The following is a 144,179-nucleotide window of genomic DNA, read 5'->3' as shown; positions in this document are numbered from 1 at the left end:
TTTAAAACATTACATTACACCAAAAACCAGCCCTGAGATTGAGAATGTATTTTAACCTACTTAGCTGGTACCTTAATGTGTTTAAGCAGTTTTAATTCTTCAGAGTTCATTAATTTTAAAGCTGTCGTCTTCAAAATCTTAAATAACAATTTCCTCCCTATTTATAATAATAATTTCTGTCGTTCGTGTCGCAGTCATAACATCAATATTCTAAAATATTACAATACAGAGCTTACTTATAACTGTATGGCATTTAACAAGTTAAAACAATGATTCTATTTATTTAACATTTATTATATTGTTTTCCAGAGAGTTACCAGTATTGTCTTTTATTTTTACATGTTGGCCACATACGATTAATACGCAGTATTTAATAAACTGCTCTGATCAGTGTAGTGTGCTAACTGCAATGGCAATCGCCTCACCAGCCGACAGTGCCAACGTGCAGCCAGAACTGGGCCAGACGCGGTGTGCCGCTTTTGAGCCAGAATCGGCCCAGATCTACCTTGCTAGCTGGCGAGCTTCTCCTAGTCTCCTGCTGTTTTGCCTTTGTGGCTACGTTGAGGGGTTGAACCACTTTTATCTTGTTTTATCTGGTTGTTTCTTTTATTTTGATTATTTGCCCTTGTGGGTTTTCTTTTTTGTTTTGTTATTGAGTTCTTTTGTTTTTTTCTTTGTTTTAAATTAACCCTTTATTTGGTTATTATTTTGGATTGTATTTGGGCTGTGGGTATTACAGTCCTCTAAATCATATGATCTACCTGTTCTACATAATTGTGTATTTTACCTGTTCTTGCAGAGCAACCTGGTACATGAGTGTCCTTTTGGTTGACTGGTTATCCTCTTTGGAGATTTTTTTCCTTCTTCCTTGGCACTTGATCTGCTGTGTGTGGAGTCACTACCCTTTGAGGTTTCTTTTGGTTACCTGTGTGTGTGTGGGTTGTATGGTCTCTAGTGCTGGAACTCTGTATAGGAGAGCATCTGCTTGGAAACCAGTTAAAATATATGCAAATGGTGAGATCATATGGCAAGCCAATATAGCCTTGTTGGGGTTATTTCTAGAGGTGAATGGGTCACACCCCATTGTATTCTCTTGTGTTTTATTTTGTTTTAATTTTTAACTTTAATTTTTAGTTTTTAACTTATCAGTAAAGTCATGTTATTTTAAATGTTTATTAGGCAAGTGGTATTAAGTAAAGCACTCCATTTCGTGTCTCTGCTCTTTTCTGAAAATACCTGTGTGCTTTTGGGGAAGTACTTAGGGTTATTTCCTAGGGTGAAACTCCCTAGGTGGCGTAGTCGAGCTCAAACTAATTTAAACACCAACCAAGGCCACACTGAGAAAGAAAAGGAAGAGGGCACAAATGTTTAAAAGAAAAGGTCTAAGACTGTAAATAGCTCTTTATAAAGACTGAAATGAAAAGGAATCACTGTCCAAAAGTTAAAAATAGATCTTCATGTAACTGGAAATTCTAATCAGAAATCTTAAGGTAATGAAAGGACAAAACAGATCATGCGGATTGAAGAGAGTAGAGGAGAGGAAAGAACAGTACAGTTCAGATTTAGTCAATTTAGTTATGCTATTAAATGTTCTTGACTGGCATCTGAAAATGTTACATTATTTTAAAATATTTAAAAATGCAGTATTATAAATATATTGATATTGCCAATATTAACACCATTGTAAACAAAAGGCTTCACAAAATGCATGAAATGGGATCTAAAATCAAAAAGAAAGTAAGATTAACAGACGTTTAAAGAGAACACTGGAAGATGTTTTGTCATTTATAGCCTGCTTTCTTCAAATGCCTGTGGTATCTTAGATTTTGGGTTAGTTTCAGCTTCTGAATGGCGGGATTTAGACAGACTTTGCGTTAGAAATATTTCTGGACCTGGCAACCCTGATTCCTGGACTTCATCAAATCGAAAGTGAATCTTCAGGGATTTCACGGGTCTTGTGCTTTTTTCACAATAAGGAATATATGTTTGCAGGTAAGGAACTTTCACTGCGTTAAAGTTAGTTTTATATTTTCGACATTAGGCTGTGGGAACGGTAGTTTCATAACATTCGACTGAGATCCAGAATTCAGCTTTTTTTCGCCAGTTCATCGCCACATTTACAGATTCGTGGTGTAACAAAAGAAGCCAACAAATTACAAACACGGCCTTTATTTACGAAATTGTACTTGCTAAAATTAAGTAAAAAAAACGCTGTTTTTGCTCCTGCGCCCTGCTCCAGCGTTAGGGACCGTCGCACAATGACCAGAAGAAATGTAAAGCATTTAATGTCAATACCCAAATAAATCTATTAATCTTTTAATTTATTAATCTTTCACACTAATTTAGAAATGTACACAGTTTTATTCCTTACATACTACAAAGTTTATTTTGCTGAAAAGTACAAATATGTGTTCTTCATGTACTACAAGGCATATTTTGGGGAATAGTGAAGTTATTTATTTTATAATTATTGTGATTATTAAATCTGTTAAAACATGTTTGGTATACCGAATTATATAAAACCTAAGTTTAGGGACACACCCTTCTTGCGGACCGGGCAATACACCCAGACCTTGCCCCCTGGCACAAAAGCCTTCCCCCTGCACCTGGAGTCATAGGCCCTCTTCTGCTGCACTCCAGCTTCTTCCTGGGCATGGCGAGTATAGTCATGGACCACCTGTAGACGTTCCCTCAGCCTCCTAAGGTAGTCCATTTCAGTCCCTCCAACAATCTCCGGCTCAGGTGGGGCCCCAAACACCAAGTCCACTGGTGTGCGGAGCTCCCGCCCGAACATGAGGGCAGCTGGTGTGCACTGGCTGGACTCTTGGACAGCAGTTCGATAAGACCAAGGGACCAGGGGCAAATGTTGGTCCCAGTCGCGTTGGTGTTGACTGGTGAGGATGGCGAGTTGAGTAGCTAGTGTGCGGTTGAATCGCTCAACCAGACCATCACTTTGGGGGTGTAGTGGTGTTGTCCTAGTCTTGTCCACCCCAAGCAGCCTGCAGACCTCCTTAAACACCTGTGACTCAAAGTTCCTCCCTTGGTCACTGTGGAGTTCGGCGGGGACCCCAAAGCGAGTGAACATCTCCTCCACCAGCTTTCCCGCAGTCGGAGTTGCACTCTGGTCCGGTACCGCATATGCCTCAGGCCACTTTGTGAAATAGTCCATGGCCACAAGTATGTACCGATTGCCTGACTCAGTGATGGGGAAGGGCCCCAGAACATCCACTCCTACCCGCTCCATTGGGGCCCCCACCATGTACCGTTGCAGTGGGGCACGGGACCGCTGAGTTGGTCCCTTCTGGGCTGCACAAGTGTCGCAGCAGTGCACATGTAACTCTACATCTTGTCTGCAACTAGGCCAATAGAACCTTCCCCTCAGGCGGTGAAGGGTCTTAGCATTCCCATAGTGTCCCATCCCCACTGAACCATGAACCAGCTCGAGTACCTGAGGTCGTAGCGATTGGGGCATTAGCAGCTGTAGTATGTCTTTACCCCACCCTGGGGTATGCCATCTCCGGAACAGGAGGCCATCATGGATCTCCAGGTTGCCCCACTGGGAGTAATAGGCTTTCACCTCGGGTCCTTGTGCTGACACCCCCTTCCACTCGGGGCGCTGTGCACTCTCCAGCCAGCCCCTCACCTGAGCCAATACTGTGTCTGCCTCCTGGTGCTCTCCCAGTTGTTGCGGAGTCAGAGGGAGCCACCCTTCCCCACTGGGGGTAACCTGAGCAGCTGCTACCATCATTGCTAATTGGCCCCGCTCTTCTTGCCGTTGGCAGTGACGACACTTTTCCGCTATGCAGGGACGTCTGGAGAGGGCATCAGCATTGCCATGCTGACGACCTGCTCGATGCTGGATCTCAAAATCATATGCCTGGAGTACTTCTAACCAGCGAGCCACTTGGCCCTCTGGATGCTTGAAGTTTAAGAGCCAAGTCAGAGAGGCATGATCGGTGCGAAGGAGGAAATGGCTACCCAGCAAGTAGGGACGGAAGTGCCGTACAGCCAATACTACCGCCAACAGCTCACGTCGAGTGACACAGTAGTTTCTCTCAGCTCTGTCCAAGGTGCGACTGAAATAGGCCACAGCATGTTCCCTACCTCCAGACTGTTGGGACAGGACAGCTCCAACCCCTCGTTGGGGATCCGGATAAGCCAAAACAGGGGCCTTTGTGAGAGCCTCTTTGAGTTGGTCAAAGGCCGTGGCGCACGTGTTGTCCCAACTGAAGGGCTGGCCCTTGTTGGTCATGCAGTGGAGAGGACTGGCTATGGTGGCGAACCCTCTTATGAACTGGCGGTAGTAAGATGCCAGTCCTAGGAAACTCCGAAGCTCCCTGACATTCCTGGGGTACGGCCAGTCCTGAACCGCAGCCACTTTGGCGGGGTCAGTGGCTACCCCATGAGCACTCACCACATGCCCCAAGAAGGTAGTCTCCCTCGCCAACAGCTGACACTTTATCGGGTTCAGCCGCAACCCAGCTTGCCGTATAGCAGTGAAGACCTCACTCAGGTTCGACAGTGCTGTGTCGAAGTCGTTGGCATGCACCAGCAGGTCATCCAGGTACACAACACAGCAGGTTCGGGGAATGTGTGCCAGTACTCTTTCCATCAGTCTTTCAAATGTTGCCGGAGCATTGCAGAGTCCAAATGGCATCACATTGAACTGCCACAGCCCTTATCCCAGGGTGAAGGCAGTTTTTGGTCTAGCTTCAGGGGCAAGCTCTACCTGCCAGTAGCCACTGCGCAGGTCAAGGGAGCTAAACCAGCTGGAACCTGCAATATGGTCAAGCGCATCATCTATCCGTGGAAGTGGATAGGAGTCCTTCCTGGTGACAGCGTTGAGAGGGCGGTAGTCTACACAGAAACGCCAGCGGCCATCCTTCCTCCTCACCAAGACAACTGGGAATGCCCACGGACTGTCAGAAGGTTCGATCACACCAGCAGCTGCCATCTCGCGGATCATATCTCTGCCACCTGTCGTTTTGCAAGGGGTAGCCGGTGTGGGCGAAGGCGAATAGGCAGAGCAGAACCAGTGTCAATGGTGTGTTGGACTAGCCCAGTCCGCCTGCAGTCTCTGTCGCTGGCAGCAAAGATGTCTATGTTGTCATCCAGGAGGCACTTTAACTTGTGGAGCTGGTCATGGGTCAGGCCGGCCCCACTGCGTTGCCATAAGTCATGGACAGCCATGATTGTCTCAGCAGATGGGAGGATAGCAGACCCAGTTTTTGGGGCTTGGACGAGAGGCGGCGATGCTGGGTCACAGGCAGTAGTCGATGTATCACCAGGATCCAGAACTAGCTGGGGCGTGGCTGCATGACAACTTGCTTGCCGGCTTTTGATCTTCTTTTTACTTATTTGGCCACGCTGGAGGGCAAAAGTCTTTGTGCCAAGGGTGATGGCCGGCCTCGACACATCAACACAGGCCTCCCAGCGGCTCAGCAGGTCCAAACCGATGATGCACTGGTCCTGGATGTTGGCGAGCCAGAACTCGTGTGCCAGCTCCATGCCCCCTGCCAGGATTTGCAGTAATTTCCTCCCCTTCATGCCAGTCCTCTCTCCAGTCACTGTCATCAACTGGGTGTCGGTTGGTGGCCACCCACCTGCATGTGAGTCGAGTGTGCTAGGGAGGACACCAGGTCGAAAGAGGGAAATAGTAGATCCTGTATCAACGAGGGCTCTGCAAGGTTGGCCATCAACAGTACAATGCAAGTATAGCCCTTTCTCATGACCTAGCCGGCCTACCAGCGTGCATCGTCCTTGGAGGGGGGTGGTTAGACGGAGTGGTGGTCCCCTCACTAGGCCACTCCGCTGTTGTTTCCCTGTGGCTGGGTAGCCCTGGCCTTCGGAGTTGGTGCAGGGCAGTCGCGTGCCACATGTCCAGGCTCATCACATCGATAGCAACGGTCTCTTATTCGCCATGGACGTCTTCGGGCTGTCCTGGGTTGAAGCTGGCAGACCTCTGCTATTTCCTCCGACCCCTCACTGTCAGCTGCTCTTGCATATGGGTGGTGGGCGAGAGCTCTCTGCTGGTTTGGTCGTGAAGAGAGCACTAACTCAGCTCGTTCGGCTTCGTGGAGGGCTTCGCTAAGAGACCGGGGCATGGCAAGGCGAACATGTTGGCGCAGCCGCTCCGGGGACAGACCTTGCAGAAAGGCATATAGGCTCAGCTCCTCCTGGCCAGCCGGGGGGAACTCCGGATAGCCACGCCTGGCATACAGCTGCACGTCTGCGGCAAAGGTGCCTAGGTTCTCTCCTTCTTGGCGACAACGTTTGGCTAGTTGTTCTCTGCTCTGGTTGATGGAATGCTGCTTCCCAAACTGCCTCTCCAGTGCCATTGTGAGGGCACGCAGGTTTTGCTGCTCCACTGGGGCCAGATCAAGGAGCACCTGCAGTGCACCCCCTTCCAACGCCAGGGCCAGGTGTGTGGCAGCCTCTTCGTCGCTCCAACCACTGTGCCGTGCCGCTAGTTGGACTTGTGAAAGATAGGGCTCCAGCGGTGTCATCCCATTGTATTTGGGTAGCTTGGCTAGCGTCTTGGGCATAGCTCCTGCCTGCTGTGAGCTAAACATAGGCACTAGCGTAGCTGTTTCGCTAGCAGGAGAAGCTGTATCATTAGCTACTAGCTCACCATCTTCTGTGCGTTGCAGGCTTTCACCCCTCCTCCGTGCCTGTGGGGGGTGGTGCCGTCGCGGTGCGCTGGCCCCATCTGGGAAGCCTTGCAAACGCTGATCGTTGGCTCGGCTTTTTTGTCGCTGTATCACATCTTCCAGAAGGCGCAGATCCTGCTGTATGGCACGTTGCAGTTCCTCAATCTCTCTCTCCATTCCGGGAGGCGCTGTCATCCCACTTCTGACACCAATATGACGAGCACCAGAAGAAGAAAGAGACTTCTTTAGCTTTTCTGCTGGTTTCCTGTGCCCACCTGGTGGTGTACCACAGAAACTGCACCTTTATTGACACAACCCAAAGCTTAACAACACAGGAAAATAGCCCAAGGTCATTAATTGCCATACCCATCTTGGTCATGGTGGCCACCCAAAATAACAATGCATAACTGACACCACAACCCATAAACAACAGTAAGAGCAGCACAACATCACTGATTAACTGAAACCATTAATAACTAGAACATCTAAGAATAAACAAAAACAGTCCCATGAGTCTCTGCACCAGTGGCACCTCCCATTGGCTGCCACAATATACATTTCCACAAAAGCAAAAATTCTAATTAAAAATAAAGTATAATACATTTACATTCTAGATTTTCCATTCAAAAATGACATAAAAACATTTTTTTTTACTTTAAAAATGTAATCATTCCATTCTTTTTCAGTTTTTAATTTTCTTTTTACTCTGTTAATCTATACCATTCTGCTGTGTGAGCATGGACCACAAAAGATTAATTACAGCTTCTGCAACAAACACAACTATATAGTTAATAAACATTTAACAAGATGAACCATGGTATGAAGATTCCGAACATAGCATATATTGTAATTACCACCATTTTTAAGTAAATTAAAAAAACAAAATTTTCTTTAAGGGTTCCCAGGTGGCTGTTGCATTCCAAGTATCTGCTGACAGTAACTGAGTTAGAAGATAGCTAGAACAAACATGGTCTATACATGAATCATCATTGCCCATCTTTGTTAAAGTTAATTGCATTCTTGCAGTTGTAGCCCCTCTTGTTTTTAAAAAAGTCTCTCTGGTTATCCACTTCATAGTTATGGGGATGTATTGGACCTGGCTCCTGGTTCCTCTGGGCCTCTGTTCCTCTGAGAGTAAGTTCTAAAATATGCCAAAGCCATACACCTTTCCATTCATATCTCTTTACTGCCATTTGTAATTTTCCCTGCTTTCTGGCTTCTAGGTTTCTCCATTGTGGTCCCTCCAGTTCCAGTCTTAGGTTCGCTTGGGGGGTCTATTATTCTCCCCTGTAGTCTTTCTCCTGTCTTAAATGCAAAAAGCTATGAAGTCCTCTGGTACCGTCCCCAAAAGATCCATACACCTCTTCTGACTTATATAAACCAGGCCGTCCAGGAGAACCTCAGAAATGTAAGAGCTTCCTTGGCAGGGGAGCTGGAAAAAGGGAACGCATCATTGAGACTAGAGAACATCTCACTGGCAGATGAAGGAATCTACATATGCAGAGTCGAAAAGACAGATGAGTGGTATGATGAGGCCAATGTGACTCTCCAGGTGAAAAGTAAGTGTGAAGCTCAAGGAGAATAATTGGTATTGAGTGGAATTAATTTTTACACAACTGTACTGAAATCAGTGTTCTCCCCGTATCCATGTGGGTGTCCTCCGGGTTTCCTCACACGGTCCATTGGACCAAGGATTGGCAGCTCAAAAGTGTCCGTAAGGGTTTTTTTGTGTGTGTGTGTGTGTGTGATGCCCTGTGAAGGACTGGCACCCCCTCCAGGGTGTGTTCCTTGCACCCAAAGATTCCTGGTAGGCTTCAAACCCACAGCGACCCTGAACTGGATAAGCGGATACAGATAATGAATAAATAATTGTACTGAAATCAAAGGGCAAGGGGGTGGTATCCTACACTCCTCCTGAAATTATAGTGCAGTTTTTGTAGTGCTAAGTCCAGCATAGCAAAGACAGGGGCTGTATTCTCCTTATCACAGGTCAGTGGAGCATCACAATGATTTTGAATTGGTCATTTTATCATAAAATATGTTACATAGTGTTTCTTTAAAACACGTTGTTTGGTGAGCCCTCGAACAATTATTCTGGGAGAATATCCTGTGAACAGATGAGACTTATTTTCTAACACACTGTACTTACCTCTGGTTATTATTTAAAGTCTTACAAATTATGCACATTTTCCCAAGCTTTAAAAATGACAATATATCATCTCGTTTATTGTTACTCACTTTCTCTATTCTGTCTCTCTCAGTTCAGGGTTCTGCTCCTGTCCTCTCAGTAGTTGATGTAGGTGAAGGTCAGCTGAATGTTTCCTGTCACTCACACGGTTGGTCACCAGAGCCATCACTCATCTGGAGAGGCAGAGATGGGCAGAGCCTGAAACACCTCAGCAAAAACAAATTCATCAAAGGTAATCATTACTTGTAGGTTTTAGGTAAGACATAATATATATTCTTAAAGCCCTCTGTACAATTCCCACTGCTGGGGACCTTATGAAGTGTTTGGACTTCTTAATGGCTTAATTCTACCGATTGGCTCCATTCATCTTGTTGCTGGTCTACTCTTCTATTTTTTTCTTTTACTTTCAAGTATGTTGTTTTAGACCAATTAGTCTCCTTTCTTTGGTCCTGGAAAATAAACAGTAAAAATGCTGCTGTAATATGTAAAATTATAAAATGTGGCAACCACCAGTCACTTCCTCACTGTCCACAGTATTACACACACCTACCCTGTTGGTCCACCTTGTAGATGTAAACTCATGACAGTAGGTCATCTGTTCCTCTTCCTCATCGTCTAGTCAAAAATCAGTGTTTGCCTGATGCTAACTGGACACTTATTGATGAATATTACGGACTGATGGACTATTCTCAGTCCAGTACCGACAGTGAGGGCTTTGAGTGATCCGCCACCCACAATATACCTGCTCTATAGTGGTACTTTGGGGGTCCTGACCAATGAAGAACAGCGTGAAGAAGAGTCTTTGCTGATTGGTGTATCATTAGAAGGCTTTTCTTTTTTAATCTATTACAATGAACCTAAATAATTTTGTCTCTCAGGTTCTGGAGGGTTGGTGAATGTGAGCTCTTGGCTGCTTGTTTCTTCTTCTGTATCTGAGTGGCTTTCCTGCTCTGTGGGTTTTGCTGATTCTGATCCAGGGTGGAAAGAGTGCAGAATGCTGCCACACACATGTACAGGTAACACTAGTTTCACACTGTGCTTATTATATAGAGATAGAACTGACAGAGTACTACTTTTTAAACACAAGCTTTACATCCATACTGTGGACCAGTGCTTAAACTTTATAATAGGCCTTAATTCTAGAAAGAACATGAAAAACAAACAGAGTGCAACGTAGTCAAGGCTTATTATACATCTAAACATTTACATGTATTTATTTTTTAAATAATGTTTTATGATACTGTGTGTGTGTGTATTTGCAGATGTCTGGAAGGGAGCTTTTATCACAACACTCAGCCTCTTGTTGCTGTGTATAATCGCAGTTGGAGTGTATTGTGTACTACACCAAAAAGGTATTTTAATAAAAGCTTCTAAATTGCTTCTAAATTTATATCACACTCAGAATCTGAACACTACCATACACACAAAACACTATGTTGATAATGCTACACATACACAAGTTTTTACCCATTTTTAAAACATGTACAAAAATTGTCAAGATGTGAAACACAACAGTACCCTCTTGTGGATCAGTTGGTATTTAAATTATTTTCTGATGCTATCCATGTTGCCTCTAGTTGGGCTCCCTACCAATAGTCTAAAGAAACTCCAGTATGTCCACCTGTATCCTGGAAACACATTAGTCCTAAGTTGAAAGAACTGCATTGGATTCCAGTCCAGCACCTCATTCCGTACAAAATACTTCTCCTGGTTTATGAATATTTACACAGCCTGGCTCCTGATTACATTTCCTCACTGTTGTCCAGATATTGTCCTTCACGCTCACTCCGGTCTGCTGATGCTCATTTGCTGTCTATACCTCCCACCAGGTTATGTATGTATGGTGTAAGATCCTTCAGTGTTGTAGGTCCAAAGTTATAGAACTCCATCTGACTGTATCTTCGTGCATCCCCATCACTAACTTCTTTTAAGAGATATATCAAAATATATCTTTTTCAGATTGCTTTCCCGAAATCTTAGATACATTTTTTTTAACTTGTTTTATTACTCATATATTTCTTTTATCACTCATATTGTTGCTATCTTTGGTTTGTTTTAATTGTTTGTATGCTATTATCATGATTTTCTTACTCTTTATTTGACTTGTAAAGTTTTACATTATTATATTAATAATACATTATTATTATGTATAAATATCCGTCTATTCAGTCTACAGTAGTTTAGCCCCACCCATTCACATATATTATATAGGGTTTTTCTACAAACAGTGAAATTAGCCGATTTTAACTGATACATATTACGTTGATAAAAATACACATAAAAATGATATTACAAATTTAGAATTTAATTTTATTGGATAAAATCTTATTTGGGTAAATTGTTGATAGAATATCAGCATTTTTCATCGTTCATCACAGAGGTGGTGCTGCATGAGGAGACAAAAAACATTATGATAAATGTTATAAGATAGAATGTAAGGTTTATGCTAATCAGTCATTTAACACTGAACATGTGTTTCTGTGTTGTAGGACTGATCGGCTTCAAGAGAAAGAGCCCAGATTATAAGTATGACAAAAATGAAAGCAGTTCAGAAGGTAAAGTACTGGTATAAAACTCGCTGCATTGACAACATCCTGCTAAATATATGATCATATCATTAAGATCAGGAACAGGAGAACTACTTACATACAAACACTCTCTTCCCTTCAGTAACACAACCACTGATGCAGCAGAATAAACCTCCAGCTGAAGATACACCTCTCCAATCTGTGCTTACAGGTGGGTCAAATCTCACCATCATCTGTGTTCACACGGGTTCAGAACTGTGTACAAATATCTGATTTATGGATGGATTATTAGAGGAAGGAAAAATGAATTTTTTACTAAAGAAAAGGCAAATACTAATCTGTGCACATAGATATAACAATATAATACATTTAAGCATTTCAGTTATTTACATTTCATCCATTTCCCTGAGAGACAAGAAAGGCTTAAGAAATATTCAGAGGGGAACCAGTCACAAATGTACATATCTGTAATTTAGTTCTGGATCATTTGTCCAGTTAGATTTAATATATTTATATATATATAATACTTATTTTATTTGGTAAAATTCTTTAAATGAATGAATGAATGAATAAATAAAAAATGGAAAACTCTTTCCAGTCAGGATTTATTATTTGCTCCATGCTATCTATCTCTCTCTCTCTCTCTCTCTCTCTCTCTATATATATATATATATATATATATATATACATACACAAACACAGATACGGGCAAGCAGGATCTCCCAAAATTAGGTTCTAGCACAGAATCTTTTCCAGAAACAGAATCACATTTCTCATCACCTGTGGAGAACAGTAAACAGAAAGAGAAGACTCCTCACTCTGCAGTCACTCCTCCTGTGACAGTATCAACAGGTGGAACAAAATTGTTTTCATGGTTCAGTGTCATTTTAAAGTCCTCAGACTGTCCAACAACCCCAGACTCCTACAGGTAAACATACTTTAATAAATATACATGAAGTTGTAAAAATTAAAACACACAAAAACAAAAAATATCAATGAGTTTGTAAACTGGAAATTAACAGAACAGTGTTCTTCCTCTCAGTATCACACCCACTGTTGCAGCAGAATAAACCTCCAGCTGAAGATACACCTCTCCAATCTGTGCTTACAGGTGGATCCAGTATATCCATCGTGCCTGTGTTCTGACTGATTTAAAAATATTTATATAAATATCTGACCTAAAGAAGGCTTATTGCATTTTTTATTCTTAGTAAATTTTTAAAGAGTATTTGGGTTTTATTTATTGTTTGTAGAAGGAAACGTCAGTCAGAATGCTGAAACGAGCAAATTCTCCAGCATCTACAGATAAACGTGTGATAGAGCAAATTAATAAGCCTCTATTAGAAAACTGCCAATATTGATCTGTGCACATAAATTACAGTAAAATAATTTTTAATATTTTAAAAGCTTATAATCATTGAGATGTAAGAAAAGCTATGAAATATTAGGAGGGGGTGCATAAGGGCATTTTTTATGTCCATGAAATAAAAGTACATATCTGTAGTTTAATTCAGGTTTGTTTAATAGAAATATCATGTACTTACTATTTTTTAAATATTAATATTAATAAATAAATATTGTAGTAATTCTGTTAGTTTATTCAGATTTATTCCCCCTGTGGTTTCTACATAGATACAGACGAGCAGTCTTTCTGAAAATTAAGTTCTAGCTGAAGTGGTCATGGTGTGACTGTGGTGATATTTGATAAACGTAAAGGTGTTTAAATGCTATGGATAAATAATTTCTTTTACATTCTGCTGAATGAATAGTAATGGGTATTAAAATCTGATGTACAGAAATGTAGTGAGTAAACAGTAGGTTTTATGCTGTTTTTCAGAAACTGAATCACAGATCTCATCACCTGTGGGGAACAGTAAACTGAAAGAGAAGACTCCTCACTCCGTAGTCCCTCCTCCTGTGACAGTATTAATAGGTGGAACAAAGCTGTTTTCATGGTTCAATGTCATTTTATAATTCTGGACGCATTACACACTGATCACTACTTTTTTTAATCTGTGTCCATTCTTCAGATGTTGTGGATCATGGATCTGCAGCTGTAGATCAGCAGGAGAGAAGTCCTCAAACTGTCCAACAACCCCAAACTCCTACAGGTAAACATACTTTACTAAATATACATGTAGTTGTTAAAACTTAAGTGTTGTTAAGTTAAAACTTAAACACACTTAAACAGAAATATCACTGATTTAATAGACTGGAATACAAAAGAGTACACTGTTCACCAACAAGATGTATTTTGTTATGAATTTGTGCTGCTCTGTTCAGACTAAAGTCACACTGCAGGCTGGTCACATAAATACAAACTGTTCTTTTGTGTTTATATTTCACAGGAAGTGATGCTGGTTCCATTACTGAGATCAGTTCAAAATAAGTAGCTCCTACATCAGATACATTTTAGGATATTTTATATATTCTTTGTTTTAGGAATATAGCAAATCATTTGCATGAATTTTGCATGGATAGTCTGTGGATGGTGTAGAGAACAGAGAGTGGATCGGCATTGAATTTATATGGGAACATAAAGTGGTAAAATGTTTCATATCAACAACATTGAGTCTGTGTTTTGCTTCAGTAGGTCCTGGTGCACGGGAACAATCAGAGAAACAAAGTCCTCCTGAGGGGAAAAATACCCCATTGCAAAGTACAATTTTCAACTGTTTGAAAACTGGCAAATTATAACTATGGCTCTAAATTATTTCAGCTTTTCCTGCAGAAGTGAAACTGTTCTGTTCCATCTGCCTCCAACTTGAAAAAATGCACACTATCAAAATATTCTTCATTAATCACTATTGTTTAAACAACAATTCTTATATATTGTTATAACAAAAATATATTGATGTATTGATGATGATCAATATATTGATTTTTAAACAAACTTTTCTGAAGAGTTGATGTGTTAATTTCCTACAGATGTAATTTTTCAGTTTTAGCGCATTTCACATGGGACTAAGTGTAATAGGGCCCACTCCTTAAAATAAATTTGACACCCCTGAACAAAAATAAGAATGACTAACTTTGTTACAAAATTATACACTTACAAGGTTGTCTCAGCCTCAGACACTCTGCCCACAAGTTGATGGAGAGTCTGGTACTTTCAGTGCATTAAGTTGGCCTCACTGTCAGAATTCTTGCAGCTGCATTCAGATTGGCTATCTGCCGCCTCCTACACATCATGCCAAAGTGCTATATTTGTGATTGGTCCATTTGCCTAGTGGCCTAATAGTTAGGGGGCATAGGACTGAAAGGTCGTTGGTTCAATTCCCATGCCAGGCAGAAAAATGTATGACGGTGGGGCCCTTGAGCAAGGCACTGGACCACAATTGGTCCCCAGGTGCCGGTGATGGCTGCCCACCACTCAGGGTGTGTGTTCACAGCCCCTAGTGCACTAATGTGTGTGTGTGTTCACTATCACAGATTGGTTAAATGCGGAATACCCATTTCGTTTTACAATAACAAACAATTGACATATTAAAATACTTATTACAATATTTGAAATACCCTGAAATATATATATATATATATATATTAGAAAAATTCATTGTTAATGTCAACTATGCCAACATGAAAAAGAAAAGAACTGCAAATGGAGGAAAATGGTTGTCAGATTATTTTAATAAGCTAAATAGTAACACAGGTAGTGTCAGAGTCACACAGCTCCAGGGACCTGGCGGTTGTGAGTTCGATTCCCGCTCCGAGTGATCCAGTGTCCAGTGTATTCCATTGTGTTTCTAGTACAGTTTCAGGATAATTTGGGAGTATTCTGAGTGCACTCTCAATTAGTGATCATGAGTAAAGTTTAGATATTTGGAGAACATAACATTCTTTCTTGATGAGCAAAGTGAAATGTTGTAAACATTGTAAAACTACTGCAGTTTTATTAAACACAATAATAAAGTAGTGTATTTGATTTATTTTTTATTTAAACAGACAATTAACTAGCAGCACAGAGTCACAGTGGTCAGGACCCAGCAAAGCCACTCAAAACAGGTGTTTATTATAACATTTTTGCATTAGCTCCTGTTCAAAAGGCCCAGTGTGTATAACAGACTTATAGTCGTTCAGTACATAACAACATAAATGTGTATGTTAATATTTTGTTTTCTTTATAAATGTGCATTTAGCCATAGTTATTTCTCATTGGTTGAAGCTCTGTCACATGACTCACGTTAGTTTCCAGCATCGTCTACTAGGGAAGCAGTTGTTAAGTGCAGCCACAATAGTTCCTTCTCAGTCTGCTTTGTGTTATTCAAACTAGCCGATGTGCGTCATTGATGAAACGTGAGGCAAATGTTATTAATTCGTATTAGTACCTGGATGCGACGGAAACGCCGCGAGTTCATGTTTATGAGCATTATTGCTTAATTAGGCGAGTGTGTTCTGTCCATGTGCTCCTTTGGTATGTCCCGTTTCCCTTCACTCGGTTGTGTACTGTGAATTTATCTCTTACCGATAGTGTCCTACTTTAAGTGTAGATTTATTCATTCTTTACGTTATATGTTCATATATATGTAATATTCTTAATTTATGTTATGGACATTGAATTGGTGGGTGGAGAAACCGTAGGGATGCTACCATCGTCTTCTCTGAATATCATTGGGTTAGTTACAGGAACTGACCGCTAGGTGGTGTCTCAGTGCTATTTATAATGATTAATGCTCTGATGTTGCTGTACTGAATCTGTACTGTGTTTAGAACCCCACCCATTTATCACAGTTCGACTTATGTCGTATTTCTTTCTTATTCATATTGCTATTTTTGTGTATTAATATTTACAATCTTGCATGTATTTGTTTTCTACACACCACACACACACACACACACACACATACACCCAGAGCTCTCATTCCTCATGGTCATGGACTAATAAATTCTTGAATTAATTCTGGCCTCAAGTGGTGTTCTGGCCGACACACCGGATTGAACCCAGGACAAACTACGTATCAGTGGTAGCCTCCTAAGATTACAGTTGTCTCCACCACAGCTCCTAAAGAACTGTAACTTAATGATAGTTCCACTGTGTTAAAATACAGTTTCTGTATCCCTGAGAATATGTGAATGTCATTTAGTTGTGATGAGTAAAGTTGAGACATTGTAGAACATAGAATTCTTCATGATGAGGGATATAAAATGCTCTAAATGTTGTAAAGCTACTGAAGTTTCATTAAACACAGTAATGAGGTCATATATTTCATGTATTTATTTTATTTAAACAGAGTGGGACGAGATGAAAAAGTTCAAAGGTAAGAAATTAGTTCAACACCTTACTGTACTTTCATGAGTTTAGAGTTTAAAATGATAAAGATTCTCTTTTTTTTCCACAGTGAAAATCACCATAGACCCAGAAGAGACTCCACAGTTCTTCAGAGTATCACACGAAGGAAAGGGTGTGAACTGCCCGAAACCAAGAGAGAATCATGAAGATGAGAAACTGAAAATCTTCTGTCTGTGTAAAGAGACGTTCAGCTCTGGAAAACATTACTGGAAGGTGAACGTGTGTCGGACACCTAAAGAGAAACTCTCGTGGTTTGTTGGGGTGGCGAGTGCTGAGGCTGAGAGACTTCACAGGATCCCACTGACACCACAGAATGGATTCTGGGTTCTCTGTTATGAAAAAGAGCGTGGAGTTTATATCAGAGATTCACCGATTCCATCTCCATTATCAGACGTCAGTGATAAACTCACTACAGTCGGTGTGTTCTTAGACTGTGATCAACACACTGTGTCCTTTTATGACGTTCATAAAAAATCACTGATCTACACTTTCACCAACGTGAACCTGAAAACATCTCTGTATCCTCTCATCAGCCCCGGAATCAGAGACAACAAACGTGTACACATTTGTGTGGACTGAAAGGACAAGTAATAGGTTTGGTGAAATTTGTATTTGTACCCTGCTACATAACACTGGCATAATGTGGGCATAAACATGCCATGGCTGATGTTGTATATTAACTTATATAGTGATAGAATTTGTTCAGCTATGTGTTATGTCATCTCTTGTCATGATAGATGCAATGGTTGAAGCAATGAAAGCTTGTATCGCATGCTAGTTTTTTTTAAGCTTCCAGTTACCCATAGTGACAAATAATTATCACATAATGTGGAATTTTAAACTTTACATCTCTGACTAAATTATATGTTTTATTTTTTCAAAGATGTAAACACAAGCTACACACAAAAATGTCAGCTTGGTAACTTGGTGTGATAAACCTAGCAAACAAGTGAGGATTGATTTATAGATATATTTATAGATTGATAGATGGAAATTTGGGTAAAATAATGAAAAGCACGAAAAGAAAGACAGTCTCAGAGTCTCTGAACTTGTCAAGCCTTAACTGACTGTCTCAGACTTTTCAAACTCAAAACACCTCTGTACCCAGCCCTTGAAATAGGGACAATAAACCTGTATCCATGTGTTGAGTGTAACAGTACTGTACAGACTCATTCTGCTGTTCTCAGTTGAGAAGAGTCAGTATGCCGAGAATTAATCTATTCATTTTCAAAAAAAATTGTAATATTACATGAAATATGTGTAATAAAATTAAATAAGTCTTATTTCTAGAATGTTTGAACTTGGATAATGAAGTGCTATTACACATCTGTCACTATATTAAGACATCAAGCTTTGCAGCTTAACGCAAAAGTATATCGTGCAAAAACTGGAGGCTCTGTGAGTGTGGCCTACTCACTCAGTGTAGCTCCATACCGCTAACAATGTGCCTCTATCTCGCTTGGTCTAGTCGTGTGGAACTGCACTACACAATAACGAGGCTTTTATTGATGTTTATTGAATGTTCTGTCAGCTGTTAAACGTTTACCAGAGGTTTTCTTACCTGTATATTCTAAATGTATTGCACTTGAAGTTTTGTAGTTCTTCCTTATTTATATTGTTTTTGTTTCTTTGTAAATGTTGTGATATTCTTGTGCTTACTATATTATACGGGATGTTCTGTATTTGATTTATGTCTGACATTGTGTGTGTGTGTTTTGTGTATATGTATATGCATAATACAAACTATTTTAAAATTGAATATATGTTTCGAAATATATATTTATATATAATATGGTATGCTTTTCAACAAGGATGTGTGGAAGGACAAGAGGCTGGTTTCGCCAATTATGGTGCATTATTTTTATTATAAATGTAGAGGAGGATGGCTCCAGAAGAAGAAATGAAAAAACACTAGGATTCAAACTTTTGACTTTCTTTCATCAAGACCTCACATTCCCCAGAATGTGTGTGTGCTAGCAGCCTCGCACACCCCTGGGGTGGAATGTTAATGACTATAAAACCCCCTTCTTCAGGACCCTGACAGGCTCAGAAGAGGATCCAGATACGGACACTAAGTGGTTTCCCAATTTTATGACTCCATTAAGCCTAAAAGATCAATCAGAGCCTTCAAGACAGGATTACAGAACTTACCAGAGAAGAGAGAGAACCCCGCAACCCCCAGCGTTTATTACCCTCCAGCTTCGGACTGTTGAACTCTTATCGCAAGATCTGCAGATGGCCCCGAGTACTGCCTACTGGTGACCTCTCAACCCAAGTTCAAACCAGACAAACAGCATGGACCAACAGTGCCCCTAAGTGGATATTTGCCAAATCACATGCCACCCTAATCATTTTCTCTCTCTCTCTCCCTCTAACAGAGAATTATCTCGGACGCATATGTTTCTGCTGAAACTAAGCATGTATTATGCAATGTGTTATTAATGTTGTCCTCTGTTATTCTCAGGTGACTGTCTACTAACTAATCGAGTGACGTGAATTAATGTTTTAAACACGAAGAAAGATTCCTGTCTCAATTTAGAAGAATGTTAATTAATCTCTAACATCTAGAATAGTTGGTAATATACTCGAGATATATATATATATATATATATATATATATATATATATATATATATATATATATATATAGTTGTTAATATACTCCAGTATACTCATTATCTTATATTCATGTATGTACGAAGTATTAATTCTAGGATGTTCTATTTTCGCCAAACCATAAGTGATTTTTATTTCTCTGGAACTTGAGACGGTCACGTGGACTCCCCAAACCCAGGAACCAATCAGAGAACGGCGACCTCCCAAGTGGGCGTGACCGCGCCACCTATGAAAAGGAGTCTCTGAGCTTTTTGGCTCTCTCTGCTTTTCATTTCTCTCCTTTTTGACTCTCCGCTTTTTCAACGCTTCTAAGCTCTTCCCTTTCTGAAGCTGACTGAGCCGACTCTCCCAAGAGACTCTTAAAAGACCGATCTTCATGCGAACTAACAGGGGACGCCAGCAGTTCTCTGTGAAGGGAATCCCCCGACTGACGTCACACCGTCTAAGGACGCCGAAAGTGACTGACTCATCCTGGAGGGAATCTCCTCCCTAGCAAGCCTACCTTCCGTTTCGCGGGGAGGACAGGAAGCCAAGAACCGGAGAACGGAGATTAAATCTGCTGGACCCATCGGCTTGGCTATAACAGCGACAAGAGTAAGCAAGTAAATTCCTCATTTTCAGAAGCTGATGCCTAATTAAGTCTCTTGATAAATTTATACATTAATTAAACCTCATTTAGAAACACCTATTATTCTCAAGTCATATAGCCTAGCCAATTATTAGATTCGAACTGGTTTCACCTGCGTTGATTCCGTGAGATTTTGATGATTTTGCTATGTTTATCAACTTATGATCATTCCTCTTAATAAAGTATTTCCATTATTTGTAATAATACGGTGTGTGGAGTTTATTCCTGAGAGTCTGAAAATCCTGAAAATTCACCCCTAGTGTTGACAGTATTTCAATCTCTGATGAATTATTAATATTGTTGTCATCTAAATTCAGTAATAATAATAATAATTATAAGTGCTAATTACCATTAAACATAACTAACTCAAATACTGTTACTACGCTACATAACACACAATAATAGAAAAGAAAAACAAAAAAAACGTTTTTAAGCTTTCTCTTTAACTGATCTCAGTTATTCTCCAAGTAGCTGTTACATTACAGCAGTCAAAAAGAAAAAATGTGCTTCAGCTGCAAAGCTGTTCTAGACATAATATACAAAGGCCTTTAAGACAGGTCCTTCACTGTTCGGCCTCCCTCACTAACGACCCCACTCACTCAAGGCCTTTAGCCCTGACCCATTCTCACCCCTTGGTGGTACCCAGTAAACAAGGAACGTCCCTGGACGTTCAAAATAGGTCTAAAAGTAGTCTGTCCGTCAAGGACATATTTTAAACGTCAATTAACGTCCAAAATCCATCTTAATAAGTTCGTTAAGTGGTGACCAATCGAAAAAGTCAGTGGACGTCCAAAATGCGTTTTATACAAGTAATTTATTTCTGGACCAATTAATAACGTCAATGGACGTCCAAAATACGTCTAATAGTCGTCTTTTCAATGTCTGTGTTTGGACGTCTTTTCAACTTTCATTTTCAACCTTAAGAGAACGTTGATTAGACGGCAGTCATTACGTTATTTCACCGCTGAATTAACGGCTAAATGTTTACTGGGTATATCCCATAAATAATTAGCCACAAATATATTCACATAAACACATAAAATCTAAAGAAAAATACTCATGAACATGTCCTCTACATTAGAATTCATAATACCAGTCAGGATATTATTTTTTATTCACACTAATCCTTTTTATTTCTCATCTACAGGTACTACATTACACCAACCTACCCCTTCTCTTTTAGTTAACCAAGAGCCCTTCAGATTCTCTAAAACGGGGAGTTGGATGGAGTTGAGGAACTCTATCTATATATTAAATACCTGTCCAATATAGGTTTAGTGATGAGGCAGGCCTTAACCTCATCACATGCAGCAGCTGCATGTTGCAACTCAACAAATTTGTCTTTGTTGGTAATGCCACTGCTGATACCACCAAACAGCATGTTTTCCCTTGCCTCGACTTCCAAAACTAGAACTTCCACCTTGCATTCTCCAGAATTTTTTTATAGGCTTTTGTTCCTCCTTGGTCACCACTACCTCTGTGGGACAATACATTTTTAAGTATTCATGAGGTGATTTGCATGGACCATGGTAAGTGTGTGTGGTACAGAGGCTCATTCACTTGCACATATTTATAAGAAGATTGAGATTTTAAAGGAGATATTGGTGTTCGGGTGCACGTACACATGTTTAATTAGAATTTTCTAGCGTGCATGCCATTTCCTAGATTTATGAGCATGCTCATTTTAACCTCCTCTGTGGCCCTGCCCTCTCAATATCTTTTCCAGGTGTTCCTTGTCTGTGGTCTGGTCTATAGATACTCCTTTTGTTTGTGTTCCTTGTTCCACATGGCTTCTATTTATTCCTGTCCAGTTCTCTGAATTTTGTTGTACCTTGTGTTTGTGTTTATTTTTAGATTATCCTTTAGTTCTATGCTTTTGTCTTGTAAATAAACTGATTACTTATTTTTATGTCCTCTCACCCTTTCTTGGCCCACCATGACAGCACAGGGCAGGACCACAAAGATGATAGATGGCATAGATGACAAGTCAAATGATAACGGAGGAGACATGAACAAAATAGCCCTGTGCTAAGCACATGACAAACAAGAAGGAAACACAGTGATAGACCAGGAAAGGCACTAAATGGGGTCAAAGTGCCAGAGTGACTACTTTACTTAGTGTATAAACCTTTATAAGTGTAGCCTTACTTATAAAGGTTTATAAATGGTTTATCTGTTTATTGATAGTTAGTATGTTGTTAATACATAGTCATTAATAATCAGTTATTACACATAGATAGAAAGGTCAAGAGTGACCTGTTTTTTTGCCAAATAGTGAACCCACATCCATCTACACCTTTAAACCTGATCTTGCCGGATACTGACCTTACTTTGTTTTCTCCGTCAGTTGACATTAGGCTTGTTGGCTTCATCACATATTTTTTAAATACATTTAACAATTGAATGAATTAACCAGCAACAGATTGTTTTTCTACATTAATCATAATCTGGTGTGTACCTTAACATGTGAAATGACTAAATTCACATTCTCAGGTCACATTCTCTTGCCTTAATATATTCCGTAGTTCTGACACTTTCAGTATTAGGCAATAAAGATGTTACAAATGCCATTTCTATCTGTTACAAATGATAATTAATGACCTATAAGGTGTTTATTACATAGTTATTAACATGCAATAAGCAGGCTTTTAAACCATTTATAAACCTTTATTAGTGTAGTCTTATTTTAAAGTGGTACCATATATCTTTACAGCTGGGTTCAGTGTCTGTGTTATACTGACCAAAATTTAACTATAATGAGTGGTCAATCACTCTGCTGTTTTCATTGAGAACAATGTGAAGAGAATCTTGTATTTTTCTCATTGGCTTCTTGTGCTGTGTAATGTGGTCAAATAAATGCACTTTTATTTTTGTTATATACTATATGAATGTGGATACAAAAATATAAAAAACACAGAAATAATACATTAAAAAACTTTACATATATATCATCAACAGAAAATTTGAGAGAATTCTCCCAAAATGTGACACGCTTTAACACTGAATATTTAATCATTAAGAGTAAAATATAAAAGACAGCAAACACCATTCAACCATAACAGCATGACCACCTCCATTTTCTGCTCTCAATGTCCATCCTCTTGCCTCCAATGACCATACAAGAGCATTTTTGTAGATCTCTTCAGGACCACCAGAGAGCATGTATATTTAGGCTTATCGATCATTCTCAGCACCAGTGACTCCGATGATCAGTGAAGCTGATAAAATGGACAATGAGTGTAGAAACAAGGTCATCTTCATGTTATGGTCCTCCTTTTCCCTCCCACAGTCCAAAAACACATGCTGGTGGGTGGATTGGTGCCTCAAAAGTGTCCATAGGTGTGAGCAAATGTGTGTGTGTATGTCACCCTGTGAAGCACTGGTGCCCCCTCCAGTGTGTGTCCCCTCCTTGCGCCCTGTGATTCTGGGTAGGCTCCGGACTCTGAACTGGATCAGCTGTTTCAGACAATGAATGAATTAATGAGTTTCCAAAATGACTTGATATTTACATTATCAACAGTTTTTCAATACTTATGTAAACAAAGGTACTTTTTCCTTTGGATGACAAAAGAACAGTGCACTACAAATCAGTTTGAGCGGAACCTTCTTAAACCTCCCTTATTTTTGAATGAAAGTTTTGCTTTGATTGACTTCCTCAGCTGCCTTTAACCGCCATTAAACTGGTAACATTTTAGACTGTGACAAGCTTAGGGCATTTTAATATATTTTTCACCTGCTTTCTAAACATAAAGTAGCTTCATTTTCAGAATCTCAGTCAACTGATTAAGTACAGCCCATATTTGTTTGAAAAGTCTGAGCCAGTCAGTTAAGGCTTGACAAGTTCAGAGACTCTGAGACTTTTTTTTTCATTATTTTACCCAAATTTCCATCTATCAATCTATAAATATATCTATAAATCAATCCTCACTTGTTTGCTAGGTTTATCACACCAAGCTGACATTTTTGTGTGTAGCTTGTGTTTACATCTTTGAAAAAATAAAACATATCATTTAGTCAGAGATGTAAAGTTTAAAATTCCACATTATGTGATAATTATTTGTCACTATGGGTAACTGGAAGCTTAAAAAAAACTAGCATGTGATACAAGATTTCATTTCCTCAACCATTGCATCTGTCATGACAAGAGATGACATGAGACATAGCCGAGCAAATTCTGTCAGAAGTCAATATACATGGCAGGTTACATCCTTTCAGTCCACACAAATGTTTACACGTATTTTGTCTCTGATTCCGGGGCTGATCAGAGGATACAGAGATGTTTTCAGGTTCACGTTGGTGAAAGTGTAGATCAGTGATTTTTTATGAACGTCATAAAAGGACACAGTGTGTTGATCACAGTCTAAGAACACACCGACTGTAGTGAGTTCATCACTGACGTCTGATAATGGAGATGGAATCGGTGAATCTCTGATATAAACTCCACGCTCTTTTTCATAACAGAGAACCCAGAATCCATTCTGTGGTGTCAGTGGGATCCTGTGAAGTCTCTCAGCCTCAGCACTCGCCACCCCAACAAACCACGAGAGTTTCTCTTTAGGTTTCTGACACACTTTCACCTTCCAGTAATGTTTTCCAGAGCTGAACGTCTCTTTACACAGAGAGAAGATTTTCAGTTTCTCATCTTCATGATTCTCTCTTGGTTTCAGGCAGAACACACCCTTTCCTTCGTGTGATACTCTGAAGAACTGTGGAGTCTCCTCTGGGTCTATGGTGATTTTCACTGTGGAAAAAAAAAGAGAATCTTTATCATTTTAAACTCTAAACTCATGAAAGTACAGTAAGGTGTTGAACTAATTTCTTACCTTTGAACATTTTCATCTCGTCCCACTCTGTTTAAATAATAACAAAAAAAAAAAATACATTAAATATCGACATTTGGTGTGTGTTCACAGCCTCTAGTGCAGTAGTGTGTGTGTGTTTGTGTTCACTGCCACAGATGGGTTAAATGCGGAAGACACATTTCTTTGTATATTGTAAAATGACAAATAATTGCACATTATCATTAGATCTCAGATGGAGAAAGTCTTTGCTGTGGCTTAGTTTCAAGTGTGGGTCATATGATATGGCTGATAATATTGATAAAAGGCCTGAGAGTTTTGCACTCCCCCTTAGTGTCTTCCTTTGAAGCCTTTGAAAATTTCTCTCTTTCTGGGTTCTTTCCGCCCCACCTTACACAAGCACCAAAATAATAAAAAATTAATAATTAAATAAATAAATTAAAAAGTAATAAATATGTTCTGATCCAAGGAAAGACATTTACGCTGTTTTCTTTCTGTGCCTCTTTGGTTGAGAAGGTCATTCACATCTTTCTTTTACTATTTTTGTGACAGCCAGCTTTTGCGGTCCATTGTTCCATTTTCCCCCTAAGCCAAAAGTGGTGGATTTTATAATTAGTGTTGTTTTTCACCCATATTCTGACACCTTTTAAGGCGTGTTTTTGCATGAGAACAGCAACAATAAAGCCCAGGTTCAAACCCAGTGCTGTTCATCCTCATATTATAAGTATTGTAAATAATATTGCTATTATTATATTTTTGGGCTATCCTTTATCAATGTATTTTACAATATAAAATGACTTACTATTTAGTGTACTGAAATTATTTGTTGAGTAATGCTGCACCAACTTACCCTAAATCTATTAATCTTGATTGAAAAAGTAGTGATCAGTGTGTAATGCGTCCAGAATTTTAAAATGACACTGAACCATGAAAAAAAGTTTTGTTCCACCTATTAATACTGTCACAGGAGTGACTGCAGAGTGAGGAGTCTTCTCTTTCAGTTTAATGTTCACACAGGTGATGAGATCTGTGTTTCAGTTTCCGAAAAACAGCATAAAACCTACTGTTTGCTCACTACATTTCTGAACATCAGATTTTAATACCTATTATCATGCATTCAGCAGAAAGTAAATGAAATTATTTATCCATAGCATTTAAACACCTTTCAATTTATCAAATATCACCACCGTCACACCATGACCTGCTTGTCTGTATCTATGTAGAAACCACAGGGTGAATAAATCTGAATGAATTTTACTCAATGAACTAACAGATTTACTACAATATTTACAAGATTTAAAAATAAAAATTACATGAGATTTCTATTAAATAAAGCTGAATTAAACAATAGATATGTACTTTTATTTCATGGAAATAAAAAAATGCCCTTATGCACCCCCTCCTAATATTTCATAGCTTTTCTTAAATCTCATTGATATATTCATTCATTCATTATCTGTAACCATCCATCCATCCATCCATTATCTGTAACCGTTTATCCAATTCAGGGTCACGGTGGGTCCAGAGCCTACCTGGAATCATTGGGCGCAAGGCAGGAATACACCCTGGAGGGGGCGCCAGTCCTTCACAGGGCAACACAGACACACACTCACACTTTGGAGTCGCCAATCCACCTACCAACGTGTGTTTTTGGATTGTGGGAGGAAACCGGAGCACCCGGAGGAAACCCACACGGACACGGGGAGAACACACCAACTCCTCAAAGACAGTCACCCGGAGCGGGAATCGAACCCACAACCTCCAGGCCCCTGGAGCTGTGTGACTGCGACACTAGCTGCTGCGCCACCGTGCCGCCCTACTCATTGATATAAGCTTTTAAAATATTTAAAATTGTTATACTGTAATGTATGTGTACAGATCAATATTTGCAGTTTTCTGTTAGAGGCTTATTAATTTGCTCTATCACACATTTATCTGCCGCGACCCTGAAATGGAGAAGCGGAGAAGAAAATGATGATGATTATGATGACACATTTATCTGTAGATGCTGGTGAATTTGCTTGTTTCCGCATTCTGACTGACGTTTCCTTCTACAAACAATAAATAAAACCCAAATACTCTTTAAAAATTTGCTAAGAATAAAAAATGCAATAAGCCATCTTTAGGTCAGATTTATATAAATATTTTTAAATCAGTCAGAACACAGGCACGATGGATATATTGGACCCACCTGTAGGCACAGATGGGAGAGGTGTATCTTCAGCTGGAGTTTTATTCTGCTGCAGCAGTGGGTGTGATACTGAGAGTCTACAAACTCAGTGATATTTTTGTTTAAATGTTTTAAGTTTTAACTTTTACAACTACATGTATATTTAGTAAAGTATGTTTACCTGTAGAAGTTTGGGGTTGTTGGACCGTCTGAGGACTTCTCTCCTGCTGATCTACACCTGCAGATCCATGATCAGCAACATCTGAAGAATGGACACAAATTGAAAAAGTTTACTGTTCTCCACAGATCTGTGATTCTGTTTCTGACAAACAGCATAAAACCTACTGGCTTTGTTTCAATAAACATCTCTGGTGTTGGAGCCATGATTCATATTAGTCCACTTGTTGCAACGGCTCTCCAAGGTGTGATCACCTCCATTTTTCTGCTCTCAATGTCCATCCTCTTGGCTCCAATGACCATACAGGATCATTTTTGTGGGTCTCCACAGGACCACCACAGAGCATGTATATTTAGGCTTATAGATCATTCTTAGCACCAGTGACACAGATTAGTGAAGCTGATAAAAGGGACAATTTAGGTTTAGGTTAATAAGTCTATTAATCTTGTGCATTTTCAATGTACCATTCAGAAAAATTATTATAAATAAGCATATTTACAAGGAGATGATGTATTATTGGCCTATTGTACATTTTTATACTTTTATTTCCCTTTTGGCTTGACATTGGACTTAAAATGAGTTTGACAGCCCTGCACAAAGCTAAGGATCTATACATTTTTCATAGCAGCTGTCAAATTCTACAAAATTAACACCAGACATTAGTAAATAATTTTTCCATTTATATAGATATCTTGTAGTATTGCAGATGATTTTCTTGGAATGTACTGAGTATCTTAGAATCACTGTATCATGAAACCATTGTTATCACGGGCAGAATATTATGAAAGTTTCTTTTTGTGAGTTACTCTGTGAAATATTCATTGAACAAATCAAGAGGAACAGCTAAAAATACACTGCAGAAATCACTGTGTTAAAAGTTTATAGCATTTGTTCTGTCAATTATAAAGTTACAATTATGGTTTTATATTAACAATATACACAAATTCTATTAGAATTTATTAAATTAGGAAAATATGTGGAAGTTGGAGGCAGATGGAACAGAACAGTTTCACTTCTGCAGGAAAAGCTGAAATAATTTAGAGCCATAGTTATAATTTGCCAGTTTTCAAACAGTTGAAATGTGTACCTTGCAATGGGGTATTTTTCACCTCAGGAGAATTTTGTTTCTCTGATTGTTCCTGTACACCAGGACCTACTGAAACAAAACACAGACTCAATGTTGTTGATATGAAATATTTTACCACTATATTTTCCCATATTAATTCAATGCCGATCCACTCTCTGTTCTCTACACCATCCACAGACTATCCATGCAAAATTCATGCAAATGATTTGCTATATTCCTAAAACATAGACTATATAAAATATCCTAAAATGTATCTAATGTAGGAGCTACTTATTTTGAACTGATCTCAGTAATGGAACAAGCATCACTTCCTGTGAAATATAAACACAAAAGAACAGTCTGTATTTATGTGACCAGCCTCCACTCTTTAATGATACTTTAGTCTGAACAGAGCAGCACAAATTCATAACGAAATACATCTTGTTGGTGAACAGTGTACTGTTATGTATTCCAGTCTATTAAATCAGTGATATTTCTGTTTAAGTTTTAACTTTTACAACTACATGTATATTTAGTAAAGTATGTTTACCTGTAGAAGTTTGGGGTTGTTGGACCGTCTGAGGACTTCTCTCCTGCTGATCTACACCTGCAGATCCATGATCCACAACATCTGAAGAATGGATACAGATTGAAAAAGTAGTGATCAGTGTGTAATGCGTCCAGAATTTTAAAATGACACTGAACCATGAAAAAAAAAGCTTTGTTCCACCTATTAATACTGTCACAGGAGGAGTGACTGCAGAGTGAAGAGTCTTCTCTTTCAGTTTAATGTTCACACAGGTGATGAGATCTGTGTTTCAGTTTCCGAAAAACAGCATAAAACCTACTGTTTGCTCACTACATTTCTGAACATCAGATTTTAATACCTATTATCATGCATTCAGCAGAATGAAAATGAAATTATTTATCCATAGCATTTAAACACCTTTCAATTTATCAAATATCACCACCGTCACACCATGACCTGCTTGTCTGTATCTATGTAGAAACCACAGGGTGAATATATCTGAATGAATTTTACTCAATGAACTAACAGATTTACTACAATATTTACAAGATTTAAAAATAACAATTACATGAGATTTCTATTAAATAAAGCTGAATTAAACAATAGATATGTACTTTTATTTCATGGAAATAAAAAAATGCCCTTATGCACCCCCTCCTAATATTTCATAGCTTTTCTTAAATCTCATTGATATATTCATTCATTCATTATCTGTAACCATCCATCCATCCATCCATTATCTGTAACGGTTTATCCAATTCAGGGTCACGGTGGGTCCAGAGCCTACCTGGAATCATTGGGCGCAAGGCAGGAATACACCCTGGAGGGGGCGCCAGTCCTTCACAGGGCAACACAGACACACACTCACACTTTGGAGTCGCCAATCCACCTACCAACGTGTGTTTTTGGATTGTGGGAGGAAACCGGAGCACCCGGAGGAAACCCACACGGACACGGGGAGAACACACCAACTCCTCAAAGACAGTCACCCGGAGCGGGAATCGAACCCACAACCTCCAGGCCCCTGGAGCTGTGTGACTGCGACACTAGCTGCTGCGCCACCGTGCCGCCCTACTCATTGATATAAGCTTTTAAAATATTTAAAATTGTTATACTGTAATGTATGTGTACAGATCAATATTTGCAGTTTTCTGTTAGAGGCTTATTAATTTGCTCTATCACACATTTATCTGCCGCGACCCTGAAATGGAGAAGCGGAGAAGAAAATGATGATGATTATGATGACACATTTATCTGTAGATGCTGGTGAATTTGCTTGTTTCCGCATTCTGACTGACGTTTCCTTCTACAAACAATAAATAAAACCCAAATACTCTTTAAAAATTTGCTAAGAATAAAAAATGCAATAAGCCATCTTTAGGTCAGATTTATATAAATATTTTTAAATCAGTCAGAACACAGGCACGATGGATATATTGGACCCACCTGTAGGCACAGATGGGAGAGGTGTATCTTCAGCTGGAGTTTTATTCTGCTGCAGCAGTGGGTGTGATACTGAGAGTCTACAAACTCAGTGATATTTTTGTTTAAATGTTTTAAGTTTTAACTTTTACAACTACATGTATATTTAGTAAAGTATGTTTACCTGTAGAAGTTTGGGGTTGTTGGACCGTCTGAGGACTTCTCTCCTGCTGATCTACACCTGCAGATCCATGATCAGCAACATCTGAAGAATGGACACAAATTGAAAAAGTTTACTGTTCTCCACAGATCTGTGATTCTGTATCTGACAAACAGCATAAAACCTACTGGCTTTGTTTCAATAAACATCTCTGGTGTTGGAGCCATGATTCATATTAGTCCACTTGTTGCAACGGCTCTCCAAGGTGTGATCACCTCCATTTTTCTGCTCTCAATGTCCATCCTCTTGGCTCCAATGACCATACAGGATCATTTTTGTGGGTCTCCACAGGACCACCACAGAGCATGTATATTTAGGCTTATAGATCATTCTTAGCACCAGTGACACAGATTAGTGAAGCTGATAAAAGGGACAATTTAGGTTTAGGTTAATAAGTCTATTAATCTTGTGCATTTTCAATGTACCATTCAGAAAAATTATTATAAATAAGCACATTTACAAGGAGATGATGTATTATTGGCCTATTGTACATTTTTATACTTGTATTTCCCTTTTGGCTTGACATTGGACTTAAAATGAGTTTGACAGCCCTGCACAAAGCTAAGGATCTATACATTTTTCATAGCAGCTGTCAAATTCTACAAAATTAACACCAGACATTAGTAAATAATTTTTCCATTTATATAGATATCTTGTAGTATTGCAGATGATTTTCTTGGAATGTACTGAGTATCTTAGAATCACTGTATCATGAGACCATTGTTATCACGGGCAGAATATTATGAAAGTTTCTTTTTGTGAGTTACTCTGTGAAATATTCATTGAACAAATCAAGAGGAACAGCTAAAAATACACTGCAGAAATCACTGTGTTAAAAGTTTATAGCATTTGTTCTGTCAATTATAAAGTTACAATTATGGTTTTATATTAACAATATACACAAATTCTATTAGAATTTATTAAATTAGGAAAATATGTGGAAGTTGGAGGCAGATGGAACAGAACAGTTTCACTTCTGCAGGAAAAGCTGAAATAATTTAGAGCCATAGTTATAATTTGCCAGTTTTCAAACAGTTGAAATGTGTACCTTGCAATGGGGTATTTTTCACCTCAGGAGAATTTTGTTTCTCTGATTGTTCCTGTACACCAGGACCTACTGAAACAAAACACAGACTCAATGTTGTTGATATGAAATATTTTACCACTATATTTTCCCATATTAATTCAATGCCGATCCACTCTCTGTTCTCTACACCATCCACAGACTATCCATGCAAAATTCATGCAAATGATTTGCTATATTCCTAAAACATAGACTATATAAAATATCCTAAAATGTATCTAATGTAGGAGCTACTTATTTTGAACTGATCTCAGTAATGGAACAAGCATCACTTCCTGTGAAATATAAACACAAAAGAACAGTCTGTATTTATGTGACCAGCCTCCACTCTTTAATGATACTTTAGTCTGAACAGAGCAGCACAAATTCATAACGAAATACATCTTGTTGGTGAACAGTGTACTGTTATGTATTCCAGTCTATTAAATCAGTGATATTTCTGTTTAAGTTTTAACTTTTACAACTACATGTATATTTAGTAAAGTATGTTTACCTGTAGAAGTTTGGGGTTGTTGGACCGTCTGAGGACTTCTCTCCTGCTGATCTACACCTGCAGATCCATGATCCACAACATCTGAAGAATGGACACAAATTGAAAAAGTTTACTGTTCTCCACAGATCTGTGATTCTGTTTCTGACAAACAGCATAAAACCTACTGGCTTTGTTTCAATAAACATCTCTGGTGTTGGAGCCATGAATCATGCCAGTCCACTTGTTGCAACAGCTCTCCAAAGTGTGATCACTCCTAACGAGCAGCTTTAATCTGATGCAGGTGTTAGTGTTTGTAATGAAAATTTTCAGGGTGATTCCATAGTTTTTTCCTCAGAATTGAATGATTCCATAATTTATTCCCTGTGCTTGTTCTAAATATCTAACTGTTACTGGCTACAATTATTTTTCCTTATTTCTTTTAGTGTTTCTTAAAGCCAGAAATGCCTTTAGTTTTTTGTCATATCTGTGATCTGCTTTTTTTCTACAAAATTAAACAACTGAAGGAACATCTGGTGATTCCATAATTTTTGCCAGTGGTTGTATTTGCCTTTTTCTTTAGTAAAAAAAATCATTTTTCCTTCCTGTAATAATCCATTTGTAGATCAGATATTTGTACACAGTTCTGAAACTGTGTGAACACAGATGATGGTGAGATTTGACCCACCTGTAAACACAGATTGGAGAGGTGTATCTTCAGCAGGAGGTTTATTCTGCTGCATCAGTGGTTGTGTTACTGAAGGGAAGAGAGTGTTTGTATGTAACCAGTTCTCCTGTTCCTGATCTTAATGATATGGTCATTCATTTACAGGATGTTGTCAATGTTTTATACCAGTACTTTACATTCTGAACTGTCTTCATATTTGTCACTCTTATAATCTGGGCTCTTTCTCTTGAAGCCGATTAGTCCTAAAACACAGAAACACATATTCAGTGTTAAATGACTGATTAGTTATGAAACTTTTAGTTTAGATGTTAATCAATCTCCTCTTTGCCAAAATCTAACTGGTATTTATATCCTCATGCAGTAGCACATTTTTGATATATGATAAAACATATATATTTTTAATAGATTAATAGATATGATCTAATAAACTGAAATGCTATTAATTAAAACTTGAATTCACATGTATTTTATTGACACGTTTTGACAAGTTTTAATTTGAATATATTTTATTAAAATATGGGAAGTGTGGGAAATGTGGGAAGTGAACGGTAAATTTTCTAGTACCACTTTAGAATAAGACTACACTTAAAAATGTTTATAAATAATTTATATACATTCTGTTTATTAATGGTTAGTAAATATATGTTGTTAATGCATTAACCATTATTAATAATCAGTTACAACATATAGGCAGAAAGGGCAACAGTGACGTATTATTTGCCAAATAGTGAACTCACATCCATCTACTTATCAACTGACATTAAGCCTGTCAGTTTTATCAAATATTTTTTAATACATTTAACCATCAGGTTTAATAAATTAACCCCCAACAAAGTGTTTTTTATACATTAATGATCACTAGGTTTACTTTAACATGTGAAATTATTAAATTCACATCCTCATGTATGAGCTTATTCTTTACCTTGACATTTTCTGTAAGTTATATGACACTTTTAATGTTAGACAAAAAAGATATCACTGTTGCCCTATCTATCTCTGTTACAAATGATCATTAATGAATTCTAAGGGGTTTAACCTAATTAATAACCATGTAATTAACAGGTTTTTATGCCATTTACAAACCTTTAAAAATATATAGTCTTTTTTTAAAGTGGTACCAATTCTCTAACTTTAACTATTTACATGCTAGAGATTTTATTTTAATGGTGTGTAGCAAAATAGTCTTAGGTCTATGACAGTGGTCTGATACTCGACAGTGGTGTAAATAATGGCACATTTTCTTTTTTATATAGCACCTTTTTGATGTAGCACACAGTAAACTCCAACTCCAATGATGCACAGTAACAAGAATAACAGGGTCGTGATGAAGGCTTCTTTCCATAACTCTGCACAGATACACACAGAGATATAAACTCAATTAACCATTAATATCTATTAATATAAAAGATGTGTTAATGTGTTCATGAAAGATTCAGTTATTTAGATATTTATTTATATATTTGTATTAAAATGAACTGCTCTGAAGGTATTTTTGACAATATAGCCACCAATATTTTGCTCCAGTCTACAGAGAATTTAAAATGTTTGAGTTCATATTCAGTGTTCTGCAGCATTAGGACTTTGCATTTAAAGGGTTCATACTATATATTATTCTTGTACATTAGTTTCCCCCCAGGATGTCTACATACTCTAATATGATTTGTCATAATTAATTTACATAAGACAATTTTCCAACTTCTCCTAATCCACTGGAATTAACCAGGGCAGTTTTGTTACTGTGCCTTTATTACTGTTGTAATGTATGTGACTGACTTTAAATAGTCCGAGATGATATAAATGAAATAAGGAAAACAATACGCATTTTCCACATATTTTGTACATTAGAACCCTTTTCCTAACAGCTAGCACATACTGACACAACTTGTTTACTGTAGAAACAGACTTTATCAGATTTAATTATTCATAGTTTTGTGAATTACTTTCCAAATATGGATTCATATAAGGGATAGGCACAGAGCTGGGGTACCTCCAGCCAGCAGAGGGAGATCCCAGGCTCAAGCCCAACAGCCTACACTGGGGTAGAGGGGTTTGTAAGATTAAGGGGGCAGCCTTGGTTGCTGATTCGATCACCAGGACTGGTGGGAACATCCATGGATGAAGTGCCCTTCAGAACCCCCAAATGCTCCAGGTGCTGGGGATGGCTGCCCACCGCTCTGGGTGTGTGTTCACAGCCCCTAGTGCAGTAGTGTGTGTGTGTTTGTGTTCACTGCCACAGATGGGTTAAATGCAGAAGACACATTTCTTTGTACGTTGTACAATGACAAATAATTGCGCATTATCATTAGATCTCAGATGGAGAAACACTTTGCTGTGGCTTAGTCTCAAGTGTGGGTCATATGATATGGCTGATAATATTGATAAAAGGCCTAAGTTTTGCACTCCCCCTTAGTGTCTTCCTTTGAAGCCTTTGAAGATTTCTCTCTTTCTGGGTTCTTTCCGCCCCACCTTACACAAGCACCAAAATAATAATAATAATAATATATTAATTAAAAAGTAATAAATAGGTTCTGATCCTAGGAAAGACATTTACGTTGCTCTGTTTGTTTTCTTTCTGTGCCCCTTTGGTTGAGAAGGTCATTCAGAAGATTTCCTTCTTTTACTATTTTTGTGACAGCCAGCTTTTGTAGTCCATTGTTCCATTTTCCCCCTAAGCCAAAAGTGGTGGATTTTATTATTACTTTTGTTTTTCACACATATTCTGACACCTTCTTTTAAGGTGTGTTTTGGCATGAGAACAGCGCCAGTAAAGCCCAGGTTCAAACCCAGTGCTGTTCATCCTCATATTATAAGTATTGTAAATAATGTTGCTATTATTATATTTTTTGAGCTATCCTTCATTTTTGCTCAGAACCTGGATCCTATCTTTCAAGCCTATGGTGACTAACCTAGTGAATCTAACTAGAGTTGGATTTTAACTAGTAAATCAAACTCTATTATTGTCAATTGTATGTATCCTGATACAACATACACATTTCCAGTTTGATTGTTGTGTTACCTGTTGGACTTTGTGGCACCACTCTGCTTTCTCTTCTGTTCTCATTAGAGGCAGTCACACCCACAGAGCAGGAGAGCCACTCTGTATCAGAGGGAGAGATGAGCAGCCAAGAGCTCACATTCACCAACCCTTCAGAAGCTGACAGAGAGAGACAGATGGGGAGAGAAGAGAAAGAAATGTTTTCTTTCCTTTTGGAAAGTTCAGTTTCTTGCCTCCTTTTGTTCTGGAACTGAGTTATGAGGCAAGGAAATGAAAACTAAAGCCTTGGTCAAACTGCATGACTGGATATTTAGAGCTACACGGTTCCCGACACAGTACTTTTATCAAAACAAGAACAAAAGTACAGACAGAAATCAAGTTTCAATATAGTACAGGGTCTGAAAGAAGAGTATGTTTGAAATGTAAGTGCAAATTTCAACATACAAGAGCTGTAACTGTAATAATATCCAAGGATATTATTATTAATGGTTAGTGAGCTCCAGTTGCTAAATTTTCCTCCCAGCAAAAGTCCACACCTTAAGATTTAAGCTTTGTCTCATAGTGGTGCCTCAGATTGCTGCTTTTGTTAAATGTCATGACTTTGGAACATATAAAAACTGATTTAGTACTTGCTGCAGGAAGATTAATGCAAGTTATTAAAAAGCTTGGATTCCTTTTTTAATGCTTCACTTCACCTCTCCCATATTAAGTCAATTACTGAGGCTATTTGCTATCATCTGCAGAATGATTTACTACATTGCTGTCCCTCTCAAAATGCTCTACTGGCTTTAACTGGTATGTAAATTGAACTTATTATATTATTATTATAAGAATGATTTGTTAATTATTTTTTTGTAAGTTTGCTTTTCTGAATCAACATTCCTTATTTTTGGAGTAAGCATGCTGTTCTAATTTTCATGTCCCTCTTGCCTCCTCCAGTAAATGACCCATGCAAGGTAAGCAATCAATTTTACTGCAGACTGAAAGATGATTTTGCCATATTAATCGGATTCTACTGCCATGAGTGCCATTTCATGTATATTACTATTAATTTATATTATTTCTTTAAAAAATAACATATTATTTATTTATCTACAAATAGATAACAGAGGAGATAAATTCATCATTACGTACACTCAGAAGAAATGTAAGGTAAACATATATTATTGGTCAATAAAGTCCAAACAGCATTTAAAAGTCCAATTGTGTTCCGTAAACATACATTACATTCTCTTCTCCAGAAGGAGAGGTGAATAATTGTAAGTTGTCAAACAGACAACGTAATATAAGTCCTGGAGATGAAACGGGGTATGAAATCAACACAAATTTAAAGTGTAGTTACAATAGAATAAGGTACAATTATGTTCCCTAATTAAAGGTACAAATATGTTCCCTTGAGGGTACCACCACAAAGACAGCAAAAAGTACCATCACAGTGACAGTACAGGTCCACTCCGAGGTCACCATTTGATGATGATCAACTGTTGGCCCTCCTCCAGAAGTTACAGAGTGCACTTTCTGCAGTGCTGAGCAATGACAAGAGGCTCTTTTCTCTCTTTTACAACAAAATTATAATAACTTCAAAGCTGCAATTTTAAGGCAATAATATAATGGTACATCATGCAGTGTGATGATTGTTGTTTGTATGATGGTAACTGATGAATACCAGAAGCCTTTTTTTCTTTTTACAACAAACATGTTCAAGCCTTTGCAATATGTTTAAAATAAATATTGAAAATATAGAATGAAAAATACTTTAAGGCTTAAAGTGTTAAAATGATTACTGTTGGTGAACTTGTCATTGTTGATCTGTTTCAGGTCTTTCCCTCCTGCATCTCTCCAGATTAGTACTGGTGCTGGGTGCCAACCGTGTGAATGACAGGAAACATTTACCTGTCCCCCACCTGCATTGACTACAGAGAGGATGGGAGTGGAGCCAAGGACTAGGAGAGAGAGCAACAACACAAATGTAAATACACTATTAGCTTTTCTTAATAATAATAATAATAATGACAGAAAATTCTGGGAATTCTAAGAGTGTGTCAAGACACATGCAAAATATACACTGCATCACATTTAAACACTGCACTTATCCAACATCGCTCAGTTTTACCTTGTATTTTGAGGGAGACATTGCCCTTGTCATACCAGCTCTCACTGCTGACATGACATATGTATTCTCCTTTATCTTCAAGTATGAGGTTGTCCAGTTTCAGAGACACATCCCCTTTGTCAAGGTCCCCTGAAAGGGAGACTCTGCCTGTATACTGTTCATCTGTTTGGTTTGCCTCAATCTTCCCCTTATTGTAAAAAATAACTGGTTTACTATAGGACTTAGGACGATACCACCGGACATCCATGTTTTCCATGTTTTCGTAGTTATGAACAGTGCAGGGCAGAGACACAGAGGCTCCAAGCTGACCTGACACTGGAGCCTTAGTAACCACCACAAAGAATACTCCTGTAATAGAGAGGATTTGAACAATAAAATCAACAAACTGGCTATACATGGCACTGATTTTAAACATTGCTTGCTATTTTAGTAATACATTTGCAACCTTAGTGATATTCAGGATTATGCTTTACATTGATTATTTTATTGAAATGGAAACTGAAGTTCCACAAACATCCTGAAATCTCACCTGAGCCAAACCCCAACATTTCCTCCCACCCAGACATGTGAAACATTGTAGCGTTTGAACCTCAAGATTGGTGTTTTAAGCTCTGTGTCATGACATAACAGAAAGCTGACAGTCGCGGAACACAGTAAATAGTCCTTTTAATGTCGTTATCCAAAAGAGTAATCACAAGGCAGGCAAAGTTCAAAAACAGGAGCAAACAGTACCTCAGAGGATGGGCAAAAACCGTAGTCAAAAACAGGCAGAGTTCGAAAACCAAAGAATACAAACAGTACCAAAAGGGACAAGGCAGGAGACGTAAATCGGGAACACAGGCAGGAAGTAGGCAACAAGAAACCGTCAGACAAAATACAAGGGAACGCGTTGTAGGCATGGGAGAACCAAAGCAATACTCGGCAGGGAACAGTTCACTGAATGGGGTAAAAATAGGGAGACAAACAGGTGTTTGTCCCCCCCGACCGAATGCACCGGAGGAGGCCTGGAACGAGGACGGCCACGACGACGACCACCCAGCGGAACAGAGTTACCGGAGCTAGGGACGTCTGCACATGCGGAGGGCTGAGATTGACGTGGGTTTCTGGATCGAGACATAGAAAGGGACGGAGCGGGATTGGAGACTGATCCTCTCGGGCGACCTCTGGGACGGGGAGCCGGCTTCTCAGGATGGCGAGAGTGAAACGCCAACACGAGACCCGGATCGTAGATGTCCTTTGCTGGTACCCATGAACGCTCCTCTGGACCGTACCCTTCCCAATCAATAAGATACTGAAGAGTTCCTCCACGTCTACGTGAATCCAGCACCTCTTGCACAGCATATGTGGAAGAGTCCCCAAAGTCCACTGCCGGGGGCGGAACGTCGTCGGGCTGCAACTCATTCAAAGGGCCTGGAACCACAGGTTTGAGGAGACTTCATTAATTTTACCAGAAATACGAAAAGGACCAATGTACTTGGGCAGGAGCTTCCTGCACCTCCCCTCAAACCTGATATCCTTTGTAGCCAACCACACCCTTTCTCCAATCTGGTATAACGGAGAATTCGATCTGTTCTTATCAGCCTGTTCCTCATATCGGGAAAGGGCCTCTGTGATGTGTAGATTAGGTTCTTCCCACACCTCCTCACTGCATCTCATCCACGAGTCGACTGATGGAATCCCAGATGTTGCTGCAGTCCAGGGTGCCAACGGGGGTTGATAACCTAATATACACTAAAAGGGGGTGAGACCTGTAGTCGAGTTAACCAAAATGTTTTGTGCTATTTCTGCCCACACCAAGTACTGGGACCAGTCTTGTGGATTCTCATGACAATACATTCGTAAGAACTTTCCCAGCTCTTGATTAACCCGTTCACACTGGCCATTGCTCTGGGGATGATATCCAGAGGTGAGACTAACATTTACCCCTAAATGTTCAAAGAAAGCTTTCCAGACATGTGAAGTAAACTGGGGACCTCGATCGGATAAAATATCTTCGGGAATTCCATAATGACGGAATATATGTGTATATATAGCTTTCGCTGTCTCCAGGGCCGTGGGTAATGAAGGAAATGGTATGAACTTAACTCCTCTAGAGAACCGATCAATGACTGTGAGGACTGTAGTACATCCCTCCAATAGAGATAGGTCCGTGACAAAATCAAGCGCTAAGTGCGACCAGGGACGTTCTGGAACAGGTAGAGGCATTAATTTACCTGCATGAAGGTGTCTTCGACTGAGCACAGACTGAACAAGATGCTACACTCTAAAAAATGGTTGGGTTGAAATAACCCAAGTTGGTTCAATTTGTCAACCCAGCGCTGGGTCAAATAGGGACAAACCCAGCATTAGTTATTTTAACCCAGCTATGCTGGGTTACCAGTTTAACCCAACAGGCTGGGTTATTGACATTGACCCACTATTGGGTAAAAACAACTATATTGTAGGGTTACGGCAACCTTTGGGTTGGTTCATTTTTAATCAATTTAATGCAAGCATGCACACAAATATTATTCCAGAATATTTTTATTAATAAGCCAACAAACAAAAATAAAAATATAATCAGTGTCTAGCTGGAATAAAAGACATACGTACAGTAGTCAAGTTATCAAAATATTGACTATTTTGATATTGATGATTTTTATACATTTAAAATATTCAAAAATAAAATGTAAAGTGTATTTATATTGTTTATACACACGGACAACAGGAGAATCAAGCAACACAAAATAATTTACCAAGAAACACATCTAGTCCAGAAGTCCACAAAAAACAAGTTCAAATTATTTTTCTTCAGGTTATAAATGTTATTGAAAATACAATTAATAAATGACAACAAGATATTAGAGGTCAAATACGTAAAATGCTTTGAAGCAAACATCCACTGCTCTCAGTAGTGTGCTCTGCTCCAGAGCTTCTCCACTGATGATTACAAAAGCTTGAGAACAACGACTGCAGTCCCCAAGCATCAGAACATATGGAAGCTCCCTGGTGTCCTTGGTATGTCTTAAATACTCAGCCATATTACTTCCAACCTAGGAAAACAAGTTGAGCAAAGGTGGGAAAGAGGAAATTGAATTAATGTATGAATGAGTGAATAAATTAACAAAATCACAAACTAACTCACATGGAATTCCAGGGTACAGCCCACAATAGGTTAAGCGTTTGTACTATATAACAGAAATAAAAAGCACCTGCACATTTGTGGCCTACAGCCTGGACACTAAGCTTTTAGAGTAATGATATGTTTGGACAGATGCTAGCTTTGATAGCGTGTCAGTTACCTTTCTTTGTTATGTTTATCCCAACTTTACATTATATTTTACTGATATTTTTCCCATGTTCGCACATTTAAAATAAAAATGCTTTAAATGTAAATGTCTAAAGCCCATAAGAATAAAAAAAGTCAACAATTATATAAATTTTAAATTCGAGACTTCGACTTTACAAATATTTACAATGTAAATTTAAACAAATGTATTTATTTTTGCATAAAATTGTGATATATCTATGAAAAACAAACACGTGTGTTTATGAATGTAACTGTATTTGTACAAACTGCAGACCGTGAGTCACAGAGTGTGATGTGAACAGTGAAACAAATTTATGACTTGTGTTTAATTTGTGGACTAACATTTACACATTTGTAAAGTATTTTGAGACTAATCTCTCTACATATGCGGTGTCCAACAGACGTGGATATTCTTGTAGTATTTCTACAACTGTTTTGGTCCGATTCTCCCTTATCCATTAGCTCTATGGATTGCAGTCACCTTCATGTATTGTCTAACCTGGCTTGGTGGATGAATGTTGTCCTTAAGCCATTCTTGCATAGCCCTCTCCACAGTCACAGCAGACGCTGAGGAGTAGAGGTAATAAAATACATTTTTTAAATATATTTTAAAAAAAGAAATGTGATTAAAAAATAAAAGATTTTAAACCTAAATATAAAACAAAACTTTCCGGGTCAGTGCTCTGGGGACAAATACATGCTTTATACATACCTCAATATGCGTACAAAAGTTTAAAGTGTTGTGTACCAAATAGTTGTCATTTAAAGGTCATCACTGATTTTTAAGGTAACTGTTGTGTAGTATTAAAAACGACACTTGTCTTTTAATGAAAAAAAAAAATTATTTTGAAAAGGAGAGTAAAGAATTTAATTACCGAAAGCGCTACAAAACTTAACTACTCGAGTTATAAATGAGTTTCTGTGGTAATTCAAACAAAGAATAAAACTTACAGTTTTCTCCCCCTCAAACATGGTGTTTACCTTAAAAGACGCAAAACTTACGAATGTAAACAAAACGGAGAGAACTGTGTTTTCCAACAAATGTAGATATTCCCTTTAAGCGGGACATCAAATTTTAGGAATTAATGTTTGAAGATTCCAGTCTTCGTTTGAACAAATTCATCCATGTGTCCCTGCAGATATCAACATAACATTTTAGAAAGACATGTACAATAATTCATAGTACAAGACCAAATAAAAAAAACACCATGTGTAAAGTTAGAAAGTCAAGATGATCCACTGTGTTGACATAATATTGTTGACATAGTATTACGCATTTATTAATGGGTTGCAGCTGACGTCACATTGCCGAGTACCCGTCATGTTCATGGGTTGAAATGACAATCTTTTTGGCGTGGGCACCATATTGGGGTGCGACTGTCTGGTTTCAAGGTGCAACACTAATGAATATGAATAGGAAAGATGAATATATTTATGTCATACACAGCTCCTGTTAACAACTAGTTAAAGTTAGTGTAGTGCGTGTTTTATAAGAGGTACATGAGGAATAAAGGGTATTAAAAGGTAAAATATTTGTGGTTTGTGTTTTTACGAATATAACGAGTGGTATTAAAAGGTGTTTAATGCATTTTGAACAAAGAAAAAGAGGAAAGAGACTTTTTTTAAAAAGCGAACAATCATCACAGTTACCCTTTTTAAGATGGAACTACTAATTCAAACAAGAAGCTAGTGAATTACGCCAATGTTAGCCTCATATACTGACAGGTTTAAGGTAGAAATAAACATTTGAATACGAAAAATGGAGAATAAGAAGCAAACGTCTTCCGAAAATGACCTTTAAGGTGGAAGGGGGAAAATAAATAAGGAAGGCAACATCAGCTTCGACTAGTGACAATTTTAACACTAGGAGCACAGAGAGCCGGTGTGTATTTGAGCCTGTGACTGACTTTACTCCGTGTGTTGTGTCGGTTTTGGTGTGGAAGGGAGACTTTAGTCACAGCTGTGAAACCAGCGGCTCTCTTTGCTCCGGTCTCAGTCGGTCAAATAAGCGCGATGCTTCTAGTGTTAAGGTGGAAATAAAAATTCTAATACGAAGATGGAAAGCTATTTTCTGATTTGACATCGTGATTTTTATCACTCGTTTCATAAGTAAAAAAAACAAGCAAAGGAGGTATTCATTTCAAAGGAATCACAAGCACTGGTTAAGGAGTGCTGTACAGATTTTTTTTTTTAGCGCATTGGTTTTCATATAAAAAGCGAACATCCCAATAGGGATAAAGCATGACATACCCTAAGGCTACAACACACGGGCCATATCAGTCGAAGAACGGCAGAAGTGAACTTAAGTCATGTAGAGGCTTATTCAACTCAGCTAACGCTATCTATTTCTACCTCACGGAGGCGCAGAGCAGGAAATTTATCTGAGGTACCGCTAGCATAGCTGACCTAGCATTAGCAGGCAAGAAATAGCATCAAAGCAACGCCAATGTTAATAAACACAGTACTTCCAAATTGGGTACACTAAAAGATACAGCGATAAACATCATAAATATAGGTTTAGTAAAAATCAACCTGACTTAGGTAGCTAGTGCCGTTAGCCTGGGTCTTTATTTCCTTCGGCAGAATGATAATGTCCGTTAGTCAGGAAACTGGGATTTACTCGCTGACCAGAAATATGAACTCAACTAAGATCCCGATTAATACAAAACGGTTTTAATCTATATATTAAAATTATGTAAATGAAAAAAAAACTTACAGTTATGCTCACGGCCAAAAGAAATTCTTCTCCTCTGGTGTTCAGCTTCGGTTTCTTCTTTTCGCTCGAACTTCTCGGCTTCCCGCCTATTCCGACGCACGACGTGACTGTTCCCTTTCAGGTCCGCATACACAACCCAACGCTGCTGGGTTGCTTGTTATTAACCCAATTTAAGTCAAAATAACCCAACATCATGACCCAACATGCTCAACCCAGCAATTGGGTTATCACAATAACCCAGCATTTTTTAGAGTGTACGAATTCATGTACATCCGCTCTTAATGACCCCCACCAATAACGTGCTAGAATAAGCTGTGTAGTGCGTCTCTCTCCGGGATGACCTGATGACAGTGACGAGTGGGCCCAGGTAATCAGCTTATTACGAAATACAGGCGGTACATATGTTTTGCCTTCAGGACAAGCTTCAGATACTCCTTTTGACCCATTTTCCTGTGCAATCAGTTCGTCTAATTCCCATCTGATAGCTGCCACCGAAACGGAGGAAGGTAGTATAAACTCAGTTGATTCTTCACCTTTTTCCCCTAATTCATTCTGATTAAAACGAGAGAGCGCATCAGCTTTAAGGTTACGATTACCTGGCTGAAACGTGATGGAAAACCGGAACCGGGAGAAAAACAGCGACCACCTGGCTTGCCGAGAATTCATACGTTTTGCAGTACGAAGATATTCCAGATTCTTGTGGTCAGTTAGAACTGTGAAAGAATGTAGAGAACCTTCTAGCCAGTGTCTCCATTCCTCTAAAGCTAATTTTACCGCTAAAAGTTCTCTATCTCCGATGCCATAGTTTCGTTCAGCAGGTGATAATTTATGTGAAAAAAAGGCAATAGGGTGTAACTTAGGAAGTTCCCCACTACGTTGAGATAGTACCGCCCCTACACCCATCTCCGATGCGTCGAACTCAACCACGAAGGGGAGTTCGGGGTTCGGATGTTTTAATATGGGAGCAGTAGTGAAAGCTGTCTTGAGACGTTCAAAAGCACCTTGGGCCTGAGCAGACCAACACAAACGATGGGGACTACCCTTCAGTAAGGCAGTAAGTGGGGCTGCAATAGAACTAAAGTTCCTAATAAACCGTCTGTAGAAATTCGCAAATCCTAAAAAGCGTTGAAGCTCTTTAACGTTAGTTGGGACTGGCCAGTTCACGACCGCCTCAACTTTCTGGTCGTCCATGACTATACCAGATACACTGATAACATATCCCAAGAATGAAATGGTTTGTTGGTGGAATTCACATTTTTCTCCTTTTACATAAAGGTTATTCTCCCTTAAACGCTGAAGCACCTGACTGACCTGTTTTATGTGTGTTTTAACATCTGGAGAGTAAATCAAAATGTCATCAATGTATGCAATTACAAATTTTCCCAACATATCCCTGAAAATGTCATTGATAAACTCCTGGAACACAGATGGAGCGTTTGCCAGCCCATAGCTCATCACTATATACTCATAATGTCCCTTGGTAGTACTAAAAGCAGTTTTCCACTCGTCACCCTCCTTAATTCGAACAAGATTGTAGGCACTACGAAGGTCCAACTTGGAGAATATGGTAGCACCTCTAAGTTGCTCTAATGCAACCGGAATAAGGGGTAGAGGATATACAAATTTTTTAGTTATATCGTTCAGGGCACGATAGTCTATACAAGGTCTTAATCCACCATCCTTCTTTTTGACAAAGAAGAACCCCGAAGATATTGGAGACTTTGATGGACGTATAAACCCCTGTGTTAGAGCTTCTTCGACATACTCCTCCATGACTCTCTCCTCTTCCAAATTCAAAGGGTAAATACGTGATTTAGGTAAGGTAGCACCTTCTACAAGTTCTATCGCACAGTCATACGGCCTATGCGGGGGTAGTTTAGTAGCTTTGGTTTTACTGAAGACGTCTAAGTATTGGGAATATACGGGAGGAATTTTTACTGACATAGTTGACTCTGGACTCTCCACGGAAGTGGAATGGATAGAAATGTGTTTAAGGGCTAAACAGTTTGTTTGACAGAAGGATGACCAGGATGTGATTTCGCGTTGGCTCCATGAGATCGCTGGGTTATGAATTTCTAAGCATGGTAGTCCCAAGATAATCTGAAAATCCGCCTTGGGTAATACCAGGAACGAAAGCCACTCGTGATGCAGGAAACTTGTTTGGAACCAAACAGGAACTGTCTCATGTGAGATGAAATCTCCTCCAACGGGAAGGCCATCAAAAGCTCGGACTTGGATCTGTTTGCACAACTGTTTCGTCTTAATTCCCAGCCGGGTAACGAGGGATTGTTGAATGAAGTTTCCTTCGGCTCCAGAATCTATTAGCGCTGGAACGACAAGAGAAGTTCCTTGGCAGTACACTTTGACAGGTATGAGAAAGGATTTTGATATTAACCCTTTTGTGGGTACACTCACCAAGTTAGCATGTGAAGTCCTCTCCAGGTTTTGAGTCCGGACTCGCGGAGGACAGCGTGTACAATCACGACGAATATGATCAGAATCCTCCACAGTATAAGCATAGTCCACCGTGGAGACGACGAAGGCGTTCCTCTTGAGAAAGCCGCATAGTATCGCATTGCATAGGATCCGAAGGAGGACTAGGACTGGGAGCTTGACTTTGTACCGGGCGGAAAGGAAAACCAGGAACGGATTGACGCTTGACAACGTCTTGTCTTTTACACGGTGTCCGGGGACGTTTCTGCAGGAGTTGGTCTAGGCGGATGGATAAAGAAATTAACTGATCCAATGTTAATCCGTCATCTCGACAAGCTAGTTCCGTGAGTATTTCTGGATTAAGGCCATTCCGAAAAACATTAATGAGTGCAGGTTCATTCCAACCACTCCCAGCAGCAATAGTCCGAAACTATAACGCATAAGCGGCAGCCGTTCGAGCTCCTTGCTTAAGTGTGAGAAGGATCTCACCACAAGAACGTCCCTCCGTAGCATGGTCAAAGACTTCACGGAAAGTAGTGACAAATTCGGGATATGTGTGATTGACTATATTGTCCCAAGTAGCGGTGGCCCACTCAAGTGCTTTACCAGACAGACGGGAGACCAAAAAAGCAATTTTTGCCTGGTCGTTACTGGGAGGAGAATTCTCAAAAAATATAGAACATTGCAATAAAAACCCGCTACATTTAGCCGTATCACCTTCAAAAATCTCCGGTTTACTGACAGGATAACGAGAATTCAAACTGATAGACGCTATAGGAGGACTGGGATTAGGGCTAGGAGCAGGAATACGAGCTATAAGGGCGTTCACACTCTCCAACACTTGTTTCAGCTGGAGCTGTTGACTCTGTTGTTGTTGAGCGAGAGAATAAACAGATTGAGTCACACTAGCCAACATTTGCTGGTGTTGACCTAGCATCTGGCCCTGACTAGTTATAGCCGTTCTAACGGCATCTGTGTCCGCTGTCTGCATGGTGGCCGAGTATTCTGTCATGACATAACAGAAAGCTGACAGTCGCGGAACACAGTAAATAGTCCTTTTAATGTCGTTATCCAAAAGAGTAATCACAAGGCAGGCAAAGTTCAAAAACAGGAGCAAACAGTACCTCAGAGGATGGGCAAAAACCGTAGTCAAAAACAGGCAGAGTTCGAAAACCAAAGAATACAAACAGTACCAAAAGGGACAAGGCAGGAGACGTAAATCGAGAACACAGGCAGGAAGTAGGCAACAAGAAACCGTCAGACAAAATACAAGGGAACGCGTTGTATGCATGGGAGAACCAAAGCAATACTCGGCAGGGAACAGTTCACTGAATGGGGTAAAAATAGGGAGACAAACAGGTGTGTGTAATTAAAATTCTGGTGAGGGAGACCGGCGGGTAGTCATGTGACTGACAGGTGCATTCTGGGAATTTGAGTCCTAAGATGTAGGCGTGACACTCTGGTTTTGCATTTTAGGCTTATTTATAATCCAATTGAATCATGAGATGCCTAGAGATTCCATCCCTAATAACTACTGCTAGCACATATTGAAGAACCACACTCACCAGTATTTTGAGCATGACAGACAGTCAGGGACAGAAACAGCCAAATCCCCGTCAGTAATATAGCTGTTGAAAAATAATGACATATGTCATTTTATGTGAATACAGACAGTACGTACATATATTTCCTTTTTGTAAATTAGTCTAAAGCTTGGTTGGAGACTTATAACATATTCAGATGTTTTGGAGTGCAGAATGAAGGATTACAAATATACTTCACTGTACTGGCTAAGTTCTCCTCTATTAATTCCAAGTTCATATAAATCATCATCAATGGCCAAAATACATAAATCTGTTACTCATTTACTGTCAAGTCAGTTTTTCCTATTGCGGTTGTCAACATGTGATAAGACCTGTCGCACTTCTTTGAGAAACAAACACCCACACATTTTGTGGTTATTTAAGGTGGTATGGTTTCTAAATAAGTAATAAATAATAGAAGAATATAGTCTTATGCCAACAGCATCTGCAATACATACAATGGGAGTAAACCGACTGAACTTGAATATACTACTTGGTTTAAACTTTCTGTTATGAATTTAAATATCCCATTTATGCCTTTTTGTATTTATTTTTCCTAAGGATTTTGTGTTTTATCATTCTCTTTTTTCCAGTCTTTTCTCACTAATATAATTTTGTAAAAATAAAATGATAAAATGGAGCATATTTCTCTGTGTTACACGACCTTTTCCTTTACACTGTTTAGACATTTAAGAACTGAGGATAGCAGTTTGTGGTTTTGCAATGTGATTTATGCCCTCTCTTACTGGACACATGACATCAGCTGCTCAACAGTCTGTGGCTGCTGCTATCAAATTATGTTATACCTAGAATGGATTTTTACATAAAGTATGAAAAGAGCACACAGATGCAACAAAACAGGCAGGCGTAAAGAATTCCTGCTAAACACTTAAAAATTAATTGCTTTAACAATTTTACAAACAGTAAAGCAATTAAACAAGACTTTTATAACAAAAAAACGTCTTATGTTTTTCTATTTTTGTCCTACATTTTCCTGTAATACAATAACATAATAAAAAATTTCAAAAATCACATTTAAACTAAGACATTGATATGAAGCACAAAAGCTTTTTAAGGACATCTGATAACAGGGGAATGCATTTTGGATCATATCTTCTCATTTTACCGTGACCCTGAAATGGAGAAGCGGAAAAGAAAATGTATGTATGTATGTATCTTCTCATTTTTAAGAAACACCTGCATGACAAATGCTATGGCACTCCAGCAAAACTGTACTAGTTCTTGTTTTTGAACAGTCTCTCTCATTAAGTTTAGCACAAAGTGGTGAAACATGACACAATTTTTATGACACAGACGGACTCTTTCAAAGATTCTCCTACAGAGTATTACTTTTCATAAGCAACTGCTCATAATGCAATTGTTAAAAACCATAAATATTCTTTGGGAACCTGTCCTAATTTATTTGTAATCATAAATCTGATTTGTTTTTATTTACACCATACAGTGAAGATGGTCATTAAAATACTGGAAATATTTCTTTTTACATTCGTCACTTGAATAAAGGTTCAAGAATATGAAATGATAATCTTTGATTTGTTTAATTACTTTTTCTTCAGTTGCAGTGTATTCAGTGCAGAGGGAGCTATGATTATTTATACACTTTGTAATGTTATCTTGCTATCGTTTGTCGACTTTTTACATCCCCATCAGGTTACTAGAACGATTAAGATTCACTTTAAAGGTGAAAGAATACAGGTATTGTGAATTCCCGTGTATTTCCACATGGAAACGACAGAATCCATCCCCCACTGCAGATGCTGCTGTATTCGTTTATAATACGTTAGCTTAGCATTTAAGCTATTTGCGGTACCCTGAGCAAACACAGTAAATAGAACGGCTTTTTAATGTTCTTTCCAGCTGTGTTTTATATTCCACACCTAGGTCGCCTAAGTCTGACAGAGAGCTTAATCAAATCTTTGACGTCTGTGGTTTACTGAGCAGAAACAGCTCGTATTTTAGCTACAAGACGAAAATAAGATAAATATATGCTAGCTAAATAAGCCCCTTACCTCTGACCATAGTTCCAACAATTTGTGGTAAACGCAAGTGTGGATCCTCATAAAGATACACAAAACGTGTGACTAACTCATGAACAATCAGGAGATCAGGAAAGAGGTGTTAAATATTAACATCTAGTTTCGTTTTCCCATGCTTCCCATAATAGTGGAGGGCCAGAGGGAGGATGATGGCTGTGGGAAACTGGAGTAGACTAGTCATGTCTGATAGGAGAGTCTCTGTGGAATAGGCACTGAGTGAAATTTCAACCATTTCTAAAAATGTTCTGCTTAAACCTACAATGGTTGAGAAAAGTGATTGGTTGGTGATTTAATTAGGAGAAAGGTTTTCAGATGGTTTTACAATGGTAAAGACAGGAACCTGGTGTCTAAAACATAAAGAGTATGACCAGTGATTCTATATAATGCCAAGGAGATAATTCATAATATATAAGATATTAATAGCACAGATATGACACTAAATAATTTGTGTTCAATAGCTGAACATCCTGAATTGGCTCAAAAAATGATTTTCCTTTTTTTCCTCTTAAAAACTTAAAAAGATCACTTTTTAAAAATGACATGGTTGACTCACTGGGCTTGATTTTTTTGAGGCATCACTATACTGTGTCTGACAAATTAGTTTTGCACAATAGAGCTGCCACTTGCGTATTTAAGTACCTGGATTATCTAGTTAGACCAAGTTAGTTTCTGTTGGCCACGACGCTGAAGTTGGCTCCTTATTTGCGGATCCAGATTCAGTGAGCCGCGGTGAACAAAAGGGACTGTTCGATGTGCACATTAATGCTGCGCACATTGATTTTAACGCTCCATGGACAAATGAATAGCACTAAATAGAGAAAGTAACGAACTGTTTACACTCAACACATAAAACTAGCCAAAAACATAAGACATCTTTCTTCCTTTACTTGTTTGCTGTTTATTTTGTTTGATTGTAAAGATCTCTGCAGTTTAAAATAATTTAAAGCATTTTAATATATTTATACAATAATATATTGTATGCTATATAAATATATTAAATTTTGATTTTTTTAATTGAACAGTCAAAATAAAATAGAAAATAGCAGGTAGGTTAAATAAATATTAAACTGAGGGACTGTATTGAAATACCAGGTTGGGACACCACAGTTCTCATCCTTAATACAGCTCTAATGCCATACATAATAAAAAGCTTGTAAATAGTCAGGCGCAGGCTGATGATGTTCTTTACATCATCTGAAAACAACTCAAATTACGTCTTTTTTTTTTACATGAAATAAAATGATAAAGTGGTTCTACAAGACACCGTTTAAGTTCTATTTTACTTTAACTGGAAACATGACATATTGAGCAATTTTGCACAAAAAAAAAATAAAAAAAAATAATGTGAGACTGAGATTCTGGAGGGAATTTGAGGTCTTAGTCTCCCTCTGTAATGAAAACATAGACTTAGCCTGGCCCAAACTGACCTGCAGTTTGTGGATTCAAGTCCCGCTCTGGTGGACTTTGAGGAGTTTGGTGTGTTCTCCCTGTGTCCACGTGGGTATCGTCCGGGTGCTCCGGTTTCCTCCCATGGTCCAAAAACACATGTTCGTAGGTGGATTGGCGACTCACAAGTGTCCGAACGTGTGAGCTTATTTTGCCCTGTGAAGGACTGGCAGGGTGTGTTCCTGCCTTGTGTCTAATGATTTAGGGTAGGCTCCAGACCTATGGAATCAGATTTGTGCCAAAAAGAATCGCACAAAAAAAACGTAAAACTTATAATTTTCAAACAAAATATTCATCTCTGACCTTTGCTCCATGGTTTTAGTGCGCGAGCTCTGAGTTTTGTGCGCCAGCTGCACAAGTTTTGTGCGCGAGCTCTCTGAGTTTTGCGAGCAGTTTTGGCACAAAGCTCTCGCGTGGGCGGGACTTCTCAGTGGTGCCTTCCCATTGGCTAATGAGTTTTTGAGTGACAACTCAGTGCCCAAGGCGTTCGTTGCAGCTCAGTAGTGGAGAGACAGGAAATATTTCAACATTGTGAGTAATTTTACACAAACACGAATTCTCTTTGTACTTTACTGTTTAAAATCCATGAAATACCTGCAAACCCCGACTATAAATGTAGATATTGATGTAATGTTCTGTCTAAATCAAAACATTAAAGATTTTACTGTGAAAACAAAAATGTTTGTCTCTCGTTACCAGACACTGATCCGAGGTGAATGCACTCCGATGTCTGTTTACTCAGAATGAAACAGAATAAATGAGCGTTTATTTGTAAAATATTATTTATGAGTGCTTGATTTTCTGTTCAGAAACCCATGGTGTACTAACATAGAGGGTCTTCCCTTTCCCGTAATCACTGTTAGACGGTTTAATGCTCAAATGTTATTTTGAAGATCACAGTCAATCTGTTTTTAACAAATGCCTTATGTGCATTTTGTTACAGGAGGTCTCAGAGAAAAGAGAAATATCACAGACAAGAGTGTTCCTGCTCCTTTAATGACTACAAATTTAATAAAGTTGTATCAAACTTCTGCAAATTGTTATTTTTGGATTTTGAGAGGAAATGTGAATAATTAATAAATAATTAATCATTATTAAACATACTGAATTATTAATAATAACAATGATTATTAATACTAATATTTATAAACAAGAAGTCGAAATGTTCTAACACTATACAGTTCAAGCAAAAGAACTATCTGTTTAAATATTATGAAAGAGGAAATTATATCAGAGCTATTCAGCGCGTAAATGCGTTATATTCTGAAAAAGCGGAATCCCAAAGCCGAATACACACGCTTCCTGTACTCAGAGTCGTGAACAACGTTCAGGGCACTAAGTTGTCACTCAAAAACTCATTAGCCAATGGGAAGGCACCACTGAGAAGTCCCGCCCACGCGAGAGCTTTGTGCCAAAACTGCTCGCAAAACTCAGGGATCAGGCGCACAAAACCCAGAGCTCACGCACTAAAACCCTGGAGCACAAAGGTCAGAGCTGGATATTTTGTTTGAAAATTATAACTTTTACGTTTGTGATGAATTTTTTTGTGCGATTCTTTTTGGCACAAATCTGATTCCACACAGACCCCACGTGACCCTGAACTGGATAGGCGGTGACAGACAATGAATGAATGAATGAATGAATGATGCATGGATACTGAAAAATCTGTAGGATTCCCCATTATGTTTGTAAACCTGGCAATGATTCTAAAAATACTTCAAAGTCACCTTTATTCATCACATTTATGAAACCAACTAAGGTAAACAACGTAAAATTGAGAAATATCAACCAGCTAACAGTGTCACAAGCATATTTATTCCTTGCATGGCACTAAAAGGCTAAAAGAAGCATTGAAACAGGCCACATACTGCATCTGTATAAGCTAAAAATGTTGTCCTTTTCATAAACAGAATATATATTTGGTTGTTTTCTGTTTAAGACAAATATAACAACAAAATGTACGTTACAGCATCTGAACATACGTTTTTATAAATACTTGACAGCATGCATTTGAAACATTAATGCATTATGAACAGTGGGCCCAAAAAGTATTCACAGGTTTGTGTCATACTTGAAACAACGATGGCAAACCAAAGTGGCATTTATTTTAAAGAGACTAATAGGAATGTAATTTTAACTTTGGCAAGAATCCTTGGGTTTCTAAGTTGGTCCGAGTGATCTGTGCACACTTCTTAATTAATGATCACACCAATGAATACAAGAAAAACTACAGTAGACCTAGTGCTGATTAGCTGGAATTCTCCTCCAGGTTTTATCTGCTCCAAGTGCCTATATTCAATGTCACATATAATTTTGTTTAACAAGTAAAGACATACACTAAAAAGGTACTTTAAATATTTGTCAAACCAATTATATATCCACATAGGTCTCGAAGCCATATTGCTACACTGATGTATTCACTGTACATTCATTATTTCTGACACTGTCAGATAGAAGGAAAAAACTGTTTAAGTTGGACCACAATATACAATACACAATTCTTAAAACTGTCAGCTGTCCATACAATTGCAATAAGACCACTTATGTTGCTATGACACACCATTGTTAGAATTAATCAATTAAAATAAAGTATATTGAAGTGATTTCTTTCTTCCCATGATTCCATGTTTAAAGGCTGTTATGTTACCTTTTATATATTTTATCCATCCATTCAAGGTCTATTCAATTTACATTTCAGTTTATGTACAGTGCCTGTAAGTCAGATATATGTAAGTGAGCTCAGGTTTTATTCTATGACCTGTATTGTGATTAAAGTATTACAAAAAGTATTATAGACTATTATAAAAAATATTATAGACTGAAACGTACCCTACAACAGTGGCAGGGCTAAACTGCTGAAGAAAGTAATATTTAAGTGCCTAAAACGTGCAACCTAATTTCCATATAAACTGTCCAGCCATAACATTATGATCACCTTTCTATAATCACTGTCCATTCTCTGTGCTTCCCTGACCATACAGGAACACTTTGTAACTACATGTACAGACTGTAATCCATGTGGTGCTATGCATATTTTTACCCCCTTTTACCCTGTTCTTCAGGTTCTTCAGGATGTTCAGGAAGCCCACAGGACCACCACAGGGCAGGTATGATTTGGAGCATTCTCAGTGCTCCAGTGACACTGACGTGATGGTGGTGGTGTGTGTAGTTCAGGCGCAGCAGTACTACTGGAGTATGGAAAGTGGACCTGGCAGAATGGTGATCGAGTGTAGAGACAAGATGGTGATCATAATATTATGGCTGATTTTCTATATATTGACTGCATGTACTGGGTAGTAAATTACTTTTGCACTCCGGTGTGAAGGTCTCTTTATACACTTCCATAGAAGAACCACATTTTGTTTCCCCACTGAATGTTTTGGTGTATGGTTGGTTCTACAGAGAATCATTTTTTAAATTAAATGTAAAGGTAAGTTGAAACTTTTAAAGCTGAACCTCCAAAAGAACCAATTTTACATGATTATTCTGTAGTATCAGTTAAAGAAAACTTTATAGCACCTTTTCTAAGAACAAATGTTTTAGAATTTAAGCACAAACTTTATGAGGAAATTGATTTCCAGTAATATAGGCCCTAAAGCAGTTTGCCTAATAAAGTATTAAGGTGACTATTTATGTTCCTGTGCCCTCAGTTGAACTGATCAGGTGTGAAGCTGGGTTCGACATAGTGTCCATTTTTGTCGGTTTGTTGAGGGTTTTCTTTGGCGCTGCCGATCTCACTGTGGCTCAGGGACTTGACACTCTTGCAGTTACCGTGGCGAGGGTCATCGCCGTGGACACTGGTGTCGACACGGGACAGAGTGCACATGCTGCTCTGGTTGCGGGGGTGTAGGCGGGTGGTGCGCAGCTCCAGCTCATCATAACTTGATACATGGATGAAAGGACACCACCGGAAAGCTCTTTTGAAACCTGCTCTGAACCTGTAAGTAGACAAGAAAGATATAAGGTACTGTACAATTTGATACAGTACATTCATTACTGTCACAAAAGGTACAACAGTGGTGTTCTCTTTTCCAGCAGGAGAGGTGAATATTTGTGAGCTTTCAATAACTATATTTCATAGAACTATAAAGTAACAATGTATAACAATAAAAAATAATATATAAGTCCTGGTGATGAAACTAGGCATATAACCACAATGTAAAAATCTACAATTAATACAGAATATGGAACAATTATGTCCCCTAATTAAACTGAATATGTACCCTTGAGGGTACCACCACAGTCCCACCATGCATTTAGTTAGATAGAGGACACTCAACTGTAAAGAGATCCTACTTAACTTCACCTAACCACGAGACACATGAGGTAATAACACTATTTATTTCATGTTTCAACTTAGCTCCTGACAGTATAAATTATTTTACTTGGGTTATGTTTAACTAAATAAAATGTTATTATGTAACTAATGTCTCAAAGTGATATTAATTATACATTATATGTTTGAATAACACAGTAGATCTCAATATATTTCCATGCCTGTCTTTGTATGTAAATTTGAAACATGAGTTACTTGATTTTGACCTACATTTCACTCAGAATTTTTTTTCTTCATTTTATTCATCAGGAATTTAATTGGAGGAAGTTTTTCCCATCAAATAATTTTTAGGCACGTCTTTAGCTACTATCTGTGTGAGGTTCAGCAGAAATAATCACACAGTATTAAATCAATATAAGTTAATATTAAAAGATCATTTGCTTATTAGATGAAGACACTAGCATGACATATTTGTGTCTATGTGAGTGCAAAGGAGAGAAACCCTTCAGGCATCTCTGGGTCTTTTACCTGCCGTTGAGACAGCAGTAGATGATTGGGTTGTACATGGTGGAGCTCATGGCCAACCAGAGTACAGCTAGATAAATTTGCTGGATGGATTTCATTTTGTTCAAGTGCTTATTCAGGCCAGTCACAATGAAGTAGACATGATAAGGCAACCAGCAGAGAGCAAATGTCACCACTACTACAATCATCATCTTTACCACCTGAGGGGAATGAGAGATAGACATAGAGAGAGAGAGAGAGAGAGAGAATCTTAAATTAACTTGTGTGTGCATTTAAAAGGAGAAACTTCACTGAAATATAAGAAAGTACCAAGATGTCAAATGGTTAAGGTATTTCTACACTACACACATTAAAGCAGTAAACGTCAAACTGTTTACCACACTCTGATTCAGATTTTATTTCCATTTCCAAGTAAAAATGTAATCAGACTAGTTTTTCATCTTGCTCACAGCATCCTTGCATACTCATGACCATTCTTCATGTGAAGAAAAAACCACAAGATAATTAAATTGGCATCAGGCCCAAGCAAAGACATGTTCTGATTTGTTCATTGGTGTGCCATCTTGTTATCTCACATGAAATCACAAGCTGGGTTTTGTTTTCTGACAAAACAGAGGCAATGAACAAATCCAGAAATTGCAATTGCAGAAATATTATAACAGAGCAACGTCCACAGAAATATCACGGGTAGCACGGTGGTGCAGCAGGTAGTGTTGCAGTCTGACAGCTCCAGGGACCTGGAGGTTGTGGGTTCGAGTCCCGCTCCAGGTGACTGTCTGTGAGGAGTTGGTGTGTTTTCCCTGTGTCTGCGTGGTTGCCTCCAGGTGCTCCAAACACATGTTGGTAGGTGGATTGGCGACTCGAGAGTGTCCGAGTGTGTGTGTTGCCCTGTGACTGGTGCCCCCTCCAGGGTGTATTCCTGCCTTGTGCCCAATGATTCCAGGTAGGCTCTGGACTGTTCGTGACCCTGAACTGGATAAGTGGTTACAGATAATGATTGAAAAAAAGTTAAGTATCAACAGGCTCATGCTTTTGTGACTATTCTCAAGTCATTGCTAAAACTCTTAGGTTTTCTTATATAAACCTTTATATCATATCCACTGATAAAAAAATCTTGGAAAATATCTGGGCTGTAATAAAACGTGCTCTTAATGTTTTCTCTGTTAGCAATTGCTAGTGAAAAATCTGCTCCATTCACATTAAATGTTAGCATTTCATTACATAATAGTCTAACATTTTGTAAGTTGTCTGTGTATTAACTCTCACAGATACAAACCCAAGCCCCTTAAAGGCTATCCCAAACTCTGCAAAGGGCCTTATAAACTTCTTCACAATAAGACAAAGGAGCTGGGGCTAGCAGAGACAATGGAAGCTTGTCTGCAATTGACAGGGGACCACGTTCATTTACAACATGCCTATTTAATGAGGTGTCATAGGCTCACGAGCTAAAGAGGGCTCACTGAAATTTAATGAGAAAGAATGGTCAGGAGAGTCTCACTTCGGCTTTGGGATTGACAGCTACACAAAGCCCAGAAAGGTTACCAATGACGCAGCTTTCGCAGCAGGTGGGGAAAGGCAGAGGCGGCCTGGGTGGGACAAGAATGGTAGTCAACCTTTCCTGCTGATTTCAAACCAGTTTGGATTTCTTGATAGGGCTCAAGGCAATGATACAAGCTGGGGAAGCTGGTTCCCGATCAGTAGGACCATGCTAGGAGGTGAGGTAGACATATCCTGCCAGGCACATACAGACAAAACAGGAAGGAATTATGCCAGGATAGTCGGATATGTTACATCAGAGGCTTCAAGGTCAGCCTTTGATGAGGACTGGCCAGATCACTCACACACACACACACACACACACACACACACAAGCCAGGTAAAGGTGATCAATAGGCTTGTGTTTGTGTCTGGAATTGGGTAAGATCAGACTGTTATTTTAATAATGTAAATGAACACACACACACACACACACACACACACACACATACATATATATATATATGTGTGTGTGTGTGTGTAATCTGAGGTTTTCTCTTGGGTTTTGCCTCTGCATGCCTGTAAATTCTTGCTCAGATAAAATCATGCCTGACAAGGCCATGATTCCTTATCACACCACAACGCTTGTTGTTTATTTTGGAGACTAACAATGGCCAAGCTTCTATATAAAGGCATTCCACCACTCTCCCCTTAACATTTCACATTGTAGATGCTTTTTTGGTCCCTGTATGAATGGATGTGATGGGACAAAAGCCTAAACTACAGTGACTTTCAGTGACATTATTCCCATTTATTCAGAATTAATTAACATAAGGTTCCTGAGTTTCATTTTCAGGGCAAGAAAACTGACAGATTTTGGGTGGTCTTTAATATTAGTCAGGTTCAGGACTAAATTTTGTATGGTAGTAACCAGTAGGATTGTGTGTTTTTGCTCTATGATACTGTATATTGTTGGTGCCTCCTGACTACAAAGGGTGTTGTGTGGTATGTGACACATTAGCTGGTGTAATGGATTTATCGTTAATGTACTGCAGACCTTACAGTAAACAAGCAAGACTCTGATTATAGAGTCTTCAGACTTCAGTTTTACCATTATGATCTGAAAAAAAAAAACTGACCACCAACAACTGTCTTTGTATAATTCGCATCCTGCGCAAAGGTACCTAGTACAATCGAGACTTTTTCTCTACAAGACATATCCAGGGGAGCCCAGCAGAGGTCGCTGCAGGATTTTGTTTTAAATTTTGCATTTGGCGTTGAAAATGGCAGTGAAAGCAACAGGACTGTTTTCTATTGTGTTCTTATAATGTTTTCTATTGATGTGTTAGTTTTTCATAACATACAGGTCATATTCATAATATGTTATTCAGTTTTCATCACAACAACAACAATATTTCACAGTAACAATAAAATATAACATTGTCTGTACCTTATGGATTCAAAAAAGGGTAAAAAAGACTGAGTTTGTAAAACAATACTCACAAATGTAACAGACTTTGTAACTGCGTTTAAGCAACTACATACACGTAAAACTAAAATCCACAAATGTATTGGAATGCACAAATTTAAAACAACAACAATAATAATTTAAATTCACAAATGTGTAAAAAATTCTTCATTTGTAAATCAAATATCGTGAATATGTGAATCTGTACCTTCTCAAATGGCTTAAAATGTGCAAGAACAAACCATTTTAAGATTCCAAATGTGACAGTGGGAGTTTTTGAATGAGATGTAACAAATCCACACATTTGCCTTCTCTGCTGCGTGTGCGAATCTCTTTTTGCATTTGCGGATTTAAGACCCTGTTTTGACGGCCAATTGATGGACCAATAGGAAACCTTTAGCTGGACCAATCAGAACGCGAGGTTTGTTTAACCAATCGGAACATTGATTTGTTGCTGTCAACCATAGCGCTTTTCCACCAAATAAACTCCGGTTCTTGAACCGGTTCCGTTCCTGATTCTTGGAACCTTGGTTCTTTCCAGTGAATCGCCGCGTTCCAATACATTTGTAGATTTTAGTTTTACGTGTATGTAGTTGCTCAAACGCAGTTACACATTTCGTTTTACGTGTACATAGTTGCTCAAACGCAGTTGCAAAGTCCGTTACATTTGTGATTATTGTTTTACAAAGTCAACATTTTTTGACTCCATAGTTTCTAGGTACAGTACAACTCCTGCACTCTGGTAAAACATGACTGCACAATTTAATGGCTATATAAACATTCTGTCTGTTCACAGATTACTGAGGATTTCATAGAGTGCCACGTCACTGTCCAACAAATGAAAACAGCTGTATACGCTTTCATTAGTTCAAACACATGACAGCAAACCTTCAGCTCTTTTACATGCTTCCACATCACTGCTTCACCAATCAGAATACTCCACAGGGCCTTGTCAGAAGGTACGGTTTGTAAAAAGATGACTTAACAATTTCCCTAATCCGACGCAATCCCACCATAATCTCTGAATCTGAAACAATAGCGCTGGATTATGAACAGAGGTGATAGGAGATGCTTCGTGATCTGTTATGTCCTGGACTAATATCTGCATTCAAGCTCCCAGCTGGCATGAGGGATGTACCCAACGTTATAGCTTTAATCTGTGGGGAAACTATAACAGCAATAACACTTTAGTGACTGAACCATGCTAAAACAGGACAGGGCTTTGTTCACAAGCTTTATAAAATTGATTTTTTTTCTATTTATTCTCATTTCATTCATAGGATCCATCTCTCAGCTATGATAAGAAGCAGGGGTTGAGTTAAGGTGAATGTGAGGGTGTGGACACAATGCAAAATATAACAATCATCCCATTGGATTAATGTTGTTATCTGATATTAATTATGATACTCATGATCTAGAGCTGTTAATTGATTAAAATAATTGATTTTGATTAATCACGTTATATAAACAGTTCTTATTTGCACAAACACAATCCTAACAAAATATTTTTTCAATATTTAATTTTAAAAGCACTTTATTTGGTTATGGTCCACATAAATTTAATTGCAAAGTACTTCTATAGCATTTTTTCATCACATGCATTAAGATTTTGGAATCAGTGAAAAACTGTGTTATCATTTTATTTATTCTCATACTTGCTTGAGGTCAAAAAGCCAAATGGTTTTTAAATAAAATGATCTTTAAAATGGTGGATTATTGATGTCGAGGAATAAAATATCAAATATATAAGATGAGGGCTATGTGAAATGGTTTTAATCTCTGCTTTACAAATGTATCAACACGCCATTTTCAAATTGTCTTTTCCGGTTTTATTATTGTAAGCTATAATATAACTATATATTTCTATACAGGAGGTCCTCGGGTTACGTCAGTCCCGAGTTACGATGTTTCGTGGTTACAACACATCTCCCATTTACTGTATAAACCTTGTTTCAACTTAAGTGGTTTTGCATCATAAACGTCGTAACGCAAACTTCGTGTTTGGTGTGTGCGGCGGAAGAATACACGGTTAGGCGGCTCAGGACCGAGGTGTTTTTTGATAATTACTGTGTTAGGATAGGATAAGTGCTTACAGTATGTTATTTACGTACAGAATGTACGTATGTTCCGAGTTACACCAAAAATCGGTTTACGACGCGACATAGGAACGGATCAACGTCGTAAGTCGAGGACCCCCTGTATCTGCAATTGTTTTTATTGAGTATTAAACACAGCCACTGTTTTCTACAAATCCTAATACACAGAAACTCTGCTTCATAACATAAAAAAATTCAAAATTTATCAAGGTGGCAGGCACACTACAGGGTCAGTATCACCCTTTTTGGCAGAAATCACAGCTTGCAAACACACTCAGTAGCTGCTAAAAATCTTTCAGCTCTTGTAGTTGCTCTCTGCAGAAGGAATGAGATATTCTTGGGTCGTCTTATAAGCACAGCTTGGTCTAACAGCCGATTCTCAATCATGTTAAGGTCAAGGGACTTTGAGGGACTTTCCAAAAGGTTCAGTACATGTACCTTCTGGTATTCCAGGATGCATTTTGAGATATGTTTTTAGTCATTAACCAATTGTAAATATATATATATATATATATACCTTTTTAAACTTCAGCTCTTTAACAGATGGCTTGATATTTGCTTCTAGGATTTGCTGGTATCCTGTGAAACCTCATCAAAATAACATTGAGCCTTTGCAGCATTGATGGTGATTTTCCGGCTCTACACTACCCGACTTGACATGGCTCGGCTCTGCTCGGCACACTTAACACTTGTCACTTTTCCACTGGCAGGGCTCCTCCACGAAATGGAGATTGTGACGTCGCAAAACCCCGTCTCTAACAGGAATCGCTGGCTTTGAAAATCACAACAATGATGCCGGTAAAGTTAAGCACTGTTTACCCATTGTATTCACGTGTTGCTTTAGTTTTTGGACTAAACGTGGCTATGTGCCCCAGTTTTCACAGATCAGTTTTCCTTGTCGCACGTTTGGCTTTCACTGGAAATTTTCATCTGTCATTGGCCCAAGGAGCATTTAAAACTTTTCAAAACACCTTGAGGTAGTTGCAAGTTGTGAGCCCGATGAAAATTAATATGAAAGCTGCTGTAACTTAAGAGATTTAACAAGCGATGGTTTGTGCTGGATTTGGTTTACATGTCACCATTTAGTACCCAATCGGCATGGTTGGAACCCCAGGGGAGCTGGGATAGAAAACATACCCGGTTCCAGGAATCAGGTACCAGATTTGGCCACTGGAAAAGCAAAAGAGCTGTACTGAGTCGAGTCGTATTGAGTTCCAGGCAGTGTAAAAGTGCCATTAGTGTCCAATCTTTTTCACTGGCCACACGGATGAGTTCTATTTTTTTTAATGCTATGTAAATCAGAGTATCTGTGCATGGGATTAAATAAAATGTTTTATGACTGGTTAGCAATAGAGGCTAGGTGTGTACTACTTCATTAAAAAAAATACATGCCATGTTCTACAAGTTCACAAGGGGGTTCCACAAGACGACTGATTCAAACTATTGGACAGTTAAACAGTTTTAAGGCTATGGTGAAGTCCAGTAAGTACAGAATGTTCTGTAAATGTTTTATATGAAATATTTAATGTAATTTTGTTTGTTGGTAACTCTGTGTTGCTGCCATTCTTGAAAAGGTTTCCTTTGAAAAAGACAGCTGTGATGGTTCCCTTTAAGAGTCGCCACAGCAGATCATCCAAAGGAACTTAAATGAACTAATTAAAATGAATGAAATACTGAAGAAATTGAAATAATCTGAAAATGCATCTGTTGCAGTTGCTAAGAGTTGCTTTGGGACACTTAAGGCCTATCTATCCATTTATCTATCCTGGTCCAGCCCGATCCATTAGACACGGTCTGGACACACTGGGAGTATTTGTGTACAATCAAAGTGCCTACCTTCCTCTTGGCACGTAGCTGACCGTGGTAGTTGTCTGATGAGTCTCCGGGGATTTCACTGCCCCACAGTGTCACTCCTACTATAGTGTAGGTGATGCCCATCACCACTAGGGGCAGCGCATACACCAGCACTGTCACTATGATATGGTACCTGTGAAATCAGGAAGAAAGTCAAGTTTTGGCCAGACCACCAAATGGAAAAAGGGGCTGGAGGGGAAGGAGCAAATGATGCAACGAATGGCCACAATGAATCCAGGAAAGAAACTCTCTCTGAATCACACAGAAAGCAAAAAACAGGATCCAAGATTGCACGTGATGGACAGAAAAATAATGAGGATTGAGATGAAAGCCTTCTGGTCATGAAGCAAGGCCTTTCTTGCATTTTCTTGCATTTCCAGGAGCTTTTACCGGAGCTTTTATCTATTACGTCTAGTATTTTTCATCTATTATGTTTTGTATATGACCACGGGAGCAGATTCTCCATAGGCTACTATTGGAAGTGATCAATATCTAACGTGTTATTACCTTAACATACAACTGAAAATCTTTTTTTTTTGAGTAGACGGGTTTGATGTAGTGTGGGTACATCAACAAAGTCCATATAAAGACATACTAAGCTGCAAAATTAAAAATACAGCGTGTTTTGAATTGTTCCATCACACCATAGAACATAGACACACATAGCCGCAGTCCAATGCTGAGGGATACAAGAGGGAAATAATAAAACCGAATATTAATAGCCTGTGTGTGGGGCCCACAATTTAGTGTAGTAACACCATAACTGTATAATTCAGTGAAGGTCAAGTCTTTGTTCATACTTTTATGGTCCTTAAAAGCCAATGCATGCTTCTGCATTGAACCTACACCGTACGTAAGCATAGGTCAGTTGAAGGTTCATGAATGCTCGTAGCCTGATGTGCACCTCCCCAGAAAAGCAGATTAATGCTTCTGTGTTGACATTTGTATCAAGTGCAAATTCCCTACAGTCTGAAATTTCTGTGTTGTGGAGTAGTTCATGTTTCTAGACTTCCTCAATTCAACTTAAACCACGTCCCCTGACTGCAGCCCAATCACAGTCTTTTCTGTCTGTATCGACATGTGATTACATTTTTTTCATGACGGTGCATGGTTAACACAATAAATAAAAGACAAAGTCATCAGTCTCTCACATAAAGGAGTCATCGGCGGGTCTAGGCCAGGCCACATAGCAGAGGGTCCTGCGAGGTAGGGTTCTGATGGTGGAGTAGAAGCAAAGGGGAAAGGCCAGGACCACCGCCAAACACCATATACACAAGATCACCACTTTAGTGGCCGTGGCCGACAGCCTGGGTTGAAGTGGGTGGATAATAGCCATGTACCTGTCACAGAGACACACAGTTTCAGAAAACGTTAAAACTCAGCTCAATCTGTTCTTGCATATATAGTTGATTGTAAGTCAAACAAGCAAATGGAGGCATCTTCTCCAAGGATTCTTCTTCATGTTTTGAAATAGTCATTATAATGACATCTAGTGGCCTGTATCTATCAGAGATGGCTGGCCCATATAGAGGACTCAATGTATGGAGCATAAACTGGTTTATTCAGTTTCTTCACAGCAATGTCATTTTCTTATATAATGTGAGTAGTATTTCAATCAACAGTAGTATATTACCTTAAAATTACAGCTTCAAAATCATTGTTATGTTCCACTGACCTATAATAAGGAGAATGGAGCCTCGTCGTTGCTACACTGTGCTCAGCACTTCAGAAACTGCACTATGTAACTTGGCAAGAAACCACACCCCCCAGTCTTGCTCCCACACTCTACCTGCTGACTTTAGGACAGTGAATTAGACTCTGCAACTGTAGGGGGAGCCCATGAGTAAAGATACATGTTACCTAAGCCCCTTTCACACATTCGTGGTAATCCAGTTTACATGGAGGAGCTGAATGTGTGAACACAATCACCCGCAACATTTGTCCCAGACCTTACCTGGACATTATCCTCTTCACGCCCTAGTAAAAATCTGATTCAGCGCATGTATGAATGGTGGGCATAATATGGAAAATATGTGAACACGTCCTCTACAGTGAAAAAAGATTTTTATATGTCTTTTCAACATTTTACTAACTATTATTAGGACTATTTGGTGTCTGCAGCACTGGGGAAAAATGTGGTGTATATCTGCTTTATGAGTTGGTCTGATAACTTGGCTTGTACACCTTTAGCTGCTGGCTCTCTGGGCTGGAAGATAGGAAATGAAATGTCCCTTTGCTTAGACTTCAAAGTGAGATGAAAATAATATCACACACACTGTTAAGTTTAGAGGCGTCTCTTTGAGGGGGAAGACTTCATATGAAAAAAAAACAGTTATGCGACTTTAATATTAACATTTATTTAATTTCTATTTTTCCAATGGCTCCAAATGTACTAATAATAAATAACTGACTTCAACTGAATATTAGGAAGGTTTTTCCTTCACCTATAAAGTTACTATTTTTTAGACAGTGATCATAGAGTTTTAACATTATGTGGATGATTATTATACATTTGCTCCACACTCACTCAAATAATTTACAAATTTGTTTCATCAAAGGGGTATCCACCAAAAGATTCTGTGGGGGAACGAAAACGTTCCAGCATGCTACTATCACTGTATCAGTATCTGTGATTTAGGAGCAAAGGACACCCCAGAGGACCGTCACAGAGCAGGTATTATTTGGCTGGTGGCGCATTATATTCCGAGTGCTGCAGTGACACTGACGTGGTGGTGGTGGTGTGTTCATGTGTGTTGTGCTGGTACGAGTGTACTAAACACAGCAATGCTTCTGGTGCCACTGGGAAAAGTCCACCAACAAAAAATATCCAGCTAACAGCGTCCTCTGACCACTGATGAAGGACTAGAGGATGACCAAAACCAAAAATTGTGCAGCAACAGATGAACTACTGTCTCTGACTTTACATCTATAAGGTGAACAAAAAAGATAGTGGACAATGGACTGCTTAAAAACAGTTTTTAAAAACTTAAACCATCACTGCTGTGTCTGATCCACTTGTACCAATGCAACACACACTAACATAAAGAATCTACCACTCCACAACCACTCCTCAGTATCAGTGTAGTGCTGAGAATAATCCACCACCCACATCATGTCCTGTGGGGTTCCTGACAATTGTAGAACAGGGTGAAAGGGGGTAAAGTATGAAAGGCAACAAAAAACTACAAAGTGCTCCTGTACGGTCAGTGGAGATAATAAAGTGGACAGTGGGTGTAGAAAAAAGAAGGCGGTGTTACAGCAGGGCCTACTCTCACCTGTCCACGGCTATGGCGGTCATGGAGTAGATGCTGGCGAACACGGAGGTGACGGGGAAGAAGTTGTGGAATTTGCAGTACGCCTCTCCGAAATACCAGTCCCCGTGCGTAGCGTACACGAAGTTGACGAGCGTGTTGAAGGCGGCCATGGAGGCGTCGGAGAACGCCAGGTTCAGTAAGAAGTAGTTGGTGACGGTGCGCATTCGCCTGTGCGCGAGGATGATCCACATCACCACCACGTTCCCGAACACGGCCACCGCGAGGATCGAGCTGTAGGCGAGCGACCACAGCGCCACGCGCCACGCGGGCTGCACGAACTGGTTGGTGAGGTTCCGAGTCAGGTTCGAGCCGCTCTGAGACGCGGCCATGGCGGGACAAAATGAACTAAAACAACCACCAAGACAAGACAAGCTCCGCTTTTCGGTTAGTACTGTTCGGTTTGAGGCCCTGCTGGAAAGCGTGTGAAGACAGAGTCGAAGGAGCTGGTTACAGAGTACGGTTGGATTTTTAGGTTCTGGAGAAGGTGCTCGTGGCGCGCGCGCTCTTCTCCCTCATGTTTCTGGCTTTTGGTTCGATGGGAATGAGAATGTGAGCGCGCGCAGAGTGAGACGAGAATAAGAGAGGCTGAGGGAGAGAGAGAGAGAGAGAGAGAGAGAGAGAGAGGTGGGTAGAGAGAGTGAGAATGAGAGATAGAGAGAGTTAGCCTATGAGTGAATTGTGAGTAAATGAGAGGGTAGAGGTGGGTAAATAGAGTGAGAGAGAGGGAATATAGGGTGTAAGACAGGCTTTGAGAGTTTCTAAGCGAAATAGAGGGTAAGAGAGTGTATGAGAGAGAGGGAGGTAGTGAGATTAAGAGTGAGTGAGAGAGAGAGAGTCTCGGGAATACAGGAGAGTGTCTCTGAGAAAGGTAAATAGAATAAGACAAGTAAATAGAATGACAGAGAATGAGAAAATGAATGAGAGACATAGAGAGAATGAATGTGTGTGTGAGAGAGAGCGTTAGTGTGAATGTGTGTGCATGACTAATAATTTAATATATCATAATATATGAATCTATCTATGACAAACAATAAAACTAATAGCATGCTGCACAATATAATAACCATCATATTTAAAAACATCTGGTTTCGTGATGTTGAGGTCTGGGGTCTGGGGTGGTCACTTCTTCTTCTAAGAACACCAGCATTATTTATTTACATGCACTTTTTTTTAAATCCTTACCCAAGGGTATCTTATAGATCTTCACACATATCTCCTGTAAAATGAATAGCCTAATTCTCTGTGACATTTTGAGTGGAAATTAAACTAACAAAAGGTGGTCTCTGTCTTTTGCACAGCGCTGTGTGTATATGTGTAGGTGACTGTAGTCTGAACACAGAAATGCCACGGTGCACTGCCTCGTTAGGCTCCCCAGGTTCAGCTGGATAAGTGCCTTTCATCCTCAGCCACTTTAGAATTCTCTTGATGCTTCCGCAGGTGTCTGAACACTGGGAGGGTCGCGTTTCTCTCCGTCCCTCTGCCTGGGGGCATCGCTGTAATTAAACAGGATTAAACACCACCGTATTTGCCCTTAATGAGTCAGATCTCCAGAGCTACTTCCTCTCAGTGCATCCACAGGGGGCTTGGCCGTGTGTATGGGGGGGGGGTCTTCTCTCAGATCAAATGCTTCAGTAAGGGATCTTCCGGGTTCTTGAGGAAACCATTTTAAGTATGAAAATGGTAGGTGCAGTTAGTCCTTAAATTGAATGCTTATGGTGATACCCTAAAATTGAGTATAAGCATGTAGCTCATCCAATGTATTTCCCAACTGACATTCCATAAAGTGGGTCGCCCACATGGGGTTGACAATGTTTTTGACAGGTTTAGTACTTCCAGGCCATTAGGTGCCATCGCAGAGTTGGAACTAAGCAAGCAGCTGTAGCACCTGGAAACCAGTACATGCAAATCCACTGACACTTAATTGGCTTAAGCCTGGTCCGTGCTTGAATTGGAGACCTTCAAAGAAAACTTGGATAGCAGCTGAAAGTGATGATTGTGGGGACAGTATGTGACGCTGTCTGAGTGCCTAAGTGAAGTGATAGGGATACTCATTCATTCATTCATTCATTCATTATCTGTAACCGTTTATCCAATTCAGGGGCGCGGTGGGACCAGAGCCTACCTGGAATCATTGGGCGCAAGGCGGGAATACACCCTGGAGGGGGCGCCAGTCCTTCACAGGGCAACACAGACACACACACACACACACACACCTACGGACACTTTCGAGTCACCAATCCACCTACCAACGTGTGTTTTTTGGACTGTGGGAGGAAACCGGAGCACCTGGAGGAAACCCACGCGGACACAGGGAGAACACACCACCTCCTCACAGACAGTCACCCGGAGTGGGAATCGAACCCAATCTGCCCCTGGAGCTGTGTGACTGCGACACTACCTGATGCGCCACCGTGCCGCCCTGATAGGGATACTGTACAAATCAAATCTTCCATATTTTGGATGAGACGCAAAGCCAAGCTTATAATTCTGTTAGCCCCTTTCCATTAAAAGAACTCTGGAGCTTGTGAACAGTGGGAACAGTAGAGAAAAGTATCCAACGTACCTCAGTTGCACTGACCACAGCCCCAGGAAACTCACAGAGGCGGCATTTTTCTGTTTATATTCCCTTATATTTTCCAGTTTTGTTTTCAAATCAGAAATCAGATAAAAGGTCATTTCCCATTTCCGTTTTCCTGTTCCAGTGGTTCTCTGGTCTTTTATCCTCCATGCCATATGTCACGCTCTTGCTCTGTCTCATGCTTGCCTGCATTGTTTTGTGAAGTCTCTTTCTCTGCCATGTGCTCTTTTAGCATATTGCTTTGTGTTTGTTTTGGTTCCTGTCTCCTCCCTTGTCCCCCCCCCCCAACTTGTAATTAGTGTTTCCACCTGTGTCTCCCTTGTGGTCCTGCCTTTTTGTTATCCTTCCCAGGTGCTTCATGTTTATTCCTGTGTATATAACCCCTAAGTTTCAGTGTTCATTTGTCTAGTCTTGTGTGTAGGTCAGTGTTTCTATGCAGTTTGTGTTTGTCTACACTGGTTTGTGGTAGTGTTCTTTTCAGTATGTTCTAGTTTGTTTCTAGTGTTTTGATTATGTTTATTTTCTAGTTTTTCTTTTGTTAATAAGATATATCCCATGCATGTACCTTTGCTTCATCGTCTCCCCTCAACCGTGGCACCATAGAGGAAATTATAACATGCCGTAAATGACTATGTTCAGCTCCACTGCACAATAATTTATTTGAAGCTCTGTGCCCATTCTTTAGATCAACACCCCATAGACGCTATCATGGTTTGTGCTGAAGAACTTATTCTATTTTAATTCCAGCTGGATATTAACCTTCCTGGTTTGGGAGCTAATTTATGTTGGTGGAGAGGCACCCAAAGGTTTCAAATTTGGCTGGTGAATAACAAAGTACTGCTACTCAAATGACCTGATAAATCTACCATTGTGGCTGTTTCTGGCCTTTTGATCGCCACCATCTTTAAATACATTGGCTCAAATGTTTCCTGTAATCTCCTCTCTGCTATATATCTGATGTGGGATGAGTGCACTGGTGTGGATTAACTGTCCTGGCATCCCATAGGTAGATGGACGAATAAATGTCAGAAAAATATATAACCCTTTGCGTGTCAAGAAAAGCACTATACAAATGTATTATCACCAGCCATCAGGGTCTACAAAATACTGGAGCTGACCAGAAAGACTGGAAGGCAGTATGATAGCAGCTGGTACAAAGCCTGGGTGCTCATGATTAAAGACTTGGAATAAAGCAATGGCTCTGAGAATCTTGGAACTAGATCTATATTGTATGGACTAATGAAAGCAAATAATGACAACAGCCCATCTGTCTTGGCAATGAATGGAGATATTAGACCCCTCTGTAATACTCAAGGTTATGGTGGTCTGTTCAGACTATGAATGGTTGGGGGGTATCTTCCTGCCAATATTACCACTCTTACATAGCCGGATTAATGCCAAGGATTTCCTAGTTTTTCCTAGTGTATGTGTTGTAATCTGTCTCCACTGGGCTAAGCTACTGCAACTGAGTTGACTCATTTTTCCACGGAGAAGACACCTTTATAACTTGCTTAAAACCTATAGAATATTGGCAACTAAATCAGCTGAATGGTATAATGCTTCCTACTCGTGTGGCTGCCTACAAAATTTCCACAAGAGGACACTGTGCATTCTATTTATTTTTGTTTAGCCACAGTTTTTGATTAATTTTCTCCACAATTATTATTTGTTTTCATTTCCAGTCTGTCACAGTATTTGCTCCGTTTGCACTCAGTGCCACCATCCTTCAGAAGGTGGAACTAAACACATACTTCTGAGACATGTAAAGCCAGCTCATCACTTTTTTTTAGTCTGCCACTGATGCCACACCACAGAATAGATTAGAGTGCCCTAGCTGAGTGCAAACAGCCCAGATCTATCACATTAGCGGACATATGCACATGGCAGTGATGGTAAGAGTAGGACATCCAACACACCTGGAGACTCCTAGCATTGGACAGCTGAGGCATCACTGTGTGCAATCCTATATGAGAGGAGGACCGATATGAACCTACACTAGCAGGATCTCATGAATGCCCATTGAATGATACTTAGAAAGGTGACAGGGCATATATTTCCTGAAGGATGCATCCTCTTTTTGGTCATTCTGATTTGTTGTGTTTTACATAGGCAACAGCCACTTCAGAATCCGGCCCTGTTGTCTGAGTCTTTCCAATCACAGTGCTAGACCAACATTTACGTGAGAGAGCAAAGACAAGGATTAACAGAGCAAAACAGACATGACATGATTCAGTGTGGAGATATAAAAGTACTGATTTAATATGTGTTATGGCAATTGTCTAAGTGCCACTGGGAAGGAAAGACCGAGTCCCAAAATGATTCTCAGGCCCGAGGAGAAATCAGAGGAATAAAGACACAGAGTGAAGTAGTCACTCCAAGCTATAGTTTATTCAAACCTTTGTTGCAGTATATATAGGACCTTTGTCACGTAGACCAATGGTCGTGTACCATTCGTCAGCATAATGTTTGTAGATGGTTAGGTCAAGTTTTCCACTCAGGATGTTCTTCAGCATATTCATTAGACTTCTCTATTTTATCTAGGGACCTTACTTCTCTAATCTAACTACAGAAGTGCAATGATAAGCACTTTAAGGTCAGCAGATTAAGCACAATATGTTCTATAATTCTACACTTCAATCATGATGTGTATGGTGTATGACAATCATAGAGTAAATTGGTGGGTTATCATCATTATCTCATTACAATGTCAGATTGCATTTTCCCATCACATGATGAAAATGAAAAGAGTTATGAAAGAGAACCAAGAGAAAATGACTAAAAACCAGAAATTCTGCTCCTCACTCTGGCTTCCATGTTGAAGTGAGCTGTGGTTCATTATCATTTTAAGGGACAGGTGCTGAAACTGGGATGTTTAGACAGGAGAACAGTGCTGTAGCGTTTATCTTTTTTTGTTTTGTTTTGGAATTTGGAACAAAGCATGTCAGACATTTCAGTAAGACCCCAGAACTGTGTAAACTTTGGGACAAGAGGTATAATATGTCCCATTTAATACACTATATGTTCAAATGTTGGCGGCACAGTGGGGCAGCAGGTAGTGTTGCAGTCACACATCTTTAGGGACCTGGAGGTTGTGGGTTCACCTCCCGCTCCATGTGAGGAGTTTGGTGTCTTCTCTGTGTCCACATGGGTTTCCTCCTGGTGCTCTGGTTTCCTCCCATGGTCTGAAAACACGCATTGGTAGGTGGATTGGCAATCTGGACCCACTGTGCCCCTGAACTGGATAAGTGATTTTAGATGAATGTTTAAATTTTGGTGTATATTGTATATAAATGAGTGAATTTGGGCACTTCAAGACTCTGTCCACATGGATGCAATAATTTTTTATATTTTTCAGGTTAAGAGGAGGTTTTTGGAAACACTGACATCACACAGCCTGTGTGCCAAGCATGGGCTTGAAGGGGATATAAAGCCCCCAGAATTGGGCTGAGGAGCTCTGGAGTGATGCTACTCCATTCAAAAACACTGGGCTGGGCTGGAATAGAATGTGTTGTCCGAAAATAACCATTCTATCATTACTTCATAGCTCTTGTGGACGTCAGAAATCAAATCCTCACATCAATATTCCAAGTCTCCAGTGTTTCTGGAAGTGCAGAAGCTGTTACTACAGCAAACAGAGACAAACAACCTGTTTGCTTCAGAGTTAGGAACCTTGTTTTCCTTCAGCCTAAAAGAAAAGGTACATAAAAAAAATAATAAAATAACAGGAAACCCAAAGGGAGAAAAAAATAAATAAAAACTTGGCCAGCCTTTCCATTAGCTACAAGAACTCTGTGATTCAACTGGTACTCTAGTGGCCTACGTACATTTTCTCTGTTGGACGCACCAGCAGACCAGCTACTTAAGAAGCTATTATTTCACAGACCCTCATCACAGGCCCAATTTCTCCTCTCATGTTCATAATTTTGCCTTCTGAGAAGTGTTAGCCCTTTTTCTTCCCCCAAGCTGAATTGCTGCCTTCAATCACGATAGCCAACCTTGCCAACCTTCGTCATCGGTGTGAGTGGGGAGATCCATTCCCCAGAGTGAAATAAAAGGAGAATGACAGGGAGAAATAAGGATGCCGTATCTTCTTTCCCTGTAGAGGTCTTCTCCAGTAGTCTCTCATTCGGACTCTGACAGGTTGTTATTTCGGGTGAATGGCTGTTTGAAAGGAACACCAGCTTGTGGCTGTCACAGTGAAGAAAATTCAAGCAAGTGATTGTAGGAGTAAACCATCAGAAGCTTGCACCTGCAGCATACAGGAATATACAAGAATAAGCATGCATGAAAAATAATCAAAGAAAAACAAGCAGCAGTTCTACAGTTAAGGAATTTTAGGAGAATCACACCATGTGTGATTCTGTCTTCTAAGCCATTACAGAGCACTTTGTGAGCAGTAATATTGTCCTCCGGCTGTGGTTTACCATGAAACTTGCAAGAGTTTCATGTCTAATATTCACTTATGAAAATGTCATATATGGTATGAACAGGACTTATGATATTAAGATAAAAACAATGAGAAGAAAAGGAGACAGGAGACACAAGAGAGATGAAGGAGATAAAATAGAAAAAGCAGGATTTGGTTCATCTGGCTAATCTAAGCACAATTTGTGACTTTACTGAGATCTCCACTAAAACTTAAGAAGAGACGTGAGAATGTGGATGTCTTTATGTGAGGAGACACGTCTGAGCAGCAGGAAGCTCCTTTATTTTTACATGTCAAACTACTGAGATATTAACGAGATCTCCTTTCTGATTGTTTAAAAACATAATTTACACCGTCCATGTTATGACCTGGCCTAGGTCAGACCACAACACAAAATGAAATGAGGACCATTTTTAACTGACAGTGTGATGTTTGCAAAAAATATACTACAACTAGGAGTTTTTGTGAAATGTATTGTAGGTAGTTTTCACAATTAGTGAACCAGAAAATTGACTTCAGGAGTGACCCAGGCCAAAACAACAAAGGAACCCCACACTAACTAGTTTAGGTACACTAACTAACCTGTGCAGGAAGACAAAAACAAAGACCTTTGTCCCTTGCTAATCAGAGACAAACCCTTGTTCAACAAACAAAAATGGCAGCCACTCCCTACAACCAGTACTAGAAATAGTATTACTAGAAAAAGTACTACAAATATATACATTAACAGATACGCAAAGATCACAAATAACAACTAACAAGTCAAACCACGAACAGAGTGCAACCGCACAAAAAAAATAAACAGTCTTCTCTAAACAGTGAGGAAATCTCCCTGCCTTGTGTGACGTAAACATTCCTTTTATAGTGGACGGTTGAAGTCAAACCATGGACACAGTTTCTGGCATCCAGCATGAGCAGTCAGGAACCCAGGACTGGATCCTAGAATATATAGCCAGGACAGGATAGAGACACAACATAGAGAAACATCCATGGCCATAACATCCACCAAAGTTAGGAAGAGTCTCTCAGACCCAGCACAAGACATGGGTTTGTGTTGTGTCAGGGGAAACATGGTACAGTGACAAAGCCATGGTGTGGTGCCATATCTCAGCTCACCATCCTGATTTCACTCCCCAATGACCCTCAAAACTAGGTTAAATCAGGATGGTGAGCTGAGATTTTGAACCATACCAGAGTGAGTGAAGACTAATAGGCAAGAGGAGCAAGATATCCCAATGCAAAATATAAATTAAAAAAAAAAATATATATATATATATCAGCTTTTTTATTATATTGTGTCGCTGTGTTAGAAACTACATAGGTCTAGGCCACTCTCTCCCACCAGAGGGAGGTACAGAGCACCTGCTGAGTAATTAAATACAATCAGTAGCACCTGTGCCTGCCTCTGCTTAAGAGAAGCTTTTCCGCAGCTTTGTGTTGTCCTTTCAGAATACAAAACAAGGCTAGCTGGTAATTTGGTAAGCCCATTGAATTTCGCCCTGGGGCTCCCTGTGCTCCTTGCTTGCTCCTGACTGTCCCCAGGAGCGTATGTTTTGGGACTCCTCTAGAGTCATTCTTCTGGCTTAATATTTTAGAGTTTTGATTTGATTTCTCTTTTGCTCTGTCAACCCCTGATGTTCCTTGATTTGTTTTATCTTTTCTTCTGACATTCCTCTCCAGCATTTTCCTCACGTGTCATATCTGGTCCAGCCCAGGTTTAGAAGGTAAACAGTTCTGGTCTGATCCTTCCCAGTTCCCTGTCAAACTTTACATTTACATTTAGGTTTGTCTGTCTTAATGGCTGCCCAGTAAACATTTAGCCGTTGATTCCACGTTGAAATAACTTAATGACTGTCGTCTAATCAACGTTCTCTTAAGGTTGAAAATGAAAGTTGAAAAGACGACTATTAGACGTATTTTGGACGTCCATTGACGTTATTAGTTGGTCCCGAAATAAATTACTTGTATAAAACGCATTTTGGACGTCCACTGACGTTATCGATTGGTCACAACTTAACGAACTTATTAAGATGGATTTTGGACGTCCATTGATGTTTAAAACATATCCTTGACGGACAGAGTACTTTTTAGACCTATTTTGAACGTCCAGGGACGTTCCTTGTTTACTGGGTGGGGACTTCAATCCATAGAATACTGGCCTTACATTGGAGGCCTTTGTTTAATTCCCACACGTGGCCAACCAGCCCCCATGTTGTGTTGTAGGTCCAATGCAAAACAGAAGAAAAAAATAATAATTGTGCACCAAACGTAACAGTTGAAGTTGGTATGTTATAAAACTTTACAAATGCATGTTAATGTTATTACACCAACTCCAGCACATCTTCATGGATACTTTGCTCATGTCTTGGCTGACCTCATTGGAGAATCATGTGGGGGGGGGGGATATTTCTTTGGCAGATTTCATGTCCCTTTGATTTCCTTAATGATGTATTTGTACCCTGGCTAGAACATTTTACACAGTTGGTCACTATCAGGCTGACCGCCCTGTAATTATGCGTGATAGGATCACTTTGGCAAGTGTATGTTATAAGCCAATATATTTACAGCCAACAGAGGGCGACAGTGTTAATGTATTTGCGGTAATATACAATAATGCAGTTGTAGAACAAGCGTGTAAGATATATTTGCTATATTGCAGGCTTTGCGAACCACCTATATTATAGTATGTGTGTAAACCCCAAATTAAATGCTTATTTGATGTCAGTGCTGTGAGCACAATAGACACTGTCTACAGATATTCTGGGAAAGGTTATGGTCCCTTCATTTTCAAATTCCAAGTTCTCTTTAACCTACCTATTCTCAGGGTGTGAAGGGTCAGCTATTGCTGTTTTTTAGACTGATGTTTTGAACAGTGCACTTACAGTAAATGGAAAAGTGTGCTGCAGCTGGTGGCTGGTAGTGTTCCATGAAGCAGTATAATGTAGGGTTGTTCTTCAGTTGATCCAGCTGTACATGTGAGCAATAATGTGTGTATGCTTGCATTTTAATGTATTCTCTAAATCCATTAAGTGTGTGTGTGTTACAGAGAGAAAGAGAGAGAGATCAACTCTATTGGATTAAATGACTTATCTGAGCAGCTCTTATAGCAGGACTGGGGAAATGCGTGACAGAAGAGGAGAGAAATGCAATAAAAGAAAAGGTAAGGGCAGTTTACCCAATGATTCTTTTTAAATATTATTTTTGCTATTACTTCTGCTCACTCCGTGGTGTACATATTGGTTATTGCAATGTTTGAAGTGTTATGTACTCTTTGAAAGCTGAAAATGGGTAAATAAAGCAAACTAAAGGAACCAATCCATTTGAAGTCAGACATACTGTATGACCCAATTGGTAGCTGTGGTTTCAAACTTGATTGTCATCTCCAAACAATATTTAAAAAAGTGTATTAATGTGGATACATTAGTGTATACCCAGATGTCACTGTGTCTTACGATGTCTTGGCAGAGCTATCTTGAGACAATTTGTTATAGCCAGATGTCTCAAGACACCTTGTGACTAATGAGTGAAGACGCTGTCTCTGTCTTGAGACATGAAAGTTAACATCTTAAGACATGAAAGTTATAAGTTTGTGTGTCAGGGCAAAGACAAGACATGACTTACGACTTCATATTGTCTTAAGACACCGACATTTTATGTCTTAAGACGGTTCAGTCGAGACAAAATAGTGTTTAAAATGTTTAACAGTGTTTTCATATTAATATCATGTCTTAAGTGTAGTATACTTAAAATAATTAATCATTTAAGGTTGTCTAATCTTTACATTCTTTAAACATTTCAGAATAATTAGCTCATGTAAATATCAATGTTTAATGAAGAACAAAAAAGGTTTGGTTCAAAAATAGTTTGAACCAGGAAAACAATTAATATAAAAAATTTGATTTTATATTAGTAACATCTGTATTTTGAGAATTACAGAAGAGTGAAACCTAGGTAATAAAATTCACAAAATAAATTATATTAAATGAATGTAATACTACATCTAAGTGTACTGTTCTGCAGCCCTCGTGGACAGCCCACTCAGCATATGAAAGTGGAATCCTATCCTGCAGATCGAGGTTGGGGAGAGTAGAGGGGTATTCAGTAAGTTTACTCAGATCAGTGTGTTTTATATGGTGTGACTGCAAAGTTCTAGAGCAGCACTGCTGCTCATCAGGTGTTAGAAGGTCATAAAGCCACATCCCAGCAAGGAGGTGGCTTAATCCAAATTGTGCCTTTGACCTAACTAAAGTGAGTTAAATTAAGAAGTTATGTTGATATTGTAGTAAAATACTAAATCTCTAAATATGAATCTAAAGCTCAGAGTCCATCACTTTCACTACTTCAGTTGCAGTTTTCTCTGCATTTCCATAGGCCCTTATGTGTATCCAGTGTGTGTGTGTGGGGGGGATAAATAATAAAAAAAAAAATTAAATAAAACATAGTTGTCCTGTAGCAGCCTTCATTTAAGATGCTGGGTTGTATTATAAGGCAACACTTACTAACGTTCCTGCTTATGCTACTCCTTTGGTGACACTGGCATGTGCACTTGTGGCAGGGACAGCAGGCCCTATCTCCCCCCTCCCCCCACAGATGAGATGATGTATAAAAAAAAAACGAATTATAAAAAAAAAATGTTATTCATTACACAGAAGCACTTTTGTATTTGTTTTACACTTTTTTTTTTTTTTTTTTTTTTTAGATGCAAAGTGTTTTTGGCTGCTATGCTCATTGCCTGTACTGTACACTTTATGATCATAACTCTGAGACACTGTATTTACATTGTTCAAATATACTATCTGCACACCTCACCTATTAATGCACACAAACACCTAAGCTGCTATCACTCAGAGTTTAAAAAAAAAAAAAAAAAAAAACTATAGATTGCTCTTTAACTTTCCTAACTCTACCTGCTGACTTTGCACATTGTGGTGAAGAAAATAAATACAAGTATTAAGAATTGAAATCTAACACAGCATTTTCAATCAGAAAGTAGTTTATTTAACCTTAAGGTGGTCAGCACACAATATCAGAGTACTATGTGAATGTGGACAAAGAATATGTTTTCACAGAGAGTTTATCTAGGTAGTTTATACGTCATAACCCTAAGACTCTAAGTTTCTGCAAGCTTAGCTTCCTTAGAGACATCCCAGGTTGATATACAAGACAAGAGACAGAGCGTTTTCTTCTGATAAAGCACTGGCCTTGAACTGACCTGACATACACTTAGTTTCTGAGTTCTGTTGACGATTAGAAATGAATATATAGACAAAGCAAGCAGACAGGGTCTTTCAACAGAGACATAAAAATTTCCATTACACACACTTTCTGTATTCTGCATTTAGTGTACCTTAGTCTTAGCCTTTTGTCTATTTCACAGCACAGGAAATGTAGCCTGAACATTGTTCCATTATACTGCATAACCCTGTACTTTTATTTTATTTTATGCCTTAAAAAACAGAATTTGCACTTTTCTTGCACGTTTTTGCCAAAGTTTCAAGGATCACTGGTATGTTGATGTAAACTGGTTCATAAAAGGAAAATGACATTTAAATTCTAGTCAGGCTGAATGGTTTAAATCTTAATTAAAATCTAATTGTTGCTATATGTTATCACCATTCAGTAAAGGGTTAATATCTCTAGAGTAACACTCTTAATTTTTATCTATAGATGAGACAAGACAATTTCCATTTAGATGCACTTGGTGTTGGGAGATTAGTCTTATTTGGGGCAACATTAAGACTGAAGTTAGGCAGTACGGCCATTGAGAGGCCTCACTGGATCAGGCAGGTAAAACATAATATATATTGATACGCTGCATTCATTCTATTTGTTTTTTGCCTTACATTACATTTAATTTCAGCTGCCAGAACTTGATCACGTGGCATGTGCCACAGGCTGTGAAGTACTCCATCTTCTTCAGCTCTTACCAATTATCACACGGGATGTTATATACTACCCTGAAGCATTTACATCTGCTTAAGCTGAGTATAACTGCTCGCTTGTAACAAAAAACAATATTTTGTTGAGCAACAATTTCTTTGATCCAGTCTGCTAGTCTTTCCGAAGATCGGGGAAGCAGCTGCAGTAAACAATATGTGAACACCACAAACTGTTTATGAAGGTGTGCTATTTTCCACTATAGAATCTAAAAAAGTCTCATTGCATTGAGTAGCCAAAAGCCATGGCCAAAAGTATATGGACACTCATCAATATCTGCTTGCTAACAGTAATGTAATTCTAAAATCATCATAGACTAGATTTTGCTTCCATTTTTCTATAACAGCATTAGTGAGATGAGGAGCTAAATCTGAGTGATAAGGCCTGTCTCATTTGCTGGTGTTAATAGTTCATCCTTAAAGTGTTGACTGGGCATCAGGCCTTAAACCAACAAAAAGTTCTTGTGCTGACAATGCTTCCTGAAGTAGTCTGGAACTCAGTATTGAGAACTATAACCAGTAGTTGTCTTTTCAAAAGGGATGGTGGGTTCAAAGGGCTGGCGTGAGTAAGTATCAGTTCTTTACCTTGTTAGCACAGAAATTAAGTTAACTACATATATAAAATAAATATTTTGTATTTAGATTGCTTAGATAGCAGTGCTATAAGCAGCAAACATCTGACTAACTTAAGATGACATTTTGTTGTTTTGTTGCTTTTAGGCACACATCCGAGGAAGCTTAGTGTGTACATCTGAAACTTGCAATGGTATTTAACATATCTCTGGATTCGTAGTATTATTTCCAATATTCTTTTTCTTGGTTATTCTTATTCTGTATTCACTTTGTATGCCTGAGCATCCCCTTGAGTCCCCCTCAAATGCCCTGGTTGCAATTTTTGCAACTGACGTCAGAAGAATTATCCATGCTCTATGCTTCAGCACTTAGTGATCTGTGAGATTATTTATAACACAATGAAAGTCACTGAACTTTTCAGTACAACCCATTCTACTGCAGTGTTCATCGGCTGGTGGACTCTGCCCTTCAAACAGCCAAAGTCCACCAGTGTGATTATGTATTAAAATGCATTCTCTATGCTTGATTCTGAAACCTTTTTAATACTTTTGCAGTGTACTGTACATTGTATGTATCATATGTAAACAAGGTATATTTAATTGTTATTGCTGTCCAGATGTGAAAAGCCGAGGTTGCATGCTGTGTAAACGTTCATTGAGGTTTCCATACTGGAGAGCAGATAAATCTATCTATCTATCTTTACACTTATATAGCGCCTTTCTAGACACCCAAGGACGCTTTACAATTCACACTGCTCAGAAATGTCTTGGGCCATCCTATGATAGGTGACTGTAACAGAATTGGGCAATACCACCACAGAGGGAAGGACATGGGTAATTGCTGCTCCTCTCTGAAAGTCATCCATGATTTGTCAAGTCATGTCATAGATTTCTGTGAAAATTTCCATGTAACTCATTCATCCATGCAAATGTTCAAGTCTGTACAGAAAGTAGTTTTTAGTAATGATTTTTTAAAAAAAGTCAGCTTCATTAGAATCTAAAAGTGTGTTCAGACTTAATGGCTTAATGCGTTTACCTGGAGGTAGTTTTACCAACTGGAAACAGAGGGAGGTGGTAAAATGGTAAAGGAGTCAAAACAGCCAGGAATTCCTCCACTGCACAAACCAGAGCAACTCCGCTACAGCGAGAAGACTTTGAGTGTGTCCTTGGGTCATTGTTAATTTTTATTTGCCCTCCCAACCCAATTATTGTTACATTTTGGGATGTCACGGCCTCGGTTTGGTTCATTTTGATACTTTTGGTTCATACTGTGTTCGCACTCAAAACAAACTGCAACAGTGTTTGTTTAGAAACTGACCCAGACCCACCTGCTCAGGAGGTCCTGCTCCACTTGTTTGGTGCGCAGCAGAGTTCAAAAGCAAGCATTCTCACTTACTCTAAGGGACTGCACTAACAGAGTAATCGCATCAGGGTTCGTTTTAATCAAAACTAACAAGTCTGAAAACACCCTACACTGTATCTTGTAGAATTGCAGAATGACTGATCTGAGGAGAAATATTAACTGGTTACAAAAACAACACTAAAAATATTTCCCTTTAAATCAACAATTCATGGCCAACACTGTATTTTGTAGATGATTAATAAACACTCAGACTATCGGTAACAAACCAGTGAAGTAGCATTAGTAAGGCATCTGAATAAATTCAGTAAATATGTTACAGCTGTGATGTTGACATATTACTTACACTATGTAGATATTAACTTTACGCTTAATCTCAACCCAAAACCTAATTGTAACCTTCACCCTAAAGTGAAAAATGGAATTGAGCATTTTATCAATAAACTTTATTTTAAAATATCTGTTGATCATATACTAAATGCATTGAGATGCTTTACTAGTGTTACTTTGTAGTACTGTTACTGTGTGTATAATATTGCACATAAAGAAATATATGAAAATGATTTAAAGTTTTGCAAACCCAAACTCAACATATAACTTTGAACAGTGAATACAGATTAGAAACAAGAAAAAATATCATGCAATCTGACATAAAAAAAATAAAAAAATAAATAAATGGGCCTTTTGTGGGAAATTTTAGTGTGTGTTTCATATAGTTTCATTTCACACCAATTCAGTCATTCTCTATGCACAATATCTAAGATATGTTTTGGATTCTAATGGGGCAAACTTTCATTTACAACATTATGAAAGTATGTAAAATTACTCTAAAACTATTTAGAGACTTGGAGGTTTTCTTGAACTTTAGAACTGACATTATTATGACCCAGTCTAGGGTTGAGCTGTAACAGAATGAGGTGTGTGTTTTAGGATTAATGTATGGGAAATTTAATAACTGTAGCAGAGATGGGAATGTGGACAAAAATATGGAAGGAAAAGGGCACAAACTGAAACACAGAATGGATAATGAATAGAATATATATTGTAGATGTGATATTTACAATGACACAAAAACCAGTGAACTTCAGGATGGCCTTATGCTGACAAAAATCACAAACACACACACCACCTGACTCAAACACAGACAACTCTAACCTACCTAAGTGTAACAAAAAGGAAACAAAAACAATGTCTTACCTCACTCCCTAGGTATACACACACAACCCACTCCCAAAACAACCCTGCTCTGGTGAGAAAAAAAAAAAAAAAAAAATATATATATATATACACACACACACAGTTTTACAAAAATAAATCTAACGTCAGTAACCAAAAAGGGGCAAAACAAACTCATAGTCAAAGTAGGAATGTCACAAAGTCAAAACCAAGAAAACACAATTCAATATGCACAACAAAGTCACAAAAGCACAGAGCACAGCTGGCTAGCAGCATACACATAGAAGTATTTATGATTCCCACCAAGATGACGTACAGGAAACAGTGACAGACAGAACACATGGACTGGAACATGGATCGAACTCTAGAACAAACACATGGACTGGAATAGACTGTAGAACCTAGAATATTACAGAGACAGAGGGAGAGAGAGTGAAAAATATACACAGCACAACACATTAAGTGGCATGCCATGGAATTACCTAAAACTTAACTGAAATATTCTGTACTCAAGTCATTGCCCCCAAGAAGGGTGTTAGTATGCAGAGGAACATAGTCAAAAGGATTGGGATCTTAGATGCCCTCTACAAATTGCTGATGACAGAAGATGTTGCAGATGCCACATCAATCCATGGCCTGTCAGGCTATGATCCCATATATGGAGAATCTGGGTCTGTTATACTGATATTAGCCAGTGAACTTCAACAGAGACAAGGTCTTGGTAGGTAGACATTTACCTCAAAATCGTTTTTATAAAAATCAAGCTGTTGGTAATTGATTGGCAACTTATTACTACATTGCTAAGCAGTAGCAAGGGTTAGTCTAATTCAAAATTTTCCAGAGTCTTTTTATTTGTTTTTATATGGTGCTGTGGTATCTACAACCACAGACTTGTGTGACAGCGTGCATAGAGTTGTAAAACTCAACTCAGATCTTGATGCAGTCTTCTCTTGAGAAGATCTTGACTTCTCAAACCTAGTTTATATTTGTTCTGTTCTTCCATTTCACAAATATAAAATGTCAATTTTTAAATGTTCTTTTTAAAAAATCTGCTTCACTTTACACTTCACTTTAGTTGGGAACGTTTGGGGGAAAACACAAAATTAAATTAATAAATAGAATGCACTGATTAACCGGGTCAGAGATGCTGAGCTTGAGTCCAGTTGCAAATAGTTAATTTACTCATTAGTGTTTAATAATAATGAGCAGTTGTTGATGTTAATGATCAACTACTGGCTTGTTATGGCTTATGTGCATTACAAGGGTAATATGATGTTCCCTTGTACTTATTTTGTGCAGCATATACCTGAACAACAGCTGTTACTGGAATAGGTGTAAAAAAATTGCAAGTTGTTACTTGGAGATAAAAATCTTTCAGGATATATTCAGTTAAAACAAATGACATACAAAAAAGCAAACAAACAAAAAACAAAAACCCTAACATAAGTCTTATTGTATCTCATCAGAATGTATCTGTTTGTTCTGAATGAGGTTAATATTGTTCAGCTCTCTACAATATACAGAATTATGTAGCCTACGGAATACAAATATACTTCTGTAATTCCAAATGCTGAAAGAAGTTGCATCCACATTGCAAGCACAAGAAAGTCATGTCATTTAATTTCATACAGCATCTACAAAATATATATAAAAAAAGATTTAAATGGGACATATATGATTTTAGAGAAACACTGTGCTCTGGTTTGTTACGTTTAAGATGGAACTTTGTGTTTGAGCAGAAAAAACAACATGTTTGTACGTGGCTGAAGTTTAACTTGTCTGTAAGCTTTCATTCACCGTTTGAATTACCACAGAAACTAATTTGTAACTCAATCTAAAAATAAGTCAGTCTATCTGTGTAAGTTGCCTTTTCTCTGCTGTGAGCAGAGAGAGAGAAAGCCTAGCATACCGGACTGAGACATTGGTTTTTATTACCCATTTACAGGCACTGGGGCTTCATAAACACATTAGACCAACCCGCCTGGAGAACAGCAAATGGACAGGAAACATCCTCAGAATTTTATAAACAGTGTTTTTGATTAAAATCGTGAATGTCGCCTTTAATGCAACATAATTAACTAGAATACACAATGGTGAGACGTGAGTGTGATACAACTAAAAATGTGTGATATATCAGGCTACCTTGACCCTCCGCCCTTATACAAATAACACACTGGCTCTTAAATAACTTAAGCATCAAATTTTTAAATCAGACCAAAATAAAAATGTATCTGTCTGTAAATAAACTCATTTCAACCAAAAATCAATGCCATCATTTTTAAGCACAGTAACACCCAATGTACTACTGATATCACTAAACAACCTTAATCTGTCCTCATTTGAGAACATAATTTCCAAGTTAATAAAATGTATATGGCAGGGGGAAGCTGAAAAGTAGTATAATACAGTAATGTGGTAGGAGTGATGCAGAGCTAAGGAAGCCAATATTCTTGCCTGTATAATAATTAACCGTTTCAATACAGATCTCAGACACCATGAACATAGAATCTGGCAGGAAATTTTAAACCTACATATCTGTAAAAAGTTAAGACAGCCTGACCTTGCTGAGAATGTGGTTAGCTGAATCCTGGCCCAAGAGCACATTTTCCTGAGAGCAAAGGTTGGTATGGCTTTTGGCATGAAGCCAGAACCTTTTAAATGTTACATGTAAACAAATATAATAGTTTTGGTAATATTTTAACATTTAGGTCTGGATTAGAGGAAAGAATGTTATGAAGAGCATTAATGATCCCCTTACTGGCCATGTACAGGTTTATATCCAATACCAAACTGCTACATTGTCCCCATTCATGTTTAAACTGATTGGAGAAATGTGTTGTATGTGGGACCAGATTGCCTGCCAAGTTCTGTAAATGTAACCAATTGAAATCTTTTGTTAAAGAAAATCCTCAGCTTCTGTTTGAGGGCATAACCTTTCAGCCACTATATAGGGAAGATCCACTAACTGGCTGTGAAGAATTCAAAGAGGGGGTTAAGGTTATCATTGCACCTTCAGCCATTACAGACACTCTAGTCTATCTCCACCACAAGAGCTTTTCGCAGCCTCAACATCATCTTGGAATAGGGACAATATCAAGTAGCTGTGGTAACTACTGTGAAAAAAATAGACCCTGATTCGCCACAATTTCAACAACATGTGCTACATAAAAAAAACTGATATCTTCATGCCCACGTAGAGTAACGTTATTCTTTTAAATTTTTTTTAATTTAATTTTTTCTTATACTTTGTTTCATTCACCTCTGCCCTTGACCCTTGTCCTTAGCTTTTTCACTTTTTTATGATACTGTTGTGTATTTAAAATGAATCTTTAAATATTTTTCTCATCTTATTTTATTTTTCATATATCTTACTGATATTATGTATAAAGTTGACTTACACTGATTTATATCTATTGTGCTGTCTTCCTAGCTGCCTTGTTGTTGTTGTTGATGATGTTATTATTAGTATTAATAATAATTGTATTTAATTGTATTACTTTTAATGTATTAAATTGTTCTCACTGTAGCATGTACTAGTATATATATATTTTTAAATGTTTATAAAATATTTATGAATGCAAATAATACTGTTATGCATCCTACATAGAATAAAAAAAATAGACACTAAAGTAAAATATTAGATTTCTTGCTATAAATAATGCATAATGTTTTTGTTTTAATATTCCCTCTTTTTTTATATTTTAGGGAAAATAAAAACAGAAAAATTATGCATCCTACAACCTGAGACATCTTTGGATGTTATTATAGTCAAGACATCTTAAGATCCATGTCTATAGGTATGTCTTAAAGACGTATTAATTTCTTAAGACATGCCTCAAGATGATTTAAGACGTCTTCATAATGCCTCTTTAGACATGTCTTAAGACATCCCAAGACACGGTAATGACTGGGTTTTGAATATCATGACACTGAAATCTATTGATTCTGCCTAGCACTGCACAACGAAATAATTGTTGTCTGTCTCACTTCCTGTTCATGTTTTCTAGGCAGTTTCCACTTGAAGGACCTACAGGACGAGGAATCTATCATGATGGGACAAAACTGTAAACAACCCCATGGATTTCTTCCATCTTCCTCGTCTCTTCTCATACTCCACCCCCTGTTTCTCATGAGTTTGCATGACTCAGCGTAATGTTGCATGTTTGTTCCCATGTGGTTTTCTGCTTTCACTGTAATCTGAGATCTGTTAGCTGTGTGACTAGCGTGGTTATTGTTGGTTTATGAGAACAGAAGCCAGAAACTTGGGTCTGTCCATAGGAGAGAGGTAGTGTTCCAGCTGAGTGAAATCCAAACAAGGTTGGTGGTCAAACTAAGAAGCTGACAGGCGAACTGCGACAGGGCAGAGGTGAGAAAGTGAAGAAGTTGTTGACTAGCGTGTTAGTGTTGATGTTGAGGGTTACTGTGTATGGGTGTAGGATCAAGTGTCAAAGAATGGGGTGGTGCAGTGTTTTAAGCCTGAGGGTGTGCACATGCTTTGAGTGTGTGTGACGTGTAGCTTGCTGCATTGACGTAGGAATCCAGTTTAGTGAGCTAGCTGCACCGTTTACTTGAATATGAATGCAAGTTTGTTGGTCACTACTGAGGGTTCAAAGGTTTGCAGCTGCCTTGTATAAATGTAAAAGCTAAGAGGGGGACATAAAGGCTTGGAGGACTCTCTTTCACCACTAGTGCATGGTAGGATTCTTCCATTTTTCTTCACTTTGACCTTACTTAACAGGAAGCAGAAGTAACAGAATAAACAGGATCCAGACTTTCCCCCCCTTATTGTTAACATTGTTACTTCTGTATTGGTGAAAAACTGTAATTCCAAGCCACCATTTGCTACTCTATGCACTTTCTTGATGTATAATTAAGCCCATATGGGGCTTCCCAGTTTTTCTGAGAACTGACAGTTGGGAAGTTACGGTAGGGTTATGCCTTCTTGCAAATACATTTTCGAATTTTACAACTTCAGTGAAGGAGGAGTAAATAGTGTGATTTAGGATGTTTCCATGTGTTTTGGTGCATTGCAGAGAAACCTACAGACTCAGATTTCATAATGTGAAGAAACCAGGTTATCTCTGTCTTCAATGAAAACTTATTAATTTTATTTACTGTTCAGAATGGCGAATGATCTTAGACATCTTTGTCTTAGTATTTATGTGCAATGTCGAGAAAGGTAAATCTGAAAAATGTACTTCCTTATATATTTTTGCTTTTACTGATATACTTTATAATGTTTTTAGGTCCACAACATATCACAAACTATTAAAAAACAACACCTAATGCATCAGACACTATATTTATAACTATTTCATGTTTCAATTAACAGTTTTTCATTGCCTGGCTCCTGTCTCCACTACAGTGGACAATTGAGTTTCTGCAGATCTTAGCTTTTCACACCTGAATAGTCTGAGGCTTTGTTAAAACCAAACCAAAAATTATGGGAAATTTTTACAGTGAATTTCCCATTAAGGTATTACATTAACACAATGAAATTCCTGCCCTAAGGAAAAGGTGCTCCTTAGTACCATTGAACAATGTTTTTAAAATTTTAGTAGAAATTTTGAAGAAAAAGGTAGAATGAAGACAAAATGTATAGAGTCAATGCAAGTTAAATGTACCCTTCAGTCATCGCTTAACTCTCCAAAATCACTTCTTTAAGAATACTTTCCAAATAATTAATTTTCAAGAAATTAAACCCATAATGCTTAAAAATAACGATACAACCCCAATAACTGAACATTACCACTTTGAAAATGCAGTGCTCCAAAGCAAGCAGTGCACACGTTCTGAAAAATATACTGTAGAGCTACATTATTGGTCACTAAATGTAGAAACTGTGTTTATGTATCTTTTAAAGTTGTTTTCAATTTTTAAAGCAGTTGTTCAAAGTCTAGTTTTGTTCCCTAAAGTTACATTACATACTGTTCTCCAGAGGTCAATATTTGTAATCCTTCATTATAGAGCTGTGTAAACTAAAAAGCACAATGTAAGACCTGGCGATGGGGCTTACGTTAATCCACACAATTAATTCCTTATTTTATTATATTTGTAGATTTTGTAAGTATGTTCTCTAAGTAAATGTACAGAATACCTTTGAGGGTACAACTACAGAGACAGTTTTTCATGATATTGCAGATTCAGAAGCCAGTGTTTGGTACATCATAAACCTAACAAACCAATCCTGTGAACTTTTAGGGCAGGTTTTTTTTTTCCTGCAGACACTTAGTTTAATGTGCTCCATTTTTCATCTCTTGGATTTATATTTAGTTGTTTTTATTTTACAATAAATATTGAAATAATTAAATATTACAAATATTCACCACCTCTTCTGGAGATAAGAATTTAACGTACCTTTAGGGAACACTACTGAACTTTAACAGCACTGTTGTACTTTAAACAGGAACAGTATTAACTTTATTGACCCTGAAGTTTGTGTAACAGGCCTCTAAAATCAGTCATTATTCCATGACAATCATGCATTCTACACATTGGCAGGCAGTTAATCGGTAACTGATGTGTTAATTTCCCAGTGGTCAATCACATTTATCATGCACTTCACACTTATTTTCAAAAATAATAATACTACTAATAATGACTAAATTAGGAGCCATGTAGGCAGGACGCATATGCAGAGTAGGTGTTACAGGGATTAGCATTCATTGTTACAAGCAGGCAAATTTAATCTCAAATCTAAAAGCAAAGGAGCCTGACATTGATGGCACTAATTATTTCAGAGTTATGATTGACCTACATGACTTTTGCCAGATGGAAGTGGTAACTATACCAATACTGCGGCGTATGGCTGTTTGCGGGGGTACCCATGGCAATGAGATGTCAGGGGTCTACCTGGTGCCTGAGCTGGAGAGACAGAGGAAAGAGAAAGGCGACTCAATATGGCCCATTCCTCTGACCACTGTGCTGTCCAACCCCCGGGCTATCAAAGCGTGCACCAGATATGTGGACAAAGACCTGAACCGCTGTTTCACCAGTGACATCCTCAGGTCAGGAGTGGTATTACTTTATTTATGTATATTATATTATCTTTATGATTACCATTGTCAATTTCTCTCTCAAATGACCTTAAGCCATATTTGTGTGGGTTAATAATGCAATAACTATTATTTATTTCACATGGGAAAATGTAATGGGAACTCCTTTCTGTCCCTTAGCTCTCCCATCACAGAGTCCACACCTTATGAAGTCCGGAGAGCTCAGGAGCTGAACACACTGCTGGGTCCTAAAGCTACAGATGATGCCATAGACATAGTGTGCGACCTTCATAACACAACGGCTAACATGGGCCTCACTATTATCTCCTACTCACACAGTAACTGGATCTGCCTGCACATATTCAGATACCTGCAGGCAAGACCAAGTCTCGTGTTTTAATCAAAATTAAATTAAATTAGGTCGAATTAATTGTTTTTGTCAACCTTCTTTGTAGCTTACAGACCCTGTAAGAGGTGGTATAGCATAGGGGATAACATCTCTGCACACGGCATGGCAGACTAGGATTTGATGGCCAGCTTGTGGAAGAACACTGCTCAATAATAGTCCTTGAGCAAGACTACTAATGTTGCATTAGCCTCTAACATAATTTTAAATCCTGTAAGTTGCTCTGGGAAAACTCACAATGTTGCTTTTTCTAACTGAATCGGTGGCTGACTGAACGTTGTTGAAATGCCCATGGGCAAGCATCGCAGGTGGTGCTTTAAATAATTTAAATACTTAAACCTTATTACAGATGTCTTCAAATTCAGACCTTGTATCCAAGTTCTAGACTGGGGCTTTAAAATAGCCACTCAATATAATACTACACCTGGCCAGTCAGGTGCATTCGCAGTTGCAGCTATAGTGTCAAATTTGTCGGGTCATTTTAAAATGCCAACCTGCAACCTGGATCCAGCTACATTTGTTTTCATGGATCCTTAAATGGCAGAGGATTTAACGCATTTTTCAGTTAGTCCATAGAGGACACAGATTTCTACAACTGCTCCTTTTCCAGCAATGGATCCAAGAATCCAAGCTTAGATTTGAATTAATACAAATAAAGTACACAAAAAATACAGAACTTTGACTTAAATTCCAAGGCCTCTATGTTTATATTTTACAGTGCATGCAGTAGTGGTATTATTTATAATGAATGAGACTGGTCTCTCTGTTAATTACCTCTCCGGTTTCACATGAAATATACTCTTGCATGTTTATGAAGGTAGATATTGCATATTCATGGATTATTGGTTTTCCTCAACAGACACTAATAACCACAGTGCCTGTGAGGTTGGTTTTGCTGGATATTCCAATCTCTGAAGCTTATTCTTTGGAATCGGTGGGCAAGTATGGCATTTGTAAGTGACTGTTTATTGCTGTATGCTCAGTTTTGTACATTATGCAGTTCTGTGTGCTAATCATTTTGGTTCCTCAGCTTTAGAGGTTGGCCCACAGCCTCAAGGTGTTATCAGAGCGGATATCTTCAACGTCATGAAAGAGGGGGTTAACGGAGTTCTAGAGTGGGTTAGAAAGTTCAACTCAGGTACTTGTTATGCTAGTCTGAGCTAATTAAAGTCTTAATCTGGAAATGTACTAGAATAAAACTAGGTCTAATGTGCATCTCTGTCTTCAGGACAAGTCATTGAAGGAGGGAGCATAGAGGCTTTCACGGTTGAAAAGAGTATTGATTTTCCTCGAGACCCAGAGACTAAGACGGTAATGGTGACTATCCACCCACAACTGCAGGTACTGACCTCTGGATTGACCACACTCATAATAACAAAACTAGCAAGCTTGTCAGTACTACTTATATTGTAAAATTAATTTTAATATTTATATTACAAGCCTTTATCAAGAGAAGTATTTAGTTTATGTTCCATAGTAGTTAGAGTTTAGATAGAGTTTCTACAATCCTGACACTAACTAAACTAAGTTTAGTCTCTGGTGATGCCCCTTAAATCAAGAAAACATAAATGTCCTTCTCCAAGCTTGTTGAGCTCTGATAATATTGTTTTAGTGGCAAATTTTCCACTGCTGTAGTAGTCCTGCTGAAATAGATTTTCAACAGTGATCTTATAAAGCAATTATTATACAGGCTAACAAAGAGGGCTCTTATTGTATCTGTGGGCCAAAGGGCATACCCTTGGGTCTATCTGTACACAAGGCTTTATCTCATCATTAGAAGATAACGACTGGAAAATATCTAGCCACAGTTAATTATTTTGGAGCCTAATTAATAAGTGGTTAATATAATTCCAACAGGATCAAGATTTCTGTCTCCTGAAGCCTGGCGATCCCATGTTCCTCAAGTTCTCCGGAGAGGTTGTAAAGTATGAAGATGATGAACAATTCCATCCACTCTTCATTAATGAAGCTGCTTACTATGAAAAGGGAATAGCTTTCCATTTAGCTAAAAAGAGAACCCTGACCATCCCAAGCATCCAAGCCAAGAAAGACTGAGCAAAAGTACAAGGAAACTGGAGGTGATCTGGACACAGAAATGCCAAAGTAGACATCGGGCATCATGCAATACTACTGTGTTTATATCTTACGGTCAACTTAAGACCAACAAGGACCTTTTTTCAAATATTTGGTTGCATTTCTGGCCATTCTAAGCACAGTTTTTCATAACAGTGCAAGGACAATTTTGGTTTAAAACTTTAGTCAGTGTGTCAAAACATCCATCAATTAACAAATTCAAAAAGTATGATTTAAAATGAAATTGGATTTACATTTTTGCCATTTTTTTGTACATCAGCATCACTTTACATTGTGAAACTTTTCTGATAAATAATCCATAGAAATGATCCGAAGTCAAAAGTAAAATTATATTGACATTTTTTACAATTGTTCACATAGAAAATTAACGTTTTTGACTTGGAATATTTACCCTTCTGGTGATTTTCCTAAGTGACAATATTCACATCCATAAATTAAAAACTACAAGTTTTTTTTATTCTCTATTCATAACAAGCTATAGAACAAATAATTTGGAACAACTTGGTTCTAGCACGAGCATCAATGTCAATAACTTCAGGTATATTTATCTGGTAATACTGTGATTATTTTTGCTATTACAGGCTGGATTTCTGGACAGTTAATGTAATACAAAACTACCTCAATTAGTAATATTGAGAATCCTCACTAACAACTGATTTTTCAGGTAAAAAAGACCTCAAAGTTGCAACTGATGACTCACTTGAAATATGTAAACTTTTAATATAACTTTTTTTTTTTTTTTTTTTACTTTACCAACACAAACTTCATTCTGAGACTTGCCAAAAGAGAATCCACCGAAAAAGATGTTTATTGTGATCATTTGGAATGAATATATAAAAATATGTATAAAAGGCTGAAACATTGTGAGGGTATTTTTTGGACACCGCTAAAATATCACAGTGATTTGCCCTGGTATAATAGAGTGTGAGGTAATATCTTAAACTCAGATTTAATGTATTTAATGTATTGCTAGTGTTCTAAGGCTGGCCCAAATAGAATTCAACAGGAGTCAAACTAATATTAGTGTTTATGAAAAAGTATTCCAATAATAATTATTAATTGTTTTATTAAAAACAAAATATATTTTAGACTTAATTATTTTCATCCCAATTCTCTAGTACTTACAAGTTAACAGGCAGATGTGGTACTGTTTTCAGGTGAGGAAACCAGTCTGACCATTTTAAATATTTTTAGTGTGGCATTTTCATAGGTTAGAGTACTCAAGTATTCAGGCCAGCTATAGGTTCTTCACGTGTGTATTTCTGGATAAAAGAAATTTGTCTTTGACAAGAAAAAGCTTAAGAAATTGAATCAAACAAAAAAAAAGCACTGCATTTGTAATGAGGCACATGCACAAAGAAAAAATAAAAACACAATTCCAAGGAATCTACAAATAGATACATTATACGCGCACACACTTCACACACAGCCATGCTAAATAGTTCTGGAGTGGTTAATTGATCCATGGAGAAATGTTCCAGTCTGACAGCAATCCAAATAAAAAAAAAAGACACATTGGACATTACAATGCCTTATACAAAGCACAAGTCAACGGAGACCACAATATCCAAAACACACGAAATAAAATCCTAAAAAGGCTTGTGTGGTTGATGCTCATAATATTGCTGCAGACTCTGCTTTAACGAATGTGAGAAACAAGGGCAAGAAATTACTGCAATCTTTTTTTTTTTTTTATATCCCTCGAGTACACATGCGTATTTACATAGTACAAACCTTATGCTACATACTGCATTCCTGTTGACAGAACTAGACCCTGAATATGTCTAAAAGTTTTACCAGTGCACACGCACACAGAAAACTACACAATATTATTTGTGAAATCTGGAAACCTGGCTCAAAGTTGAGTTCCACTAATGTATTATTTTTATTTATTCATTAACTGGTTTGATGGGAAATTGCTTAAAAGTTTGCAAGTTATGATGCTAGAAACTAAATATTTCAGCTTAAAACTAGTGGATCCAGCACCCACTGCAGGAGTCTTATGATTCTCAGTACCAGGTGTCAGCTAGAGGGGGCTGTGGAACAGAGGAACACAGTTCTATGAAGTGTTGATACTCAACTCTGAGTTGGAGTGGTGTTTGTGATGCAGACCTCATTTCTTTTTTATGCAAACGGCGTAGGGAGTCACACATTAAACCTTAATTTGGTTTAGTGTAGTGGGTAACATTGCTGCCCTCCAGCATCCTTGGGCAAGACTCCTAACTAATATAATTAAAATAAGATAGATGTTGTAGATGTACGTGTTCTTCTGGGCTTCTTTATATGAACTGTGGGTCTATGGAAGAGTCTAACAGAGTTGTAAACAAGGCCATAATGAAGAGAAAAAAAATTGGTTTGATCAGTTAAGCACTTGGGAACAGATGTGTGTGCACTCATGAAAAATACACGATTAGTACCAGCCTGATGAGTAGTTAGTGGAGGGTTCTTCAAGCTGTTGTCCAGAGTATGTGCAGTCATTCAGTTAGTGGTTTAGCATTTGCCTAAGCAAAGCGCGGACTGTGCTTTTTCAGAAACAAACTAAATAATATTGACAGTCCCACCCCAGGGGTGGTTCACTGTTCACTAGGCAACTCTGTAGGCGATCATCCGGGTGTAGTTCTTTCGGTGGCTCCTTGCTGCCCAAATGAAGAGAGCAGCAGCCATCATCTGAAGTGGTGAAGAGATCAGAGCCAGGTAGAGTGACCAGCCCAGAGAAGTGTTGCGTTCATTTAGGTTAGCTGCTGTGTGCAGAAGGTCTATTCCGGCCAGAAAACAGCACACTGTGGCAAGGGAGCACAAACCTACAGAGAACGGGGCATTCTTAGATTCACTGTAAATAATTTCCAATACTTAAAAAGACATCAGTGTGGAGTTTTATTTAAAACTCCTATCTAGTAATTAAGATAGCTAGAGTTGGTATCGCTACTCGGTATCTGCCGATATCGAACATGAAATATCCACATTGGAAGGGAAAATGTAGTATTGGTGTATCCCTAAATTAAAGAAAAGGTATTGTGTATTTGTGTGTGGAGAATGTCTTACCAGCCAACAGATGAAGTAACCCAACAAACAGTGTTGGGGTGATACTGCGACAGAGACAGGCACACACTCCAGTCAGCGCTCCCAGAAACACCAGGCCCAGAGACACCAGTGGAAACAAGAACCTACACCTCCACAGATCTGGGCACAGCACCAAGGAAAAGGTTTCTTAGAACTTCATAATTGTAAATTTTATCTTTTCAATTTTCAGAGAAGTCACAATGGCATTATAGATAATACAAAAGGAAACTCTTGAATATATTTAACACTCTGGTGAGGTTTATTTTTTAAATAAAAATATCTAAGAAGATATTTTCCTGTTGATACCTTTCATAATGAAATTTTCCATTTTCTTCACCTCTTTAAAATGTGTTAAAATGCAGTGGAACAATGCTTTTCAATCTTTACGAATACTTTATGCATTTATACTAAAAAAAAACAAACCAAAAACTAAGTAATAAATGGGTTCATTCACAAATAGACATTTGAATTAATTTGAATCAGCCAATCACAACTCATTACATGCTGCATTGCTTCTGGTGTCAAATCAACTTAAAATATTTTAGTTTCAGGTTTTGTAAATTAATTTACATCCTTTTCAAGAAAAAAAAAATTCCTCTTGGGCACTTACATGTGCGGAGTAAATCTTCTTCACTGCTGGAGTTGCCTGGGCTCCTGTACTTGATTTCAAACTGCTGCGGCAAAGTGAAAGCCTCACATTCAGTCACCATCTTAGAATCTAGTGAGGAAAAAGCTAAATCTGAATACAAAATACAACTTGATAAATGGTGAGATGATTGTGGTAATTCAGTGAATATTGTATATGTTTGGGATTTCTTAAATCATGACACAAAAGAAATACAAACATAACACTGAATTTTCAGAGGTATGGAAACATCTCTGTAGATTTCTAAAAAAAAAAAAAGTAAAACAGATTGAAAGCATTTATAAAAGACAAAGAGCAAAAATACTGAACAAAATATATTTAGTTGAGAGTAATGTTCTGCTGTTTCTTGAATCTGAAACAAAGAACTTGAGTAATCAAGTGAATGATGGTCTCTGACTTATACACAGAACTACACGTGCTGTTCATAAAATTAGAATATCATGAAAAAGCTGATTTCAGTACTTCCATTCAAAAAGTGAAACTCATATTATACACATTCATTACAAACAGAATGATATATTTCAAGTGTTTATTTCTTTTAATTTGATGATTATAACTGACGACTAATGAAAGCCCCAAATTCAGTAGCTCAGAATATTAGAATATTACTTAAGACCAATACAAAAAAAAAGGATTTTTAGAAATGCTGGCCAAATGAAAAGTATGTACATGAAAGGTAAGAGCATATACAGCACTCAATACTTAGTTGGGGCTCCTTTTGCCTGAATTATGGCAGCAATACGGCATGGCATGGAGTCAATCAGTCTGTGGCACTGCTCAGGTGTTATGAGAGCCCAGGTTGCTCTGATAGTGGCCTTCAGCTCTTCTGCATTGTTGGATCTGGCATATTGCATCTTCCTCTTCACAATACCCCATAGATTTTCTACGGGGTTAAGGTCAGGCGAGTTTGCTGGCCATTTAAGGACAGGGATACCATGGTCTTTTAAACCAGGTACTGGTAGCTTTGGCATTGTGTGCCGGTGCCAATTCCTGTTGGAAAATTAAATCTGCATAAAGTTGGTCAGCAGCAGGAAGCAAGAAGTGCTCTAAACGTCCTGGTAGAGAACTGCGTTGACCTTGGAACTCAGAAAACACAGTGGACCAACACCAGCAGATGACATGGCACCCTGAACCATCACTGACTGTGGAAACTTTACATTGGACCTCAAGCAACATGTATCATGTCCCTCTCCTCTCTTCCTCCAGACTCTGGGACCTTGATTTCCAAACAAAATGCAAAATTTACTTTCATCAGAAAACATAACTTTGAACCATTCAGCAGTAGTCCAGTCCTTTTTGGAAGTGAGACACTTCTGAAATTGTCTCTCATTCAAGAGTGGCTTGACACAAGGAATGCAACAGCTGAAACCCATGTCTTGCATACGTCTGTGCATGGTGGTTCTTGAAGCACTGACTCTAGCTGCAGTCCAGTCTTTGTGAATCTCCCCCACATTTTTGAATGGGTTTTGTTTCACAATCCTCTCCGGGGTTCGGTTATTGCTTGTACAATTTTTTCTGCCACATCTTTTCCTTCCCTTCGCCTCTCTATTAGTGTGCTTGGACACAGAGCTCTGTGATGAGCCAGCTTCTTTAGCAATGGCCTTTTGTTTCTTGCTCTGCATGTGTAAGGTGTCAATCGTTTTTTTTTTTTTTTTTTTTAAATCTGTCATGTCAGCAGTCTTCCCCATGATTGTGTAGTCTACAGAACTAGACTGAGCGACCATTTAAAGGCCTTTGCAGGTGTTTTGAGTTAATCCGCTGATTAGAATGTGGCACCAAGTCTTCAGTATAGGCAAGGCAAGTTTATTTATACAGCAGCCATTCAAAGTGCTTTACAGAAAAAGAAACAATTAAATTAAAAATAAAAAAAATAGTTGTCAGTTATAATCATCAAATAAAAAAAAACAAACAACTGAAATATGTCTGTGTGTAATGAAAGTGTATAATATAATATATTATAATATATAATATAATATAATATAAGTTTCACTTTTTGAATGGAATTACTGAAATAAATCAACTTTTTCATGTTATTCTATTTTTATGACCAGCACCTGTATATATGAAACAGTGAGGTTCAGAGGAACCTGGTCTATTCTACAGAGCTTAAACTACTTGTCCACTGTCCTTACCTGGCTGTTTATACCAGTGTGTACTTTGTGGCACCAGAATACAGCGCCACCACAATCCCAGGGTGCCATTGAGTTGTAACAGAGCATCACTGTATGATTTTTCGTTCACCTCGTCGCCTTTAAATGCTGTCCGCAGTTGAATCAAGTGTGAGCCATTGTTGTCATCATTGCTGACTGGTTCGCTACGATACTGGTACCAGTGCTGCGTGCCCACCGCCACTGACAAGTACACACTGGCCAAAAGACTCAGGACTGAGCCGATCACCAGCGCAGTGGCATAACGATTATCAACCATTTTTCGTAACGGAAATCTTCTGTATGTCCTGTATGCAGTATTAAAGGCTGTAGAGTTCTCTATATTCTAAAATATTTGGGCCTTTGCGAGTGAATTCTGAAGAACTCTAGATTTTTATTATTTCTTTACTGTCCTTGGTGTACATAGGAGTATATGGAAAGAACATTCAGCATCAGAAAATGTTCCTTCCAGCAGGGTTGATAGCATTGCTTCAGATTCAAAATATGGATGATATATTTGCTCCTCACTGTCTAGGAGTGGTACATTGTAGCTGTCTCATTTTGTAAAGTGCACATCTCACCTGGAAAACAGAGAAAAGCAATGCAATCTAGTTTAAAGACCTTGCAGTTGGGTGGATGAAATCCAAGAGCTCAAATCTGCAAGGCAAATAACATCAATCGTGTTGTTTCAGGCTACATTTGCAAATATGTGAGGAAAAGAGAGATTTACATAAATTACACCTTACACATTTTATTTCCCCCAACTGAGGTCCAGAACTGCTATAAGACATTAAAATTCATAAATTGAATATTTGGCTTTCTTTTTACTTTATAGATGTAAATTCCGGTAAATATGAAAACATATTTGCACACTATAGAGTTATCACTTAAAATATGCTTTTGACACATATACCATTTGTATGCAACACATATACAACCATTATATTAAAAAGCTTCCTGGTGTAGTGGTTAGTAGAATTAAGTACTTTTGGACGTCTGGTTACCATAAGAAATACCATGAATAATTCTAACTTGTCAAACTAGCCCAGGTTTCACTGAAAAACGGGGTATTCTACAAAAACCACTCAATGACTTTGTTTACACATGAATCATTTAGATATATGTTTACCAATGTTTACCCATCCGCAGAGAAAAAGTGGTGCGCGGCTACTAACTACATATTTCCAGTTAACGACTCCAGTAAAGATAACTCGTCCGTTGGTTATAGATATGCTTTAAATTCTTAATGATGTGACTCTGTGTGATTGTCTAATATTTTCATACAAACTTTTGCGAAAACAATTTACGTTTAGCTGTACATTACTAACTCTTACTGCTCAGTACGCTACGTAATACATGTAATAGATGCAACCTTCGATTTTCCACTACGGCGGAGCTACCAGATGCAAACACATTTCATTCAAATGCCAGAGTGGTTATCTTTATAAAAGTGCAAATATAATTAATTTAGTATCAGGAAAACATGGAAATACTAATATAAACCCCTTATTGTATTTACTTTACAACAGAATCCTCCTTTATTGTCTGTAACCAACAGTTAAGGAAAACGAAGTCGAAGGAGCAGCTGTTAGCTCAATTGACATCCGCCAAATACAACGTCCATTTTAGGTAAAAATAAATAAATACTGATATCAGGGCGAGACTTACATTCTAAGATGTATTTGTAACTCAGTTATTTCCAAACATGGCCTCTGTGTTTATTATAGTTACACACATTCCTGAATAGAGGTAAAATTTTGCTCTACTCACCATTCCAGCCCCTCGGTCCTGTGTGTGTGTATATGTCCTTTCTTTCCGGCGAAGTGGGCGCGCCCTCTCTACGTAATCCACACGCACAGCCAGCTGAGATAGACCCACATTAATTGTCCAAAAGTTTGTAGACCCCTCTTGTTTTATCCAAATACACTACTATATGATGCACCCACTGTGAATTGCCACGTATCACTGCCCCAAGAAAAGTATTAAATTATAAATTTACTCAAAACTAATCGACATCACTTACACTCATTACTGAATGCCATAATCCTCACAATTTTCCTACATTGTAAAGCCTCACCAGAAATGGAGAGGTAGTTACTGTAGAGAATGAGGACTTTGAAATGACCTCTGCAATGTTGAATTCAATCATCCAGCCTCATATTTTCTTTTAATGCCTTTTATAATATTGTATGCAAATATTCTTTAAAAGCAAACTAAAATTCAAACTTGTAAAAAATAAATTTATTTCCTGCTGTAATACACAACCATAAATTCAGTCTATTACAACATTAAACAGCACATTATATTATTGCACATAGAGCTCCTGCAGAAAAGTGCAAAAATAAAAACACAACTTCCATTTAATCCCAAAATTAATATTTCTGGAAAGACACTTGATTTAATTCACAAGTCCTCTGTAGACAATCCCGTCATTCAAACATTATTAAGAGTGTTAGCAACACTAGAATAATCCTAACCCTCAAATGTCAAGAGGTTGAAGAGAAGTAGGAGTTCCTTTTAAGAAAACCATTATCTTCTGCCTCAGTCATTAGAATAATAAAAAGCTAAACCTGAATCTCAGTGAGGTAGTGTGACATGATTTCAATGTAAAGACAAAAAGAGACCTCCTAAAGCCCATTAAAACATTTCCTATTCAATTATATGAAAATTGATTTATAACAAAGGTGGGTGTTATAACAAAATTTGCAATACTGTGGATAATGATAGTACTTAACACGAAATGTCTGCCTGTTTCGTTAAATTGAGAGCACAATTAACAGAGATTAAAAAAAGTTAAAATGCACTTTCAATTGTAGTTTTTAAATATAGAATTCCTAGTGCATTGTAAACCCAAACTATAATGGGAGACATTTATGATTGAAATGGTGACTCTCATTATAAATCACTTGATGAATAAATGTAAGACTGCAGTTCTGTGAGGAAAGCTCCCTTTAGACCGAAACACTGCTTAGATATTACATTGCAGTCTCCAGTAGGGATTTATAAGAAACTATGTTTTTTTAAAAGGTTCCCCTCATGAATGGTATGGTGTATTTAGTCGTGGAGTTGATCACTGGACTGTTTACAAACTCCACCACGCAGGGGCCAGTGGAGCAGGGGTCAGCCTCCAGCTCCAGAAGCGTGATGTTGTTGAGAGCACTGGTGCTGAGGAGAAAGGCTGGTACAAAAAGAGTGATCTGCGGCCCGCGAGACGGCCAATACCGGCCAATGTTGAACCCGTTAATCCACACCTGGCCCTGATTAGGAACAAATGAAGAAACAAGCAGTTAAAATACAATCATGAATTTCATTTGACTTTTTCTAGTGTTGAATCTGTGTGTGGATTCATGCTACAATTCTGAATATTTGTAAATCATTTCCATTGATTGTTGATTCAGGGCGGCACGGTGGCACAGCAGGTAGTGTCGCAGTCACACAGCTCCAGGGGCCTGGAGGTTGTGGGTTCGATTCCCGCTCCGGGTGACTGTCTGTGAGGAGTTGGTGTGTTCTCCCCGTGTCCGCGTGGGTTTCCTCCCACAGTCCAAAAACACACGTTGCAGGTGGATTGGCGACTCGAAAGTGTCCGTAGGTGTGAGTGTCTGTGTTGCCCTGTGAAGGACTGGCGTCCCCTCCAGGGTGTATTCCTGCCTTGCGCCCGATGATTCCAGGTAGGCTCTGGACCCCCCGCGACCCTAAATTGGATAAGCGGTTACAGATAATGGATGGATGATTGTTGATTCATAAATAAATAAAATTTGGGGATCAGGTTTTACTTTTGTACTTGCAAGAATCCATATGCAAGTTCATAAAAAAGCCCAGCCATTTGAAAGCCAATTTATAGGATTTGCCCTGCCTCCTTGCCCACTTCATTCTGATTAGACAAACCCAGTTATAAAGTGAAGTCTACATATTCCTACAGATACTTCAGTAAGACCAGTAAAAATGACATGAATATGGTAGATGTCTGGGAAAATCTCATCACTAAAATTAGTGAAACATAAGAATGTATGTTAGTTCTCATGGTACTTCTACTTAATTTAAAAATTTTAAAGTAAAACTTGCTAAACACACAATGTCATTAATTCTGTTTCCCTTATTTGACGATAATATTGACTGATTGCTCTATTACTTAATGTCTCACTTTTTTCCAGTCAGGAAACTGAATATATGTGTCCTGTGGCAGGTCAGGAATGTCATCAGGGATGCTGAAAGAACCGCTGTAGAAAGCGGGTGGCGAGAGAACTGTAGGTGCGGAGTTCTGAAGAGACCCAGTGTTCCAAAGAAGGCCTTGCTTCACTGCCTCATCTATACTCAGACTGTAGATGGTCCAGTTCCCCAGTATATTTGTACCAAGAGTCAAGTTAGTGACCAGACCCTTCAGAGAAAAAGGAAAAGACATTGGACAAAGGAGGTAGCAAATGCATTAGGAAATTTGATCAGTTTGATCATTTTCTTTAGTTTAATGATATTAACAGCTATTCTGCGCCCCGTTTTTCAGCCAAGGTCTATTAATGATGCAGGAGGATTAGTTGCCAATGACAAACACCACTCCAACTCTATTCAAAGGTAATGGATGATGCTTAAGCACTCCAGAGTAAGCAGTTCTGTTTCTCTGCCCAGTTCAGTGGGGCTTCATTCTTCCCTTGTTGAGAAATGGAATTTATACTCATACTTGTACAGGAGATCTTCTTACACTGAGATAGTGACATTTACAGAGCCATCTTAATAAATTAGTTAAATATCATCAACATTTATTTATATCAGTAATTCATTTCAAAAAGTGAAACTGAGTAATTAATCTCATATTATAGATTTAAACAAAGTGATTTATTTCAAGTGTTCTTTCTTTTAATTTGATTATGGCTTACAGCTAATGTAAATCCAGAAGTTGTTATCTTGGAAAATTAGAGGTTTACATTACAATATATTATTAAACCAATTGAATTTTTTTTTTTTTTATTACAAAATACGTTGGTCTACAGAAAACTATGTTCAGTATATGCACTCAATACTTGGTTGGGGTGCTTTTGCATTAATTACTGCATTAATGCGGTGTGGCACTGGTGAGGTGTTATGGAAACCCAGGATGCTTTGATAGTGGCTCTAAAATTTCCTGGTAGATTGCTGCACTGACTTTGGACTTGATATAACATAGTGGACCAACACCAGTGGATGACACAGCTCCCCAAATCATCACTGATTGTGGAAACGTCACACTAGTCAAGCAGCTTGGACTGTGTGCCTCTCCACGCTTCCTCCACACTCTGGGACCTTGATTTCCAAATGAAATGCAAAATTTACGTTTATCTGAAAACAAGACTTTGGACCACTGTGCAACAGTCCAGTCCTTTTTCTCCTTGGCCCAAGTAAGACGCTTCTGGTTTAACACAAGAAATGCAACAGTTGTAGCCCATGTCCTGGATACGTCTGTGTGTGTGCAGCAATCCACTCTTTGTGACTGTCCCCTAGTTTTTTTTTTTTTTAATGACAAGGCTGTGCTTATCCCTGTTGCTGGGCAACTTTTTCTACCACACGTTTTCCTTACACTCAGCTTTCCATTAATATGCTTGCATACAGCAGGAGGGCGTCAATGACTGCCTTCTTGACATTTGTCAAATCAGCATTCTTCCCCATGATGGTGTAGCCTACTCAACCAGACTAAGAAACCATTTTAAAGGCATAGAAAACTCTATTCTAATTTTCTGAGATGATGACTTCTGGGTTTTCATTGGCCATAAGCCACAATCCTCAACATTAAAAGAAATAAACACTGTAAATAGAACACACTGTTTGTAATGAATCTATGAGTTTCACGTTTTGAATTGAAATACTGAAATAACTGAAGTAACTTTTTATGATATTCTAATTGATTGAGATGGACCCGGAAGTGATACTTGAATTCTTGCCTGTTCCTGAAATGCTTGAGAATCACTTCATTGTTGCCATTTCTCACCTTGAAGTCATTGATATTTTTGCCAAAGTTGACTCTGCCCATGTTCTCCACGAGGATGTCCAGTCGGCTGCCAGCCTTTCCTGTTATATTAATAGTGATGATTTTGTCCCTCTCTAGGATGCCAGCAGCAACCTGAATGAGAGACCACCATATCACACAAAAAAACTGGCTTACATTAATATGATGGTACACATTGTTTTAATTCCAGCTATTTTTTTTGGTTCATCTATATTTATCCCACAATTTATGGGGCTCAGAAAGCAATTCTTGTAGAATTCCAGCTTCAGCTTTCTAATAGGCTCCAATTACAATGCTTTTATTAAGAATAAATGATCGAGATTAACAGATTAAAATCTAGGAAAGTCCTGCTTACCCCATCAACAGTCACATAGGCACGGTCGTTCACACCGTTTAGAGGAGAGGAAAGTGCAGTGGGCTTTCGACAGTCTATGGGAAGTGTGGTCTGATACAGCATATAGCCAAAAGACTGCAGAGAAATGTATAATTAATATTGTATTCATTCATTAATTGTCTGCAACTGCCTATCCAGCTTCAGGGCTGCGGTGGTCTCGAGCCCACGCAAAATCATCAGGTGCAAGACAGGATCACACCCTGGAGGGGGTGACAGTCCTTCACAGGGCGACACAAACACACATAAGTAAGAAGATTACCTGGTCCATGTCTACAAAAGTGAGTGGGTAAGTGGATTTGACAGGTCCAGAAAATGACAGTATTTCCAGTGATTCTGACACTGTCTTCACCTAAGACAAACACGGTTTATATAAATTACACAGCACGAGATTTTGCTAAACAGAAAAAAAGTGGAAATTACACAATCAACTAAGAATATGTTTCTGGCTGATTTTATTTATTTTAATAGGAATATTACTGTGTGAACTAAACGAGCCCATGAAACAAGCGCAGTTTCAGTCCTTTTACTCAAATACCCAAATTGACCCATTAATTTGCCTTAATAATTTAAAACATAAAATTGCAACATCACAAATAAATAATGGTTACTGCTGACTAGATTGTTCAGCCCCAATAATTACCTTCTTCATTGTCACTTTTCCATATGCAAACTTAGGTGTAGATGGGGGTAACATTCCATCTGGTATTTTCCTGAACTATTTGCAAAAAAAACAAAAAACACAAATTTGTTTTTACAATTCTTATCTGTCTTATTATATGAGCTTAAAAAAAGCTACTAAGAAAAGTGGGTCTGCCAAATGCAACCTATGAAATGCAGTATACTGCTTATATCTGCACTTTGGATACAATATCTGTTCCTCTTTTATATATTTAAACTTTTATTATGAAAGTGCAATATTTACCTTTTTAATGACATCCCTGATTGCAAAAAATTTTTCAGTGAGGTCTCCAGCCTCAGTTAAGGGTGCATCATAATCATAACTGGTGGGCTGAGGGGCATATGGTGTATTGGCACCTAGGATATAACAAAGATATATGGTATTGAAGCAAAGCAGTGACTAGAATCTTTTGTAGTTAGTAATTTTCAGCGAGCTAGCTAATGTCTTTCCAGATAGTTTCATGAAGTAAATGAGAATATAATGGATTACTTTAACCTAAAAATTTTTGCCTGTTCAAGCAAACTGTTACTTACCATTCCAATAGCCAAAATTTGTTCCACCAATAAACATGTACCTTGAGAAAGACAAAAAAAATAATAATAAAATAAATAATACATTCATTCATATTTTTCCCCATTTTCTGTAACTGCTTATCCAGGTTAGGGTCACGTTCAAACCTAACTAGAGGAAACCCACACGTACACGGGGAGAGCACACCAAACCCATCACAGTCACCCAAAGCGAGGCTCGACCCCACAATCCCAGCTCCCTGGAGCTATGTTACAGACACTACCAGCTGCGGCACCTTATTGCCTATACATTTAACACAGTATAACAATAATGCATTACAAAATCAACATGATATTGTTTCTTCTGAAAACAATGTACTTACATGTTCACACTGGCACCCATTTCCAGCATCTCATTGAGGACCTTGACTACAACTGATGTGGGGACTACTGAATGATGCCCACCCCAGTGGTCCAGCCACCCAGTGTAGAACTCAGAATTCACCTGAAAATGACCCATAACCATGTAAATAGTCCAGATTGTTTTCCTCAGTTGCAGTAAAATGAAAAAATAAAATAAAAATAATAATAATTTAAACATACATGCCAACATAAACAGAAGTTAGAGGGAATCTGTCTGCACTATTTACTGGCCAATTAATTCCTATTCATTTATTCATTCATTCATTCATTCTTCAGAACCAATTTACCTGTTAAGGACAGCGGTGTGTCCAGGGCCTATATGGAATCATTGAGCGCAAGGTAGGAATCACAATGCATCACATACTCACGTCACATGTCATTCACACACTCACACCTGTTGGCAATTTCTCAAACAGCCAATCCATCTCCCAACATGAGTTTTTGGACTACGGGAGGAAACTAGAGCTCCCGCAGAATATCCACACAGACACGGGGAGACCATTTAGATCCTATTCAGTTCTATTAATTGCATCCATAGCTTTTTAAACAATGGGTCAACCTATCCCATTAAGAATTTTGACCCCCTCACCAGAGGGCCATAAGGTTCTGCATGTCTCTGGGCTTCGAATGCTGCAGTCACATTTGCACCTATTTTAAGAGAGGGAGGAGAGAGAGAGAAGAGGGGGAACGAGAAAAGAAAAAAAATGCTTCTTCAAACAGTATGCTGTGTATGACTCAGAATTTGTTATGTTTGTCTCTGGATAGAACACCTTAAAATAGCAATATGAATCATGAATAAATCATTATGAATCACCATAAGGAATAATTTTATACATTTTTGGCATATGTTATTTTTATATTAATGCCACCTTCATCTTATATAAACAGTTTAAAAGAAAATAGCTCATCTTTAAGGCATCATGGCATCTTGTGTTAGGACATCACCATCACTCACTTGGCCCAAAGTCTACAGTAGCATAGGCACCCTGCAGGGAACCACACTTCAGGTTGGTTTTACTTCCTCCATCTGTGGTGAACAGCACCACCTCGTCACCCAGGTGAGACCTGAACAGCTTTACAAGGTGACGAAGGTAATCAAAGTCACAGGAGAAGTAACTTCCATATTCATTCTCCACCTGTGAAACAAGTATGTGAAAAGAGGTGGGGGAGTTATTTTATGTCTGTAAAGAAAGCAACTTATTAAAAAAGGTTACTTTTAATTAAAAAAAACATAATGAAGGCTCCAGAGTTTTTGCAAGAAAAAGTGTCAATTCAACTTCTTAAAAGAACTGTGGCAGATTATCCAAGACACTCAGTAAAACTACCATCTAATTTCTTTATTAAACTGTACCTAGGACTAATATTTGAGAGAGGAAAAAAAAGCTAATGGTTCCCACATATAATACTGACTTTCTTTCATTTATTAATGTTTAATGCACATTGTCTATTTCATTCAAGTAATAAACAATTAATTCCATTATTTAAGTCATCTTTACTTTCCAACATTTCTTGCATGTGCATATTGTAGAATTACAATATGTTACACAAAAAACCCTTTAAAACTCATTTGTACGTCTAATACAATATGAAAGCTTGTCATGGGAAATGGGTCTGTTTTTGCATTCTACTCTCTTTATGTTTTCAGTATTTGATAAAGTGGAGAGTAAGTGTAAATGGCTTGAATGACCCACCTGTACTGTGATGATGGGTCCTCCATTTTGGTACAGGTAAGGCTTCATCATAGGCAATAACTTTCCCATCCACTTATTCACAGCTGCAATGTAGTCTAAAGTAAAGTGTTTAAAAAAAATCAAAATTGATACAGATTACATGGCATAAACCTCAGACAAACACACTGCAGGTTTAATTAGTAACTCTACTAGTCCTACCTGCATCAGATGAGCGGAGGACAATGTCCTTCTTTTTCAGCAGCCAAGAAGGTAAGCCACCCTGGATTATGGACAATAAAAAAAAAAGTATGTGGAAAATACATATATCGGGTTTGTTTTGCAGTTCAGTTTATAGCAAACAAATATTACTGTTATAAAGGTTTTGGAAGAGACGAAAATCACAGAAATGCCCTGGTGATAATTACTTCCCAGTCATTCCCTTTCAAAAACAATCTTGTCAGAAATATATTTCATACATATCTACTTCTGTTCTGTCCCCCCTCACCATGTCCCACTCAGCGCAGATGTACGGCCCTGGTCTGAGGATGACCAGCAGACCAAGGTCTTTGCACAGCTGAAGAAAGTGCTGTAGGTCCCGGTCTCCTGAAAAGTCATATTTGCCTGGTGTGGGCTCATGGAAGTTCCATGGGATGTACCTGTTGACACAAATAAATAGAGATGGAAGGTAAAGGCTTGTCTCTAAAAGAGCCACTTCTGACTGGTGTTGTGTAGTTATCACAGAGAATGCTTACGTCTGAATGGCATTAAGGCCAGCCATGTACATCTTCAGTAGCCTGTCCTTCCAGTAGACCCTAGGAATCCTGTTGTAGTGGATGCTGCCAGAAATGTAGCGGAAGTGTTTTCCATCTTTAAGGAAGCGGTTGTGTTTATAGTCCACAGAAAAACTTGGAGCAGCTGTGGTGAACTAAAAGACACAGGCATGAAGCATTCGGTTAGGACTGTTTTCACACTCAGTATAACAATCAATCCCTGACATGTTTGTGTGTGTTGTACTGGTACGTATGAATCAGACACAACAGTGGTGCTGGGGTTTGTAACCATTACGCCCCACCTATGGCCACAGTAAGCCACAACGACCTTTTAGTTCCACCTTTCAGATGTAAAGATGTCAGAGTTTTTGTTGTTTTTGTGTTAGTCCTCCTATAGTCCTTCATCAGGGGTCACTAGATGCTGCCCAAAGGAAGCTGTTGGCTTAATATTATTGAATGATTCAGCAGTAAAACTGTTTAAAAACTCCAGCAGCACTGCTGTGTCTGATCCACTCGTACCAGTGTAACATACATTAACATGCCACCAGTGTAAAGTGGCCCTGAATAATTGTGCAATTTATTTATTTATTTGTTTATTTATTTATTTTTGGCCTGGTAGTTTATATTTCAGTGCTTCAAAGGGAAATCCAAAGCGTTTTTTCAGTGAGTTTACAACATACAACAACGTGACAGGTCACAAGACAATAACATGACACATCACGTCAGGATAAAGCATCTTTAACTTACTGAAATTCCATTCGGTCCCAATCAAAATACCTTGCATCTAAAATCAAAAATCTACAAAACATTTCACGGAGGAAAACCAGGATATAATACAGGACATAAGTATACTACTGTTTTATACATGAAGGAGTTTGTCGTTGAGTCCTTTTACACGAGGGACTTGTCGAGGGAAATGCTCAAGCAGAACTAAAACTGAAATGATCAGAAATGTATCTGAATAAATATTTTTGTTTCCCATTACAGCGAGTTTGGGAAATATCTCTGAGAAGAGAGTGAACTTCTTAATGAACAGATTCAGAGTGCCCAATGAACAGGAACAGGAACAAAGCAAGCATTTGGTCATAACCAACCTAACAAATAAAGAACTAAACAGGGTGAAATACTGTGAATAAATACTTACAGACAGTTGCATTAATGTCAGTAAGAGAAGAGCAGCAGAGGCTCTGTTTAGATCCATCGTTTCGCTATGATCTCGGAGTGAGTCGGTTTTTTAAGCTGTGGGGAAAACTTCATCACGTGACGTTACCCCGGGCCGCTAGGGGCGGTGGCGCCCTTCACCACCAGGCGATTCTATTCATTTAACGGAGCCGACTCTTTTGAATGGCTTAATGATTCGGTGATTCACATTTAACTCCTGTTTTACCACACTATAAATACTCTACATACTGTTAGATCACTCAGGAAACACAAAGCAAACCAGCATATAGTAGAATTAATTATATAAAACGTTTGTTTCCTGCCCCATGGTCATTGATTAACCCCGAAAAATATAGTCATAAACAAAAGATGAACTGGAAGATTCAAATGCAACGCTCAATTCGATTCAGTTGAACTGGTGAATTGAAGCTGAGTTATTAAAAAGAACCGCTTCAAATATATGATTCCTTCTGTAGTCAACACACGGTACCGCACGTGTGCTCAGCTACGGTACCTTTCGCCTTTCTGGGAGGCAATCTTGACCAATCAAACAAGTAAATACTAATAAAACGGACTCATGTTGACGCGGAGGCGACTCGCTAAAACTGCGGCGAGCAGCAGTGAAAGGAAAGAGGAGGAAAACCAGAAACATATTCAAAGAGAGGAGAGGATAGCTCAGGACAGGTCAGAAACCACAGAGCCGATGACTGAGACCACAGAGGAGAGGACGGAGCCGGGAGAATTAAACTCCGAACGCGACGTGGAGAAAGAGAACCAAATAGATGCAGTGGACACGAGTTCGTGTAAACTCCGTGAGACCGGCGCGCATGCGCAGAAGGGGCAACCAACAGGTCCGACGGTACCGCTCGGAAAACCCAAATCCGGCCGAGTGTGGAAAGACCGAAATAAACAGAGGTAAAGACAAAACAAGTGAACACGTTTTATTTGCTCCTGTTTTTTTTAAATCATTTGGACTCAATAATCCTGGAGGAGTGTGTTACTGCTCACTTTTTATGTAAAAAAAATGCTTTTTGTTGTGTGGTATGTTTTTACTGGGGAGGGAGAGGGCCGCCCAGGTGCCCACCTATGGACTCAGTTCATGGATTACTGTCGTACATGGGGTCAGCACTTTTAAAGTTTCACAGAAGCATCAAAGTGTAAATGCTTTTTACCTAATTAACATTAATTACTAGACATTTAATAAAAAGCCCAGACCATTTAGCAAGACCCCCTTTGGAAAATGATCATCACATCTTTCAGCATATCACAACTGTCTCTAAACATACCTTCCTCCAACAAGCAAAATAAATCCAAGCAGACATTCTTGGAACAAACATACAATGAAGTGTGCTGTTAGTAAATATCGCAGTCATGTTTTAAACAATTTGTTATTCATATACCACTTGTCAGTCACCATTTTCTTTACAGAGACCATATTATACAATTTAAAACAGGTTAAGACTTCTCTGCAGTTGTCAAAATACCACAAGGATCAGACAACACAACACTGTTCTTGCCCCCCTCTTAATATCCCTGTTCAGAGCAAAAAGATCAAGTTTGACTGTAATCAAAAACAAGTTTATAAAATTCAGGAGATGTCACCTCACAATGTGCTTGATCTCAGAATATGTTTATAAAGCCTTGGTGTCAATAAATGTTTGAAAAACAAAACACAAAAATGTTACAGTCCGGTATGCTAGGATTTAGCTCTCTGCCCAAGCCAGTGCAAAGGCAACTATAATTTTTTTTTTTACGCAACAGAGAGCTCAAAATGTTAAAAGCACATAACAAGACGGTATGATATTGCTCCATTCCTGCTCCTTAGGTGGGTAGTACTGACTTTTTTTTTTTTGCGGTTTCAGATTGCTTAGGTTGGAAATATCTCTATCCTTCGGTAGACAGCTAGCTGCATGAAATTAAACAGATCAAAAGTACTACAAAATTAAACTAGAGTTACAAATGAGTTTCTTTGGTAATTCAAACAGTGAATTAAAACATACAGTCAATTTAAGCCATATATAAACAACAGTCGTTTTTATCACACAAATATGCTGTTATATGCCACCTTAAAAGACATGATGCTTCAGAACATAAACAAACCAGAGAGAACAGCATTTTCCCAAAATTGTATATGTCCCCTTTAAATGAGAATGGACCATTGCTCACTTAAGCACAAGAGCCTAGGAGTAAGGAAGTAAGTAAATTTGTCTTCAGTTGTTTTTTATTATTTTTTTTATAAAGCCCACGAGTTTAGCTCATGATTTTTATGATATTGGCCAACCATACAAAACAGACTCTCGTTTTATTTAATTGTTTGAAGTCCCCCGTAAACACTACTTTTTCTCTCAGCATTAGTCCTTAAAACAAGGTGACATAATCCCTGCAGAGAATTAGTCTGAAAATGATGATAGATGCTGAAAATGTGACAAATGTATTAATTTACTTTCTATTTTTGTATTTTTGCAGGTTCTCTGCTCTTTTGAGGGACAAGCCTCTGCGCAGCTCCTGGGAAAAGAAGATGGAGGCTAAGAGGGAGAAGGATTTGCTGAAGAAATATCAGCAGCAACTTAAAGATCAGCAGGCCAGAGAGAAGGAGGTGGGTTGCTAATATTGTTTGGTAATACAGTGCTGTGGTTGTTGTGTTTTAAAGTATAATTAATTCTTTATAATTACTATAAATACTTCTGTACAAAATGGACATTTATACATTATACCCATTTGAACTTCTACACTGTCATGAACGAAGTACACCAGGAGGTGGAGCACAGGGTAAAGCTTGTGTTTTTTTTTTAATGGTTATATTAAAGGTACTATATGCCCCCCCCCCCAAGCCATGTTTTTAGCAGTTTTGAGAAACTCAGAGAAAGTGTAGCACAAGAAAGTGATATTTGTAACAGCTAACGTTACTGAAAGCAGAATTTGGTCAGGGTGCATCAGATTCTCTGCTGGTGTCAAGGCAGAGTAGTGACTGTGCAGAAGCAGATGATCTCTAGCTGTCAGGAAGGTAGAACAAGACTCTTTCTCCAACAAATTTGCATCACTGTTAAGATAAAGGAGACCTACCATAAACCTTTTCCACAAGGAATAACAGTTTTGGGGTCTTAATTATATTTCTGTGACATACTTTGTTCAAAATAACACAAGGAACAAACATCACAGCACAGTTCTCTCCCTGTCTAAACGATCCTCTTCAGAACGACTGGTTTCAGTGTCTGTTCCTTTAAATGAGAATGAACCACAGCTCTGTTCAACAGGAGAGCAAAAGTGTGAGGAGCAGAAGCTGTGGTTATTAGTGTTTCCATTTTCTAGATGTTTAAGCAATACTCAGTTCTCTACATGCTTTGTGTTTGTTTGTGCAATTTAACCTAATTTTTGTACACATGCACAAATGTGGTTCCAGCACTGTAATTGGAAAGGCTTGAACAAGGATGCAAGACAAACCTAACATTTTGATCAATGTTAAAAAAGACCTTAAGTCCTCTATGAATATTAATAATTTCATATAATTTAAAAATTAGGTGGGATTAACTGACAGCCCTGTCCTGTAGTGAATGTCAGTAACAGATGCTGTAAATAATGTATATGGAAATACTGCAAATGTGTTTTAAAAGCTTATCAGTGTTATTCAAACATAATATATTGTGATTATATATTGATAATGAATTATTGTCCAGCCCCAGTCAGAAATATTGGACATTCCACAGGTTAAATATTTAGAAAATGGTGAACCTTGTAATTAACCTGCTCGTGTGTTGTGTGCTCAATCTTTTTCTGGTCTCTGCAGGAGAAGCGGAAGAGGAGAGAGGAGAATCTAAAGAGACGAGAAGAAAATGAGAGGAAAGCAGAGATTGTACAAGTGGTAAGAGATTGTACAATTGTTAGCACTGAACATGTTCAGCCAGCACAGCCCACTGATTGCTTTTACACAACAATCTCCTATATGCTGCATACAATAATATGTTTCTAATGTGGGCCATAACAGAGCGTGTTCAAAAGCTCTGTTTGTTAAATATGAGATTTAGTATCTTGCGTTTTTTTAATAGGAAAATAAAATACAAAAAATCCTTGTGCCCAAGAACAAATTTAAGTAGTATGAAAAGAGGATTTGTTATGCTTTTATATTGGTTGAGTCTCCTTGCTATTAAACTATATGAGGACATTCATAATTTCCATCTGTTTATTTATTTATTTTTACATCTTTTGTGCTCTAACTCTCCAGTCTCTTTGCATGCTTGAAAGTGGCCTTATATGTTTACAAAGTCCCAGTGTCTATAAATGGGTATGAAAAATGCAGTTTTGGAGATTTATAGACAACATGGAAACCTCCAAACTTTGAAAGCATAAACAGAGTTGAGAGTATTGCTCTGTTGCTGCTCCATAGGTAGGTAGGTAATAGCGAGTTTTTTTTAATTTTATTTTATTTTTTTTTTATTATTTATTTATTTATTTTTTAAACACTGACTAAATTTGGGAGAGCGCTAACTGCATGAAAGTAAACATAGCTCCAAAGTGCTACAAAACTGAACAACTTGGGTAACAAATGAATTTTAGTGGTTATTCACACAGTGAATGAAACTTTCAGACAAGTAAAACTTGAGCCGTGTACAAACAACAGTCATTTTTTTCCCCCTCTAACATACCACTCGACCTTTTTAAAAACAAAAACAAAAAAAAAACTCAGAGCTTCTGAACGTAAACAAATAAGAGAAAAATTTCCCCCAGTAGACATTCACTTTAAGTTCTGTGGTTCCAGCTAGCTTTCATATTCATTTACAATTCTTTCATCCTCAGATTCGCAACACCACAAAGCTGAAGAGGATGAAGAAAAAACAGCTAAGGAAGATTGAGAAGAGGGACACACTGGCAATGCTGCAGAAAACACCCCCAACTGTAAAGAAAGCCAAATGAGAGTAAGATGTTAATAGAACACAGATGACAAGAGGAGTTGGGACACCAGTCTGTTTTACTTTTTGAACTGCTTAATGGAGCCTACAGCTGATCTGTGATGCTACAGAATACGTCTACTTTTACAACACCTGATTTAGTTATGTTCGTATTATGTATGTGTCATAGCATTCATAACAAAACCCTGCTTCTCTACCATTTTAGCTTTGGGATCTAAAGAAAAAAAACCTTTCCCCAAATCCATCTGGATAATTTCTTTTGGTCTTTTAGCCTGAAATGGGCACACAATGTAAGGGATTGGGGTGTTCATAGTAATAAATGCGGACTATAATCTTTGAAATAGCGTTCAAGTGCTGTTGCCGGTATGGTTCACGTTGAAGCCAGTGTGTGTCATTCATTCATTCCTTTATTTTCTGTAACCATTTTATCTTGTTCAGGGTTGCAGTGGGTCTGTAGCCTACCTCAAAACCATTGGGCACAAGGAAGGAACACACTCTGGACAGGGTGCCTTCCTATCACACGGCATTCATACACACAAAAGATATTTATAAACACACTCACACCTATGGATTAATTTTTACAGCCATTGCAGAACACACCGACAGTCTCACAGATATGGCAGGGTTTAAACCCACAACCCCAGGACCATGTTATTGTGCGACAGTGACTTTACCTGTTAAGCCTCTTTGCCACCTGTGTGTGTGTGTGTGTGTGTGTAATTATAAGTGTTTTATGTCAATGACAAACCCCAGTGTATTCTTAGGAAAATACCTTATTGAAAATACACATAGTGATCTTTTTCGCACCCACTTGTAGATTATTCTAGTCCAGTGTACAGGGTGGGCCATTTATATGGATACACCTTAATAAAATGGGAATGGTTGGTGATATTAACTTCCTGTTTGTGGTACATTATATGGGAGGGGGGACACTTTTCAAGATGGGCGGTGACCATGGTGGCCATTTTGGATCCAACTTTTGTTTTTTAATGGGAAAAGGGTCATGTAACACATCAAACTTATTTGCAATTTCACAAGAAAAACATGGTGAGCTTGGTTTTTAACATAACTATTCTTTCATTAGTTATTTACAAGTTTCTGACCACTTATAAAATGTGTTCAAAGTGCTGCCCATTGTGTTGGATTGTCAATGCAACCCTCTTCTCCCACTCTTCACACTCTGATAGCAAAACCACAAGAGAAATGCTAGCACAAGCTTCTAGTATCCATAGTGTCAGGTGCTGAATCCATATAAATGGAATATATCCTTATAAATGGCCCACCCTATAGATCTTGTGTGACTTGAGGAGTAAGTGCTGTTAGTAAAAACGAAACAGAAAAGTTGATGGCAAATGGGAATTGATGTCAAGATAAATTTACAGGACAAACAAACGCCCACGTTGTGTCTTATGTAAGCACTAAACTTTTATCATGGAGATCACTTTCAGAGTGTATTACTTGTGTATAAAAATTTCCTTATAAACTCTGGTAGTAAATTGCACAACTTGATTGATGATATGACCTGATTGGAGTCCCTGTAATGTCATTTTGTAAATTTAAACGGTTCCTGAGTATTTAAACATAAAACAGGTCAGATAGAAAGATGAAACTAGAGTAGGACTCACATGATTCAACTGTAAACTATTATTTTTTCTTTAAAATAGCTAAAATACAAAAGGCTTGCCTTTTCAAAAAAAAATTAAAAAGTTTTATTAATGTTTTAACTGAAAGTCTTAACTGAATATGTTAACTGAGTTGAGTCTGGTTGGTAATGCTGCTTAATTTAACATTTTCTGTCATTCCTTCTTGGAAATTGAATTTCATTTGGTTTGCAAATGTTCTACCACACAGTTATTTACCCATATCTCTGCATATACAGCTTTGTTTACCTTCAGCCTTGGGGACATTTCATACAACATGTTGCAGATTAATTCATTCAAATACTGCATTAAATTCACTATTATTTATTAATTTTTGAAAAATATTTAAGAGTTACGTGAAACTATAAGGATTGTGGAGCTGATAAAATCGAAAATGAATGTAGAAACAAGGAAGTTATTTTAGGGTTGTGGCTGCTCAGTGTACATTCACATGCCAATGAATACTGCCTATTCTGAAAACAGTACCACAAGACTTTCAGCATGGTCATGTTTGGTTGTGTCTGTTTACCAAAACATCAGCTTGCTTTCACTTTCTATCACAGAAAAAGTCCCATACTTTCTGATATGCTTTCGATTTAGTTTATTTTCATTTTTATTCTCTAAGATTAATGTACAACTATATGTAAATATGTGCATGTTTCCAGTTCTTACCATAACCCTAACCCCAAGTAATGAGAATTAAACAGAAATATGAAGTATAGGCCTAGATAATTATTTAGGATTAAATATTTGGTAGATTTAAAGATGGTATGTTATGTTCATATTCCAAAGTAAATCTATTAAAAAAAAGGCTGTAGCAAATGTAGAACAAGTCTCAAAGGCAAAAGCTATGTGGATTACCATGGTGACAAGTCAAATTAACTTGTACTGTCACTGAAACATGAATGTAAACTTAATGTAATAAGTAATAAATTCTAATCATACTTCTTTAGGAAAGTAAACCAAAGAAATCTTTAAGTGAATGATAAGACTTATAACCATAATTTGAATCCTTGATTTCAGCATATTTTATCTTACCCATCAAAACTTGAATTTTAAAATGGACATATTAAGAAAGAATGATATGTTCAGTGTATTAGCACACTCGTTGGGGAATCTGGAGCCTGCCACCACACAAACTGTTGAATAAAGCAACCCAGTGAGTCTCTCTGATCACAGTGTTGGATCTGAGTTTATTTGAGGGCACAAAAAGTAAAAACAACTAAACTATGACTGGAGGAATGCAGTATTTCATTAAATATGGCAAGAAAACAATAACTGGATACTCACACTGAAGTTACCAAATCGTTGCTGTATTTTTAATCCTTGTGATATTTTGACCAAAGTGTATCCCAGAACTGTTTCACTTTTTGACAAGGGTAAAATATGTATCTTTTAAAATTTATCCACGGCACCCTACCATCCCACATACATAAACCTTGTATTTGTTCCACATTTTTACATCACAAACCTAGCAAGGTGTTTTCAGTGCAAATTGGCTTGGAGAATTTGCTTACTTTCAGCTGTGTTTATATTATGTTGGTCAGACACTCCAACTCATCCCGAAGTTGTTGGGACCTGCTCTATCACTCCAGAGTACACAGCCTACTGAACAAATCTTGGAAGAAATTTACACACCCCAATCTGACCAACAACATTAGAAACCTGGACTGTAGGCTCATGGTCAGGGCTGAACAATTGTGTCAGCAATGGGTAAAGTTTCAAGTGGCTGAATTCACCTATAACATGGGATAAACTATTGGATAAAAAAAAGAATACCTGAAAATGATAGGGACTTTTTTTTTCGGCAGTGAGGTGTGGCCTTCTCTGAAAACACATGAAGGTAAGTCTTCAGCAAGAACTGGTAGGAGGGGCCTGTCTTGAAAAAAAGCATATAATAAATACGACACACATTGAGACATTTGAGCTTATTTTTGAGAGGTAGACTATCAACACAAAAGAGGAACCATGTCTACAACTCTGGATATTATTCCGGTATGTAATCATTATATGTTTTTACACAAATTTATGATTTTTGAATAAGCATCGATATACTACTTGAAATATAGTCTAATTGTTATTAAACAACATTCCTAAACACTGCTGCTCAACTATTTGCATTGTGCCATGTGTGCAGCCTCTAGAATAGCAGAGGTAGTGTTTATAATTGTATTTATTTAATTGTGGAACAGTAATGTTACTCCATGATATATTTGTTAAATTTTCCAGCTGGAAGTAAATACACACACTTTAAAAAACAGACCTCTCCAACTTTGAATACACAATTACTGCCATTTTGCTGAAAATATGATATTTGTAAAAAAAAAAAAAAATTACAGATATCAATTAGTTAAATTACTGCACATATATAACTCAGATATGGTTCACTGGACATTTCTGATGAGATGCTATAGTTGTGATATTGTAACATATGCTTCCTATCAACCCAACTTCAAATAAAGAGCAGAAACTAAAAAATCCATTTCCTTTAATGGCTTGCCCAAATGTTGTAGTGTATTGTTCCTATCAGAGCTGGGAAGTTAAATCTCATCTGCCTTCTGTTGTGGAAATATTCACTACACAATAACAGCTTAAAAAGCATTTTTTTTTGGAAAAGTAATTTATTTAAATCACTTCTCAACTTTGCAGCGTTACGAACACGGACGGGAATGCAATGTCGAACCGCAGATAAAGCAGCACAACCTTCTGTACCACCCGCTCAGTAGCACCACTCACAGCTCTCTGAAGGTAAATTCACCAGGGATTCCTGAACCTCAAAACGGACACTTTCCAGTGTCAGTGTTCAACGCCTCAAACAACACCAAGTTGGAGTTCTCCCTGAAGCCTGCGGACACCATTGCAAAACTGAAGGAGATGTACATTAAGAAGATGCCTCACCTGCATGGAAAGCTGAACCTGGTTTTCAACGGGAAGCCCGTCGGGTCTATGGAGACCATTGCTGATCTCGGCGTGAAGCCCGGTACCAAGTTCATCACTTACCATAGGTGTGTCGGAGGATAAGTGACTGGATCGTCCACAGCTAGCTACACACTTTTTGTTTTTGCCCCCTTGCTCAGATTACATGTTGGCACTTTCTAAGTTTATATATCTCTTCAAAAGAGAACATAAACGTATCTGATCATCTTTTCTGCTTAATCCATTAGTGGGTGGCGGTCACTTTAATGCACACTGTTACTTTGACAAATGTAAGATACTGTGGGGAAAACCCATGACACGTTTTATAATTTTCTGTTCTGTTTGTTTTCCTCAATTTACTGGCTTGCATGCACGTGCATCAACTTCTTTACAATGGGAAATCATGGAGTGAACAAACTACCAGTTAAACATTATTTGACATATTATATTGGTAACATCAAATAATAACTAAAAAATTAAATCAATCTACATGTGAAGAATTACATAAATTTACATTCCAGATCTGTACTGTACAAAATGTTGTCATGAATAAATATGATGTTTTAATCATTTATTGCTTATAGTTTAATTACAATAAAGCTGTGAAAAACCCCACCTTGTTGTGATGTTGTTTTTCTCACTGGTTAATTTCAGTGCTGTGAAAAAGTGGCAATGTGGTCGTTTAAACAATTCTGCACAACCCTGCTTCAGTGATGTCAAAGTCTGTTGTTTAGTCACCTGAAGTGTTTGGGTGCAGAATTTTCTGTATTATGACAGGGTTGGTCTGACATTTTCACATGGATGAATGAAATTATCAGGTAAAATTAAGTTTTGTGTTTCCACTTATTCTACATGTCTTATGTTACGTCCAGGACAGGGACAACTACTTTGTAAATACCTCTCAGGAGCGGGAAAGTCCCTAAAAACTAAAGATTAAATAGAAATTGAAAGCAAATTTCTGTCGCCACAAGTGATTTCCTGTGTTCTTCTTGTGATGTTAATTTGCTGTCTAGTTACAGGTGCCATTACATATACAGGGACATGCATGGGTTTCACTAGATATAACTCATTCAGTAAACTTAATTTTGCTGTATCTGATGACTAATTTTTGTTCTAATGCAAAACGTTTTCTCAAAAGCCACAAACACGGAAAGGTAATGTTGTTTTGTGAAACTAGTAAGCTTCAGGAAATATCAGATCAAATTTGTGCAGTGGCAGCTGGTGAAAAATTCTAAAGCTTGTGTCACACTGCCAGTTTCAACAATGAACCCAATACAGTTTAACATGTCCAGTTTCCAAAATGTTTTTCTCTGACTTCAAATTTACTGATACACGTGTGACTGTATTCTAGAACAACAAATTCCACTGTCACAGCGGCTCTGTTGTATTTCTCCTTTAATACCTTTACATATGTTTACCTCATCAGACCGAAGCAGATGGCATTATAGCCATTTTAGATGACAATTAATGGGGGAAAGAAATTCAGCAAAATTTTGAAGGGATTTTGGGGAAACAACAACAACAATATCCAGGAAGTACAAAGTGCTAAAAAAACAACACAGTTTAAAGTACACAACAGATAAAACTGAAATTGAAAGCAAATTTTAATTACTAAAGGTGATTTCCACATGCTGATTCTGTGGTTAATGATATCACATTAACCACAGAATCAGCATGTGGAAATCACCTTTATTGCCATACATGTTAGCAGAGAGAGAAATACACAACTTTCCTGTAAAAAGAGATACAGTTCAGTTCTCCCAAATATTCCCTAGCCATCAAATGCAAGAAATACAATTTGATCAACAAGTATTTGCAAAAGTGACAAAAATAAATCAATAAATAAATAAAATAAAAATATTACATGGTGGGGAGAACACACTCAACTCCTCACAAACAGTCCCCCGGAGCAGAACTCGAACCAACAACCTCCAGGTCCCTGAAGCTGTGTGATTGTAACACTACCTGCTGCGCCACTGTGGCACCCTCAGTGGAGTTCCACCTGATTAATTGGTGAGACTGATCCAATTTACAGTACACAAAGGCTCTTGTGGAGCAATAATTTTTTGAAAGTACACAGACCGAATGCTCATCTATAAGAAGATCATTGGTATGCTATCGTTTATTTTTTTTTCTTGTACATACCAATATTACACACTTCACATACACTATGTTGAGAGGGAATCAGCATGAGCAAAGTTTATGACACAGTAGCTTTGGACCCTTTGAGTGATTATCAGTGGAAATGCCATCTTTGGATATTGTATAAATAGTGTTAGGACTGATCTCTTAATATGAATTAAATTTGAAATTGAATTTCATTGAGTTGTTCTAACATGGAAGAAATGTTTTCAGTGGAAAAACACTTTTAAACATTAGGTGGTGTTTCACTGACCTGTAATTGGGAGAATAGAGTCTCTGTTGCTGCTTGCTTTAGGGGAGCCCAGGAGCAAAAGTACAAAATCTTATAAAAACATATTTTGAAGATTCATTACAATTAATTAATTTAGGAACATCTTCGGATTATATACAGATAATGCTTGGGTTAATCCACCAACAATGTCATGTATGGTCAGCAGAGCTCTTCTACGATTCAGAACTAACCAATAATACATGGAGCAGACAAATAGTAATGCAGAACGGCAAATAAATTCATTTAAACTAGTATGGTCTTTCTTTCTTCATTACCTCCTGGAAAACACCATCTCACCCATCATTTTCAGTAGAACTTACATGTTCAGATGTCAAATAAGACCATGCACACTCAAACTTACAGTCACAATCTGCAAAGTTTTGTGGATTTAAATATGTTATAAACAGAACATTTCTCACAAATACTGGGGCACCAAAATAATCTTTCTTGTGTCAAAACTGAAACCAAAACTCTCAGTTTACATATGGTTATAAAGGGATCTATGCCAAAATCAGTAGCTGTAAGGTGTAAGCTTGTACGCTGTAAGGTGCTTTCCTGCTGTACCAAATACTTTCGTTTTGTGAGATACCATATTTTATGCAAAACCCCTAGACTATTGTTTGCAGAAGAGAGTGTATCATGGCAACTCAAACCCAGCCACGGGGCAAGGTAGGCTATATAACTCTTGCTCTTTTAATTTCTATGATTTATGACTATATACATTTTATATATAATTTGCTACTCTGAAACAAGATTTACTTTTTCACCTTTTCTATTGCCTTTTAGCAATCATGCCTGAATCAATGATATGGAGACACACAAAGTTCCAGTGATCCGGCTTGCACTCATTACTATCTTACACTCTTAGGGAGTGCACCCATCTCTCTCCAGACATGTATTCTGACTCTTCGGTAAAAGTGATCATTTCAATTGGCTGTATAAACAAGAAGGTATGTATGATCCAATGCATAATTACAGTCTGGATATACTGTCAGTATCAGCCAAAACCCCTAACATCACTAAGTTAACTGAGGTCACTTATAAATAAAATAACATTGTATTTACATGAGGCAGTCACACATGCCGTGTGTTTATTTTCAGAAAATAAATAAAATTAGTATGTTCATATAAACTGAATCTTGATACCTTGCCAACTTTGATATCTTTTTACCAGTTTTTAGACATGAGCTGAAAGTAAAATCATTCTCATGGAGATTTAACATCAGATATATAGTTCATATTGGATCATTTTACTCATTGTTGCTTGCCTGAAATAGATCTTGCAGATGATGTTTGGATTAATAAGGTCTTGCTGATTTTTATAATGCTGTGTGTGATTTCAAACCTTTTCTGAAAAGGGAAACTCAAAACTGTAAGAGTATGATTATTGCTTTTTAATAAATAAATAAATACATATTTAAATTTGGGCGGCACGGTGGCACAGCCACACAGCTCCAGGGGCCTGGAGGTTGTGGGTTCGATTCCCGCTCCGGGTGACTGTCTGTGAGGATTTGGTGTGTTCTCCGGGTGCTCCGGTTTCCTCCCACAGTCCAAAAACACACGTTGCAGGTGGATTGGTGACTCGAAAGTGTCCGTAGGTGTGAATGTGTGTCTGTGTTGCCCTGTGAAGGACTGGCGTCCCCTCCAGGGTGTATTCCCGCCTTGCGCCCAATGATTCCAGGTAGGCTCTGGACCCCCCGTGACCCTAAAATTGGATAAGCGGTTACAGATAATGGATGGATGGATATTTAAATTTGACCTTGGGCACCCAAAATATACACTCATTTGAATTTTTGCATGTTTTTCTCATCAGAAACACTTAACTATCACAAATTTTAACCAGAGAAAGGAAAATGTATTATTAGTAGTTCTGCTCAAGGATTCTTTTTTAGGTTGCATGTTATGTTTACTCAGGGAACATATCAAGCCATGGTTGTTTGCACAGAAAGAAGAAACACACTATGCTACAACAAATATTTAACACTGCCTAATACTTAAAGTTGCTTTTAAAAATACTAAACTACTGCATACCTTATAAATGTGTCAGAGCTTTAGTAGCTATAAGTCTAATTGTATTTATTTATACATAGTACCCGCTAGTTGAAGTGAGTATGGTTTCAGGTCTGTTAGATGGCTGTATTTCTCTCTCACTCTCCTCTGATTCTGGAGAGAACTGATACAGTGAAGTAGGTGAAGGATCTGTATAAAGAGCAGGTGCCTGTCCATGGAAGAGAGCTTCACCTTGTGTACTGTGGGAAACCAGTGTAAAATCAGACCAATCAGACCATGTCTCAACTGGTAGTGAAGGCTGGAGTTCAGTTCCTTGTAGAGGATGGGCTTCACCACAAGTTGGTGCTGTTGTCTATCTAGAACTAAATAACATTGTAAACATTTTGAGGTGGCTTCCCAGACAGGGATTAAGCTTAGTCCTGGACTACACAGCATTTCGAATGTTAATTTTTCCAATTGAAATTAGGCTATAATCCAAGAGGCTATTCCATAAATAAGGATTTCACTGTTAGCCAGCCTACTTAAGCCCAAATCAAGCTTGTCCAATAGAACAAGAGCTGATTGGCAGCACAGTGACACAGCAGTTAGCAGCGCAGTCACACAGCTCCAGGGACCTGGAGGTTGAGGGTTCAAATCTCACTCTAGGTTGACTGTCTGAGAGGAGCTAAAATTTGTGACAGTTAAGAGTTTCTGATGAGAAAAAAACATGCAAAAATTCAAATGAGTGTATAATTTGGGTGCCCAGGGTCAAATTTAAATATGTATTTATTTATTTATAAAAAAGCAAAAAAACACCCTTACAGTTGAGTTTCAGTTTTCAGAAAAGGTTTGAAATCACACACAGCATTATAAAAATCAACAAGACCCAATTAATCCAAACATCATGTGCAAAATCTATTTCAGGCAAGCAACAATGAGTAAAATGATCCAATATGAACTATATATATATCTCAATGAGAATGATTGTACTAGCTCATGTCTAAAAACTGGTAAAATGATATCAAAGCTGGCAAGGTATCAAGATTCAGTTTATATGAACATATCAATTTTATTTATTTTCTGAAAATAAATACATGGCATGTGTGACTGCCTCAAGTAAATACAATGTTATTTTATTTATAAGTGACCACAGTTAACTTAGTGGTGTTAGGGGTTTTGGCTGACACTGACAGTATATCCAGACTGTAATTATGCATTGGATCATAATTGTCTCACAATGTCTGCGTGGGTTTCCTCCTGGTGCTCCGGTTTCTTCACAATATTCAATTTTGAACTTTTCCATTGGAAGTTCTTATGCTGCACAATATGTTTTCTTAAATATACTAAGTTGGGTAAAAATGTAGTGTTTAACTATTATACACCAGGACCGCATTTGGTTTAACATGTTATGATTATTTAGGCAAAGAAACACACTATAATCATCTCTCTAGAAAAATAAACATTTTGCAATATGTCTGAGAAGGTACTTTTATTTAGTGTACTGTGGGAAAATTGCAATAGAACAACATACCCTAGTTCAACATCATTTACAATAGCTGTGTTGGGAGATGGTGGTTAACCACAAGATGGCACCATTGCCTTACAAGTGCAGTAGTCTTTGTAGACATTTAATTTGTAACTGAATACATTCAATCATTCATTGTCTGTAGCCTCTTATCCAGTTCATGGTCACGTTGGGTTCAGAGCCTACCTGGAATCATTGGGCACAAGGCGGGCACACACTCTGAAGAGGGCACCAGTCCTTCACAGTGAGATACACACTCACACCTTTGGATACATTTCAGGTAATAAAATCAGTACGAATGCTTATACTGGAAATTGCAAGTCAATAAATAAGACACGTTCTAGGGTCAAAAAGTGGAGACAAATGTAAATAACACATCCTATTATATTACTCACTTGGTGTCCTACAGAAGGCAGATAAAAATCACACAACCTGAAACACTCTGGGGATCATTAACACTGTTAAGACACATGGTAGCTATGGAAATTTCTCACATACATGTCATTCCCTTCCCTGTCTGCAAAGAACAACACAAGCGCACTGCTACTTTCCAATATTGGATAGTATTAATCACAAAGCACCAGTGGGGTTACTCCCCAGGTGTGAGTTATATAATGACAATTGGGTCAACTTTTTCTTTGGGTCATAATGGGTAAGTTCAGCACAGTTGCTTCAGTAAACTGAAGTATTACAATACTTAGGGAGTCTTTCTTATTTATTTTAATGTCTGCAGTACATTAATGATAAATTCATTACACCAGCAAATGTGTCACATACCACACAACTACGTTTGTAGTCAGGGGTCACTAACAATATACAAACTGGATTCCAAAAAAGTTGGGACACTAAACAAATTGTGAATGATGTGGAGATGGCAAATGTCAATATTTTATTCGTAATAGAACATAGATGACAGATCAAAGTTTAATCTGAGTAAATGTAACATTTTAAAGGAAAAATAGGTTGATTCAAAATTTCACATTGTCAAAAAAATCCCCAAAAAGTTGGGACAAGTAGCAATAAGTGGCTGGAAAAAGGAAATTGAGCATATAATGAAGAGCTGGAAGACCAATTATCACTAATTAGGTCAATTGACAACATGATTGGGTATAAAAAGAGCTTCTCAGAGTGTCAGTGTCTCTCTGAAGCCAAGATGGTAAGAGGATCACCAATTCCACTATTGTTGCGCAGAAAGATAGTGCAGCAATACCAGAATGGTGTTACCCAGCATAAAATAGCAAAGACTTTTAAGCTATCATCATCAACTGTGCATAACATCATCAAAAGATTCAGAGAATTCAGAGATCTCCGGGCCCTTAAACGTCACTGCACCTCAAACAGGAATGCCACTGTCAAGGAAATAACAGAATGGGCTCAGGAATACTTCCAGAAAGCATTGTCAGTGAACACAATCCACCGTGCCATCTGCCGTTGCCAGCGGAAACTCTAAAGTGCAAAGAGGAAGCCATTTCTAAGCAAGCTCCACAAGCTCAGACGTTTGCACTGGGCCAGGGGTCTTTTAAAATGGAGTGTGGCAAAATTGATGACTGTTCTGTGGTCAGATGAGTCACAATTTGAAGTTCTTTATGGAACACTGGGATGCCATGTCATCCGGACCAGAGAGGACAAGGATAACCCAAGTTGTTATCAACGCTCCGTTCAGAAGCCTGCATCACTGATGGTATGGGGTTGCATGAGTGCTTGTGGCATGGGCAGCTTGCATATCTGAAAAGGCACCATTATTGCAGAGAACTATGTTCAGGTCCTAGAACAACATATGCTCCCATCTAGACGTCATCTCTTTCAGGGAAGACCCTGCATTTTTCAACAAGATAATGCCAGACCACATTCTGCAGCAATCACAACATCATGGCTACGTAGGAGAAGGATTCGGGTACTGAAATGGCCAGCCTGCAGTCCAGATTTTTCACCTATAGAGAACATTTGGCGCATCATAAAGAGGAAGGTGCGACAAAGAAGGCCCAAGACGATTGAACAGTTAGAGGCCTGTATTAGACATGAATGGGAGAGCATTCCTATTTCTAAACTTGATAAACTGGTCTCCTCTGTCCCCAGACGTCTGTTGAGTGTTGTAAGAAGAAGGGGGGATGCCACACAGTGGTAAAAAATGGCCTTGCCCCAACTTTTTGGGGCTTTGTTGCCGGCATGAAAATTGGAAACAACTTATTTTTCCCTTAAAATGACACATTCTCTCAGTTTAAACTTTTGATCTGTGATTTGTGTTCTATTCTGAATAAAATATTATACACAATAACCTTGTGTATTTATTTAGGAAGAACCCTAAAGTCTCTTATGGTCCAGAAGGAGCTCAGTTTGGTACACTTGATTGGGTGAGACACAGAACAATTGCGCGCCCCCAGACTCGCCATGGTTAGGCACCAAAGTTACACATTTCTCTTGTGGAAACTTTTAATTTTAAGTACAGTGTGCTGTCTTCATTGAATTCATGTTTATATACTGAATGTAAGGGGTCTTCAAGAATGAGATTCTCCATTTCCATAAAAGTAAACTAATCCTGGTAACAATTTCTGAATTTAATTCAATTTTTGTTCAAGCAAGTATATGGTTATAGTGAATGAGACTGTGGCCTTCAGAACTAGACAGTAACAACCTCTGATTTTGGACCCTCTAGATCTCAGCAGAATCCTATATTCACCGTTCTCATCTGGCATGTACTGATCAGACCGGTTGGTCTACTGAGTTCCTCCACTTTAATTACCCCTCCTTAAGTGTGAGCTCAGTAGCCCAAGGGAACTTAACAGATTACTCGAAACAAGAATTTTAAAGTGAAAGAATTGAGAGACAAGCAAGAATTTCTGTATGAAATGTACAGGTTGCATAGCATCCATGGAATAATTAAAATTAAATATATGTAATTAGACTGCATCCAGGTTAATCAGCCTTAATGCATTCCAAACCCACTAATATTTTATCAAACATCATTATGTGAAAACAAGAAATAACAGTCTTACCAAAGGCGTAGCTTTCTAAGCTACCTAAGCTCCCACTTAACATCTAGCAATACCTTAATCCTCCTCAAACAAATCTTCTACATGTCTTTCATTCTTATTATGTGCAGTTCCAACTTTGGCCAAAGTTCATGTCGGGTTTTGTGTTAGATAAGTGGGAATTTCTTCAACAAACAAACACATTTAAAAAGCAACCCTCAGTTCAGAATGTCCAAATACAATGTTTGTTTATGCTGTAAATATGCCTTAATGCTAAAAGGACTCAAACCCAAAATTATAAATTTTTTGGCTTTCAGATTCATTAATTTGCTCATTGTCTGTAACAGCTTATCCAGTTGAGGGTCATGGTGGGTCTGGAGCCTACCCAGAATCATTGAGTGCAAGGCAGGAACACACCCTGGAGGGAGCGCCAATCCTTCACAGATTGACACATACTCACTCACACATTCAAACCTATGGACACCTTTGAGCTGCCAATCTTACCAATCTGTGTTTTTGGATTGTGGGAGAAAACCGGAGCACTCAGAGGAAACCCTCACAGACACTGCGAGATCACACCAAACTCCTCACAGATGGTGCTATGCCACCATGCCGCACTTTCTGGATTAAATTCATTTTCTATTGTTATATACTGCTCTGTAACTCAGCATTTTATCTGGTAAATTTCATCATTTAATATGGTTTTCTATTGATAATTCTTCCAGATAAAGGACACTAGTTATCCGTGACCAAAGCCGAGTCACCTTACACTAGGTAAAGTCCAAGCTAACAAGTGATATCACTTAAATGTTAGCTGATTTTCCATTTTTGTCTATTGCCTAACAAAACTTAAGAGAACCTCTGTTGGAGAAAATGAAGAGATCATAAAACAGCAAATATAAAAGATTCTGTGTTAGTTACAACATGGTGTCTGGGACCCTACTGCTTTAAGGAATTTATGAAGTATGTCCTAAAGAAAACTTTTTGTCAGCTGGGGTATTATTAATCAAATTTATTCTTCTTATATAGTTTCCAACCCATTTATGTTAAGTCTCCATAACCTGTCTGGACATCAAAAGCCACCATGATATCTTTGAAGAGCTAAAAATACTTCACAAGATTAGTCTGCCGGAAACATATCAGACACTTACTGATAGCAAATGTAATCTTCTTTTTTAACAACACAGGGCATATACTCTGGCATGGTCAAACCAGTACTCTAGGAATGTGAACTGCGTAGATGCTGTGGAAGATTATTAAAGGTGGGGCTCATGGTTTCAGTCAGCTGTTCTCTGACTGGGCATCTAGGCATGTCATAAAGACACCACTCCCTTGTTACAGCCCAAGCCCTTCAGCAAGCTCACATAAACTTCCTGAAGGCAACCAGTCACTGTGTTAAGTGAAGATATCCAGAGTAGTGACATAATTGGTGTGACAGTGATCAACAGTGATCTTTGATAGTTTTTCCATTACACAATCTGAATTCCTGTGTTTTTGATCTATGAGGTGCGTAGGCAAGTCACTACATTTTCTGATAGATAGCATCGGTTTCTTAAGAAGGTGTAACTTTGTCAGGGCATGTTGTTTTGGCATTTGATACACTGGGTTCTAATACATTTCCATTACAAAATTAAATAAATAAATTAAAAATGTGGTTTTGAATATTATGCTGTTAAAAAAAAGACCTTTTAACCACAAAGACAATAACATTCATTATCTATAACTGCTTATCCAGTTCAGGGTCGCGGTGTGTCCAGAGCCTACCTGGAATCATTGGGCGCAAGGCAGGAACACACCCTTTAGGGGGCACCAGTCCTTCACAGGGCAACACACACACCTACAGACACTTTTGAGTCACCAATCCACCTACCAACGTGTGTTTTTGGACCGTGGGAGGAAACCGAAGCACCCGAAGGAAACCCACGCCGACACGGGGAGAACACACCAACTCCTCACAGACAGTCACCTGGAGCGGGAATCAAACCCACAACCTCAAAGGCCCCTGGACCTGTGTGACTGCGACACTACCTGCTGCACCACCGTGCCGCCCCAAGACAATAACATGTTATTTCTAATTATAAACATCTGATTACCTGGCAAGGAAATATGAGAAACTAAATTATTATCTATGATAAAGACGATTTTTTATTTTCTGCTTGTTTGTGTTTCAAATTCCAAATCAAAATTCTGCAACACAAATGCCAGTTCCAATAACCAAATCCCTAAATTACAGTTGTTTACCTTTAAAAGAATCTAATAGACCTTCATAAAAACTTATATTAGTGTTGTTGTTAACCAGCACTGCTGGTATGTACTGGATGGCACCTTCTACACTTTGGCCTTTAGGTAGCAGTGCAACAAAGAGAAAAACACTTTTTTCTTGAGCCAGAACACAGATTCTCAGACATAAATCACTGTTTCTTTCTATTTTTATTTCATAACCACCTACCCAGAACCACAGGGCATGAAGGAACAACACACTCAGGGCAAGGCACCAGACATCACAAACTTTCAAGTCACCATGACAGCCTCAGATATTTTATAGTGTTTCCTAATAAATGTTTTTCTAATATGGCTGGATGTTTACATATATGGCGAATGGTAGCATGTGACAAAAACATTCATTGCCTGTAACTGCTTATGCAGTCCAGGGTCGCGGTGTGTCCAGAGCCTACTTGGAATCATTGGGTGCAAGGTAGGAACACACCCTGGAGGGGGCGCCAGTCCTTAACAGGGCAACACACACATTCACACTTATGACTCGCCAGTCCACTTACCAACCAGACCCCCCAGAGGAAACACATCAAACCCCTCACAAACAGTCACCAAGAGCAGGGCTTGAACCCACAACCTCTAGGTCCCTGGAGCTGTGTGACTGTGACACTACCTGCTGCTCCACAGTGTAAAATATGTAGGTAATTGTTTTTTGAAAATAGTTTCAAATATTAATTTGTAAGATCAGTACCTTTGTGAAGTATGATGGACCCTGAATAACTGTACCTTTACTCAATTTTGTCTTGAATGGAAAAATATTTATATTTCATCTATGCATTGTCACGTAGACATTCAGAAATACTCTCTAGGACTATATTATTTTGTCCTGTTCAATTTCCAGATCACGTGCTTTATACACCATTACGCTTTGCAAATAAGTGTTATTGGTTTAAAAAGACCTGGAGGTATCTGCATGGTATTACTGAAAAAAAAGGAAATTATTGACAGATAAATAAACAAAGACAAACATAAAACAACCAACAAAACAAACAAACAATTAACAACACCTGAACTTTAAAACAAAGAAGTTGTGCATGTTTTCTAAAGAACAGACTGGCAGTGCCCAGACCTCAACATCACTGAAAGTGTTTGGGATTACTTAAATCCACAAAAGCAGAAATTGGAACCAAGTTCTAAGGAGTGGAAATTTAATCCTTTCTTTGAAAAACAAAGAATGTGTTATTAAGAATGGTAGCTGAAAGCTAGGCAAAGCTTTGCCACAATAAATACTGAAATATTCTGCAATGAGATATCGTGTAATTGATTATTCTTAGTTTACATTTCTAATTCTGAACAATTTTACCTGCTGAAAATATCAGTCCATAAATTCACCCTATCACTCAAGCATTTGTGTTGCATTTCAGTGAAGAAAGACAAAGCGTAACCTTTTTAAACATGCCTAGTGTTCCTCCTATCAGAAGCGTGACTGTGGATTTCTTATATTTATTTTCCCTGCCTCTTTCATCTTATCTTTCAATCATTTGTTTTAGCGTTTTGTTCTGTTGTATTTACAACCAGTTTATTGTTCCACAGAATGTGTACCAAAATAAAAACAACATTTTGTAAAATGCATTAAAAACAAAGATCTGTGATTTGTTATAAACATTTTTAAACTGACAAAAGTACAAAACTATTTTTCAGTGTTTTTCACTGCCCATATTGGTTGCATTTTGTTTATAGCTTTGTGCAAAGTTTTGCCCCACCTGTTTGAAAAAACGTGATTTGTTGATATTCTAGGGGACAGTAAGTATACGTTCTTCTACTGAGGACACATCTGCACATTTAAGTACACAGTTACACATGTACATTTTCTATTTTATATTTTAGATTTATATTATGTTAATGTATAAATGGATTATATTTGAGGGTCTTTTTTAGTTTCTATGCTATTTAAGGCCTTTAAAACACATTTTAAAACAAAGATTCACAAGAAGTATTACCACTTAAAGAAATGAAATATAAATTTCTCCAATGATTCTTCTTCATGTTATTAGACAGCAATTACAATGACACATAGTGGCCTGGAGGTGTCAGAGATTCTGTATTAAACCCATTTTAAACATGATCACCCCTTTGTGGAGGAATTCCTTTATGTAGCATAAACTGGTTCATTCAGTGCCTACAGAAATTAAATAATAAAAACAACAAGAAAATCTTATCTTCTTAAATTATATTTCTTATCTCAGTTTTACTCTTTACCTGTATTTCTTTTGCATAATGCAAAAATACTGATCAACTCCCACCAAATACATTAAATAGGCATGAAAAATGGGCAATTTACCTGAATGGTTACTATTTGCCAAATATTATTAACATAGGCAAAAATAGAACAACTATTACCTTCATGAAAGGAAACAAAATTTTGACTTTAGCTGATCCGTCACAGCAAGCAACAGTATATGCTTGCATTATGAGCTGTGCTAACCTCCTCAGTGAACCTAAATGCTAACAAGCCTTTCAGTTAAATCTTCTTGCAGTAAACCATAAACCATGTTATTGTTAAATGCATCTCCCTGTCAGCACCTTGGTGTACTTCCTACTGACAGGGCCAGGAAGCCAAGAGTCTCTCTGGTCTGGTTTATGTTTTCAGACACTCTTTTTTTTCTTTGAGAGCCACTGAATTGGATAAGCCCATATGTCAGTAATACTATCAAAGGCTGAAATGGCTGTTCAGTGCTGTGTAGAAACTACAGTGAAATCTATGGTTTAGCAACTAGGATTTTACATTGAGGCGTGGAATATAGACCTTGTTACATTAAGTATAAATTGGAGTTTGTTAAATTGTGATACATTGTACAGTGTAATTTATAGGAAAATGTCATATTTGGTGTGCTGCCTGTATAGAATCATTTTAACTCAGAAATCCTTGGTACATGATTGTATGGTAAAATGCTGAAATGTTAAAATAGGGTAAATTTTGAATCTGGAATATTAAGAACACTGGAAAAAGGCAAATCATGATGTGTACATCAGGCACTGAAGATTATTTAATGCATGCCCAATGTTTTTTGTAGACTGGAGCCCTAAGTATCCTAGAAACACTATTTTTACACTGAGTTTACATGGAAACTGATGTAAATCTAAACAGAAGTCCAAAATATCTCCATTCCTTTAAACAAGATAAATTCAGTGACGTATGTACCTTAAAAGGTCTGCCTCACTACACCACTTCATAAGATGGTTGTGTGTAAAAGCACAAGTACTGCTATGATAGGAATGTGTTTTTGTTATGTGTTTTCGTTATGGCTCATATTGGTATTGTCTATGACAGATTTGTTTTTTATGCAGCAACATAATAAACAGCTGTGTCACATGACATTAACAAAATCAAATCTTAATTGCAAAGACAAGAACATTGAAATCTGATTTGTAATCATTCCCTCTTGTCAATGTTCTTATATTCAGGATAATGCAATGCATAGGAAAAATTAATAAGATTAATGATGGACAATAGAAAGAAATAATGATACATAGGAACAAAAAATAGCACAAATGTACAATTTCTATACAAAAATAATAATGTCTAATATTTGAACATCCATCTATGTTTGAAGGTGAAATTATTCCACATGTATGGTTCACATATATGGTTCACCCCAGGTGCTGGAAAGTTGCTAGTTTGATTTCCATGACCTGCATGACTATTGAATGAGGAAGACACATTTAAAGACTATCCAAAAAAGTATTAAATGACACTTACCAGCCAGATCATCCGATCACCAATTCTCAAATACCAAATATTCAGGATGTTATTTTTATCTTAATTTATGATTTATCATTTCTTATTTGTTTTTGTAAATTCAGACTAATATGTTGAAACATGTGAAGAAAGAATATCAAGGTAGAATATTTTCTAAAATACATCTGCAAATAATTTGATTTCACTATACTGAATACAGTGACAGAGCCAAACCCTGGGGATTTTGAAATATGAGAGTTTCAAATATAATCTGTATAAACAATCACACCTGTCATTTGTGGCTCTGCTGGAATGTTTTTACTGCTTCTGCACTCATGGTACATAGCCACAGGCTAAATAACACAAATTCATGAAACTCCATTCCATTGAACAGCTTTGCTCTGTTTTCCTGAGTGTTTAAGTGTTGTTTTAGTCTGGTTTAGACCAATTTTAGACTTGTATTAGACCAGTTTTGAAGTTGAGGTTGTTATGGAATTTGTTTATTTAATGATTCATAATCAATAGACATATTTTTAATCAGCAATGACCATGTATGCTTGTGTAAGTAGGATTGTTTTATTCTCTGTGAGGACAGCAGTGTGTGTCTGTTTCAAATAACAGCATATCGACACCTTCCCTTCAATCAACTCCTTTTGTCTCCAGGCCACAGAGAGGAGAACAAATGGTAAAGAGGCTTGGAGTCATACTGAGAGTAGAATACATTGGTGATAGATATGTAAAGAAAGTGAACAAATGGTATGGTACAAATGGTAACTTCAAAGAGTGCCATGGTAATGATGGGGGGAATTACAGGAATAAAGGCTCTGCTTGAGAAACGGTCGGGGAGAGAGGAAACGGTGCTACGCGTAGCATTCTCTCTCAATTAAATAAATTGTTGTTTTACTTAAGTCGTTGTTTTACAACTCAGAGACCCGGCTTTCTTATTTCTGTCATAATTTCCACCACAATTTGGCGTAGTCGGCAGGATGAGCAACGGATTGCGGCGGAGAGAGGAGCAGTGAACACGGACCGAGGACGCTCTCCGGCAGAGACTGGACCCAAAGGCATGGAAGAAAAATTAGTACCACAAGGGTACGTGTGACTGATCGTCCCTCCACTAACAATCCAAGCCTCATCTACGAACACTGGTGGTGAATGATAGACTAATTATTTGAGAATAGCTATAATTTAATCTATTCCCCTCCACCTTCTTTTAAACACGCCATCCTGGATGAAGTTTAGTTACATAGTGTAACAAGTGAAGACTAGCCTGGTCATAGCGAAGCCTCTGGTGGTAAACGTATCACCAGAGTAAAAGAGGCCTCTAGTGGTAGACAGATCACTAGAGTAACAAAAGTAAAAGAGTAGCCTGCTCATAGCGAGGCCTCTATTGATAGACGTGTCTCTAGAGTAATAGGTTCTGGCCGTGGGAAGGAGTGCTAATAGTGTTAGTGTAAAAGGAGGTGAGATGTTGTTGTTGGGGATAAATTTCTTTAAGTCACTAAATCAAGTAAGAGAACAAGATTGGATCCCAATTAATAAAAATGTTATATTTTAACCTAAAGACTGCGACACTGCGACTCTTTTTAGTCAGATGAGCCAGGATTATAGCACTGATAGTGTAACATATGTCCCATTGTGGATAAAATATTTTGGATTCCTGACTTCTTGGAACCTCAGTGTGAAATTTTTAAATATGTTTACAGGGTGAAACAACCACCCGTGAGGTGCCTATGGGCGGTGATTAAACACTGTGTAAAATAAAAGAAAAAAGTACAAACCGGATTCCAAAAAAGTTGGGACACTAAACAAATTGTGAATAAAAACTGAATGCAATGATGTGGAGATGGCAAATGTCAATATTTTATTCGTAATAGAACATATATGACAGATCAAAAGTTTAATCTGAGTAAATGTAACATTTTAGAGGAAAAATATGTTGATTCAAAATTTCACATTGTCAAAAAATCCCCATAAAGTTGGGACAAGCAGCAATAAGTGGCTGGAAAAAGGAAATTGAGCAAATAACGAAGAGCTGGAAGACCAATTAACACTAATTAAGTCAATTGACAACATGATTGGGTAAAAAAAGAGCTTCTCAGAGTGTCAGTGTCTCTCTGAAGCCAAGATTGTAAGAGGATCAACAGTTCCACCATTGTTGCGCAGAAAGATAGTGCAGCAATACCAGAATGGTGTTACCCAGCCTAAAATAGCAAAGACTTTTAAGTTATCATCATCAACCGTGCATAACATCATCAAAAGATTCAGAGAATCTGGAACAATCGCTGTGCGTAAGGGTCAAGGCCGTAAAACTCTTACTGGATGCTCGTGATCTCCGGGCCCTTAATGTCACTGCACCTCAAACAGGAATGCCAATGTCAAGGAAATAACAGAATGGGCTCAGGAATACTTCCAGAAAGCATTGTCAGTGAACACAATCCACCGTGCCGTCTGCCGTTGCCAGCTGAAACTCTACAGTGCAAAGAGGAAGCCATTTCTAAGCAAGCTCCACAAGCTCAGACGTTTGCACTGGGCCAGGGGTCTTTTAAAATGGAGTGTGGCAAAATGGAAGACTGTTCTGTGGTCAGATGAGTCACTATTTGAAGTCCTTTATGGAACATTGGGACGCCATGTCATCTGGACCAGAGAGGACAAGGATAACCCAAGTTGTTATCAACTCTCCGTTCAGAAGCCTGCATCACTGATGGTATGGGGTTGCATGAGTGCTTGTGGCATGGGCAGCTTGCATGTCTGGAAAGGCACCATTAATGCAGAGAACTATGTTCAGGTTCTAGAACAACATATGCTCCCATCTAGAAGTCATCTCTTTCAGGGAAGACCCTGCATTTTTCAACAAGATAATGCCAGACCACATTCTGCAGCAATCACAACATCATGGCTACGTTGGAGAAGGATTCGGGTACTGAAATGGCCAGCCTGCAGTCCAGATCTTTCACCTATAGAGAACATTTGGCACATCATAAAGAGGAAGGTGCGACAAAGAAGGCCCAAAACGATTGAACAGTTAGAGGCCTGTATTAGACATGATTGGGAGAGCATTCCTATTTCTAAACTTGAGAAACTGGTCTCCTCTGGCCCCAGACGTTTGTTTAGTGTTCCCAGTTCCCATTCAGTGTCCCAAATTTTTTGGAATCCGGTTTGTATGTTAAATGTAATATTGCAATTTTTGAAGTCTACTTAACCATGTAATATATTTGTAATAAAAAAAAAAAAAAAAAAAAAAAAGAACCGTAAAAACAATAGAAGCGTAAATATAAGAGCAATGATGATCTTTGGTCTTGTTACCCATTGGTTCCACTCTCCATCCTTCCACTCCTTCTATAAGACAGTGTTGTGGGTTTGAATGTATGTATATGTTTGTTAGGAAGCCCTTACTGATAACCTGAAACAGACAGAAAGAGCAAACTACTTTTAAGACCAAAGTTTGAAGACTTCTTTTCCATGCTGCACGCAAGTCTCAGGATAAGAAAGCAATTGAAACAAATGTGAAGAGTGGACTAATCCAATCCTGAAATATGTCATTAAATTCACATGCTGATGATGTTTATAATGTATATATTTATTATAAATGTTACACATAAAATAAAGTTTGAATCATTTTGTTAGTATCAGTCTAAGGATAAATTCAAGCACATCACATATACATACATATAATTACATATTTATATTGCATATTACATATTTTCACCTTCTGTAATTGCTCAGTCCTGATCAGGGATAAGGTACATCCAGGACCTACGTGGAATCTTTGGGTACAAGGCAAGAAAACAACCTGGACAGGGCACCAGTACCTTGAAAGGCATCACACACCCACACAGTCCACCCACACACTCACACCAGTGGACATCACACACCCACACAGTCCACCCACACACTCACACCATATCCAGAAAGCAGCTACCCCACCTACCAACATATGTTTTCAGACATGGAATGAAACAGGCACACCTGCAGGATAGTTATGCATACACAGGGATCTTTATGTCAGCAGCAGTAAATATTGCAGCATCATTCATTTATTCATTGTCTGTAACTGCTTATCAAGTTTAGGGTCACGGTAGGACCTGGAAACACTGGGCACAAGGCAGGAATTCGTACTGGAGGGGCCACCAGTCCTTCACAGGGTGACACACAGACTCACGCATTCATTCATTCCTAGGGATACCTTGAATCGCCAATCCACCTACCCGCGTATGTTTTTGAACTGTGGGATGAAACCAGAGCACCCAGAGAAAACCCACACTGACACATGGAGAACACACCAAACTTCTCACAGACACTCAACTGGAGTGGTACTTGAACCTACAACCTCCAGGTCCATGGAGCTATGTGACTGCGACACTACCTGCTGCATCACTATGATGCCTATTAAACATACAGTCAGTATATTTAATTTGCTTTTATTTTTATTTTTGCTCTATTGTTTTTTTGCTCTGTTGTATGGTTTTTTTAATGTAAAGTATTATGCTTTACACAAGGTTAAAAACAACTTCTGTAGGTTTACAGTATCAATGATTATAGGCCTATCAAACATTTCAAAGGCAAATTTCAAATATAAGTGTCTAATAATGTTAGTTTATAATGGTGTTAATCTCAAGTTTTTTCTCTTATTATTCATTTGGCAATTCATATTAATATAAGAGTTCCACTGTGAAATAAACTATTAACACACTGATAATAGGTCTAATTAAACAATACCTATCCTCACAGGAAAAACAAGCAGCACAATTTAGGACAGAAATACCAGATGAGTTCATCTGAATCCTTTATATTATAACTAATTCAAGAATAAAAATCCAATAAAGCCCCCCCACTCCACACCTTAATGTTTCAATTTACAATATTTCCTGGAAATTATGTACTTATGTTGTATGATACTGAATCACTGCACTCCAACTCATCTCAAACATACTGAATGATGTTCCATCATTGTTCATCACCACTGCTCCAAAGGGGGTGTCTTGCAGAAACTTGGCGTTGCATAAGTTGACATTAGGTTCATTTTTGGCTGCTGAAAAGCATCATGAAGACAGATACAGTAACAGCAAAATGGCACTAATAAATAGTCACTTTTTATTTGTACTGCATTTTTATTCTATATTAATTTATTTGTTTTTGTGTTTACTAATATCTTTCCTATTGTTGTGTTTATTTAAGGGTGGCACGGTGGCACAAAAAAATAATGTTGCTGTCACACAGCTCCAGGGTCCTGGGGTTGTGGGTCCAAGCCCCATTCTGGGTGATTGTGAGGTGTTTGGTGTATTCTCTGGTCTGTGTAGGTTTCCTCCCATGTTGGTAGGTGGATTGGTGACTCAAAAGTGTCCATAAGTGTGAGTGCGTGAATGAATGTGTGAGTGTGTGAGTGATTCTGGGTAGGCTACAGACCCACCGCGACCCTGAACTGGATAAGTAGTTACAAATAATGAACGAATTAATGAAAAATTGACTTCAGGCTTGACAAGCAATTTTTAGCAATAACAATGCATTGCTCCTGAATCCAGTGTTGGTGGGATTTATGCTTTTTTTGCCAAAGCATGGTGACCTTAGGCTAAAAGTTCTTTCTATGCTGATTATACCAGTGGATATACCTTTTATGTAGGTAAATTAACTGATAATAGTTGTTGTCCACAAACATTTGGATGTGGCACATGACAACATGACATAGCATAAATCATGGAGGACCAATTGTTGAAAAAGTAAGACCAGCCATTTAGTTGTTTAAAAAATGTTGAAGTGTTTATTAAGGAAATACTGTAAAAAGTGAACCTACATAATAAATAAAGTACTGTTTAATTTATTAAATATTTTAAGTGCAGACAAAAGATACAGAAATTTGATTAAAATAAACAAATAAATAAATAAATAAATAAACCTGCAGACAATCTGCAAATTCACTGAGGTATTTTTCTGAAAACGAGTTATATTTTTCTTTTTACAGAACCAGTCATGAAAAATCTTTAAATAAAATAATTGAAACAATAAAATAGACACAACTTAAATTAATAGATGGAATTTATGTCACATTATATATTCTCTTACTATTATATGTTATGTAGAACAAACTTAATAAAATGCTACAAATAAAAATTTATGCAAATAAGTTTCTGCATCTGTATGCTTGTGCAAACCTTGTCAAATCAGAACACCATGACATAAAGAACATTTAAGTCCATAAGACCTGATTTAACTGTGGTAATATTGATTAAATGAATAACGATTGCTCTAATTTCATAACCATTTCACTATTTAAACATCAGATCTGCAAAAATAGCAAGACACACAGCCATCAGTAGACTCGTTCTGTGACTTGTTTCACTTGAGTTTGCTGCATTGATATGTGCTGCAGTGGATGTAGTACTACCTGCAGAGGAATGTGTGCTTGCTGTGGTAACAGTGAAGCTGGTTGTTGTTTTGGCTGTGTCTGCAGTGGTTGTACACATTGTAGCCACTGATACTGTAGATGTAGATGTTTCTGGACCCTGTGTTTTCATAATAACGACAGGAACATTGTTTGCAGACGAGACAAATCTATTTGTACTTGCAGAGGTGAGTGAAGGAGTAGATGCAGTTGAAGTTGTTGTAGTACTGGTTTGAGCTACAGTTTTACTTCTTGTCATGGATGTTGGGGATGTAGCAGATGTAACATAATTAGTGTTGCTCCTTGAAACTGTTTGAGCAAGTGTTGCCTGTGGGGTAGCAATGGCAGCGTTCACAGAAGAGGCAGTAATTGAAGAGGAACTGATAGATGCTCCAATCGTTGATGGTGAATTAGCAACTGTAGCAAAATTAGAGGTAGCAGCATCTGTGGAAGTACTTGCAGTTGTACTTGCACTGAATGTAGATGTTGACATTGAAGTTTGACTGGAGGTTGCTGTATTGGCAGCACTGGCTAGATTACCAGTACCTGAAGAAGCAGCTGTTGTTGTGTTAACATGAGCAGTACTGGTAGATGATCCAACTGCTGATGTTGAAGCAGGAACTGTAGTAGAATCAGGGGTCACCCCGGCAGGAGTAGATGTGAGAGAGTTTGTAGTTGCACTTGTGCTGTTTTTAGTTACAAATGTTGAAGTTTGACTAGAGGTAGTAAAGTGAGAGGTGAAAGCAGCAGCTATGGACACAGTTTGGGCAGTTGTTGCCTGAGCAGAGGTTGCAATAGCATCATTGCCAAAAGTAGCAATGACTGTAGATCCTGCTGTTGTCTGAGTTGGTATGGTATTGGTCGTAAAGTCTGTTGTGCCTGTGGTTGAGGTTGCATTGCTTGTTGTATGAATGGTTGCTGGAAGGTTTGCGGTGGTAACACTAGATGTTCCTAGTGCTGCAGTTGTTGAAGAATTGGTTGCAGTGATAACAGCTGTAGTGGCTGATGAATTAATCACATATGTTACAGTAGTCACAGTGGCTAGACTAGCTGTTATATTTTCAGCAGCTGTAGTTTGGGCAGCAGTGGTTGTGACTTGGGCTCCTGGTACAGAAAAGGAACATTTTAATTATTAACTTATATATAATTACACCGCGACCCTGAAATGGAGAAGCAGAAAAGAAAATGAGATGATATGAGACTTATATAAAATTATTGTTTTGTGTAATAAATTAAACAAAACTATTTGCTCCTTGCCTTTCCAAATGTATTTACTCACCAATTAGGAGCAAAAACAGCATCATTATTGCCATAATCTTTTCTTTCAGATGTCTCTAAAGAATGAAAGATACCATTCAGAATTAGTCCAGTCATTTAGCTAATGTTGAAAGGTTGTACGCAATAATCTGGTTTTATGATGCTATGTCTACATGCAAATGCACTTTACTCTAGTATTCTAATATTAGAGGTATTCTAGTCATTACAACTGAATAATTAATAAGGCTATTATTTGTATTATATCTGTCTTGGTAACAGTTACATTATTTGCAATCTTATCATGAATGCTCATTTATAAAATAATGACAAAGCATACAACAAGGCATACAAACAAGAAAAGATAATCAGATGTTTATGCATTGTTTAATAAAGATATATAATTTTTGTATTTTACATTTTCTGCCATTACATAGTATAAGATCCAGGCTAATAGTAGCATTTACGGTTGGTATTTAAATAAATGAATAAATTAAATATAAACAACTGTATAAAATTAGAGGAATATTTAGACCATTTGTTTTAATCATGCCTAAAGGGAAAATGGGCTACTGATTTTCTAAATTAATATTTGTGTGTTTCAAAAGTTGATGATTTTTCACTGTCATATATGATTTATTGATTTACTTTAATGTTAAATTACTTTTAAAAACTATATTAGCAGTTTGAAAGTTTTAAGAATAAGTATTATAACATGAATTATGTGAAAATAATGAAAGAGTTCATACTCACTGAGTATGTTGATAATAGAACTCCAATCCGGTGTGAAGTTGCTGTTGTGTCTGATTGCTGATCTTCAGTAATTCTTTTGCTGCTGCTTCAGCTGAAGTGATGTTCAAGCTCTTGCTGGATTTAAACTGTTAGGTTCTGAACTGATCTTTTTTTTGTAGATGAAAGTGATTGCCTGCAGTTAAAACACACCTGTTTCTATTTTCTTTGCTGATGCATTTGTTACCCTTGCGCAACTGCAGTGAGCTGTTTCACTGGCAGTCATTTACGCACAATCTCATCTGTTCTGGGAGTGACCAGCTTTGAGAACAAAAGAAGTGTTCAATCACTCGCACCCAAAACCATAATTTTAAAGCTTTTTTTGTTGTTGTTGTTGTTGTGTTCCACTCAAATGTTATTTTTCCATTGCAAGGGACATATCTGTGTCTCACTGTGTCTGAATGTATGGCACAATTGAAGAATGTTTTATACATTATTTTTTTAAATGAATTATAAACTTTTATAAGTTATACATTATATGTGTTGGAATTCTGCAAAATATATTGGAATATTCCGAGAATTATTCCAAATTTATTCTCTGAGTTATTGAATTAAATCTCTAAATATTTTGAGTTTAATCTCAGAATCCAATGCAGTAAGCCTTACACTCCATCATAGAAATATTACAGTGCTAAACCCTACATAATGTCATTACATTGCCTGTAATTTACAAATTTGGGCAAAGTAGAGTAACTACAAGTTAAGTCAAAGGCTTTGAGTAGCCAACGAGTTAACTTGCAGATATCATGACAGTGGGAAAGAAATGGTTAGACATGGTTAAATGTTTTAATATATATATATTTTTTAATTATCAGTATTGATCATTATAGAAAGAATATTTTGATACATATTTTTCTTATATAACCCAGGGCTACGTAAAGCTTTCATCCTTGAAAACCAAGCTTATTGTTCAGACTCACCTGTGTTTTTAGTGAAAACAGGGTATAGTACTATGTAGTTTGATAGTATATGAAGTAGCTTTTACCAAGTCATTAAAAATGTTCAAATTAAATAGACAAGATGCTGGTTTTCAATGGACTGCAAACCTCATATATATTTGTGTGTATTCTGGTTTTTAATTGGAGAAATGGGGAAAATGGATGCTTTTGTTTTTTTCTCAGTTTAATGAAATTGTAATATATGTTACTGCATGAGTAATTCTGAGAAAGGCCATCTGAATTTTGCTGGCTGCAAGAGACATTACTTAACAAGCACAAATTTGAAAGATTTCAGGGCAGCTTTTGCTCTTTTTGGGTTTTAATTTCCTAAGGAAGTATAAAGTATTTAAGTTTTGCAGGCCGTGGGCTAACAGTCTGAGTCACTGGATATGATCAGGTGCTCACAGCAAGGGCATATATTTGCTCTTGACATTGGTGGGGACCGAATCTCTAGTAGAAAATGTGATTTAACCCTTTCTGCACGTCTAAGTTAATGAGATGTTGACAGATTGTTTTTGTTTTTTTGGTGGGGACAATTCAATAATCACTCTATATTGGTGGGGACATGTCACTTCTGTCCATGCTAACTCTTGGCTCACAGACATATATTTTGAGTTCTCAGGTCATTTTAATGTTTTTGGATTATATTGTTATAAATTTTGACTGTTTCCCTTAGTATTCAGCCATTTTTGCACAGTAAAATAAAATGTAAAATATAACATAGTTTTTAAAGAATATCCCTTTAACTTTTCAAATTTGGTCCTATATAGTTGCAGAGACTATTCAGTCTTTATGGGATTTTATAGTTTAGGAGTCAATCTTTTTACCATGTGTGTACTGATGTCATTGTGTACTGTCATGGTATACTGATGTCATTTACCTCATATAGAATACTGGGAACATTTACTGGATGGCTGCTTTTGTATAGTCACTGGGTAAAATTGCATTGCTTTGTTTTGAGGACCTTATTGTGAAGCATGCATGTGTCCCACCTGCAGATGTTCTTTTCATTCATTCATTCATTCATTCATTCATTATCTGTAACCACTTATCCAATTCAGGGTCACGAGGGTCCAGGGCCTACCTGGAATCTTGCAGATGCTCTGTTAAAACCAAATTTAGTTCCAACCCATAATCTAACAGACCTCATTCAGCCAATCAGGAATTTCAAGATTTTAGACATGGGTGTTTTTTATTATGTTTGGAACTATAATCCTTCACGTCCAATGAAGCAAAAGCTGCCTGATGAAAAAAATTTACAAATAAACATTGATTTGAATGTTTGTTTTTAATTGCTGCTCAAAATTGTATCAGTGCATGTTTGTAAATATAGCAGTGTTTGATAAACAATACAAATATATAAAAATATAG

The 144,179-nt window shown here is 38.1% G+C and overlaps 7 protein-coding genes across 17 annotated transcripts in view; 3 read left to right on the top strand and 4 right to left on the bottom strand.

Moving 5' to 3' along the window:
* LOC136687661 (butyrophilin subfamily 2 member A2-like) overlaps window positions 1-18,361 on the top strand; it is a 20,761-nt gene extending 2,400 nt beyond the window's left edge. For all 3 annotated transcript variants that reach the window (XM_066662177.1, XM_066662179.1, XM_066662178.1), the window contains exons 2-12: window positions 7,728-7,784; window positions 7,874-8,209; window positions 8,912-9,070; window positions 9,717-9,854; window positions 10,101-10,190; window positions 11,328-11,393; window positions 11,509-11,577; window positions 13,204-13,299; window positions 13,397-13,477; window positions 16,598-16,624; window positions 16,706-18,361. In XM_066662177.1, the coding sequence (XP_066518274.1) occupies window positions 7,728-7,784; window positions 7,874-8,209; window positions 8,912-9,070; window positions 9,717-9,854; window positions 10,101-10,190; window positions 11,328-11,393; window positions 11,509-11,577; window positions 13,204-13,299; window positions 13,397-13,477; window positions 16,598-16,624; window positions 16,706-17,235 (1,649 nt within the window). In that variant the 3' untranslated portion in view covers window positions 17,236-18,361. The remainder of the gene's footprint in view (window positions 1-7,727; window positions 7,785-7,873; window positions 8,210-8,911; window positions 9,071-9,716; window positions 9,855-10,100; window positions 10,191-11,327; window positions 11,394-11,508; window positions 11,578-13,203; window positions 13,300-13,396; window positions 13,478-16,597; window positions 16,625-16,705) is intronic.
* A 4,223-nt stretch (window positions 18,362-22,584) lies between these two features.
* On the bottom strand, window positions 22,585-49,848 carry LOC136687760 (butyrophilin subfamily 2 member A1-like). Of its 3 annotated transcripts, none has more exons than XM_066662307.1 (16): window positions 49,685-49,848; window positions 47,637-47,699; window positions 37,634-37,981; window positions 37,305-37,463; window positions 35,542-35,679; window positions 33,782-33,871; window positions 32,702-32,767; window positions 32,526-32,594; window positions 31,862-31,942; window positions 31,333-31,401; window positions 30,249-30,329; window positions 28,664-28,744; window positions 28,135-28,203; window positions 27,051-27,131; window positions 24,724-24,750; window positions 22,585-24,641 (listed from the first exon to the last, which is right to left on the bottom strand). In XM_066662307.1, the coding sequence occupies exons 1-16, from the start codon at window positions 49,692-49,694 to the stop codon at window positions 24,112-24,114; spliced, it is 1,962 nt and encodes a 653-aa protein (XP_066518404.1). In that variant the 5' UTR covers window positions 49,695-49,848; the 3' UTR covers window positions 22,585-24,111. The 3 variants fall into 3 exon arrangements, with proteins under 3 accessions (XP_066518404.1, XP_066518405.1, XP_066518406.1); XM_066662308.1 differs by having other exon boundaries at window positions 28,135-28,200; XM_066662309.1 differs by having other exon boundaries at window positions 31,333-31,398.
* A 3,099-nt stretch (window positions 49,849-52,947) lies between these two features.
* On the bottom strand, window positions 52,948-68,907 carry tacr3l (tachykinin receptor 3-like). Of its 2 annotated transcripts, none has more exons than XM_066658490.1 (5): window positions 68,730-68,907; window positions 64,004-64,192; window positions 62,835-62,985; window positions 55,962-56,158; window positions 52,948-55,095 (listed from the first exon to the last, which is right to left on the bottom strand). In XM_066658490.1, the coding sequence occupies exons 1-5, from the start codon at window positions 68,897-68,899 to the stop codon at window positions 54,804-54,806; spliced, it is 999 nt and encodes a 332-aa protein (XP_066514587.1). In that variant the 5' UTR covers window positions 68,900-68,907; the 3' UTR covers window positions 52,948-54,803. The 2 variants fall into 2 exon arrangements, with proteins under 2 accessions (XP_066514587.1, XP_066514586.1); XM_066658489.1 differs by lacking the exon at window positions 68,730-68,907 and adding an exon at window positions 66,128-66,600.
* Window positions 68,908-74,596: 5,689 nt separating this feature from the next.
* LOC136674537 (N-acyl-aromatic-L-amino acid amidohydrolase (carboxylate-forming) B-like) lies at window positions 74,597-92,246 on the top strand. 4 transcript variants are annotated; one of them, XM_066650568.1, is made up of 11 exons: window positions 74,597-74,648; window positions 74,851-74,894; window positions 76,217-76,330; window positions 85,920-86,011; window positions 86,222-86,375; window positions 88,986-89,221; window positions 89,390-89,585; window positions 90,475-90,568; window positions 90,646-90,753; window positions 90,844-90,956; window positions 91,473-92,246. In XM_066650568.1, exons 5-11 carry the CDS (start codon window positions 86,367-86,369, stop codon window positions 91,668-91,670), a joined length of 954 nt encoding a protein of 317 aa, XP_066506665.1. In that variant the 5' UTR covers window positions 74,597-74,648; window positions 74,851-74,894; window positions 76,217-76,330; window positions 85,920-86,011; window positions 86,222-86,366; the 3' UTR covers window positions 91,671-92,246. The 4 variants fall into 4 exon arrangements, with proteins under 4 accessions (XP_066506665.1, XP_066506682.1, XP_066506691.1 ...); XM_066650585.1 differs by having other exon boundaries at window positions 86,222-87,140; XM_066650594.1 differs by lacking the exon at window positions 85,920-86,011 and having other exon boundaries at window positions 86,222-86,278.
* Window positions 92,247-92,717: 471 nt separating this feature from the next.
* On the bottom strand, window positions 92,718-99,430 carry cldnd1b (claudin domain containing 1b). Of its 2 annotated transcripts, none has more exons than XM_066650603.1 (5): window positions 99,333-99,430; window positions 97,548-98,143; window positions 95,380-95,487; window positions 94,752-94,889; window positions 92,718-94,510 (listed from the first exon to the last, which is right to left on the bottom strand). In XM_066650603.1, the coding sequence occupies exons 2-5, from the start codon at window positions 97,840-97,842 to the stop codon at window positions 94,293-94,295; spliced, it is 759 nt and encodes a 252-aa protein (XP_066506700.1). In that variant the 5' UTR covers window positions 97,843-98,143; window positions 99,333-99,430; the 3' UTR covers window positions 92,718-94,292. The 2 variants fall into 2 exon arrangements, with proteins under 2 accessions (XP_066506700.1, XP_066506709.1); XM_066650612.1 differs by lacking the exon at window positions 99,333-99,430 and adding an exon at window positions 99,231-99,329.
* A 386-nt stretch (window positions 99,431-99,816) lies between these two features.
* glb1 (galactosidase, beta 1) lies at window positions 99,817-109,250 on the bottom strand. 2 transcript variants are annotated; one of them, XM_066650555.1, is made up of 16 exons: window positions 109,123-109,250; window positions 107,961-108,133; window positions 107,714-107,864; window positions 107,428-107,488; window positions 107,230-107,324; window positions 106,494-106,674; window positions 106,128-106,186; window positions 105,499-105,620; window positions 105,140-105,180; window positions 104,850-104,962; window positions 104,568-104,642; window positions 104,187-104,276; window positions 103,889-104,002; window positions 103,516-103,647; window positions 101,704-101,937; window positions 99,817-100,819 (listed from the first exon to the last, which is right to left on the bottom strand). In XM_066650555.1, the coding sequence occupies exons 1-16, from the start codon at window positions 109,177-109,179 to the stop codon at window positions 100,583-100,585; spliced, it is 1,935 nt and encodes a 644-aa protein (XP_066506652.1). In that variant the 5' UTR covers window positions 109,180-109,250; the 3' UTR covers window positions 99,817-100,582. The 2 variants fall into 2 exon arrangements, with proteins under 2 accessions (XP_066506652.1, XP_066506644.1); XM_066650547.1 differs by lacking the exon at window positions 99,817-100,819 and adding an exon at window positions 100,884-101,254.
* A 342-nt stretch (window positions 109,251-109,592) lies between these two features.
* ccdc86 (coiled-coil domain containing 86) lies at window positions 109,593-115,634 on the top strand. The gene is made up of 4 exons (XM_066660649.1): window positions 109,593-110,054; window positions 111,606-111,735; window positions 112,924-112,998; window positions 113,931-115,634. Exons 1-4 carry the CDS (start codon window positions 109,717-109,719, stop codon window positions 114,045-114,047), a joined length of 660 nt encoding a protein of 219 aa, XP_066516746.1. The 5' UTR covers window positions 109,593-109,716; the 3' UTR covers window positions 114,048-115,634.
* The last annotated feature ends 28,545 nt before the right edge of the window (window positions 115,635-144,179 follow it).

The sequence above is a fragment of the Hoplias malabaricus genome, chromosome 2 (assembly GCF_029633855.1).
Source record: "Hoplias malabaricus isolate fHopMal1 chromosome 2, fHopMal1.hap1, whole genome shotgun sequence".
Taxonomy (NCBI): domain Eukaryota; kingdom Metazoa; phylum Chordata; class Actinopteri; order Characiformes; family Erythrinidae; genus Hoplias; species Hoplias malabaricus.
This window is presented reverse-complemented; position numbering and strand designations above follow the sequence as displayed.

Bases quoted from the DNA above. Each gene is read 5' to 3' on its own strand.
- cldnd1b (XM_066650603.1), bottom strand. From the start codon at position 97,842: ATGGTTGATAATCGTTATGCCACTGCGCTGGTGATCGGCTCAGTCCTG. The intron at 94,890-95,379 runs GTAAGTGCCCAA...TGCTGTGCCCAG, and splicing joins AGAAGATTTACTCCGCACAT to ATCTGTGGAGGTGTAGGTTC. The intron at 94,511-94,751 runs GTAAGACATTCT...CGTTCTCTGTAG, and splicing joins GTTACTTCATCTGTTGGCTG to GTTTGTGCTCCCTTGCCACA.
- ccdc86 (XM_066660649.1), top strand. From the start codon at position 109,717: ATGTTGACGCGGAGGCGACTCGCTAAAACTGCGGCGAGCAGCAGTGAA. The intron at 110,055-111,605 runs GTAAAGACAAAA...GTATTTTTGCAG, and splicing joins AAAGACCGAAATAAACAGAG to GTTCTCTGCTCTTTTGAGGG. The intron at 112,999-113,930 runs GTAAGAGATTGT...TTTCATCCTCAG, and splicing joins AAGCAGAGATTGTACAAGTG to ATTCGCAACACCACAAAGCT.
- LOC136687760 (XM_066662307.1), bottom strand. The intron at 30,330-31,332 runs GTACACATTTCA...TCCATTCTTCAG, and splicing joins GAAAAATACCCCATTGCAAG to ATGTTGCTGATCATGGATCT. The intron at 28,745-30,248 runs GTAAACATACTT...TCCATTCTTCAG, and splicing joins ACAACCCCAAACTTCTACAG to ATGTTGTGGATCATGGATCT.
- LOC136674537 (XM_066650577.1), top strand. The intron at 90,569-90,645 runs GTAAGTGACTGT...TTGGTTCCTCAG, and splicing joins GGTGGGCAAGTATGGCATTT to CTTTAGAGGTTGGCCCACAG. The intron at 90,754-90,843 runs GTACTTGTTATG...CTCTGTCTTCAG, and splicing joins GGTTAGAAAGTTCAACTCAG to GACAAGTCATTGAAGGAGGG.
- tacr3l (XM_066658489.1), bottom strand. From the start codon at position 66,495: ATGGCCGCGTCTCAGAGCGGCTCGAACCTGACTCGGAACCTCACCAAC. The intron at 64,193-66,127 runs GTGAGAGTAGGC...TCTCTGTGACAG, and splicing joins ACCGCCATAGCCGTGGACAG to GTACATGGCTATTATCCACC. The intron at 55,096-55,961 runs GTAAAAGACCCA...GTCTACTTACAG, and splicing joins TACTGCTGTCTCAACGGCAG to GTTCAGAGCAGGTTTCAAAA.
- glb1 (XM_066650547.1), bottom strand. From the start codon at position 109,179: ATGGATCTAAACAGAGCCTCTGCTGCTCTTCTCTTACTGACATTAATG. The intron at 107,325-107,427 runs GTAGGACTAGTA...ACTTTACTTTAG, and splicing joins CCTCCGCTCATCTGATGCAG to ACTACATTGCAGCTGTGAAT. The intron at 104,963-105,139 runs GTAAGTAACAGT...GTTATATCCTAG, and splicing joins AAATTTTGGCTATTGGAATG to GTGCCAATACACCATATGCC.